General features: G+C 38.8%; 3 protein-coding genes and 2 pseudogenes across 6 annotated transcripts; 3 read left to right on the top strand and 2 right to left on the bottom strand.

Moving 5' to 3' along the window:
* The first annotated feature begins 31,060 nt into the window (after window positions 1-31,060).
* On the top strand, window positions 31,061-33,202 carry LOC113105488 (ras-related protein Rab-9A-like). Of its 2 annotated transcripts, none has more exons than XM_026266573.1 (2): window positions 31,061-31,329; window positions 32,265-33,202. In XM_026266573.1, the coding sequence occupies exons 1-2, from the start codon at window positions 31,196-31,198 to the stop codon at window positions 32,905-32,907; spliced, it is 777 nt and encodes a 258-aa protein (XP_026122358.1). In that variant the 5' UTR covers window positions 31,061-31,195; the 3' UTR covers window positions 32,908-33,202. The 2 variants fall into 2 exon arrangements, with proteins under 2 accessions (XP_026122358.1, XP_026122354.1); XM_026266569.1 differs by lacking the exon at window positions 31,061-31,329 and adding an exon at window positions 31,356-32,074.
* Window positions 33,203-34,422: 1,220 nt separating this feature from the next.
* Window positions 34,423-101,269, bottom strand: LOC113105468 (neuronal membrane glycoprotein M6-b). 3 transcript variants are annotated; one of them, XM_026266557.1, is made up of 7 exons: window positions 101,125-101,269; window positions 42,026-42,212; window positions 41,007-41,163; window positions 39,809-39,977; window positions 39,425-39,498; window positions 38,454-38,519; window positions 34,423-36,248 (listed from the first exon to the last, which is right to left on the bottom strand). In XM_026266557.1, the coding sequence occupies exons 1-7, from the start codon at window positions 101,126-101,128 to the stop codon at window positions 36,093-36,095; spliced, it is 813 nt and encodes a 270-aa protein (XP_026122342.1). In that variant the 5' UTR covers window positions 101,129-101,269; the 3' UTR covers window positions 34,423-36,092. The 3 variants fall into 3 exon arrangements, with proteins under 3 accessions (XP_026122342.1, XP_026122335.1, XP_026122348.1); XM_026266550.1 differs by lacking the exon at window positions 101,125-101,269 and adding an exon at window positions 66,106-66,494; XM_026266563.1 differs by lacking the exons at window positions 34,423-36,248; window positions 101,125-101,269 and adding exons at window positions 37,261-38,192; window positions 66,106-66,492.
* Window positions 101,270-102,922: 1,653 nt separating this feature from the next.
* Window positions 102,923-105,296, bottom strand: LOC113107358 (gem-associated protein 8-like; annotated as a pseudogene).
* A 1,450-nt stretch (window positions 105,297-106,746) lies between these two features.
* On the top strand, window positions 106,747-123,686 carry LOC113107290 (splicing factor U2AF 35 kDa subunit-like; annotated as a pseudogene).
* Window positions 123,687-123,926: 240 nt separating this feature from the next.
* On the top strand, window positions 123,927-143,097 carry LOC113105462 (cystathionine beta-synthase-like). The gene is made up of 15 exons (XM_026266538.1): window positions 123,927-124,057; window positions 126,215-126,470; window positions 126,816-126,922; window positions 127,256-127,390; window positions 127,692-127,771; window positions 128,705-128,909; window positions 132,120-132,211; window positions 132,471-132,596; window positions 133,291-133,375; window positions 133,524-133,629; window positions 133,904-133,981; window positions 134,813-134,947; window positions 135,112-135,220; window positions 135,307-135,391; window positions 142,283-143,097. The coding sequence occupies exons 2-15, from the start codon at window positions 126,232-126,234 to the stop codon at window positions 142,366-142,368; spliced, it is 1,668 nt and encodes a 555-aa protein (XP_026122323.1). The 5' UTR covers window positions 123,927-124,057; window positions 126,215-126,231; the 3' UTR covers window positions 142,369-143,097.
* Window positions 143,098-144,179: the final 1,082 nt, after the last annotated feature.

Raw genomic sequence — 144,179 nt, 5'->3', positions numbered from 1 at the left:
AAGATAGAACCATGAGGACCTCCACAAGTTAGTTTGCCTGGGGTCGAGCAAAAATCATTTAAAACTCTTACAAGAGCAGTTCCAGTGCTGTGGAGTGATTTGATGCCAGAATTAAGATAGATGGAAGGTGGACATTGGCTGATAGTTTTCTAAAACAGGCATCAAGAGAGGGCTTCTTTGAGAGGGTAACCATGGCCATTTTCAGAATGGACCCGGATTCCAAACAGTTATTCAACAGTGATACCATCCCCGGACAGGATCAATTATTTGCCTCAAAAAGTGAGGGTGAATTATATCAAGGGGACATAAAGAGGGTTTTATTTTGTGATCACATCCTTGACTGTTTGTAAAGATACATCATTAAATGTTGTCCAAGGTGTTGGATTTGTAGGTGGCCAACTCAATGTAATCTGTTACCTGTTTCTTGGCCCTTATAACTCTGTCACAGAGGTATTTCAGGAAGTCCTCAGAAAGCGCAAAGAAAGGATTTAGAAAATAATTAGTAAGACAATTTAGAGAGTTAATAAGAGAAATTTATTTTAGGAGTACAAGTGATGCTTTCAGTAAGATTTGAAAAACATCAGGCCTTGGCTTTCTTAACAGCTCTCTGACATAAGAACAAATAATTCTTCAGAATATTGAAAGAGATCAGTTTTTTTTTTTCATTTTCCATTTTCTTTCAGCTATTCTGCTGGATTGTCACAGAAAGCGAATGTTATTATCAATCCAAGGTTCTGATTTGGGGTTTAGTTTAAAATGCTTAAAAGGTGCAATGGAATTTAATACGTCCGTCCAGACCATATTTAAAGACTTCAAATGGTCTTCAGCATCAAGATCAGAGAACGGCGACTCAACCGACAGGGATGAGTTAACTTTATAGTAAAGCTAAGTTAAATCCTTAACTAAAATGTGATGAGTATATGTGAGTTTGTCTTATATCAGAGACTGTTATCTGGGGAAACTCAGGAAGACACATCAAAATACCTTATGAAAAACTACATTACCCACGATTCTGCAAAGAAATCGCCACCAATCAGAGAACTGAAACAATCAAATCATGTCTAAAGAACACTTTAGGGCCCATTCACTCCCAAGAAGCAATATACAAAAAAAATGACATAATACAGTCTGGCTACATCTCCAAAATCGCATGTATGAATGTAATTGAATGTCATTCAGACATACTATATTCATCATGTTGTCATTTAATTTGCTTCACTTTACACTCATTCAAGATAGTAACGTGTCCATCAGATGCATTTAAGAATTTGCTATATCAAACAGCATAAAGGACTGTTTTGTACAAAAAAAATAACTGGAAGAGATTGAAAACAGAAGCCATGCACATTCAAGTTACAAATGACTTTCCCTGCTCTTACATTAAAAATAAGGTGGATAGCAGAAGAATAACGGTGTACAGTATAATGCTGTGGATGTTATGAAATGTGTGATTATTTTCCAAGAAAGCATGGCCGCAAACTTAAACTGCATATGTATCCATATTGAGACCTACAGTGTTTTAATGTGGAATGCAAAATCAAGCCTCTTCTCTCCCAACTGTTACTGACATCTGTTGAGGCACAATCTCAAAGCTGCCCCACTGTGTGACCTCAGCAGAAAGCTGCAGCCTGTTTGGCCCATTGATCGTTCCAGAGAGTCCCGACTGAAGCCAATGGGAGGCCATTTAGCTTTTCACAAGCCGTTGCACATACAATTGTGGTTCAGTGATCTTTCAGGTCTCAGTGCTTGGCTCAGACTGACAAATGAAGTTGGGCCTTTGGGATGCTGGATGACTTAATGAAGAGTGCATTGGAGAGGTATCTCCAAGGGGATTATTTCAAACCTTGGGATTTCATATTATTTTAAATGAGCAAAATGTAAAATTGGCAAAATAACAATTGCACGGTTCTCTATTAAGGTAAAATGAATAAGGTAAAAGATAGAAGTGATTAAGTCGGCTCCATTATCTTAAACAGCCATTATGAGACTATAACATATCCAATCACTGCTGCGTTCCATCTGTTGATCACAGTTGTTTCCAATATTAGCCGAGGTAAACAGAGGCTTGCTTCTGTTTCCACAGTAACCAGACTTACATGAGAAAGTATCACTGGTGTTAATTTGCCTTTTCTTTGAAGGAATTCAACGTAATTTAATCATCTCAGATATTATATATGATAGTCTCCTAGCTAATTCTGTTTTACTGCCTGATTCTGGACTAGTGTTGTGCAATATTGTGAGTGTCTTAACAATGGTTACAACATCAGGACTGCAAAGCGCTATGCTTGTACATAGCAAGACAACAATACAGTTTGTGGAGTTGAATGCATGATTAAAAATTCAATTTGTAATTTTCTGTTACACAAATCATACAATTAATAGACTGATATGACATTTACACTGCTGTGTTGCATGACCTCACTCAGTATCATTCCTCAGTATCATAGCCTCCCTTTTGAGCAAGAGACACAACGTAAAATATATGCAATAATGACCACAACCACAGCCAAGATGCTTTGCTCAATCATTGGCTCCCACAGTGTACTGGTTTACTACTACACATGTATGTTTTATGAGTAAAGGAGAAAAGCTGATAAAGTCCTTGCAGGAAATGACCAGTAAGTTTTCGGCTGGAAATTTCCTTTAACCCTAAAACACAAAACAATTCAAAATCCCAACACAGAAAATCAATTCATATTAAGAGTACATTGGGCCATAATATTTTTACAGATTTTATATAGAAAGACCTTGTGGTTTAGTGGAACAAAAATGACTTAAATACATTGTAATCCGCATGCTGTAACTGAACAATTCTGGGAGCAAAATGGAAAGACAATCAGGAAATAAACAATTTTTTTGCATACAATATATAATAATAGTTGATATAAAACATTATAGTATAGATTTTTTGGTAAATTGTTTTTGTATGTTGGAGCATTCCAAACAATTTCCCCCTATTTTCTGCATGCATATTATAGATCTTATTACGAACAATTTCTGCATAACTTTTGTTTCTTTGATTTATGTATTTATTTATAATTTTTTGACTTCTAAACATCAGTCTTCTCTCTGGTTACGTGTGCAGGTGTTCTTTGGTCATTTAATGTTCTTTAGCTCTGTCCCTGCAAACTCACATATCTGCAAACACTACTGTGAGCACATTTTAACATCCAATCAACAACCGATGCATATAAAACCCACTCTTTTATTTTTTTTTGGATAATCCATTATATTCAGATATACGTCACTATGAAAGATCTGATGTTACTTTCATTAAACTTATCATTTTCCCCCCTGTCTGCCCTGCCTTTGAAATCCCAGCTCATGCAATGAGCAGAATTGGCACTATTGAATGGTTTTTATACTGTGTGCTTTTAATACCATTTCCAAACACGGGAGAGGCACAGAAAGCTTTCAGGTATTATACTGTAGTGGTGTGTGAGGATGTAAGATCAATTCTGATACAGTACATCAAAAACAGAGTGTTCTTTCTTAAGCTCTGCCAACCGAACATAAATCAGTGCAGCAGCTGTGGAATGGACACTGATGTATTGAACTGATGCACTGACTGTCAGGAACACTAATCAATAATAGTGCTTTGACAGACTCAAAGCCAGTACTGTATTGAGAGACTCACCATTTATGAAGTCGCAAAACTACATGCCTGCTTCTCTCAGTCCCGTACCATTAAAAGCTGCTTCATCACCATATCTCCTCATTAGATTAGCAGCATTTGTTTGTTCTCAGAAGTCCAGAGTCAGCAGCTGTAATGACATTTACATGAACTATTTCACTCTGTAGTGCAATGCATGGGAGAGAGAGTGTGTATGTGGGATACTGTTCATTTGCTGACCACTGAGACAGTTTGTCTCCTTCCATGACAGCACAAACATGCAGTGCTCTCGATTTTTAAACAGTCGCTTCCTTCTGACACAATCTGTTTTGTATGACATGCTATAGAAATAAAGGGGACTAATCCTGTTAGGTAGATGTGCCTATGGCATTCATATCACACTGGAAATGATAATACACTTATTATTATAGACTTTGCTTATGTTTGTCTTCCAAAATACTGCTGTAAGTAGACCAAAATATTCAAAGCACATTTGCAGGGACCTCTTTACAGTGCAAGCCACAATGTTAATTACATTGAAAAAAAGTGTGTCTAGGAAGAGAGACTGCAGCTTAATTAACCACAGGCCCTTTAATAGCGGTGCATGCCAGTCTCATGTCGAGAAGACTTTAATTAGCACAAGGCATTCTGCACCATCTAGGATACATCTAATGTGTTGCTGACCCTAGATCAGTGTTAACTCTGTTAATGTGTCAAGATATTAACTCCATATTTATGCCCAGACAGAGAAATTATCTGGTCTCAATTGGGGTTCTTGTATCTCTAGCCAGTGACTCCCCTAAGAGATTTGTTATTTGCTTCATATTTACTCATGTTAGGAACCATTTGTTTGTATGGATGTAAACATACTGAAAATAGCAATTATCATTTGCTACACATTAATACCCCTTTTCCGACAATCCTGTCTGCTCTGATTGGCCAACTGACCCAGTGCATTGTGATTGGCTAAACACTGCAAGCACTTGTCGGAAATGTAACGCCCTTTTCAATAATCACGAGCTTCATCTTTTAAAATAAATGTAGACAGTTAATAATTTCCTTAATTTTAACATCAGTTCAAGCCTGAAAGGGGAACAGAGTCACATGTCAGACATAGTGATGAAGTTTGTATGTGTTTGCACTACACAAGCCACAGACGGTTAAGACAGCTGACTCTACTGTGACCCTCTCTCTCTCTCTCTCTCTCTCTCTCTCTCAGCACATGCTCACACATACATGACCACAAAACTCCACATTTGAACATTCAATAGCAAATACTTAAACTAATAACAAAACACAGTAGCTGATTCACAAGTGCCAGATAATGATAACAAAGTCAGAATTACCGCCCATTGGTTCACAAAACGGTCGTCCATAAAATGCATTTCTGTTCTGTTGTAAGTAACCTTAAAAATTCCTAAATGCATCTACTTTCGAATTAGAATTAGAATTAGAATTAGATTTAGAATTAGCTTTCTTCACCAGGTTTGCATACATACATACATACATGCATAAGACTTAGCAATAAATAATGTGTATGAATCTGGAAGAGTAGATTGATTTATGTACAGATTTGTGTAATTGTAATCTATACAGAATGGTTTTAATAAAAAGATATGCATATGTATTTACATTATACTTGAGAAAGGCAATCATTTAAGATGCAGAATTATTTACGGAAATTAATAATAGAACAAAGGTTATGATTCATATGTTATCTGCTTAATCTGGAGATGCATGGGGGTAAAAAAATGTTTTATTATGTCTAGATGTTCCAGTGCACAGAGATCTGTAGCATCTGCCTGAGGGGAGACGTGCAAACAGGTTGTGTCCAGGATGACAGGGGTCTTTGAAGGCCAAATAAAGTTATTTTGCTTTCGCCTAGATACACACAGTATCTCCCTGATATGGCTGCTTCAACACTATCTCCGGTTACTGAAACCACTCCTTCTTTCATTGTGTGAACATTAGGGCGGCATTACGCAAATATTTCCACACAGTGACATAGACATGTGGGGGCGTGTTTGAATGAGACATTTTAAGGGGGCTTGGCAGAGTCTTAACTTTTATAAAGAATATCTCTTTGGATTTGAGACTTTAGTCTTTGCAACTTTACAGTTCTTCTTTATGCACCAAGAGCTTGTAACACTCAAAAGAGAAAGGAAAAATTGAGATTGCATCATATTACCTCTTTAATCTCAACACCTTGTGTTGTTTATCATTTAATATCTGGCACCAGTCCAGGACAGGAAAAGGCACTGTTTCAAAGCTCTCTTTTTGTACTCATTACTTGAGGCGACCGCAAAAAGAAACCTATGGCTGAGGGCTGCATGGTAAATTTTCCCAAGTTAAAAATAATGGTGTACTTGCAGCTATCTAGAATAAATTTAAATGGAGTTTTGATAATTAATGTTTAGTGAATTTAAAAATCATATTAGTGAGTAAAAATATGTATATTTAGAGGCAACTGTCAATGTTAACTGATCAAGAAAAAAAGAGCACAGTATACAAGTATGCTTGAAATCATACAGAAAGTTGACATACGTGTACAGACAAAGACACTTTAAACACAGATACACAACTGTATATACATGTCTGGGCAGGCAAGGTATTTGAACACAGATATTATTTTGTATAAGGAAGGGGTGAATCCTCTCATTCACACACATAATGTCAGTCCTGCTATCAGCCAAAGTATCAATATTCACAAAGCTGCATGTTACGCCACAACAGCACATTAAAGACATTAAAACAATACTTTTATGTTAGACCTATGTATGATTTGAGACTTTTTTTTATGTTTAACATAGACTTACATAAATGCTAATGTAATAATTGAGTATTTCAATTCATTTAGATTTGACTGCGATGATGATTTCCTTTGAGTAGCCAAACGTATCTTTTTTTATCTTATTGTAAAAAACATTTTAATAATTTTAAGATCCTTTTTCACTATAAAGAACCTTTTAGTGCAATGAAAAAAGATTTAATGGATGTTAAAGTTTCCTACTGCAAAAAAACTAACCTAAAAAGGGCAACATCTAAATTAACTAGTTTTGAGAAAAAATATGATTTAATATCACTGAATCTACCTAAATACATTAATTTATACCACCATAACTACTTTATATAGGTTAAATCATGTATCTCTTTAAATTAACAATTGCAGATTAGCACTTTTTGCAGAACATCGATGCCAATAAAGAACTAATAGTTTTAAGAGTGTACAGTGTATAAAAATTATTTGCTATAAAAATTAGCTGCACTGTTTTGTGCTTTTGAATCTTTTTACAGTTACAGATCAGAAAATACATTCTTAAAACTACTTTTTCAACCTCCACATCATCTAGTAGTCACTTGTGCACATCAGAAAGGCAGTTTCTCATTCTTTTGAAGAAGATGCGTTTGCTTTGGTACATTCATGCAATTGATTATGTACTTTTGTCTGAGGTTTCCTACATTATCAGTTACTAATGTCATGTTGCTCAAAATGTATTAAATAGTTCCCTTTGCAGTATTCTTACCCCTCAAAACATCTAGTCTTTAGTTCATCATCATATAAGTCATTAAATGCAAAATGGCAATCTAGTTGTCATAAACTGTCAAAGCATATTTTCTACACATTTCTATTTGACTTTTTGTAAATTGTGCAGGTGAATCTTGACTCTCACTAATGAAGAGAAAGTAGATCAATCATTTATAAACCAGTTCTCTCAAATATCTCAAAGGTGCATCTCACGAACCTTCAATTGAAAAACATATATAGACAGAGGACAACACAAGATTTGCAAATTCTAACAATAGATGAATACACAAGAAACGACCAGGTTCAACAGTCGAGAGGAAGAAAAGGAGTAAGGATGCCCTTACGAAACAAAAATATATTGCAATATACTAGAATTTATATTGCAATACATTAGAAAATATATTTCAGTGTATCAGAAACTTCCTCATATATCTGAAAATATATAGCAGTATATGGAAGGACAATCTTTTGCTATATATTGATTCATATATTAAAATACATTGATATACAAACAAAACTGTATTACATTATTGTATGCATTTTTATTGAAACAAAGTATTTTTTATGAGTTAAGCAAGCTCATGCATAGGTTTACAGAGAGGTTGATTAACAATAGTCCAAATAAAATTTTTGCGTTACATTTATTATATTTTAAATTATATAGCCATATGGATGGACCACATATGGCTATGTACTGATTCGTGTATTGTAAAATGTAGATGAGAGTATTATAAATTAAATTATCAGCAACGATTACATTATTTTTTTTTTGTCCACTTTTTATTCCCCCACATGACATTTCATCCTCAACATTTTATTCATGACATTTCATCATCAACATGACATTTCAGCCTATCTCCTTCTGGAACGGAACCCTCGATCAATGTCGGTACCACTTTGCTGCAGGCGGCAAGGAAGTCGACCGGAAGTTGAAGTCGGCTGCGAGCTGCCATCTTGTAGCAGAACTTCACTTGCGTTAGCATTCCCATTGACTCCCATTCATTTTCGCGTCACTTTGACAGCGAATAACTTTACATCTGTGGCGTTTAAAGACTCCGTTTGTCCATTATTTATTTCTAAAGATACACGACAACGTATAAAGGGCTCCATTACCTTCTATGTTACATTATGGCCCCGTAGAAACAGTTTTTGTAAAAAATAGGCTAACGATTGCGTCATAACCACTCGACTCTCTGTCACATTACCATACAGACAGGAGGAGAAACTCGCAGGCAATTAACTTAATATGACTTACTGGCGTTACATTTTAAAATACTATACAAAATAATTACTCAGAATACTTACTTCTGCTCACACACGCCAAATAACTCCCCGCTCAAGATCGCTGTCTCTGCAAGATTAACAATGGCAGTTTGCACGCACAGCTACTAGAAGATTTACATCTGTCAGACAGGTTGCTGACATCGTCAAGCTTCGTTTGAGTCTGCGCGTCAGAAACAGAAGTACTAAAAAACGCTAAAAATGGGCTTCACTTGTTTCAATTGAGTTCCAATGGGGTCGCTGTGTCCATTTCTTTTACTGTCTATGCTTTGCTGTTTGCACGATCCGTTATGAGCAGGCGCAAATTATCCTGTGTACGACACTGCACGATCCCACGCTTGCGCACCTTTGCACCGCGCATGCGCATAACTGGTCGTGCCGGCAGCACGGGACACATCCCACCGTTACTCTGAGCAGCTGTTCAGCAACACCCAGGGGCGAAGATTCCAGACATACGAACGGCTATAAACAAAAGGATCTGTGAGTTAAGACACCAGGAGAAGAAAAGTCCATGGACAACTGAAGGACAGGCCAAGGCTGGCCAATCAGAGTGGGTCTTGTTAGCATGCGGGATCCATAACACTGAACTAAAGGATTGTTGTCCTGTTTTTTCCACTGAGGGATTGTTTTGTTGCACTGAAGACTGTTTTATTTTTATTACAATGAAGAACAGTTGTCCTTTAGGAAATGCTTTCATTCTGTTTGTTCTCAGGTCACTGTCCCTTCAGCTGCTGCTTTTGAAATAAACCTCATTCAGTTACTGTGAACTATATTTATGTCTTATTCAATCTATTATATTTGAAAATATGACAGACATTGTACATTAGATTATTTCATATTTACCATGCATACATATACAATATGATAATTATATATAATATATTATGTAATATAAATCAATATATTTAAGACATATGTTCCCATATAAATCTGATTATATTATCTTGTACATTGAGGTATATTATGTCATATAATTTTACATATAATTTTACATATATATATACAATGCCTCTTCCAATATATGATTTCATATAATGTGGGACATATTTCAATATACATAACAATATATTAAATAGTATAATAATATGTATTTATTCAATTTATGAAAACGGCAATAATTGCAGTATTGTCCCATATATTGCAATATATAAATTACATATATAATATATTATTATATAATATATCATAAGATATATCACTATGTAAATTTCACAATATATGGAGACACATTAAATATATTGTCACGTAATATATTGAAACATATATTTTTGTTGCGTAAGGTTGCATGGTGGAAGGGTATAGAGGCAAAACGGAGGAGGAGGCAGAAAAGGCCAAGGTGCACATCAGATGAAATGAGGGCCACTATTGTGGACCATGTTGTCAATCATGGCCTTACTATGGCTAAGGCGGTTTGAAAGGTGCAGCCAAATTTTGGGAGATCAACGATATACAGATTTGTGCTTAAATACCATGAGATCCTCAATAATTCAAACATTTTTAGAGAGAACAATTATGTAAAACAATGTGCAATGTATACTTGCTGTCATGATTTATTACAGTGTCCATTTATATTTTGCAGCATACAGCAAATATATTGCATACAGATACAAACTGCAGCACACAAACACATATGTATATAAAAAAGATATTTGTATGTGCACATTTTTTTGCCTTCTCATTTCAGTACAGTAACTGTCATCCAAACTGTTGCCATAGTCTATATGAGGTAATACTAACAGTATGCACTGTTATATTGACAGCATTGAATATCTTTTTTTGTGAACAATCTTTTTTTTGAACAATGACACAAGGACTTCAGGACTTCATTCTGATAGCACTGATATGTTCAATGACACAAATACTTACTTTTGAGAGATGAACTTCCACCATGCATGCAAGAGCATGATCTACTTCCTCTTTATTACAGTAACTCTGTTTATAAAACTCCCTTTCAACATTTGCAATTGTGTTACTGTAGTGACTGTGTGCTTTATTATCTTCTCAAAGATGCTCTGTTAGAAGAAGTCAAAGAGGAACAGAGAGTTTATGGCTCTTATGCAGAATAGTGCCTTTGACAGTTTTTCTGTGTTTTCCTTGCGGTCTCTTTTCTCACTGTTTTGGCTTCCTCAAGTTGCCACGTTTGGATGCTGTTACCATGGCAGAATTACCAGTTTGACTTTAACTCTGAGGTCAAGTCCAGTAGAAAAGATATCTTCTAACACTTTCTTTGTCAACTTATTGTCAACTTATACTAAGCCTAAACCTACCCCTAACACAAACCCTAAACCTGCCCTAACAGTCAACTCTGAGAGTTAGTAGAAATGTAGTTGCAAATTTCTGAGATTTAGTTGATATGTAGTTGACATGTAGTTACAAAGTTACTTATACAATGTCTAAAGTGGACTATCGAAATAAAGTGTAACCAATTGTTTTATTAATTCTTCAGTAAGTGTCCTATTATTAAAGTCTGACAACATTTCATCAACATCAGGAGTGTCATCTTTTGAACAAAAGTTCAGAATTCATGACATCAACAAACTCTGCCTATATAAAAAGAAATAAAAATGTACCTAATAAATTTAATGTGCTCAAACTTGTAGATAAATGCAATAAAACAGTAATAAACCTCAATTGTAGCAACTGCTAGACTGTAATCTTTATAACACTGGAAAAAACATGGTAAAATCTAAATTAACTGTTTTTTAAACAGTTAATGTAAATCATTGAATCAGCCTAAACACATTACAGTTTTTCTCAGTCACTTTAGTGCATATTTGCAAAGAAGTATGCACATTTCTCAAAACAACTCATACAAACAACACCACACAATGGATTACCTACAAAAGCTTGTAACTTACTCAAAATCTTTATTTCATCTCTCAAAAGTAAGTATTTATGTCAATGAACATATCATTGCCATCAGACTGAAAAGTCCTTGTGTTATTGTTCACAAAAAAAAAAAAAAAAAGATGTCAAAATGTTTAGTTATGCTGTCAATATAACAGTACACACTGTTAGTATTACCTGATATAAACTATGGCAACAGTTTGGATGACAGTTACTGTACTGAAATGCAGTAGGCTGCACTTCTTATGTATTCCGTGTATATATTTCAAAAGTACAGATTTACACATTGCTGAATGTGGGATATTGATCGAAAGAGACTGGATAGAATTCACAGTTACACTTTACTAGTGGTCTGACAAAAAACAAAACACATAACAATGTAATTGTGATATAAAACAGGAATATAGGCACAGAGGTGAAAATCCAAAATTAGGAAGGCAAACACAGGAAACACCCCTCAGGCAGAACTTTGCTTTTGCGTGCAGCACTGTATGAGAAATTGCAGTACAGTCTGTCTACATCTCCTGACCATCAACCATCTCACAACTTCATGTATGTGGATGAGGCTGGCTTCAACCTGACCAAAAGCAGAAGGCATGGTTGAAACACCGCAGAGCTACTGTTGATTTACCAGGCCAATTGGGAGAAAATATCCATTGTTAGAATTTGTAACTTTTGTGTTGTCCTCTGTCTATATATGCTTTTCAATTGAAGGTTCGTGGGATGCACCTTTGAGCTATCTGAGAGAACTGGTTTATAAATGGTTGATCTACTCTCTCTTCATTAGTGTAAGTCAAGATTCACCTGCACAGTTCATGGCAAAGACTATTGCACAGAGAACTATTTAATTCATTTTGAGCAGCATGACATTAACAACTGATAATGTAGGAAACCTCAGACAAAAGTACATAATCAATTGCATGAAAATACCAAAGCAATCGAAACTTGTTCAAAAGAATTAGAAACTATTTGTTGTCGTTCTTTTCTTTTCTTTTTTTTTGATGTGATTAGATGATATGGAGGTTGAACAAGTAGTTTTGGGAATTTAATTTCTGAACTGAGAAATGCACCATAGCGAATGAGAAAAACTGTAATTTATACCAACAAAAATAATTGTGTGTTTACACTAAACTGACTAATTAATTGTTGTTGTTTAATAATTTTTTTTTTACATTTTGGTTCACTGCAAAAAGGCATTTTTTTGTTAGCTGTAGTCCAGTCTGCCCTTTCAAAATGAAAGTATGTCTATTCCTTACTTCTCCTTCAGTGTCTAATTTTGTCGAAGAAGACGAAACCCTTCCTCTGTTAAATTCTACAAACTGTTCTGATCTGCAGAGGTGAAATTTTCTTGTAAATAAGAGTCTCTGAGCGCAGAGGCTGAAAGAAATCCCCCTCAAAACAACTCCCTTCAGTAGAGCTGGCTTTTATTGTTGCCTTTAAAGCAGGAAGTGTGCTTGGAGTGAATTGATTACATTTCCTGTTTTGCTGAGCATTCTTTGGCAGCTGAACAGTCTACTGTTCTTATCCCTCTCCCCTGCTGCTGTATATCGAAGGTGAGGCTGAGATGAAAGAGGTTTGTTTAACTGTTTCAGCCATAAATTGACTGTGAAGTTTTAATTAAGACATTTTTGATATGATAGTTCAAAAATGTTGCCAATATTGTCAGTGTATTTTTCACACGTACTCACACACACATGTTTGTTTTTGTGAAAAGTGGGGACATCCCGTAGGCGTAATGGTTTTTATACTGTACAAACTATATTATATGGCCCTACACCAAGCCTACACCTAACCCTAACCCTCACAGGAAACTTTGTGCATTTTTACTTTCTCAAAAAAACTCATTCTGTATGATTTATAAACGTTTTGAAAAATGAGGACATGGGCTATGTCCTCCTAAGTCACCCTCTCCTTGTAATACCTGTGTCATACCCATGTCATTATACAGAGCTAGGTCCTGATATGTCACAAAAACAAGAGCACACACACACACACACACACACATTATAACAGATTTTGGATGAAAATGGCTTAGATTTTGCAGCTGGTTTATGAATAGAATCTAACAAAAAAATCAACCACCAGTAGCAGCTGCTCACCCACTGAGAAAACGTTTTGGCAAACATTTCTGGGGTGATGAGGACACAGCTCTGCCTTGTGTCACCTTTTGTCCATTGTTGATTTTCCACAAAGCAGAGACCCTTAACCGCACATGTGTCTTTCTTAATGTCTGAAGGAAAAGTGAAAAGAAGTGCGCACATGCCCGGCACTAGCATCTAAAATCAGCTGTATGCCCATTCTACTTACTAGCTCAGTCTATTATGCTTTCATCGAGTAAAAGACTGCTGATATACAGATTTGTGCTTAAATACCAGGGGCCTAAATGAATAGTTCACCTAAAAATGAAAATGTGCTAAAAATGTACACTCCTTCAGGCCATCTAATATGTAGATGAGCTCATTTCTTCATGGGAAAATATTTGGAGAAATCCAGCACATCTGCAATTGTTACGTTTAAAAATAGTGTTTTTTTTTGTTTGTTTGTTTTTTAAGGATTTTGGAGTCTACTTTGTATTCTATTTTAGCCAGAAGCAATGGAAGGAGTCATTTTATTGGACTTTGGCCAGAAGCAATGGTTTCAAGTTAAAACGTTTTGATGGATTTGTTTGTTACAAACATGCAACTTTTCACTTCATAAGACATTACTGTAATTGATAGACTGGAGTCATCTGGATTACTTGTGGATTATTGTTATGTTGTTGCATTCTCATTCTGATGGCACCCATTCACTGCAGAGAATCCACTGGTGATGTGATGAAAGTCAGATCTTTCCCAGGAAAAAAAAGCTCATCTTAGATGGCCCGAGGGGGAGGACACTGTCAACAAATATTCATTTTTGGGTAAGCTATTCCTTTAATTGATTTAACAATAATGTTACATTAAATATTATTTTTCATAAAAAATACATTACTGTTCAAAAGGTAAATTTAAAAAACGACAAAGTGAGCATTAAGCTACTTTTATTTGGTTTGACCTATAACAATTTATGAAAAAAATCTAATAAAACACAACTGCTTTGAGGAAGTTTTTTCTGTTTTAAATGGTACGTATTTACGTATTAAATAGATTTTATATGATGTAGAATAAGTAACAAAACAACCAAAAAAAAAAAAAAAAGACAGCACTTTATCATGAAATTAAATGTATATTTCTTTACTTCAGCTGCAACTTAGACTAGAATTCCCATTATTTTGTTCATTCAGAACAGCAGTTTTAACAATAGTACAAAACAGAGACATGCATACAGGGCAATCCATTTCAGTGAATACAAATTGTGTGTATATATGTATTCTGTCAAAACTATTTAATAAAACAATAATTTTTATGATAGGACATTTTTATAAGTGGACATTTGAGGACAGAGCACAGAGACGTTTAGCTCAGACAGAAACTCCAAAAGGAAATACCAAAGGATTATGAGAGAATGAAAGTAGGGGTGAGGAAGGGAGCTGGTGGACCCTCTCCAAAATCTCTACACCCGTCCTTTCTTGCCCTCAGCATGGGTCGAATTTGAGACTCTTTTCTGGAAGCCAGAGAATCTACACCGTTTCAAAACAAATCTTCAGAACATCCAGCTACTCTTGTTGGACATGTGTCAACTTGGTTTCTGTTTATATCCTTACATGACTCGCACTTGATCTTGGTGAGCTTGGTGAGTGTCCAAATAATATTTATACTACCTGTAATTCAGGTCACCTGAAATCAGGTCAAAAGTTACACCCATACAATGTTAAAGGAAGGGTTGGCAATCCTGTGGTTGACAGTTGTTGAGAAGTTTTATGGTTTTGTTTGTTTGTCCTTTCATGTGTGAATCTTTAATTTCCAGACTGCACTGGGTGTGGTATGAGGTAAAATTCCCATCACTCATGACTTACTACTATGATTACTAATGTAATCGTTAACCTCTCTCCTGGCCTTGCTTCTATGTGAGTATTTGCAAACTCTTTCTAAAATATAAACCAATTTGAAACTCATTTTGTGGTACTAGAAAGCATTAGAAAGGAAGTTCCCAAACAACTCAACATATTTAGTACAGGCGCAGCCATTAAGCGTCCTGCTATGGGGCATAATTATGATAAGGGATCTCTTCCTGTTCATGAATTTTCCTCTCTGGGGTTTGAATTTCGGACTTTAGGCTCTTTCACCACACCCCACATCTTTAACCACATTTTAAGGATATTATGAAGACATTGCATAAATAAAATTACAACATTAATCTAGATCACCAACTTTTCAACACCAATTTGTGTCTGTAGGTTATTTTTTAATTTATTTTTTATTTTTTTTTTACAGTAGACATACTGAATACTGAGGCTCCATCACTGGAAATGACTAATCCACATCTTCATGACATCACCATAATGTAATACTAGATCTTTAAAGCACTTGAATATGGTAGTATCAGAATGCAAAGCATTATGTTACAGCTCTCTTCATTAAATTGTTAAGTGCTTGGTAAGTCCCACCGAGCAAACTGGCAAAATGTATAAATATACTGTATATACATAACAGATGCAGGTTACCACTTTTTGCAAAACATATACTGGGTTGCTTTACTGACTGCAGAAATTATTGTGGATTTCTTTTGGTTTGTTTCTTTGTACTGACCTTCATTAAGTAACATTGGTTTATATCTAAACTAAAAATTGGTTTATAACATGGTTTATATCTAAATAAAATCTATTATATATATATATATATATATATATATATATATATATATATATATATATATATATATATATATATATATTATATGTTGGCCATGCATTAGCTGTATTGTTGTAGCTATAGAACTATCAAGTTGAATTAGAATGAAATTAATTTGAATACAGGTGTGAAAAGGCTATTGAAAATGTGATCAGTCAGTGTTACATTCTAGGAGCTTGAAATAAACATTCAAATAAGCCTTTATTACTGCTGAAGCTAATTGAAGTTTTTTTGTGTGTGTCCATGTATCAAGAAGGTAAGAGCAACTAATTGGCATTTATAGCTTAGTTGTCTTAAAGATTATATGGCTATATATTGTTATGGTGATAAACATGATGATCTCACCCCTAAGAACTGATTAGATTCTCTAACACACAAACAGAAAGTACTGCTGATAGGCTTTACTGCTTTCTCGCCTCATCCTCATTTGATCCTGTCATCACACAGTGAGAATGCATAAGTGTGTGTGTCTTGGCGTAATAGTGTTTTGCTGAAACAGGCATAGGCAGAGCCTTCAGGCCCATCATTCTCGTTCTGCAGATCTTGACTAAGGTCGACATGATTTGGTTATGCAATAATCACAACAGATCCAAAAACCTTGCAGGCTCATGACACACACATGTACGCACACGCACACGCACACACACACACACACACACACACACACACACACACACACACACACACACACCCTCACACACCCACCCACCAAACACTCAAGCTATTACAAAACATATCGAACCACTTTCTAACCAAGGGGCAACCTTGCATTTGACAGCCTTTAAGAAAGTAAGAAAGAAACTGCGACACCTGTGATACTTTTCACTCTTTGGTTATACGCAGTGTATTTTACTGATATGTTGTTCATGTGAAAATGTGTAATTAAAAAATACGTACTCGCAAGATAGATGTGTTATTGTAATTAATTAATTAATCACAAGACTGCAATTACCAAATTGCAAATACCAAATACGCAAGCTTATATCAAACCACTTTCCAACCCTTTCAGAGAAACCCTGCGATAACGGTTGTTAAAATGCAAAACTTTTATGCACTCAAGAAAGTGCTTCTGAACAACCACCTTTATCAAGCAATGGATTTATTATTTATAATTAATTATTCAGGCTTTATTATTTATTTCATTTAATTTTATTTAAAATATAAAATATTTTTATTTGTCTAAAGCACTGAACAGTAATATAACAGCTCTGTAGTAATAAACTTTACATCAGATCCAAATGTTGACCTACTATATGTGGGATTATAAACACACTGAGGTAGGCTATAAATAACAGAGCTGTGTATTTACTCATATATCCCATTAGAGTGCTTTTAACATGTAACCGATCCAATAAATGTGTCTGCATTTGGTAATTTATGAATGCAGTAATACGTCACCTTATGATTTATGAACGTTTGTTTGAACTTCTTTGTTCAAACATGGTGAAGATGCACTCAGAATTCCCCTAGAGTTCTGAGAACAGCAAGCAAAAACAAGTCCGATGGAAAGGTAGGTTTCTCTTGTCTAGGCTTGAGAATCCAGTTGTATGTAGAAGCTTTGGAAATAACATACATCTGTCGCTAAAGAGCACTAGAATCTTTACGGTCAAAGGAAACGAGATACCAGCCATATTCCATTATAATGATCAAAACCTCCGTGCAAAATCTCCCATTGTCTTCAGATTATTGTAAATGGAAGAAACAAGACATTGTCTCCTTGCAAAAGTGCAGAAATAACATTTATTATTAATGCATGCATATATGAATCTTTCTTCTGTGGTTTAAAGTGGCAGATATCTGCAATATATTATGTAACCATGTAACAAGATGTTATGGTGCAAAATGTTTAGTACTTAAATGTAAATGTTTAGTACTGCTAAATGTACTAGTATACTTAGTACTTGTTTAGAACTTAAAGTGTAAGTTAAAACAGGGAGAAAACTGCAATGAGATAATGAGTGTGTCCATTCAAAGACTAACACAAAAAACCCTTTTAAAGTCCTACACACTGACGCCCTGGAATCTACAATCACAAAAACTACTCACAAATAGGCTCAGACTTGTCCTTTGTAATCTCCCACTTTGTTCTGACATGCAAAAAATGCCAGCAATGCTGTGAACTGTATTGGCCGTAATACTGTACTGCGAAGACTTTCATAAGGTCAGAACTGACACATTAGACAAACATGATACAGAATTAGGTGTATTTAGCCTAGGTTATGAGTGGATTAAGTTTATTGCCTGTATAGTGGAAATAAATCCGTAGTAAGAAACCAGTGCACAGTCTGTGCAATCTGAAAATGTTAGATTTAGCTGTCAGTTTTTTTCAGTGATGCTAATGCTGAATGCACTTCAAGTCACTTGAAAACATAAATTGAAATAATGTTTTGACCATAAGCATGTTTCTGAATTATTGCTGCTGACCTGACAAGCTTTTACTACAGTCTGTAAAAGTGCTTTAAACCATGCCAGAGTAAAAGAGCAGATAATAGAGAAACAAATGGCTAAAAGAGGAAGAAAAACTACTTGGTGAAAAAGATATTACACACCAAAATATCTTCATTCTTTATATATATATATATATATATATATATATATATATATATATTAAGGCCGGGACTCGAATAAAAAAATTAATCTAATTAATTAGAGGCTTTGTAATTAATTAATCGAAATTAATCGCATTTTAATCACATATAAATATTTGACCTGAGAAAGGTAATAAGTAATATTTTTTCACATGGATTTATAGTATACCATTGAATAATGACTGAATACATAAGCTTAAGCAACAAAATATTGTTTATTTTTGTTCAACCAAGTCTAGCAAACCAGTGCAATTTTTGCCATTAAGTGTAGCAATAGCATATTTAGAAACAATTTAGAAATAGTACATTTCAGAAATTCAGGAAGCTTATAGGTGCTGGAACCTTCTGTAAAGTGTTTTTTAAGTAAAACACAATACTGTCAATTACATTCAGAACATTGGAAACACTGACTATTAGAAAACATCTCTCTGTTGCTTCAGAGGCTATAACATACTCAGGTCCAACTCTCTATAACCTTGGCCAAAACAATAAAGAGTTCAACATAAACTGCCAGTTGCACCAACAAAATAATACATAGTTCAACATAAAGTGTAAAGTCCACGCTAGCTGCTATATGTTTTGCGTTTAGGCTCGATCATAGACAGTAAAAGAAATGGACACAGCGACCCCATTGGAACTCAATTGAGACAAATGAAGCCCAGTTTTAACGTTTTTTAGCACTTCCGTTTCTGACGCGCAGACTCAAACGAAGCTTGACGACGTCAGCAACCTGTCTGACAGATGTAAATCTTCTAGTAGCTGTGCGTGCAAACTGCCATCGTTAATCTTGCAGAGACGGCGATCTTGAGCAGGGAGTTCTTTGGCGTGAGTGAGCAGGAGTAAGTATTCTGAGTAATTATTTTGTATAGTATTTTAAAATGTAACGCCAGTAAGCCATATTAAGTTAATTGCCTGCGAGCTTCTCCTCCTGTCTGTACGGTAATGCGACAGAGAGCCGAGTGGTTATGACGCAATCGTTAGCCTATTTTTTACAAAAACTGTTTATACGGGGCCATAATGTAACATAGAAGGTAATGGAGCCCTTTATACATTGTTGTGTATCTTTAGAAATAAATAATGGACAAACAGAGTCTTTAAACGCCTCAGATGTAAAGTTATTCGCTGTCAAAGTGACGCCAAAATTAATGGGAGTCAATGGGAATGCTAACGCAAGTGAAGTTCTGCTACAAGATGGCAGCCCCCACCCGACTTCAACTTCCGGTTGAGTTCCTTGCCCCTTGGGCTCGATGTGCTGTGGTGATATGCGAACGCTAGTTGGTGCTTCAGTATAATCGGTCCGGCGACACTCATCCAGTGAGAAACGTTCCGCGGTGCAAAAATAAGTTATTAAAAAAGCGGATTTTTTTTCCCTGTAATTAATTAATCTTAGTTAACGCGTTATTTTTTGTGTAATTAATTAATCTCAATTAACGCGTTAAAGTCCGGGCCCTAATATATATATATATATATATATATATATATATATATATATATATATATATATATATATATATATATATATATATAAATCCATCAACAACCATTTTACTTGTTGTTTTCAGATTGACCAGGATGTTTGCTTGCTTCTTGCGTCTTTCAGTGAGGAAATGTTTTTGTTACATATGCTGGAACACATTCTTAGAGGAACTACTGACATCCTCCCCAAATACTCCAAATTCCTTGATCACCATCATTTAGGCCAAAAAGATGCTGTGTGACGCTTACTGTATACAGTTAAACCAACAGTCAAATCTGCGGTTACACAACAGAGCACCCTAGATATCCTGCAAAAAACGTTCAAAATGTTCAGATCCAAAACAGAGCAGCAGCCAGAAGGGAGGTTAGAGCCAGTGCTTACTAAAATTACAAACATTTCTCAAGTGAGTCCTAAATATTAGAAACAGATTCCATTGACGACAACTCTATAACCTTCTCGCTTGTTCTCACCCGGCAGTGTGTGAGAAGAGTCTTACAATCCTCTGTGCGGTTATGACACAAAACTGAATCTCCAGCATAGTGTTATGCATGTTTATAGAGATTATGATCCAGGAATCCTTTCATTACAACAAAATGCCAAGAAGAACTAGATTGTAATTATTAAACAAATATAGAGCCATTGACTGGAGTTTGTGATTAATGTTTATGTCCTGTAGCTGATTCTGCCCATACTTGTCTTTTCAAATGGCAATTTGTTGTCCTTACAATTTTCCATCTCTTTCTACTTTTCCCTGCTGCTGTTCAGAAAACAGGAACATTTTACAAAAGGGTTGATTTCATTTGCATTGAATATCACAAACTCAAAATGAAATAATTAGAGCCTTTATTTTTCTTTATTAAATGGGAAAATGTATGTCTGTTCTCACTTAAGCACTTCCCTTTTAAAAAGTTTTACTAGTTTTACTTTATTCATGCCTTCTAAACAGTGAAAAATATTATGTGTGCAGTGAAGTAACTGCTGCTTGATTGTTTTGACAATATATTTCATATATATCCATTTAAAATACATACATTTGATCTCAGGATAACAAATGCATTAAGTAATTTTAAGATATTAGTATTAGTGGAAGTATTACTGCCAAAAGTTCAAAGTTTAGAGTTAGCTGGCATCCCAATTCTGCCTTAAATCTGTCCAGTCCAAATGTGTTTCTGTCCATCTATATTTGTGGATTTCTAAGAGAGAGAGAGAGAGAGAGACGGAGAAAGGTGTGAACAAGCAAAAAAAAAAAAAAAAAAACTGACTGAAGAGAGCAGATGTCTATAAATGTCTTGGCAAAAAATGCAAAGCTCCTTTTGGCGCCATCCTGGCAAACACAAAACTCAAAGTATGCAACAGATGGGCTATACAAGACATTCAGCTTCTCAGCGTTCTTTCAGCATTATTGTGGCTCTTCAACAATGCTGCCGGGGGCCCAGCGCTCCATCAATGGTGAGACGTGAAAGTAGGAGAGCTAAAAATGGATTCTGTGGGAGGTCCACTTTGCCTGCTCATACAGTAACTTGCATGTCCACAAACAGTGACCTTACATTAGTAATGTCTTTTCCTCATTGCTAGATCAGTACAGTATAAGGATGTGAGAAACCATGAAGTTTTTCTCATGCTGAAAATCCCCTATTCAGTCTTATCAAATGTTCTCACCCAATCTGCTGAAAACAGATCTCTATCGGTATTTCTCTACGTGAGAGCTAGACACCAGACACAAGTGTGCTTTTTTGTCTATGTGTGTGTTTGCATGTTTGCTCAGCTCAAGACACAGAATGTTATGTGTTTTGGTTGTGATAACAGTGTGAGATCATGGTCAAATCTAAGTCAGGCTCCTGAAAAGCCACTCATGCACAATGAGGTTTGTTGTTTGATCATTAGTTTTGAAGAGGATGTCTTCCACAGAATAGAACCTCTCACTGATTCGTCCAAAACCACTGAATGTGTGTTAAGTTATAAGGCTAAAAGCAGCAAAACTTCATTAGCTTTCTTACTATGCTTTCATTAACCTATAATAAACACTACAGTATCTCTCAAACAATACTTAAATGAAAAGTTGAGCAACTGGGGAGAAATTTAAACCAGAGAAAAGCATTATGATGTAACAATGCTAGTAATAGCCTACTTATACCTTATACACACAGCATTCAAATCCGTAGTAAGTCATTTTAAAGAAAAAAAAATCCAAACTAACTTTCCCCCTTGAGTTGGACTCAAGCCTTTGTCTTGTTTTTATTAAAATCATGACTTCAGTAACAAAGATTGCTGGTATCATTTAGTTACACTGGTGATTCTCTTTGATTTCAGGCAGACCAGAGATATATTATTGCAACAGTCTATGGATATTATTAAGTTACTGCACGTAAAACAGTGTCAGTACTGTAACAGTGCAAGCTGAAGCAAGTGCAACAGAAGAGGAAGAAAGACACACAGTTCCACAAGAGTTCTTCTTCTACTGAGTCAAGTTCCCTACAGTCAAAGGTTTACTGAGAGTCGAGCACTTCTGCAATCATCTCTTGGAAAAGGGAAGTGCAAGATTGTGTATACCTTTGCTAAACTGTTTCAGCACTGATATGAATAAAATCTATTTAAAATGGTTAAGAAGTGAAAATAGGGACCTCTTCCACCATCATTTAAAGCAAACCGAAGCAATCTAAAATATTCCGAATATAAACCCTTATTATAGGTGCACCCTAGTGATTCAGGACAAGCTAAAAAAACGGTTTGGAAAACGGATTCATGGTGTACTCGCTTATTATATACATTTTTCAACATTTTGAACACAAACAAAGTTTGTGATTGGTTGTTTCTTACCGGGAGCGGATGGCTTTCTGCAAATGGCAATAGGACCACTGGGAGGAGCCAGAGGTGCTTGATTTTTTTCACAGATTATCTGTCTCATATTCTACTGTCAGGACATAATGACAGGTTTAACAAATATGTAAAAAATATATTTTTACAAAAGTTCCCTACTGCAGCTTTAAATGATGATAATTTGTGTGTGATGTCAGTAATGAGCTCTAGCTGTAAAAAATAATGCCCAATCAAGTTTTTATTTACTTGTTTCGGCATGTGTTTGTGCACATGGATAAAAACACGAGTACAAATCGAGGTTTTATTCAATTAAACAATTCTGTTTTACTTTTTTGAAAACATACTTGTTTCTTTGAAACACTTTTGTTGTATCTGAATAAATATCTGTCTTTTACCTTCATACATTCAAACAGGCACATTAGAGGTCATGGCTGGTATTCTCAAGATTCAGCCTCACCTTTATCAAAAACCATCTGTGGAATTTGGCCATGTATTTCTGCCCTGCTCCCGTATGGCAAGCATCTCACTAAATCAGCTGAAATATAAACCTGACTTAAGGAGTTTTCCATTGTTAACATGAAAATGTACAGTAATTTTGTGTGTGCTTTAACATGTTTGTGTAATGCAAGGTGTTTAATCAAAACTCCTAGAAATTACATAATCTCCCTTTCTTCCTATATTTGTTTCTTTCTCCCTTTTTTGTCCCTCCCATTCCCCACCTCCATTAACTCAAAGAAATTCAGGAAGGTCAACCAACAGGGTGAAAAGAGTTACTTCCTCTGAAACTCTGCTAGACAAATACATTAAGACTTTTTTACGTTTTTGCATTTATTTGATCAAAAATACAGTAAAAACAGCAGTAATGCAGCCTTCAGTGTCACATGATACTTCAGAAATTCTAAAAAACAAAAACTGCTGATTTGCTGCTCAAGTAATGTTTCAGATTATTATGAAAAAAATAAAAACACATTTAACCTTCATTACCAAACTGTTTGACCAAATGTTTGACTTCTACAGTATACAGATTTAAATACCTAGTCTCTCTCTCTCACACACTCTCTCTCTCTCTCTCACACACACACACACACACACACACACACTCATTAGAATGTATTCTTCACTCATGGCTGCTCATTCTCTTTCTCTTTCTCTTTCCTTTTCTCCCTTCTTCACTCTATTACTCTCAGAGCAGAGTAACTAATTCTGACATGTCTATAACTCACTGATCAGAATAGATAAAGACGAGGGAGGGGATAAGGAGACTTCCAGACTGTTGTGAAATCTTGAAGAGGAGGCGAGACACCGCACGTTTTTAGAAAAAAGTACAGGCACAGAACATAAGATTTGCCACTTGTTTTTTTTGTTTGACCCATAGTTTAAAAAGAAACAAATTTTCTGAACTTTGATATCAGTGCACATGTTCACAGTGTTTTACTATCAGGGTAATTAACCCAGTTCTAGAAACGTTTTACTGTGTTTTGTAATTATTTGTTAGTAAAAGTACTTTTTTTGTCTTGTGCATGATGTGTTATGTGTGTGTAGTAATTAAATTTTTTGTATATGTTCAAAACTGTATGTGGTTAGTCTGCAAAGTTTTAATGTTGAGATGATGTGTTTATGTACATGATACCCATAAACAATAAGTGTTTTACATAAATAACCTCATAAATAAATGAAACAGCTACACAAGGTGTGAGAACGGTGAAAATCAATTCAATAGACTACAGAACCTACTTAAAAATATGAAATTTAGATGGAAGACCCCTGAAAAGATGTAAACAAAAGAAAAATATACTTTTTCTACACTGACAGCCTTAAAAGAGAAATAATGGAAAACATGTTAAATAATGACAACAACAGTGGGATTATCATGAAATATTTGCACCATATTTCATGATTGCCCAATTCCCTATCAACCCTAAACAAAACAGGGTTTTACCTTGGTGTGGGTTTAGACTGGAAGTACGTGTTTAGTTTTTTTTTTTTTCAGAGTAAACTTTAAAGATAAGCATGGAGAATCAACTGAGACCTTTATAGAGGGAGGAAATGACATTATAAACCATACAACTGCAGACCTCGAGCTAACAGAAATAATCATTGCCATAAGCTAGGCCCAAAGCGCGAGCAATGTGTTGAGTAACTTCCAGCAATTTCTCTTTCTTTTTCTCTTTCACTCAAGGTCACACTCATAGCAGCAGGGCTTCAGCTCCCTCCTCTGCCTGCGAGAGTCTATCCTCATCTCACTCTGTCTGCCTGTAGGACCTGAAGCCTGTCTCACTGCATCTGCCTGTTGAGACACAAACCTCACTGTCTTGCTCTTACTTAAAGGGATAGCCCACCCAAAAACTCATAATTACATAATTCTTTATTTTTCTTTCAGTTTCACTTTATTTTATTCATATGTCTTTCATTATATTTAATTTATTCATTTCATTCTTTTTACAGTGTAATTACACAAATAAGTACTGAGTAATATTAATTAACAATATAATTAGGGTAAGAGTTTGGTTTAAGGTTAGCTGCTTGTAATTAAGGATATGTAATATGTGTAACATGGATGCAGTAAAATAACAGAAGAACATATTTTGTGGAAGAAAAGAAGACATTTTGAAGAATTATGGTATAGTATAACACCTGATCACTGACTTCCACTATCTTGAAAAAAGAAAACTCAAAATATGTTCTTTCATGTTTCACAGAAGAAAGGTTTGGAAGTACAGTGAGTAAATGATAATAGAAAATTTAATTTTTGTATGAACTATCCTTTTATTGTCACTGTTCACAATATAGGCTACTACAGTGAAAAAATTGTAACATCTAACTGAACTGGTTTTATGTGAGTCAAAAATATTATTTACAATATCTATATTGTTTATTTACAGAAAAATGGCATTTTAGTGTGATCTGAGCTCATTTCATTTAAACAAAATGTATTGTATTTATAAAACATGATATGGATAAATGGTTTTGCCATTTGGACTAGAAGCTGTGGATTGTCAGTTAAAGTGTGTATGCCTCCTGTTATCACAATTATCCCTATCATAATCAACAACAATGCATTTACCCCTGTCTTAATCTGGGACAAAAAATAGGGCTAACAACAGGAAAAACTAGTTAGACTGTCTTATCTAACGTAATAAGGTTAAAGTCCACAGCATTTTTCCACTACATAGATGTGTAAGCACACTCTTACAGTCATTTGGAAACCCAGTTATCTTTGGACGCCATGAAAAAACCTTATACAAAACTGCTAATTGGTTATATGTGATGTCACATGATGATGACAGGACAAGTTTATAGAATGGGTGGTGTTTACAATACAGTGGAATAAACACACTGATAATGTAAGAATCCAAGTAGTGCAAGTAGCCATTGCACAATATACGGTTAACAGAATAAATAATTAACAGCAGCGTTCTTACATTCCTCATAACACTTGTAGCTAATGTGTTTAAATATAATCCTAAAATAGTATGACACGGACCAGGAGCTGGACTCCGGAGGAAATGAAACTATTGTAAATAAATAAATAAACTATATGAAATAAATGTTGTGCCATTCTGTGCACTGTTATCTGAACAGGCTGCAGAATGAAACTCAAGGGGAAAGGTCATGCAGTTTCATACACGGACAAAAATGGTAACATCTAAATGAACTAGTATTGTTTAATATTGTTGAATCTATCTACATATATTCATTTATTTATTTATTATACAAAATCTACTTTATATGGATTCAATGATGTAGAAATATCTCTTTAAAGTAATAGTTGCAGGTTAGCACATGTATGTCCTTCTGCAAGTGCCAGCGTGTAGAAACATGTTACACTTGTAGTGGAATGCACTACAGCTTTGTTGAGTCTGAGTAGAATTTAGTTTGTAGACATCTGGTGCCTGTAAACCAGTCTCCGCCTTGAATACAACATGTGAGCCACCCGGAAATGACAGTATTTGTTTTATTTCCTCATGGTCTGAACACAGAACTATGTATAAAAACTATGGTTGGATCCCCCTCTTGTGGTACAGTATGTGAACTAAATAACAGTACAAAGCCCTGTAAATTTCCATTCAGTATTAACAGTAATTTATTTTGACAGTAAGCAAATAAATACCAACAACAGTGGGAACCCATTGGGACATCAGAAAACAACAAAAACAACAAAAACCTCTCTGTAGGGAGATCTGGAATACATGGGAGTTGGTGCAGCTCCACCCAAAAGTCTAAACAGATGGAGCACTGAGTTGGAAGTAACAAAGAAAACAAGTTTGAAAGACTTAAAATTCTTTGTTTTAACGCATGGCACTCTCAGGTTACACCTGTTGTAAAAAAATAAAAAATAATAATAATAGAATGTGTTGTTATGTGAGGACCCATACAGCTACAGTTAAGCCATTCAGGATATAACAAAACCCCCTGTGAGAGTTTTCATTACTTTTTATTTCAAAATGGAAAATAGTGCACCTGTGTCTGTTTGTGCAAGAAAAGTATACATAAATTCACGCACGCACGCACAGACAGACAGACAGACAGACAGACAGACAGACAGACAGATAGATAGATAGGATGAAACACATTTTTTAGCTAGGCTACTTTAAAACTTAATCATGTTTAGACAAATGTAATTACATCGACAGTTAACAGAAGTGAACTATTAATTTATTTTTAACTTAATAACAATGTAATTATTATAACAAAAAGTAAAGTTGTACAATATCATTTTAGTGAAAATATAAAACCGTAGCTTATGGAAGACGCACTGCGCCCTCTGTAGGAAGGATGTGCTGCGTGTAAGTAATATGTAAAAGTATCAGACATGGCAGAAGGATTATCATTATCATAGACATGGCGAGTTATCTTATATATATATATATATATATATATATATATATATATATATATATATATATATATATATATATATATATATATATATATATATATAGGATTGTGTACTGTAGGCTACTGTTGAATGTTTTAGCAAGAAGATTCGTCTTTAGTTGAAGGTAAAGGCGTTGAATTAGTCTGCAATTTATAAATTATTTTTTTTATCCATATTTTGCAGCAGTTTCTTTTATTTCTTTTATTTCTGCAGGCTGTAAACGTCGCTACAGCCAACGACAACATATATTTTTTCTTGGAAATGTTGGTGTAATGTTAAAGAGGTCTATGAAGGAATTATATCACTGATGACAGACCTGAACAGCACGAGTCATATTAGAGCAGATGCAGACTTATTAAGGTCCTTTATAAGCTACTTAAGTTCTGTCCAATTGTAAGTGCTAGAAAAATAGCAAGGGACTTGCTATCAAAATGGAAAAAGTTGTACAAGTTATCATCTGTGCTGAAAAATAATAATAAAGGAACTATTCACACATGACCTGCCTGATGTTGAAGTGACCTTGAAAATTCCATCTGTAACCAATGGATCTCAGCACTTAAAGGAACAAGCTGAAAGAGCTACTGCCAGACCCGGAGATCAGCTGAATGGATTCAAAAATGGTAAAACTCAAATGTTTAACTTTAGTGGAGTGTTCCTTGAAAATGGGGAATAGGAATCAAGAATTTAGATGCATCACAGAGCAGAAAGATAGAACAAAGGATGTAAACCAAATGTGATGTATGCTCAAATAAGCAGTCTTTTGAAAGGCCTAGCCCAGCAAAAGAAGCTGCAGTATCTGTTCAATGTGAGAAAAAAGATCTTAACTCTAGCTTCAACATCACATAGCTCTGATACAGAGAAAGATTAAGTTAAATTAAACCAAGTTAAGATTTTTCACTGTGGCCATTGGTTTGGTACAGTGTACCCTCACAATGCATACGGGTCCATTTTTAACTCAGAAGAGATACAGACTTAAATGCATAGGGTTTAAGGCAGGAACCACACTGTGCAAATGCTCCAGGACTCTTAATAAAAAAATAAAAAAAAAGATTAAAAATGTTAGACCATTCAGGTTTATTTTGACCTGGGTATCAACTGAGGATTTACGGATGATGGTATGCAGATTTCTTTTTGATCTACGTTGTTAGATTATCAAAAATACTTTTCCTAAATATATTTAGCCTAATTTTACATACAAGTACGCTTTTGGGACTGAATATTTTTCATTAAACATACCTATTAATGAACAATTGTATGAAAAACTTTTTACAACTTTTTTTTTTTTTATCTGAAAGTGAGTATTTATGCAATTAAATGTATTGCTCTAGAATCATTCTAGAATTAATATTTATGATGTTGTCTTGTTAGAAAAATATTATGTATATTTTATATATAAAAAATTGAGTAGTTTTGAGTTAAATTCAAATATAAATACAAATTTCATAATAATATATTTAAATTAAAAAAGCACTTTTAGAAATTTTTTAAATTATCAGAAATTATATATCAACTGAAAACTTAAAATCTCAAGATTCATCCTTTAAAACCCATTTTAAAATCAGACATTGCATTACCATGTAAATGGTACATCAATATCATGTTACAAAATGTTTTCATTCATGAATTATAAAAATTTAAGTTTGGATCGTGCGCTATTAAGTCTATGTTCAAAAATGTGAGTGACAGTTAGATCTCTTACTAAATGTTATGGGAGAGCGGGGCAACACTTTTTGACTTTCTGTTTGTGTACATCCACACAGCGTTCAGAATATTAACATATATATATATATATTTATATTTTTTATATATACACAGTAATTTTACAGTTGTCTTATATAAATATTTCACTTTGTTTCATAATTACAGTGTATACATTTTTCTTTATCTACCCTCAAAAAATAGAAGTGAAATGTGACAACATGCCCCATAGGTGGGGTACATTGTAATATCTGAGGGGCACGTTATAACATGACCATATGACAGGTTAAAATGTTATCTGATCGAATGAAAAAAAATATACATGAAAAACTAAAATATTTTGATAATAATAATAAAAATCTGCTATCAAAGCATTAAAAAAAAAAAAACTGAGCTGATTCATAACAAGATTGGAGATTAAAATAATAGCAGATTTGTCTCATTTTAAATTAATAAAAAAAAATATAAGATGAAAACTTTACTTAAGCAAGAATTTTAATTTTACTATGGTCAAATAAATGTTCAGTGATTTCTTCAAAAGATTATTGAATTTTGCCGCACATTTTTTCTATATAATTTTGATAAAGTAACTAATAAATACTGTAAATTTTGTTATGCTAGCATGTGTGGAAACATTCAAACCACGTGCGTTCCAACTAACCCCGCGTTACTTTGTGCCCTGCGCTCCCCTACTTAATCTGTGACTCTGGTAAATGGTCATTTCTAACTCCACTTCCTTTAACTTCTCTTTCAGAGATCATGAGTTTGGTTTTTGCTACTCTATATATGACTCTGACCACAGTTTAAATTAAATGAATGCATTAGAGCCAGCGATGTTACTTTCAGATCATCCAAAAATGGGGAAGCACAACCCATGCAGCATGAGCCAAATGTGATCTTGTGTCTAGGCTCAGCAAACATGTGACAGAAAGTGTGCCACTTGCAAAGAGCATATGACCTAGTAATCCGCCCAAGATAAGGTCCAAAGGCTGATTTCTTTGGATGCCTCAGTCCAAAGAATGTATACACACAGATATCTCAATCAACACTGTTGAACATGAACACATTTGTAATGAAAAAAATCAGGTCTTCAATGTGGAAAGGTCCACATGGGAAAATATATTTTATATAGGTCATGTTGTTTTATATCTCTTGGTAGAATAATTACAGGTTTAACCTCATATTGCACCTTATGTTTGATTTAGTGCTTTCAGAAAAGTTATAGCCTATTAAAAAAAGGCAGCCTAGGCTATTTGTATAGTTGTTCAAAAAAAACATTCCATGTTTTAGATAATCCATGATGAGGCAAACATTATTGTAATCTTTAAGATTACATTATGTCCTCTGGTACAAGTTCTAACAGGCTCGAAGCTTTATGATGTAATGACATGTTGATATAACCTTGTGTAGCCTACACAAGAGAATTTGTGCAACTAGCAGGGAAAACATTTGGTTAGCAACTCGCTGATAATGCTGTCGTGAATCTGAGACGGTTAATAATTAATATCAAACACTAACCCAATATTAAGGGTAAGGCACTTAAAAGGGAATATATTTCATTTACAATGAACCTTTCAGCCATTGTTTTCCGTATCAGGCTGACCTCAGTTATGAAACTAACTTTATTCATTCCAGTGTTGTTTTATTAACCTGATTTCACGTTACATGTCTTATATATATATGAGAAGCTACTGGGTCATATGAGCTTCAGTAGCTGTTTGGCCAGCCCAGGGCGCCATGTCTTGGTCACGCTCCATACTGCTTTAGATGCTTGTACTTTGCGGAATGGCGCTGCTAGCAAAGCACTTCGATGCTCGTTGCGGAATTATCAAAGGTAATGTACTATGTTTAAGCGGTCTGTTCTTCGCGCAACAAACGTTTGATATGTACATAATTCAATGTGTAGAAATTACCTCTAAAGATCTGCCGGTTTGATTGAATGGAACGCCACTGAAGCCATGTCTTGCCACAGCATTACATTTACCTTTGACGATTTGCTTTACGACGAGAACGCAGTCGCATTGTAACAGTTGTTTAGCTTGTCATTGATTAACTTCGCTATCGAGTAAAAATGGGCTCGGCATCAGTCTACGTCGCACTCCAGTATGTTTTCTGGCATAAAAAAAGGCTTAAACAGCGCTGTCTGCTTGTTAAATGTTTGCTATAAAATATAAAATAGCAGCCCAGGCTTACATTTCATCTAGCTTTACATCGTAAATCTATCATTTCCTTAAACATGTTCAGACTGGCTCGTGTCAGCGTTATTTTGTAGTGAAAATGTTAAGTGATGTAATAAGTCCGACATTAATTACACTGTGATTGCTTACATTGTGAGCTTTATTATTTATTTTCATATACACGTTATGAGGACAGGACAATCTGTCAAGATGTGACTCACATGATCAGCGCTTCCTGCTCCAATGAATGGACTCCTGTCACAGGACATTACTAAACAGAATTATTACCATCTCTGCGATGAACAGTGTTTGGAGACAAGGGGTGTATCAGAACTCCATTATAAAGATACCAGTAACTTTAACCCAAGCCATGCTGATTTCAAGTCACGCTGCCATTAAAAGGTATTTTAGGCTAGTAGGTTATTCTGAAAATCATCACGGGGCATATTTTCTACAACCAGTATCTCTTACCTCACCTCTCACAAAAATCATTTTCTACTTTAACACTTTTCTATGGTAGGCCTACATTTAGTTCACTTGAAAGTGAATAGCCGTGCCTTACAAAGCGTGTTAATTCTGATTTTTATTTCAGGTCTGTAGGTGAGGTAACCTATCAAAAGTTCTTGATCATGACCACCAAGTCGTCTTTGTTAAAGGTGATTCTGCTGGGGGATGGTGGTGTGGGAAAGTCCTCCCTCATGAACCGGTATGTCTCCAACAAGTTTGATTCACACCTGTTCCACACGATCGGTGTCGAGTTTTTAAACAAAGAGCTGGAGGTGGATGGTCACACGGTCACTCTACAGATCTGGGACACAGCAGGCCAGGAGAGGTTCAGAAGTCTCCGGACGCCGTTTTACCGTGGCTCTGACTGCTGTCTGCTTACGTTTAGTGTGGATGATAATCAAAGTTTCTTGAACCTCAACAACTGGAAGAAAGAGTTTGCATTCTACGCAGATGTCAGGGACCCGGATAAATTTCCGTTTGTTGTTCTAGGAAACAAAGTAGATGTGACGGAGCGTCAGGTGTCAATGGAAGATGCTCAAAGGTGGTGTCAAGAGAATGGTGGATATCCATACTTTGAAACAAGCGCAAAGGATGCCACTAATGTCTCGGGTGCATTTGAGGAAGCAGTTAGACGTGTGCTTTCATCTGAAGATCGCGCAGAACACCTGCTGCCCACAGACACTGTTGACTTGTGCAGGAAGCCACGGGCCAATGGCTCATGCTGTTGATGTTGTGTACTGATATGAACACAACTGAAACACTCCTTTGTGTTATTGAAAAAAAAAATGCATACTCATAAGTTCTCAACAGCAGATGCCAGAAAAACTTCTTGTGTGCAGTATGCAAATTTTGCTACATCATTTCTGTCATTGTAGAGTTACAACATCTCAAAACACTTGCTCTGAACAATGAACATGTAAGGGATCACTGAGGTCCTTTAGTTTTAGCTCTCACACTAGTTCTAATGCTGTTTACAGTTGAGAAATAAAAGCCAGCTGTTACACTCATGAACACTAGAACATATTCAAATGTGTTTTTGTCTCATTTTCTGGTGTTGTGCTACTTCAAGTGCCTTTAGCACTGGTTTCTTTGTTTGCCTTATTTTAACAACCTTGCATTTTAAGATATTTTTTGGAATATCTTGGAGTCGTGAAGTGTGATTTGGTAGCATATTTTCAAATATATTTTGTATTAATTACCACTTTTAATTTCCACAGGCTTTTGTACCTTATCAGGGGTAACAATTTTTTTTTAAAATATGCTAGAATATACAAGCTGAGCACTGAAATGAGACCATTCGAAGACATTTAAGGGTTAATTTTATTTTACATGGACATGATTTCAATGTCACACAATGATTCTTATAATAATTCTGCTTGCTAAATCCAAGTTTGCTACATTTGCGTGTATTAAATATTTAATTGAAATAATGCTGAATTAAAAGTATTTGATTATTGATTGATCTTCCTCAATGTTTTTATTAAACCACAATTTTATCGTGGCACAATGAAAAGATACATTTGCTGAAAAGATGAAGATGTGTTTGTTTGTTCATGGGAACAGATTTGGAGACATTCAGCATTACAACTTGCTCACCAAAGCGTCCTCTGCAGTGAATCCTTATTCAAACAAGTCTGATTAAGATCATCAGTCCATGATAGGGTGCCCAGTCCTGTACCTGGAGATACAGTATACCTTCCTGTAAAGTTCAGCTCCAAACCCTGATCAAACCCAACTGAACCGAATACAGACAGGTGTTTGATCAGGTTTGGAACTGAACTCTCCGTAATATTGCTTTCTCATGTGAAAAAGTTGCCTGAATCAGGAGAGAAATATGCACATCAAGCACTGTTCACAAGTGAAAACAGTCCAATACTTGAGAGATGACAACAGGGAACTTTTTTACTGGAAGTGTTATCATGGATTAAGGACTAGTATATCATTTAGAACCAACGAATTTTAAGTTAAAATGTCTTGATCAACACTGAACAATTCCTTTAAGGACAATGTATTAAGCATAAAAAAATTACACCATGTTCTCATTCCTACACCAGGTGGCGCAACTAGGAAAAAAAAACACATTTCAAATGCCGCAAGCTGCAGAAGAATTCAAAATTAGAAATGATGACGTTTCCTTGCAGTGCAGTGAAGTTATAAATCCTTTTTGCCAAGATATGAAAATGAATCTCTTGCACAGGTGCCTTTTTAAAATAATAATAATAATAATACACACAAAACAGTTCTTCAATCATGTAGATCATAGAAAATATTTTACTAGAGAAGGTTACAAAAATCACTATACAGGATTCATAAAACATCTGACTTAAAATCAACTATGAAACATCTAAGAGTACAATTTCCAATAACATACAGTTTTTTTTTTTTTTTTTTTTTCGGTGAGAGGTGGGACATGTCAACTGTAGTTCATTAGAACAATGGACTACACATCACTTACATACAGTACTTTAAAACTAAAGAAATATCTCTCCTTCATGCAATAATCAGGGCGCTATAGAACATCCAGGCACACATCTTCTTTTTCAAAAACAGGGTAATCAACATCTTACACATCCCTGTAAGCTCCCTTTAACAGATTTGAACAAGAAACAGCATAGAACTGGTATTAAACATATGTATATGTGGACAATACTAACATGCTTATACAGTATTTACAGAGACATTACAGAGAAGAATTATTTTAGTTAAAAGACAGATTAATAAAAAGTCATATTGTAAAAGTAGTAATAGAAAGAGAGAGAGACCAGTTAGGAAAAAGGTACACTGCAAAAACAAGGCGGTAAATTGATATTTGACTGTAAATTCAAAAACCATTTTGAGTTTCACGTCCACATAGCACAAGTCACAATCATCTCATTAAACTCGAGGTAAACATCAATCTTGCCATAAGAACAAATTCTAAAAGACTGAAAAATACCTAGATTTATCAACAAAACTGAAGGAAAGCATATACTCTGTATAGCTGTGAAGGTAGCTTCTATTAGACATTATTATTAGTTATTAATTTAGCATTAGTTTTTTTTTTCTTTCTATCTGTCAGAATTATATTGGTCATAGATACTGTTTTCAGAATATCGTTTTGAGTTTGAGTACTTAATAATGATACTTGACAGCTTTGAGAAAATGTCCTTTTAAACGTCCCTCCACTGTATGAGCATGTGTGTTAATATACCTGCTTTCTATTACAAGATTAGTGCAATTTGTCATTAACCGGTATTGTCCCCAACCCCTTCCAAAAAATAAAGTAATAAAGAGAACTGGAAAAAGAGGAGAATTCAGACATCTAGTATAGCCATAGAGACCAGAGAAAGGTTTTAGATAAACAGACATTTTCAATACAACCATTAAAAAAAAACAAAAAAAACATTCATCCACTTTCACACATTTCGATATATTTATATTGTATAAAACACCAAAAAAGGAAGTTCCTGCAAAATGTCTGTGAGGAGTTAGTGCACACAGTCTATCATGTAAGCAGCGCTTCACCGAGACAATGCATCATAAAACCAAACATAACCTAGTTATAACCATGACTCTACACTGTACATACACTTTCTACCAATTCAAAAATACTTGCAAAATGACAGTACAATACTAGAATACATACACTTTTATACCAGTGGTAATTTGAACCATGAAGTAGACGAGCAAAACACATCAATAACTGCATGATTCCACTCATCATTTGTTACAGATGTTCAATAACTTGTCTGACATGTTTCATCATGATTATAACCAACTTATACCACCATTATGATGTATAGTCAGGATAGCGCAGCGCTTAGCAGTGTTAGTTTGCGTAGTGTTTCATTTGAGGGTGGGGGGTGTGTGTGTGTGTGGTCTTGAGCAGGTTAGATAAACAGTAGGTGGGGTAGATCTGAATTGGGAGAACTGTTTATGAGTAGGAGGAGTTTAGACCCTCCTTGGAGCGTGACTGCACATCCTGCAGCTCTTGATCATCTCTGGTTTTGATGTCCTGGTAGGCATGAGTCTGCTGACACAGTCCCTTGAGATAGGCCCAGTTTGCTGCCAGGATCATCAGGTAGTGGATCTGTGGACCGCAGAGAAGGGGAGGAGACAGACAAAATAGACAGAGAGAGAGAGAGAGAGAGAGAGAGGGAGAGAGGGAGGGAGAAAGACAGAGGAAGAAACAGTTGGAGGGATTAGTCATGAGTGGGTTAGTTAGCCAAAGCCAGCTATAAGAGTTAAGACAGAATTAATTAGTTATTAATAAGAATCACTAAAGAAACCAAATCTAAGTAAATTGTTATACCTGCACCACACAGAAATCAAATGTTAGTTGATCAGAATATATTGAAAAAAATGGATCAATTTTATATTAACTGATTATCTTTAGACATCTGGTATAATAAAATATTAATTTTATTGTGATGTCTTTTAAAAAATATGTGTTATATATTCTATTATGAACTTTTGTGACATAACCTGAATACAAGCTGTTTTATTAAAGTCTTTCCGTGGTTGAAACACTGTAATGTGTACTGTTATATATATATAAACAATGCTTTTTTTATTTTTTAAGCTAGTTGCCATAAGGAAATATTTCTCATTTTCATTTAGTTTATCTAGATGTACTAAAATAACTCAAACTAAAACTGAAATAAAATTTATGGTAACCACATAGACATATATTTTTTTAAAAGAACAGTGGCAACTAAGGAGAACACAAAACAAAATTACAAGAACTAATTAAAATATCATTCTTTTTTAAACTAATTCCAAGTATTAATGAAAAAATAAAATTGTATCTCAGTGATATCACATTAACCCTGATGTCAACAAAACTGTTTGTTTAAAAACAAATTCTACACAAGTATAATTGGTTTTACACAAACTTAACAAAAAAGTTTTTTTGATTTCTGTTTAGAACAAGATAAAAATGCACGTTAAATAAATGACATGGTCATTGTACCTTTTTCCGTGTATCTGTCATCACATGAAATCTGGTTATTTCATAAGTTGGCAAATAAAAGATGAAGTAAAAACTACTGATATACAAAGAAATGTAAAAACTAAAAACTATGAAATAAAGAGAAATGAACTTCTCCACAATCATTTTTTTATTTCTGAAAACAGGAACTATACTGCTTTGAGAATAATACAAAAGGCAAAAACTAAACGCTGTCTGAATTCAATATTAAACATAACATTAAACTAAATAGTAGTTGGATGTATCTAAAAACAAAGGCTCTGAAAGACAATGTCAATTCTATGACTCCAAAACATCTCATAAAGAGTTAAAAAGTACAGTCACACCCTTCACAGGTACATGTAGCATAGAGTAAAAGTTTATGAGCACAAACACAACATTCCTAATATCTTTCATAACTCCAACAACTATGCCCTTCTCATGTACTGTACTTGACTTGCCTTTTCTATCTGACTGGATTCTGGACTACGGGTGCCTCAGGGTGCATATGATCCAATGTAAAGACATCATTACCAAATAGTACTATCTTTATTTAATTTGAATCCTGTCCATTAAGTGTTGTTGGACTGTCAAAGAGTTAGATTCTCACTACTGAAGTCATTTTTTTTTTTATAAACAGTAAATAAGCTACATTATTCTGGATTGTTCATATACTATTCTTTATTTGAATATGTACCTAGATAAAATGTATGTAAAACATTTAGTATGATGTAATGTCCTTGTTTTGTTAAGAGATCCCACCATGTCAAATTAGTACAGAAACACAAAGATACAAATGATATGAACAATACACAATACAGTTAATATGCACTACACTGGCTATACATTAAGGCCTGTGCTATGAACTAATATCTCTCAATTTATTTCTCTCCTTTGCCTATTTCTTTACCTCTTTTACACACTCATTTCATCCTTCTCCCTCTCTATCACTTTCTCTCTGTCTCTGAGAGCAAAAAAAGCTCAAAACTTAGTGGAGTGACTGTGGTCGTAGCTCTTAAACTTCAACACTGCAAAGTTATACGTTGTGGCCATCACATAGATGAGCTGAATGGAAGAGAGACAAACCAGTGGGTGAGACCAAACATAGTTTTAGATGTACAACCACATCTCTCGAAAACAGAAATTACAGTTATAGAGTTTCTAAACTGATGACAGGATTTAAGAATATAGCTTTATATTGTACCAATTCTTTCCTAAGCTAATTTTCAACATCAATGTAAATGATTCTAAATATGAAATAGATAAGAAAGCAAGTATGAAATGAACAAGTGAATGAATGAATGAATGAATATCATGTACTCTTACCAGTGCAATAACAGTGGCTCCCGCTCCAGCACAGGCAACAATATAAAGATGGTAGGAGAGATAGAACTGTAATGAAAAGAGTTCAGGAAGTCTATTAAACATAACCAACACAGATCTACACACCTTGTGTAGAAAATGTAATATATTATTCATACAAAATAAAATGTACCCCTCATACTTAAAAAAAGTATATTTTCTAAAAGCGAAGAATAAACATGTTTTATATTTCTCTGGTCTGTCAAGATTAAAACAAGTCAGCATTCCTTAAAAGTCTGTCTTTAACCCTAACAAACCTACAACCCTAAAAAGCCTACTGTATCATAATTGATACAAAGGGGCTGATCAAAATTTGCTGTCAAAGCTGTTGCAAACAATCTACTACTTGGCTTCTGTTGTCTAACTGATGATTGATAATTGTACACACATTCACATGCAGGACATGGTTCACAGTTTTGTTTTGTTTCTTTTATATTAGCTGTGAAATCTTTACTGAGTTTTATAAAGTAAACCTAGGAATTACTTGTGATATGTTAGTAATAATTGAAGATGAACATTTACTGAAGTGAAACAACATTTTTTGAAAATGTTCAAATGTATCAAATATTATCCATCAGGCTTTTGAGGAATGTTTAATCATCATTGTATTGCTGTACTGCATTGCCTTATATGTTTTTATTTTTATTTTTCAAAAGCATTCTTTCAGACATATTATTTGATTTAGCAAATAGAGTGACATCTGATATTTATATATTTTAATTGAAATAGTCTGCTATCAGTGTATCATACCATATGAGCCATAAAAGCTTCACATAAACACATGCAAGCTTTTCTTTTTAGATTTTAGACCGCTTCATTAAAAAAAAAAAAAAAACTATTATTTCATGTGTCAGGCTTTACAGATATAAACATGAAAAAGCTCCTCCTGTCAGTGCACATGTGGTGATCTTCAGAGACAAATGAGGTATCTTTACCTCGCTAGTATTGCAGATGTCGCTTAGCGTGGAGCCACAGGCTTTCCCAGGAGTAGCGTTCCATGGGATGATTCCTGAAAAGGATTATATGCATTACATACATTAATCTAAAAAGATACAAGGACTACTAAAGCAATGAATATTTACAGATTATTAAATCTATATACACATTCATTTTCCCACTGATAGGGATTTTAGTAAATGCCAGAAAAGGAAACATCTGACTGTACTTATAAAAATAAGTTTTTTTGACAGATTTATCTCAACAGATACATTCCATTAGAATAACTCACTCCTTACACTATAAAGTGATGTTGATTTTGCAACTAAATATAAACAAATATTATCTGTTGATTCACGATTAAGGATGTTCAAAGTTTTTACCATACTGCCGCACATCGACACAGATGTTGTCCACAGAGGTGAGATTGGCAATAGGGGACTTCATGGCTCCACATGTGGTCCACATGTTATAAAACAGGAAAACGGGCACCGCCGAAAAGCCAAAAATACCCAGCCATCCCAAGCCCAGAATGTAGGTGAGGAACACAAACTTCAAAAAAGAAAAAGAGAGGCAGAAATTTGTGGCAGTTAGCCCCTCATGCTCACATATTCATTCAATATCCATATCTCTAATTTCATGATGACTAGAATAATCCCATAGTTTTTAAATCCTGCAGTAAATGTGGCCCAGAATCATGACCTATTTACCGCCAGGTCACCTTAAATGTGTTGCCACTTGATTATCAAAGTCACTCTTGTGAACATACACAATGTTTTCCCAGATTAACACATGGCACATGCATATATTGCCTAAAGGCTTAAAAGATGGATGCTACTGGACATCTGCAGCTATTTAAGCAATTGAGGCACATAGCACTGATCGTGCCAGATCTGTCCTCAAGGATTTGGGTTGGCCTTTGTTTTTGTAGTGGGCGTATATATATGTGTGAATGTGCCAAGTACCATGTTTATGGTTGGGAGGAAATGCATTTGTATGAGTGTACATGTTTATATAATGATGTGTAAGAGTATTTCAAACGCGCTTGGGGCGATTTTTCTGCAAAATTTATTTTACAAGTTTTATTACATAGGCTGTTGTACGTATCGCAACAGTTTGTAAAATGACCCTAAAGGGTTAAAGTTCAAGTACAAAGCTGTACCAGGTGAGATTCTGAGCAAGTTTACGCTGTCAAAACATACACGAAAACATGTGGAGCTGGTTTTGTGATGCAAACATTAAAATGTGTTTTTACGTTTTACAATCATGTGTTATGGTAAAAGTGTCTGAAGTCATAATAGCAGTACTGTGCAAGGAAGTGTATGAAAACAAGTGTTTAATAATCAATAACCTACCATCATACTTTAATCATACTTTGTGTGAAAAGGCATAAAAGTTATCAGTATTAATTGATATTGAGTATTATTATCAGTAGTTATCAGTAAATTCGCTGGAAACTTGAACTGAAATGTATGTGTGTAAGTACGTTTTTCGAGTTGCAGAAACATATGTAGTGAAATGTTTTTCCAATGAGCCTGGTGTATTTGTATGCTCATGCTTGTATGTGCGCCTTGGCCTCACCATGGCACTGATGCAGCGTCCACACACAGTGGTCTTGAACTCGCTGTGCATCTCTTTGACAGCACTGGTTGTGTAAAAGCCCTCAGCCAACAGGATGATGCCATACAGGAAGAAGAAACAAGCAATTCCATAGATAATGTACTGCAAAATCTGGACCCTGTATAACAAAACAAAACATTTAGTGAAAGTGATGTGACACTCAGCCAAGTATGGTGATCCAGAATTTATGCTCTACATTTAACCCATCCAAAGTGCACACACACACAGCAGTGAACACACACCCGGAGCAGTGGGCAGCCATTAATGCTGCTGTGCCTGTGGAGCAGTTGGGGGTTTGGGTCCGAAACTCGAACCCACAACCTTAGGGTTAGGAGTCATACTCTCTAACCACTAGGCCACGACTTCCCCAAAAAGCTAGTAAGCATACTGATGTGAGAGATGTAAGGTGGGCATAAATCTCTCAGCATTATCCAATATTTATACAGAGAAACTCGATAAATAAATTATCGCTCTTGATGCTTTCAAATTCACATGCATGAAAAGGTACCAGTTTAGATGAAATGATACAAAAGTAAAGTCATAGTTTATTTTAAATCAAATTTACCAGAGTTCCAGCTCAGTAAACAATGGTGGCAGTGATTCATTTGACTTGTATGTGGGGGGATAAAAATGTACTCCTGGCAGATTTTTTTCAGGGCTACTGACATTAAAATGTATACAGGAAATAAAAGGTAATTTCCTAGTAAAGCTCCAGATGCCATGATGGAACAGAAAGTACTGCAACTTATTTGCTTGCATTCTAGAGGTCATTACTCACCACATACTTATCCCTAGTACTTGTCATGGACAGAAATCGAATAACTCAAAATTAGCTTTTTTCCTTTTCATCTCACTAAGTATGCCTCTAATAATTATCCTAACTCACAGTAGTAATCTAAATAAAAGAACAACCATCACTGAGAAGTTATTATTTATGGTATTGGCTGTATTTTAATGGCTGTTTATATGAACACACTTACACATCAGTGAGAGTAGCATGGTCAGAGGTGATGCGAGAAAAGTGGTTTTCCACCATGGTCACAGTGCCCGTGAGTGCCACATGCCCACAGCCGCAGAACAGGGCCACACCCGAAAAGCACAAGATGGTGGCCACCAAAGAGGCGTAGGGGACACCGCCCAGACACTTGATGCAACACTCGAAGCAGCCTGCAGGGGGAGAAAGTAAGATTACATGTTTTGACCTAATTCACTATAGCAGTGGTTCCCAACCTTTTTCAACTCGCGGCCCACACAACCAAACACATATGTTTGCGCGGCCCACTGCAAAAAAAAACTGACCCCGCTATTGTTGGGTTAATAACTTAGTACTCAGAAACTAGATTGTTAACTGTCTTTATTGAATGAACTGGTAATGAACAGAAAATAACTCGGGTTGGCACCGCTTGGCACAATTGCTGTTGTTCTGTAGCATATGTATTACACATACAGAACATAAACATTTGTATGGGCGGGAAAATAAATACGCTACTATTCGAATTTTTTTATTATTTCTAATAGGTTTCATATATGTTTTTACTTTATATGACAATATATTTCATATGTACTATATTTACATATATTACTTTGTGTAAGGGTACTAGGATTTGTATTTCCAAAACCAATTTAAGACAAACCAAACATTTAAAAAATGCAAAATTCAACATTTAGAATAATTTGGAAATACTTTGGAAAACATATTGCTGTTCCCACTTAAGCACTTCCCTTAAAAAATGTGAACGTCAATCCTAATATATACTTTATACATGCCTTGTAAAGAGTGAGAAATATTCTGTGTGCAGTGAAGTCATTTTGTTCTCTGCCTATTTATCTTCTTCCAGAGACATTAAACAACACCAACTCCCCCACATACATGAATAATTCATCACAGATTGACTGCAACTTATGATCTTATAAGACATCAATGGTACACAGAAAAAGAGTGCTGAGTGTCTCTCTGAGGAACTAGATTTTGATGTAACTATGCAGTGATGGTACAGATGGTAATTTTTTTATTTGTATAGAACGTTTTACAATAAGTAAAATACTTTAATATATGATTTTTTTACCAGATTAAATGTACCAAATGACGATGGTAGATTTTCCAAGTAAATAAATAAATAAATAAACACCCAGGGCAATAGCATTTTTTTTGTGTTTGTGCTTGTTTTGCAAGTTTACTAAAGTTTGAGGGCTAAATGTGTTTACAACCATTGGTCTGAAGCTTTTTGCACAATTTAAGAGCAAAACGGGCCTCTTACATGATCCAAACAGGATGAATGTTTGTATGAGTAAAAAGACAACTGATGTAAGAAAACTAAAAAAGATTTTTACACCTTGCTTTGCTTTATTGTTACTGCTTCCAAACTGTACATATATTAAGAGTTAATAGGGATTTCACTGAATAGGGGTCTTTGGAAACTCATGCTAATAGAAGAACACAACAGCAGGGTCATTTCTGACATCAGTGGGCCCTTTGACCCTCCTGTCACACACCCACATTAGCGATGCAAATTCATTTTCACAGTGAACAGAATTTCTATGAATATACAAAACCATCTGTTCCGCACTGTCATCCTGTTACCTACTATGACAGCTGCTGCTCAGTTCATAATAGACCATTTAAAAAGGTAAAATGATTTCTCAACATGAAGAGGATGATTACAGCAGCTACCTGACAGCAATATGAAATTTCATTTAATGTGTGCCGTGACTGGTTACATCAGGAGTGGTCGTAAAAGAACATATGGCTACTGCAGTCAAGCCTGGGAATGAAATATGGCAGGTTAAGATTTTTGTGAAGTGCAAATAGCTACATTCTATTTATACTAGGTTAAAATATCAGGGTATTCTGCTAATTACTTATTGCAAATAGTGGCAATTATCTGCCAGTATGCAGTAATAACTCATTTCATTTATATCAAATAAATATATGAATTGAATTCAAATTATTAAATGGATGCCACCTACTGGATACTTTATTTTCAACTTTTTGATTATTTCCCTTATTTGCCATAAGGCAGATTTGAACCTAGGTCAATCGTGTCAAAAAGAATATGTCACACGCTTTATCATCTATGCCACTGAACCTTGATGGGTGAAGCTGGTATTGTATCTCTGCCAAAAAGGTGACCTTTTTATCATTCCCAACGATTAAACAGTTGCCCACAGAAAAAATATATGCAATACTAGAATAAAGACACAAAATTCCTGAAATTTTCAGGCATAAATGGCACTAGAGAGTACAGTTTTCAGAGAATGTGCTGTGTTACACATGCAATCAATCAGAAATTTGGACTTTCAACCAATCACATTTATTATTATTCATAATGCTCATGCAAACTCATTTCCTTGAGTGAACTGAATTAAACCAGTAGTGTTAGTCGTAGGTCAGGCAAACCTGAAGAATAGAGACAACAGAGCGAGGGGAGATAGATACATGCTGCTTGTGACATAGAGTGGTTATATAATGCTTGTTAAAAATAGCTTCAAACACGCACACACGCTCAAAAAGAGGAAAAAAGATAAGCGTAAAATTGCACACTCTTGCATGTACCACTGGTGTTTCCATGGCAACCTTGTGCAATTGGTCTCCTTAACACCTCATAATTGCATCCTTATGAATATCTTTGGGATATCTTTACTGCTTTAGAAATGTTCTTCATAAAATAATGCGAGAACATTTGCTCTTGGGAAGTTAGTAAGACACTGTGAAGTGACACTCTTTCACATGACATGTTCTGCTTTGTACGGAGCCCCGAAAGGGACCTTTGCAAAAGTAATTCATTATTATTGGTTATTATTAGGCCTACTGGTTGCAGAGTGTGCACACATACACACACACACACACACACACAAAATGTATGGTGGTCGATATGAGCTAAAATTCATATCACAATATTTTACACTGTCTAGGTGATATCTGTATCTGTCTAATATCTACACTTTCTATTTTTTCACAGTTCTCTTAGTTATGAATATTTGAAATTGTTCTTTGTGTCAGAGCGCTGGAGTTCGTCAGAAATAGAACGCGGCATCAGTTTACTGTCATGGATTTGTCGTGTCGTGTCACACTGCCTCCACAGCAGAGAACATCACTGGGTTCTATTTGCTTTCGTCAAATCACGTCACTCACGTCTGGAAATGGAGCGCACACACACGGGTACTGTGAGTCATGTTGAGGTAATTCAAATGTTAAATTAATATTTTGCACTTAATTATTTACATATCAGGTAAGTGGCCACATAATAAACGGGAAATTATGCAGTATAGTCTTTATCACCCTGCAGAGGTTTATTTTGAAAAATAATCTACTGACTGTTACTGTACACTATCCCTCAGCATTTCCGTTCCCCCTAGTTTGGGAACCACTGGAGTAGGCGATTGGTTCTCTATTAATCTGGTTTGTTATGATGCTCCATGTTTTTGATTACTAATGACTCTGTAGTACGGCGTTGCATACAGAGGACAAAAACGTTCTGCCTTGACTCTTTATCATCATTTGTGTTCAAATTCGCAGAGCATACCAAATTGAACAAAACTATATAAATGCAAAACTTGAATTCATGACTATATAATGGTATTCACGGTATAGCAAAGTCAATATCATGGAACAGCATAATACTGATAGTCACTTTCATACTGGTATAGCTCCCATCCCTAATCTATAGTGATTTGTACATTGTCATCAAATGCACAAATGTAAATTCTCTGTTTTGATAGTCAAATCAAACCATGAAGCCCTGCAGAAATACGTTGGTCTGAAAATCTGTCAGGGAGCTCTGAAAGAGGGGATTAAGCTCTGAGAGCAGCAGCTGTGCGACTGTATTGCATAATAAATCTATCCCATTAATGTTAATGAGCTAATGAGGTTAAACCAGAGGTGCTGAGATGCTGCCCGACACTGTAGATACACGTGGGGTTACAGTAAATCTTAGTGGTGCTGACAAAACACTGAATACAAATAATGAACTGAAAATGTAATGTAGATTATGATTTCATAATTCATTGGGATAAAAAAGTGCTTTCACTCAAAGCTTTTCACTCAAATGGCTGTTGAGGACCTCCAATGGGCATCTGTGATGGTGCCTGAACAGTTCTCCATTCATCAACAGTGTTTAAGAGCTTTAATAGACCATAGACAGGCAAAACAGGGCAGCTCTCTTTGCAGCCATAAAGGAAATCAATGAGCTATTCATTAGTGTTGAATTTAGAATGCAAAGATTACACGGGTCACCTCTCTCCGTCTCTAAACTCAACTGTCTCCCTCAGCTATTTAGTATCTGACAAAATACATTTTTCAACTACAGTACATACAGAAGTCCTAAAGTTTCTCTCTCTCTCTCTCTTTATATATACATATTTTTTTTCTCCTTTTTTCTTCTGTGTTTTCCTTTTTCAACCTGTCCACTGTAACAAAAAGGGATTTGAGGTATCTTCATTATTAATCTGGAAGCTCTAGGATGTTCTATGGAATAAGCTCCACATTAAAAAAGGCTACTTTATCTTATAGTCAAAAGTATACATTTATAATTTATTTTTCAATTTATATTTATTGTTTGGTTCAAATCTTCCATTGCGATTTTATATTAATCAAAAGTACAAATTTTCACTTAAGAGAAAACAATAAACATTTTCTTAGTCAATGTTTAATTTAGTTTACGTACTATAAATAAAGACCTTTAGGCCTTAAAATGGCCCAAAGCGGACAGCCTAGATGTTTATTGTTATACAAAAAAAAAAAAAAGAAATCTGTAGAGATATTCCTACATGACTTAACCTGTTCAACGTGGTATATAAGGCCATATAAAGTATTTTGGTATAAATGTATTTGGGTTGTTTCTGCGATATTAAATAATATTTTTGAACTAAATAAAAATATTTTTTTTCAGTCTTTTCTTCATATTATCATTATCAAGCCAAAATACTATTTTCTTTTCTAAAGGATGTTATTTGCTTTAGACAAACTGAACAAAACAGCTTTAAATTGATTTGAACAATAAAGAATGAATTTTAAACAAACGACAATCATTTATATAATGTATTCACCATTCTATATTCCATCTATAAAGCATTGCTGTCAACAGTATAAAAATGCCAAATACCAAGTTTAAAATCTTGAAAACACAGAGCCATCAGCCTCTTGGGAATATAACAAGAAGACCAATAAAGAGCCGATTGATCTGAAGCTCTGCTGACTGTTCCTGGTTCAGGATCATAGATCAGGTCAGCTTTCATCTCTGTTTGACATCCAACACTAAATAACCAAAAAGCGAGCACCAATGTTCATTTAGCATTTGGCATTGGTGCATTTGGTAAATTATTCGATGTCGGTAAATCAGTGCATTTCGATGGAGAGAAAGAGAGAGAAAGGCAGCCAGGAGTTTTATGAGTTTAACAGACCTAGATGGGTAATGGTTTGGAATTGCTTTCGTCCTCCCCCACCTCAGCGGCCACTGCCAGATGCAGCTGCTATTGCTGGGAATTGTTATTTGAATTTATATATGTAGCTGGAAGGCAGCAACAGCTGTAAAAAAAAAAAAATAATGTTTGAATTTGAATGGCTCTATGATAGGCTTTAAATGTAAACTTGGCCAAACCTTGATGTTTATATGGTCCAATAACAAATCAATAAATGATTACAAAATAGCTTAGCTCTTTTTGAGCACACAAATGCATCAAACCATTAAATATTGCAATAGGGAAAATAACCCATTAAAGTTTCACACACTTTTTTCCATAAATTTCCTAGAAGCAAATCTGACTAATAAAAGACAAAAGGTCAAAAATGTTGATTCCGAATAAAACAAAAAGCCCTCTACCCTGCAAAACATGTTTATGTGGGTGTAGACTTTCTAAAGGCTTCTGAATTGTTGTGAGATGTCTCTGTGAGATGTTCTCCAGTGATAAGCAATCCGAGTGAGCGCTTCCCGCACAACCAGTGTTGGGGAGAACGCATTACAAGTAACATGGGTTAAGTAATCCAATGACTTTTTCAAGTAACTAGTAAAGAAATTCATTACTTTTTAATGTACAAGAAAATATCAGTTATTTTTTCCCCATTTATTGACAGATAGCACTTCTATCCCCATGTTTACAGAAATCAGGAGTGAGTGCAGAGGCGTTGTGACGTGATGATTACTGAAGTTCTATCTAGACTAAATGACAACATGCATTTACTCATCTCACTAGCACAAAAACAGATTGAGTATTCCTCAAAAGGAATAAAAACAGTCAAATGCAAACTAATTAACTATGTAAATACTAAGTAAATAAGTAACGCAATTAGTTATTTTTTAAAAAGTGATGCAATATTGCAATGCATTACTTTGAAAAGCACCTTCCCTCAACACTGCTCACAGCCTCTTTTCACAACAGTACAGTAGATACTCTGCCGCAGAGTTTAGCAAGGTTTTCTCAAATGAAAGAGAGTGAGAGACACAGAGAGATAGAAGAGAGGAAAGAAAGAATGAACGCAGATTTTTTTGGGCCCGGAGGCTGTTGAAAAGTAGTTGCCATGGTAGCATTCTGCCCACGACCCAGTTGAGTGCATCCACATCTGACTGTCTCCGCACTGCCATGGTTTCTGCATGCTTCCCACTCATATACTAGCCCAGGGGAAAGAGAGTGTTTGTGTGTGTAAACCTGAACTGTGATTACTGGAAGGACAGAGATATTGGTTTTTGATAGCTTTAGTCTATTATTAATCTTGACATTTATTGGGATAGTTCATTCAAAAATCTGTTTAGTTCCAAACCTGATTTTCTTTCATCTGCAAAGCATTTAATGTTTTTTGTCCATATATAATGAAAGTCAGAAGAGTAGGGCTGTATGATTTTGATGATTATGATTATTGAGATTGTAACTGTATGGACCAATTTTTTTCAAATTAAACTTTTGTATGTTGAATGGGAAAAAAAAGAAAAACATACAAAATCAACAAAAATCTAAATCATTGGAAGGACATGAGAGACAGTAATGATGATGACATCATTTCCCCTGTAGGACAGTCCTCACCAGGGTCACCTCCTCCCACTTTGTCTCCCTTTCTGCTAAATGGGAAATATATAAAAAGTCCCACAGGTAGAGCTATGCTACAAACAATGCACTGAATTGTATTAAAGAGTGCTTTCCTAGATTCAACATGCACTTAAAATAGCACTTAAATCTTTCAGTTAAATTAAATCTTAATATTTAAGCATATTAATTAACAACACATTGTATGAAAAAAAGTAGAACAAGAATCCGAACATCTTTATTTAAGGAGTGGTGAATATTTAAAGGGTCACGTGCATATTTCTGCTATAGGCCATTCCTTTTTAGGAGTGGCATATTAATTTGTAGGCCAATTTCCTGTGCACTCTGACAAGAATTCTCTCTCAAGCGAGAAAAACACTGACATGATGTCAGTTTTGGTAGAGACACAGCCGATCTGTTCAAGCTGTTGGAGCCCTGCTATCTCTCTATGCCCTTATGGTTCATTATACATTTCTCTTTAATTTCTGCCACTGGCAAAATGTCCCATATTCATCCTGTGCAAAGACTATATAATGTAAGCCTGTATATTCATTCACGGCACTGAAGAGCTTTAGATTGAATGATGCTCATTTATCTAACAAAGCACCAGAAAAATTATAATTTTATTGCTTGAATAACACTGAGCACTTAAACTACTTTATATGGGTTCAACCATGTAGAAATATCTCTGCAGGTTACCACTTTTTGCACTGTAGTTAAAAAAGGTTGTATTTATGAGTTTCAAGCAAATTAATGTCCAGTAAAAGACATATTTACAACTGGAAATTTTAGATGATGAATAAGTTGTGATGTAAGAAGGGTAATGAAGGATTTAGCAAAGTACTTTGAACTTTCTGTAATGTCATTCAGTAATATCAAGGTGCCTTAAACAGATATTTCTACCTGATTTAACCCATATCATTTAGCTTTATTGATACATTATTTTACAGAGGGTAAAATACTGTGGAAAGTATGTTCAACTGAACAAGAAGTCCCCGTCAAATGATCCTTTTTTCATTTGATTGAGTTATCAATATATTTTGTATGTGTAGCTGCTTATATCTTTGTTTGTTTTTCAAGCCTTTGTACAGCTTTCAGTCTATTCACTAATGCGTTGTGACTTTTTTTCCTGTTTGAGTTTACTTTTACTGATTTACTAAAGTTGTAAACCAAGTTATGTTACACATTTAAATATGTTGATTCAGCAATAATAATTGCATTGTTTTGACTTGACTTTGATATTTTAAAAAATTCAGTGCAAATACACAATGTTTCATATAACCACATGACTTCTTAGCTGTATATTACAGCCATATGGGCATTACTTTGACATACTCATCTCTGACTGATTATAGAATACTTCCTGTAACACTGAAACATCTATTTTCGGTAAAGCTGCTTTGAAACCATATGTATTGTGAAAAGTGCTATACAAATAAATAAGCTTAATGTTACTTAAATGTAAAGTTAATTTCTTATTATAGGATGCAGTTTAAATCAAGCTTTATTTGGTGGCTGATCAGAGATCAGTTTGGTTTTATTTTTTGATAGTTAACCAATGTTTTTTGTAAGTAGAAGCTTGTCGTTGTTCAGTGTGGAGGAGGTGAGGTGTGACCGCTGTGAGAGCCTGCTGAGAGACATTCAATGTTGAGTGTGAGTAAATGGCTGTAATTAAGTGGACAGCTTTTTAAGTTGTACCTCCTCTCAGCACTTACACAGTGTTGATCAATGCTCGATGCTATGAGTTTTAGATCCAGTTCTGCATGTGTTTTTGTGTTTATGTGTTTTAGCTGAATGTCCGTTCAAATCCATCAAGGATGCTTGAGAGGAAAGTTTGCCTTGACCTCACCCCTGCCCTTCCAACATAATCAAATGCTCATGTACACATACTCAACTCAACATATAGACGACACATACACTGTTCTTAACATCAGACAAAATTAAATACATAACGCAGACTCATAAATCATAAATTCAGACTCGCAAACTGAGCCTTTTACATTAAAACACTGAAAAAAAATTTAAAACCTTAATTAATAAGTCAAAAATATATTTTAATATCTCCAAATCAACCTAAATAGGTTCATTTATACCACCCAAACCACTTTATATAGTTAAATCATGTAGAAATAACTCTTTAAAATAAAAATTGCAGGTTTCCACTTTTATACAGTGTGTGTACAATTATATGGGCAAGCAACATTTACAAGAAATATATACCGTAACAGCTTGTCTATTAGCTACTTTAACTTGTGCTCACAACTACAGTACATTCGGAGCAGAGACCTTCAGATTTATGATAATGTTCCACTATTAAAACATACTGAGGGTGAGAAAGAAATGCACTGTTCAGTAATACTTTATTTTACAGTGGTTCACGTTACTCTCACATTACTATAATTAGATAAAATACTACATGGAGTCAGTTAGAATCACCCAATTATTACATATGTAAATACATGTGACCTGAACTGTGACCTACTGTTCCTGTGCTGAAATGTAAGCAACTTGAAATTACTTGAATTTACTTTAAACATAGGTATGATGCTTGTTCAATTGCCACATAAGTAACAGTTAGACACAAAATATTGATTTGAGTTGACATATTTGAACACAAATCTTCTGTGAATACAGCAATTGCTAGCATGCAGCAAGTTCAAACTACGGACATTTAAAGGCTACGGTGCAGTCATACCACTAATTATGCAAAAAAAATTCACCGCATAAAAAATTATGACAATAAAATATATTGATTTGAGTCAAAACTGTTTTGAAATCTTACCAGTATGTTAGTTATCTTATAATATATTACAGTGTACAAACCAATTGTGGCAATTGTGTTTTAATTTTTTTTTTTAGCTGACCAAACGCAAAGCTTTCACCAAGAAAAACTGTTCCTGGCAAGCATATAGCACCAACTTCAGTTACCCGGATAAGCCTGTGTTATCAGCTTTTACAGGTTGTTATCGAGAGTTAACATACCTTGGAATGTCACGACTGACCAATCAGAATCATGTATTTCACAAAGCTGTCTAATAAAATTAGCTATTAACTGCATAAAATCTGTTTAACATAGTAACATTTTTATTTTATCCATTTGCTTTGGGACTATGTAAAAAAAATATTAGCCAGGATGCACTGATGTAACTGGATGTGAACATTATTATTTTTTTAAATCAATGATATAAAAAATATTGTGACGTGTGTCTCATCAGCGTCGCCCTGGGAACAGAGCATTACGGGCTGAGTGGTCACACCTGCAGCCCATCAGGGACGGGCTTTATAAGCTGCACCGACGAACACAGAGGTGAGAGATGTCTCCAAAATTCTCTCCTATATTTCTCTGTGTTTCCCTCCAGACAGCAGTGTGTGACCGCCAGCCCTCATCAGACATGGACTTCACGGACACACACAGCACTGCTCACCGAGAGAGAGAGAAAGAGAGAGGAAGGCCGAGCACTGAGCACCGGAAACCCCTCACATTGGCTCCTTCCCCTTCACAGTTATCAATTAAAATCCACCCTTCGGGGAACTCACCTTGATCCTCGTGTCGTGTACTTCTTCACCCCGTCACACTGGTGGAGAATGCAGTCATTGCAGTGAAGAAGTTACCGACCAGGATCCCACTACATCCATTGTCGCCTCACTTGGCTTGTTGATGGATGTTTCTTTTTCCGGGTTGTTTTGCTCACGTCCCCTTCCTGTTTCCCCAGGTGGTGCTCCTTCCCCAACGATGGATATCTGCTGAAGCACCTCACCGAGGTGAGCATCTGCCAGCAACAGATCATGGAGCACATAGCCTCCCGACAAGTTGAATTGGAACGATAGCTCACCGCCCTCCGCATGGCCACCGCCTCACGAACTCCACTACCTGACCTCCGATCCCAGGCTAACCAGCTCATCCCCAAAATGACAACGCATGATGACGTTGAGACATTCCTTCAGATGTTGTAGGCGATCGCCGCCTGGGAGGCGTGGCCCCGTCCTCTCCGGCAGGCGGCTGGTATGCAGAACCCCACCAATGTCGACTAGCTGGTTGAGGCCATCGAGCTGGCAGAGGCCACTCAACACCGGGAGGCTGGGGAGCGAGCACCGCCCTTTACCCGAAGGGTGTTCCAGGAGTGACGCACGCTGGAGGGGCACCCAACAACCAGTTGGCAGGCCGGCGGTTCCCGGGCCACAGGATGAGCCCATGCCTACCAAAGCTCCCCACTCCCCTGGACACGCTTGGCTGGCAGCCTGTGCCGTACATGGAGAAACTCCGAAGCAGGCCCCACAAGCGGAAGTGAAGATAAATGGCTGACCCATCCTCGCCCTCCTCGATTCTGGCAGAGCAGTTACCCTGGTCTGGCCGACTATCTTTCCTCAACGGCCTGAAACCAAAGCCAGACTGCTCATCACCTGCGTCCATGGCGATACCAGGGAAGTGCCGGCGCCCCCTGGCGCCTGGCTGGTAGAAGTCGGGATCATCAATGATCTGCCAGTTCCGGTCCTCCTCTGCAGGGATTGGCCGGGATTCGACCGCCTGTTCGCCTCTGCTAGCCAGCCTGTCAGCCCCATTGGGAACCGCCCCCAGCGTCGGACGACCACGAAGCCCCGACGGCACCCTGTGCTTCTGGCCTTGGACAGCCCCAGAGAGGGTGAGTCTTCCCATCTTAACCCTAACCTCTACTATGACCTCTTCCAACAGGTGACTGGGGCTGGGGCCTTTGCCTGGGAGCAGCATGAGGATGACCACCTCAAACATTGCTGGGCCCAAGTGAGGGTCGCTGATGGGAAGGACCTCCAACCGGCACCTCACCCGACACCACACTTCGTGGTCAAAAACGTCCTGCTGTACTGTGTTGCACAGCGAAGGGGGGAGGAAAAAACCTTGCTGGTAGTCCCGCAGACCAAGACAGGAACGAACACATCCTGGCCATCCTGGACTACGCCACCCGCTACCCTGAGGCCATCCCTTGCCACCGCGAACGCCATTGCCCAGGAGTTCTTCCTGCTGAGTAGTCGGGTCGGCCTACCATCGCAGATACTGACTGCCCAAGGCACCCCCTTCATGTCCTGGGTGATGGCTGACCTCTGCAATCTCCTCCAAATAAAACAGCTTCTCATCACCGTATACCACCCGCAAACGGACGGCCTGGTACAGCGCTTCAACCAAACGCTCAAGCAGATGCTGCGCCGAGTGGCTGCTGAGGACAGGCGCAACTGGGACAAGATAGTGCTCTATGTCCTGTTCGGCATCCGGGAGGTACCCCAGGCTTCCACTGGATTTACCCCCTTTAAGCTCCTCTTCGGCCGGCAGCCCCAGGCCTGCTTGACGTCGCCAGAGAAACCTGGGAACAACAGCCGGCCATCCACCGATCTACAATCGAGCATGTCATCAACAGTAGTGATGGGAAGTTCGGTTCTTTTCCGCAAACTGGTTCTTCCGGACAGTTTGATTAAATAAACTTTCAATGGAGGGACTGAGAGCTCTCGGACTAAACCTAAATTTTTAAAGATAAATGGAGGTCTTACGGGTTTGGAACGACATGAGGGTGAGTAACATAATTTTCATTTTTCGATGAACTAACCCTTTAAGACCTACCTGAAAAAAATTTAAGAACTGTTTAATTTGTATCTGTATCTTTGTTCTTGTGGACAGCTTCCTCAATCTAATGCCAGATTCCCAAAAAACTAGCCCAATCGTGTTTCCAGGAGGGCAGCGTGCGCTAAGCTGCTGTCGAATCACAACACAGGAACCGCTGACACAATCAGAACTCGTTACATATTTCTGAAGGAGGGACTTTATAGAACAAGGAAGACATCAGCCCGTTCTTATGATAGTGAAAACAGCGGTATACAGATAAGTTAATTGTGTGAAAAATACAGTTTTTTTTACACACGAAACATGAACATGTTATATTGCACACTGTATACACAATCAAAGCTTATAAAAAAAACGAAAAACGTGACCTTTAAAGTCACAATTGCAGGTTGCCCCTTTTTGCAGTAGTTAATTGGCTTAAAAATTTTCTCTAAAACTGGACAAAAGCTTAATGCATAAATAATAAATAAGGCATCACTATGAATACATATGTTTTCTTTCACTAATAGAGAGATGGTAAAAAAGGGATCAGCGAACAGCAGATTGCGCAGCAGTGGGCAGAGTGGAGAGTATCCATATACAGGAGGATGAATGGTATCATGCAGGAAAAAGACATGATGCGCCAACCTGCCTTTTAGTGCTGTTCAATTCATACCTACATGCAACATAAATGTATACAAACACAGGAAAATATTCATACACAGGTACTTGTAAACACACAAAAGCATTCATGCACAAGGACAATTATAGAAGCACTTGACCATGCTCATTACACATACACAAAAGTGGTTAAACAGCCATGTGAGAACAGCATGCCCTGAATGAACTGTTCCAAATGAAAGCCACATGAGGTTGTCTTTCCTCTCTATGATTACTCTCACATGCTTACAGACTTGGTGACCATATCAGCATTTGGGAATGAGAACCATTGAAACTGTTTCAGAGAAATTGTTTCACCTTTATTTATATAGAAATTTAATACAGGTTGTGTCAAAGCAGGTTTACTGTCAAAATGTCATGTTCATTCAAAAGCACAGGAGAATCAAGCCCTTTATTATACAGCTCTAACTAATGCCTGGAACCACAGTGACAGTGATCAAGTTATATCAAAGATACAGGCTTACATAATACTGAAAAAGTTATTTAATAAATGGGTTAAATCCAGGTGCAAGTTCACCTGTAAAATCCTACTACACAATCTACAATCTACTACAACTACAAAACTACACAAGTATAGGTATAAGTTCTGGTCAAAGACAGAGGCTGGATCTGAATAAAAAACTGCTCTGTCTGTCTTAGCTGGCAATATCCTGGAACCCCAGATGAAACAACATACCTCACACAAGATAATATTATGATTTCCATACTATGACATGACAAGGAATATTATAGTATTATTCTGTACACACACACACACACACACACACACACACACACACACACACATTTTAGTGCCATGTAAAAAATAAAAAAAAAATCTAAGATTACAAGATTAAAGTTATTTATTTTGAGAATAAAGTCGAAATTATGAGAATAAAGTCAAAATATTACGAGAATAAAGTCAAAATATTACAACAATAAAGTCGAAATATTACAACAGTGTTTCCCAGTCCTGGTCCTGGAGAACCCCTATTCAAAAAACCCTGATTCAACTGATCAGATCATTAGTGAAGACTCAAAGACCTCAAATATTTTTGCCAGATAAGAGAGACACCAAAAACATGCAGTGTTGGGGGTTCTCCAGGATCAGGATTGGGAACGACTGTATTACGAGATTAATGTTTTGAGAATAAAATTAAAATTTTTCGAATTTAAATCATAGAAATGAAAGCTATAATTTATTGCTCATACAAATGGTCCAGATTGAGAGCACCAGTCCACTGCAATTGATTTGAATATTGTTGCGTCCAAGCGGCCATATCATCATACTTGGATGAGGAAGAGTCAATTTTAAGGACTCGCAGAAACAGCTTAATATATAGAATATGATATTTATTAACAGACTGAAAAGGAACTACTTTTTATCTTAATATCACCTCACACACCCAATCGACATTCCTTTGGGGGGTGCTGTAGCTCTTTTATTTAACCCTTTTTAAATACAGTATAAATATATGTAGGATTATTAGCAGAAATCATACCATGTGTCATACCCGTGGGGACAGGCAACCCGTAACTGGTAGACCGATATGTGTTTTTGACAGCCGATGCCGATATCTTGGAAATCTTGGACAGCCGATATGATTTTTTTATTATTATTATTATTATTATTAAACAGCCACACAGATGGGAAATCAAAAATTACCTGTATTACAGTGTATGATGTAGCTGTCCATCTGTGTAAACAATGTGCAAAGTAATTAAACCAAAAAGTACACGATTTATAAAGTTATTGGCTTCTAAAGTAAGGAGTCGACTCTGAATCACTGAAACGAGTCGTTATAGATTTCAAATCTTTTGCCCATCTCTATGTACGTCACTAGGAACACTTTGCATAATAATCTCTGCCTACCGTCTTGGGAGAAACGGAACTCTGAGCTGCCCCACCCCCCACAGACACACAGACGCTCTGGTTGGCGTGATAGCGTCATGTCGAGGAGACAGTGTGTTTTTAATCGTAAAAGCAAATTTGTTTTATTTTCACTGCCAAAGAATGAAAATCAGAAGAACCAATGGCTAAAAGTCATTTTACCACAATACCAGAGCTGTACAACAAATCCCTTTTGTTGTGTTCACAACATTTCACTGATGACTGCTTTTCTAATCTCGGTGAGTACAAGCGGGGATTTTCAAAGCGTTTGTCCATAAAAGAGGGTTCATTACCAACTTTATTTAGAACAACGAGCATCTCCAAATCACAACGCGAAGTATGATTATGAAGTTATGTGTCTGTTTTCTCCCGAGCGTCTTATCAGTATGTGTGCTGTCTGCAGCCTGTCTGCGCTGATCGTCATGTACAAACACGTAATTAAAATGAAGTGTAACTCCGTGAATACTCAACGAAGAGACATGAGAGAGTTATCTGTAGAAAGCTTGACATGTCTACTTTAAAACTAATAAGTGCTGCCGAAAACAGATATTCTGTGATAAAGTAATCCATATGAAAACAACGCAATGTCTGTTTTTCATGTCTCCCTTCGTTATATCTAATGTGACCATGCCCCCGCGCTGAACGCGCTATTCAGATTCAAACTGAAGCGCGCGGCTTGAATACACCCACACAGAAGAAAAAGCAGCGAGACTGTTCAAGTTTTTATTTTACTGTTTGCTTCGCGATGAGAGGAATAAGACATAATTCACCCCAAACAGATGCTAACACATAGTTTACCGTGGAGGTGTGTGCGGAACAACCAATCAAAACTATGTCAGTTGACCAATGTCAGTTGACCAATGCTACCGAAAGGTGGGGTTTAAGGAAACTGAATCTTTTGAACAGCTTCGCGCGAACCGTTTGGGAATCTCTGAGAATTGAGGTCATTTTAAAATGATATTTTGACAAAATGACAATGTTTTTTAACCTTGGATGGATTTAAACCTAATGTACAGGACTTATAAACAGTGATAGGAAGCTTAGAATTTTCATCCTACTGGCTCTTTAATATTTAAGAAATGTGAAATAATTTGACAATGGATTAAAAAATAAATGTGTAAAAGAAACATGCTTATACTTTAGATGGTATTTTTCACAAGTAAATACATATTTCATACAAATATAATTAAAAAGAAAGCAGTATTCTGGGAAGTTTGTGTTGACTGGGAATCACATTTTTCAAATAAAGTCAGTGTTACCCTCATTTTACATACAGCACACAATGAAAATGACATATGACAGTGGGCAAATGCATTAAGCGCAAAATAATTTGAAATCACAAGTATATAAAGTTTAAAGCATTCAATTCACACAGACTGACCATCACACAAAGAACACGTGATCATGCTGGATAAAAATGCACACTTCATAAGATCTCAGCTGGATTAAGTTTGCAAGGTTTTTGAAATTAAATGTCCATTAGTCATTCAGAGATTTGTTTAAATTATATAAATACATATTTGCTTAATGCTAATGGAAAACAACAAGAAAGTATTATAATGTTTGCCTTTCTATTACTAACAGTCCTAATATAAAAGCAATCGTTATAATACTTTCTGTACACATTAATTTCTTTGTTGAACCATTCTATCTGATTATTAGAAAGATTTCTATCAGTGTTAGACAGAACTGTTAACAACGATGACAAACAAGAGAGAGAGTGTGAGAACTATGTGCGCTCAGGCACTGCTGCACTCAGCACCATCAAAATAAAAGTCCCGCCTTGAACACATCGTCCCAAACTTATCGGCCAATTCCGATATTTGAAAAATGAAAAATATTGACCGATATATCGGCCTTCCTGATTGGTCAACCACTACCCGTAACCTTTGAAAGTGTATTGGAACGGCAGTCAAACGACCTGACTTTCCACCCGTGAACTCGTACTAGATCAATGTACTCCCAGTTCTGCACTCTGAAGTCACATAGCCTGCAAAACAGTGGCAGCCCCTACAAATGCGGTGTTTATGCAAGTGGTACACAGTGAGAAATAGACTTTAGGACAATGTAACAATGCAATCAAATAAATATAATAATAATAAATAATACACACACGATTATGTATTACAATGTTTTGTATCTGAAACGATAAGTATATTGTGAAAGTATATCGCCACATGGAAATGTTGGGCATAGCTAACGTTATGGTAATGTTAGGTAAACCTGAACTGCAAACGATCATGCGATAGAAATTACTGTAAATGAGCATAAGCCCTGTATGGTCCGCCATGCTGGTTTGTTTAAATCTAGGTACCACAATTATTTGCGTTCAGGCAGTTTGGCGTGACTTGCCTGAAACGCTAAAAAGTTGTGAGTTGTGGCTTATGGGCTCAAAACCCTGCCTGGAAAGCACCATAATATTTAATGTCTTCCATTGCATTCGTTATTTGTAGTGTGCCAGCCACCCAATAGCAATAAGCTTTGTGCTTTTGGTAGGCCTACTTTTAATATAAGTCTCAGCTTTCAAAATCAGTTTTATAGCGAAACACAAATGATGTGTCTTACAATAATGTGTTTTTCAAGCTCTTTAATGATCAGATCATTGTATTTATGGGAACTAATTCATTAAATTATACTGTTTTCCACCACCTACTCCGCAAAAACGTCTGTGGTGTCCAAACTTTTATTCCTCACATGTAGGCTGTTTAATTAATAAAACATTCTAAAAGTTGAAGTGGGCTCCAACTCCTTAACATAACTTATATTGTTTTCTTTTCGGAGGTACCCTGTAGGCTATAACATGTAAGTGAGTATTCACAAGCTGTTTTATTCATGGCATAATACAGTAAATTAATGGACATAATATTTAACGTCTTCCATTCATTATTTGTGGTGCCCCAGCCACCCAGTAATCGCAATAATTTTGTGCTATGTTGCTATAAAAAACAAGTTCAGCTTTCAAAAAAGCTTAAACAAAAAATACAAATGATGTGTTTTTCTTCTTTATTTCAAGTTTATAGCAGGATATAAAAGTGAAGGAACATCAGAAGGCATGAAAAAACAGTATAGCTTAATTTATAATGAAAATAATGTCTCATTATTGTAATCAGAAAGACTCACATGCCGTTTAACTGAAGCAAATACAGGGATCTGTCACACCACATTAAAGAGCGTTAAAAACACACATTATAATATACATATTGTTTGTATTTCACTATAAAACTACAGATTTAGAAAGCTGAGACTTTGGAATATTTCATACTATTTACTATTTAATAGCGCTCAATCAACCTAAATACATTATTTTATACCACCAAGTAATAATTGCAGGTTACCAACATTTGCAGTGCATCTCACAACATTTGAAAGTGAATTCTCTATCAATTATACCATTTTTGACATAGCAAACATACAGTGAGCAATAAACATTGCAGGTTACCAGCATTCGCAGAGCAGCTTAGTTTGCTGTTCAGCTTAGGTCAAAATTGTTTTTTTTTTCATAACATGAGAAAGAGAAACCTGAAAAATGAAAATCAGATCATTTCTGTTATAGAATGCAGCTGTCACTCCTGTTTAAAACCAAATAGTGGGTAAATATAACCTTATATACTACTCTGAAACTCTTAAACTGATAAAGGGTAATGAAAAGCCCAGTGTATAGAATAAAAAATGGTAACCTTAAAATGGTAACATCTACATTAACTGATTTATTAAAGTCAAAACCTATTACTTAACATCACTGAATTAACCTTAATATATTTATTTATATCAATAATCCGAATCAGAAATAGCTCTTTAAGGTACCAATTGCTGGTTGCCACTCTTTTACAGTGAACAAGAGAGACGTTAAAAACAAACAACAACAACGATCTGATCAGTAAATGAACAATAACCAAAAACTGAGATATTATTAAGTAGAATTGTGAAAAATTAGCTTTTCATTTGAATTTACTTATGAAAATAGGTTTTCATAAATAGTTAATAAATAGTTAGTTACTGTAATGTGATTACAGAAAATTTTTAGCATTAAAAAAAGAATTGTAGATTCCTGTTTTCAGATTACAGTTAATGACCTTTAATTACATACTACTTGGCACACATATTTGTTACATTTGTGCAAAAATATTTTTTTATTTGTTCATTCACCTCCATTTGCACTCATAAGAACTACTGACTTATTTTTACAATTATTACACATCCCAGTGTATAAGAAGAGTTAGTATGGATTTGGCAAATTACTTTAAAAAAATCACTTGTTTATCTGGTCTAGTGTTGTCACGGTACCAAAATTTCAGTATTCGGTACCGATACCAGTGAAAATCCACGGTTCTCTGTACCAATTTCGGTACCAAAGCAAAACACAAAAATGTGTTAATTAAAAAAAAAAAAAAAAAAACATTATCACTAAAAATAAAACCAATGCCATTCTTTATACTCATTCACAATTGTGTTTAAAGTTTTTCTACAAGTAATATAATTATGAAAAACAGTAAAGAAGTTTCGGTCCCACTTTATATTAGGTGGCCTTAACTACTATGTACTTACATAAAAAATAAGTACGGTGTACTTATTGTGTTCATATTGTATTGTAAAACACTTTTGCTGCTATTGAGGTGGGATAGGGGTAAGGTTAGGGAGAGGGTTGGAGGTATGGGTAAGTTTAAAGGAACACTCCGACTTTTTGGGACTTTAGCTTATTCACAGTATCCCCCAGAGTTAGATAGGTCCATACATACCTTTTTCATTTCTGTGCGTTCTGTAAGTGTTATTTGAGGCACCCACCGCTAGCCTAGCTTAGCACTAAGACTGGATGTAAATGGATACTGTTAGCATAGTAATCCCAATGGTATAGTATTGTATATTGTTACTGAAACTTCATAATGTTTCACTTGATTATACATTTAGTCAGGAATTATATTTTGGACTTACTCATGTTTATGATCTCTGCTGAATAAAGCACTTCATCCTTTTTTTCTGAGGAAATCCTTTTCTTCATCGCGAAGCAAACAGTAAAATAAAAAAACTTGAACAGTCTCGCTGTTTTTTATTGTTATTGGCGTATTCAAGCCGCGCGCTTCAGTTTGAATCTGAATAGCGCGTTCAGTGCGGGGGCGTGGTCACAGTAAATATAACGAATGGAGACGTGAAAAACTAGACATCGCGTTGTTTTCATATGGATTACTTTATCACAGAATTTCTGTTTTGACAGCACTTAGTTTAAAAGCAGACATGTCAAGCTTTCTATAGATATCTCTCTCATGTCTCTTCCTTGAGTATTCACGGAGTTTCAGTTCATTTTAATGACGTGTTTGTACATTACGATCAGCGCAGACAGCACACCTTGTTTGTTATCTTTATTTTATAAGTGCGCAAAGTTCTGTTGTTATTATGTCTGTATTCAAAAAAAGTAGACCCTTTACAGATTCGATTGATGTATTACTCTTAACTGTACGATCAAAACTGAAAGTGTAATTTAAGTTCTTTTAGTGGTTATACATGCGTTAATCGACTACAGAGGGTTAAAAAGAGTTTTCTATAAAACAACACTTAATGAAGTCTTTAAAATCATGTTTTACCAAAAACAGGTCTTCACCTTTTCTCGTGCCGCTTTCATCTCTACGTGCAGACTGAGCTCGTGCGTCATCTTTGTGCCAGTTATTCAGCCAATAAAGTGTAGGCCTATGTATTTCGAAATTGTGTCTAGTACTATATTAGTTACAAAGGTTTAATTGGCATCTATATTTCAAACGACCCGACCGACCGCGACCCGAATATCATTAAAAATATTTTTGGATGATTCGTAACCGCGGGCAACCGCGGGTGTCCGCAGGTACCCGCTCATTTTGGATCAACCCGCACATCACTGTCGCCAGTGACGTCATTACATCAAGCGCAAAAGAACCGGTGAACCATTTTCTTCAACCGTTTTATTGAATTGAACTCTCCCAACAAACCTAGTCGTGCAACTTCCCATCACTACTGCAGTGACTTATGTTAGCAGCGTCACTGCAGAATCGTGTACGCGGATTGACAACAGACTCGGAAGAGAATACAATGGTGAATAAAGTCGTCGTTTTTGTTATTTTTGGACCAAAATGTATTTTCAATGCTTCAACAAATTCTAACTGACCCTCTGATGTCACATGGACTACTTTGATGATGTTTTTTATTACCCTTTTGGACATTACCCTTTTGGACATTAGTTTTGGACTTTTATACCATACACACAGTTTCAATGGAGGGACAGAAAGTTCTCGGACTTAATCTAAAATATTTTAAAGGTCCCGTTCTTCGTGATCCTAACTTTAGTTAGTGTATAATGTTTTTGTTAGAGTATAAATAATATCTGTGAAATTCTAAAGTTCAATGCCAAGTGAGATATTTTATTTAACAGAATTTGAGAAGAAGGAAGAGTTGCGTTTGAAGAGTGCGTTTGTCGCCATGTTGTCGAAACGCAGTTATTTTCATCTCCAATCGCCTTTGTTTGGGCTTCTCAGGGACGCTGTACTTAGAGATCAATGGTTAATTTATGTTTAACTTGGTTCCCGAAAATTATAATCCACATGTAAAACTGTGTGCAGCACATTTTGCTGAGGACAGCTTCCTCAATCTCAATCAGTTTAATGTTGGATTCGCACAAAGATTATTCTTGAAAGATGGAGCAGTTCCCTCTTTGTCTGGAGAAGGAGTTGTTTATGAACCACAACCGGTAAGTGTATTTTATTATTTAAATTGGTGCGTTTAACAGTTTCTGTAACTTATTACACAAAGGGCAACGCTGTTTAGCTTTGTTAACTAGATGGTTGAGCTGTGCAAAAAATCGAATGCGATTTTCATGCGCATCTCGTCCGTGAAGGTGCTCCTGTGATTAGAAGTACAGCTCCAGCACGTGCGTTCAGATCAGGATTGCCAGGTTTTCAAAAAAAATCCTGCCCACTTGCTTCTCAAAACTAGTCCAAAACTAGCCCAATCGTGTTTCCAGGAGGGCAGCGTGCACTAAGCTGCTGTCGAATCACAATACAGGAACTGCTGGCACAATCAGAACTCGTTACATATTTCACATTGTGAATTGTGTGAAAAATACTGTTTTTTTACATGTGAAACATGAACACGTTATATTGCACACTGTAAACACAATCAAAGCTTCAAAAAAACATGAAAATCGTGACCTTTAAACTGTGTTCTGAAGATGAACGGAGAACTTACGGGTTTGGAACAACATGAGGGTAAATCATTAATGACATAATTTTCATTTTTGGGTGAACTAACCCTTTAATTTATGCTAACTTTGACAAATTCCTTGAAGTTTCATTTTCATGAGTGGATTTTGAGATTCTGTCCGCGTTTTCTGCTTCACGGAAATCATAGCGCTGTATGCGTCAAGAACCGGGCTGACCGGGTACTTGGGACCACCGGTACAATCTATTTGCGTATTCTAAATTATCCAGCAATTTTGAAATATGTAACAGTATGTTATTTTACAGAAATTTCTGCAAATGTAGGAACTATTGCAGTGCAACTATAATGCTAAGTATTTCTGTGTTTAAAAATGTTTAAACAAGCTCATTTTCATGGCATTAAAGTCAGCTAGGGCTGAAAAATACATACAATTTTCATAAAGATTGCTTATCTCTGCATATTTTAGTTGTGACACATATGGTACCATTAGGTCTCTCTCTCCATAATGTATAAATCTAGTCATGCTGGTGGCAAGTGTTCAAAATTTAATATGGAACAGAAAATAAGAACATAGTGGAAAGAATATGGACATATAAAATTGAATATGCATATGCTTTAATGCCATGAGAGTCATAATTTTATGAGCAGTGAATATAAACGATGGGTTTACATCTCCAGTGATTCAAGGTATATGATGAAGCAAATGCACCATTGGGTGGAGTGAAGGAGCATTCTCCTCGTTGCTTTGATACTTGTGGAGAACTTGGCCTTTATTGCACAATAGCGCAGTTATCAAATCCATAAATCAGTCAACATAACAATACACAAATAGTCCAGAAGCATGAATAAAAAAGTCTGTGGCGGGGAGGGTCAAGAGGAGTCCTCGAGCACTGCTTGTGTCATGATGGATTTTATTATTACGAAAACCCTTGTTTAGATAATCCCGAACCAGAATCATCAGTGAACTCAGAGATCACAAGTATTTACAGACACAAGCGCGCGATTTTTTGTAGTGCCCTGCATACAGCGTTTTGAGGGCAGGTGTTCTTCAGGTGCTGTAGGTTCCACTATAGTGCACGTTTACATAGTCAAAGCATGCATTCGGTTTCTGTATCAAATACTTATATTCTGCGAACGTGAAAAAATAATTCAGTGATTTTGTCAACAATGTTTACATAGCGCGACACTGAACAGCAAAGGAATTCATCACATTCATCGAAACCTGATGAATTCTTCCATTAGTTTTAGCAGCGAACACTACAGCAATGTAAACAACACCTTCAATACAATGCGACACCTCCATCTCGTCACCAACACCAAGACAAATCAAAATTTTGAAAATACTAAATATAGTGACACTATAGTATTTATTATTGACACATCAATCAAAAAAAATTGTTTTATTGTGGAAATTAAATCACTAAGGAAACAGGATCAGCGCTTATTCAAATCGCCATCGCGCGATGGAAACGATTCTCCAAAGACGCAGAGGAGAGATTTGACATCACCAACATTCCAAAGGTAGCATAAAACAAATGCGCATTCCTTAATCGAATAAACGACGTGAAAGAATAGTGTAATGTTAAGCGAATGACACGAGAAGGATCACAATCACCTCAAACAATAAAATATTCGATTGATTCGTAAATGAACCAAAGCCTCCGCAAATAGGTTAAGCCGCTCTCTAAACATCTAGCACGAGCAGAGAACATCCGTGTCGAAATACAAATAGATTACACACGGCCACAAACCTTTGCTTTCTTCCCTTTCATCCTGATTCTCCTCAGCCGTCGTTTCTGGTTTCATCCCATCCATTTGGAAACGAGTGTGTTGGATGCTCTTATGCCTGGTTTCTCTCGCTCCCAATACAGGAGTATATTTTACAGTCCACCCCAGATATGTAACGTTAGATGATTTGTCAGAACGGATTTGGCGTAGATAATCGGTTCATAAATGATACGAGCTTGGCCAAAGAGGGTCTCGCGTAAAGAAAGACTACAACCTACAAGCAGATACGCAGGAGAGAGAATCCGAGAGAGGCGAAGAAAAACATCTACTCCACTGCCAGTCAGGTTGACATAAACAGATAGTCCCAGCTGTAAACAGTCACACATGCTCTCTCTCTCTCTAACTCTCTCTCTCTCTCTCTCTCTCTGTCATCCCCCTCTCTCTGTCCCCCTACCTCCCCGAACTGATGAAAGGACAGAAAGAATAAACTACTTATTAGGACGGGGTCACAGATATGAACTAAAAGTGATGTGTGCTAGTGAGACCAGTATAGGTACAAAGACGATTCAACTATTATTTTATTATATACATCCAGATTTAAAAGATGTGTTCCCATAAGGTTTTCTACAAATAAAACAATGGTCAAACAAAGAAATGCCATCTGTCTGGAATCCTCTTAAGCAATATTAATTCTTATGCACATGACCTTCTGCTGCATTCAGCTAAACAAAAGACTTGCACGTATACTGGTAGTACTGTCCAGGAAAGAGAGCACACTAAATACCATCTCTATCATTACCATTTAAGGAGCCTTAAAACCTAGAGGGTAAATATGAGGTCATATTTCAACAGTCCCCCTGTTAGACACTCATTAGGAGTACCACTTTAAATCCTAATCCTGAAATAGATGCCATCCTAAAATGTATAGGGTTAATGAATGTACAGTATAATCAGACAAAATTAATACTAACAACATGGACATCACATGACTAGTAGCACAGCTAAATTAATGTACACTTAGTGTGATCTCTAAATGTCTGGGTTTTAGATTTAGAGTCTTGTTTTCTAATTGTAGATCCCACCTTCTCGCACACCACAGTTGCTCGATGAAGTGCCCGTGCTATTGGTCAAACTACTTTTCAATCATTACCGTCAGCAAAACAAAACCAAGACCCAGAAAAAAAAGAAGAGGATGCATGGTCAATGTACTATAAAGAGTGATTGACTTGCATTTGATACACTACAGATATTGCTACCTGATTTAACTCATAAAATTTAGTTTTTTTTTTTTTTTTTGGTTTAATGTATTTATGTTGCTTCAACAATATAATATTCAATTATATCATACATTTTTGTGATATAATAAGCAGACTTAATTGTATGATAGTCAAAAATACTATTTCATATTTAATCTAATTAATTGAATTCTAACAACAAAACTACTTGATACTGTTTATCGGTAATTATATGGGTTATATGATATGGAAATATATCTTTAAGGTAAAATTTGCTGGTTACCACTTTATGCTGTGCATAAAAATACAAAAGTGGACTGAGAAAGGTGTAAGGAGATTTTTGTATGTATTCACATTTATTTGAAAGATATGTGTCCCAAAATGAATTTGTTCTAACGATAGTCTCCAAATGAAAAATCACAGAGGTGTCCCTTTCTTTGTTTTTGGCGCTATTTGTCATCAAGTCACTTTTTAAACTATTGGGGGGTGGAGCCAAAGAACACATGATCCAATGGGACACACTGGAACTTGTCATGAGGTGGGGCTATGGAACTGTGTTGCTCTGACAACAATAATCTGAAAATTTGTAGGTCACTGTCACAGATTAAGTGTTTGTCTGGCAGATGAGAAATGGTGCCTGGCACAGTTTATCTTCCTATCAATATCAAAAAAATAAATAAAAAAATGCACATGCACACACACAAAACTATTATATTATTTGTATCAGAGAACTGCTTATTATTTGTTATATATCACGTGTTGTCACCACAACACATTTTTGGCCTATAACTGGTCCTGAACCCATTTTATTAAACACAGAATCATAAGATATTGGCAATGGTGTCAAGGTTACAAGCCATGGAAAAGGGAGTGGTTAATTTAATAGAAATCTGTTTTCACTTTGACATGAAAGAACACATTTGCAGCTCACTGTCAAAAAAGAAAAAGAAAAAAAAAAATCAGTTGTGGTTTGGTGTTAGAAAAAAACACACACATTTCCAAGGGGTGAATGCTTTTTTTTTTATAGGAATTGTATTCCTGCCAAGTTTTTACTGCAAAGCCTTGGAGCTTTTTAAACCTTGAAGATTTTTTTTAGAGATACTCTCTTTTACAGGTCAATGTAAAACTGAGGCTCTTGGTCAAGAAGAGAAGTTTGTTTTATCTAGTTCTCATATGTTCTTTCAGAGAACAACAGCCCACTCTCCCTCAAAATAACTACATAATCCCTCATCGTTGTGTACTTTAATTATTCTGTTTGCTGTTTATTAACAGGGACAATAGCTATATTTGAGGTCTCCAGAGAATTTCAGAGAAATTGCCTTTAGCTGACAACAGAGAATATAACGGATAACATTGGCTGCAATTTATGTTGCAGAACTTCATTAAGCCTACAAACTGTCAACCAATAAAAATCCTTTTATGAAAATGGTTTAGTACTAAATTATTTTTTTAGAACAAATTAATCATTCATAACAGCAGAACCTTTGGGTAAAAGAAAAGATAACATTTTGATTCTTCATTCGAAAAAAGTAAATAAAAAATTGTGGGTTTCTAATGATTTCATGTAATGTTTAAATGACCACAGTAGAAAACAAAAAAAGAGACAAAACTAACAGCATAACAGCAGAAAGCAACTAAAATAAAAATAAATTACATGGTACACATTCAAATATTAATATGATTAATGTCTTTTGTGTGTGTGTGTGTTTAGCACATGGTCTGAGTAAAGAGTTTTTATTCTTGTTGAACAAAGCAGTATTTCCTTTTAGAAATATACTTTATTACCATTATAAAATTTATTACATACAAGAGAGATGTCTTTCAAGTATTTTCAAATAAGCAGTCCATTGTGTAAAGGCCAAATTCAAAGGGAAATGATTAAAAAGTCTAAATAAATAGCAGACAAATTGTCTATGCACATTAAAAGCAGATTTGCGCTGGAACAGTTCACAACCCCAATGCACCTTGCAGATGGAAGTACAGAATGCAAAAGCAAGTTCAAGCCTCTAATTTCATAAATAACTCCAAGATGTGCTGTTTGATTTATTTATGAGAAAGGAAATTAAGAAAACAATCTCTAGCTTCACATCCAATTTTAATGCTGTTACTTTAGCGTTTTATCTGGGTTAGCAAAACAGCTTTCAATACATTAGCGAAACTGATTGCAAATACACATGCTGTATATCTGCAGTGGCTCCAGACATGCGACCCAAATCTCAGATTTTGTTAGTACATCTGGTTAATTTGTTTTCATTACCAGCCCATATGATCATTTACTCCAATATGATGGGTGGAGCTGTTCAACAAACGCACCTTCAAAAGGCCTAGTCAACTCTCACCAATGAAAGAGGAAAATAAATGCAATGTCACTTGAGCTAAATAGCACAAAATATGCAATGGGTTCATATGGAATGAACCCATGTCTCAATCTTCAAATCTTATTCAAATTCATAAAAAAAGAGACAGACTGAACTCCAAAAAAAACAAAAAAAAAAAACAAACTGTTTTTGTTGAGTGTAAATAGGTCTTTATTAACCCTTGCCCTAAGATGTGTAACGGGATTTCAAGATGCATAATAAATACTTTAAGATGGTGCGTATAGTTGCCTTTAAAAATATAGCCCCACTGAGGGTGAAAACATTTGTTAGCTTCTCAAGTTCTCAGAGTAGAAGATTTGAAAACTAGGTCAGAATTCTACTTATTGAACTTGTTATTTTTTCCCAACTGATCACAGCTAAATCAAATAAAACCAATATACCACACACAGAAATAGTTTTATTAAGGCCTGTTCAAATCAAGAACAACAACTACAAAGATAACTAAAACTATAACTGAATCAACATTGAACTGACTGGAGCTACACAATGACACTAAATATTGGAGCTTCTATACAGCATAATTAGAATTTGTCTCATTTGATTGTCTCATTGATTCAGTTATTTTCCTGTTTAGTACAGTAAAGCTGCTTTGACACAATCTTGTATACAGTGCAAATAAAAAATAAATATGAATTAACTATAATGATAAATGTATAGCATTCACACCAACACACAATAACATTGTTTATTTTTCTGTTTAATATGTATTCTGCTGCTTTATATGCTCAAGCTTTTTATAGTGGGATGAATTCTGATTGGCTGTCAATGTTTTTATGGTTTATCAGCTAAAACCAAATAATAAAAATAATAAAAAAGCAATCTGAAAATGATTCCAGTAATATCATTCCTCTGTCATTTTTGTTATGGTATTGATGCCACTATCGTTATATTATTAAATAAATTCTTAAAACTTTATAGTTATTGCTATAGTTATTGTCCTTGGTGTGAACGAGCCTATATTTTATTGTACCTCTTCACATATAGTTACATTCTATTCCAACTATGTCAAATTTGGAAATCCAGACATATGGTTGGTCTAGTCTAGTTAACTTGAGACAGAACAACCCAGTGGATACATCCCTCCAGTAATGAGCCCATTACTGTTCGTTTATGTGCCCTGACTACAGAGTTAACGTGGAAATATGGGTTACAGCACACTAAAAGGTTTCCTTTTGAAATCTTGTAAAAAAAAAAAAAAAGGAATTAAAGTTGACAGAAGTGGGTCTAGTATTGTTCCACTTAATAGGGAGGTCTTCAGTGAGACCAGAAAGATGCCTCAGATGTCAAAGATTAAATATATGCAAAGTAAAACAAACAGATGGACTGACTTGTGAGATAAAATTTTGAGTATTTTTGTGAGGAAGAGAGAGATGAATGGTAAAGTGTGAAGCGTCAAGTTAAAGGTGAAGTGTGTCATTTGTCATTTAATGTTAAAATACTGTCTCCTGTTCCATCTTATTGCAGAACAACTGCAAAACCCCTTTCACACTGCCATTCCGGCAAATACAGGAGTAAAGTGTTCTGATCTCTGCATCAGCGCGGAAAGTGAGGAACTAACTGATCTCTGCTTCATTACAGTTTGCACATATGTTTTTGTCGTGAACGTTAATCTTCCTTCAAAACAGCCGGTAAAAGAGTCACGCTATAACGCGCGTCATCACTTCGACACGGAATTAGATCTGGCTTTTGTTCACACAGCGCTCGTCCCGGGTCGAAACCCGCAATGTTACTAGGTCCCCGACCCGGGTTCAATGCGGTAATCAATCCCGGGATGTGGTTGCTTTCACACAGAAGGCTACCCGCAATTTTCCAGAAATATTGCGGGTCCGATGTGCAGTGTGAAAGGGGCTTAAGTAATCCACAGCTAGGTTTCCTCCAAAACATGTGATTCTAAATGTGTTCTATTTGACTGTTACACCATTGAGCAGCCTTACTTAGCAACACTGACTTAACCAATAGTGGGGTTGAGAAGTTTTCAATTTCAATTTATTTATTTAAATGGGACAGTGCATATTCATGAACGTACAATCAAAGTTGAACGTAAATACGCCGGATTTAGCACAATGCTAATTTCCATCCGTAGTCCCAGACATAAACAAATACAAACCAAAAAACAAACAGACAATATACATATCAACAAATATACATATATAGCTAAATAAACAATAAAAGTTCCTATACCTTATTGTACTTATTGTAATATTAATTTAAAATGCAAAAATGCCTGTACAAAGACATCCCAAAGTGCTTATTATAAATATATAAATAAAACTACCTATCAAATTTTACCTGGATACTTAATGATTACATTTTTGATTATTATTCAGCCATCTTTTAAGATGTTTCTTAAATGAAACAAACGTGTAACAAAAGTAAATACTCCATTTACTATGAAATAATAAGGCTCACGTGCTCCTGTAGGTTGAGTTTACATTTTCTGCAGCTAACTAACCCCAGATTTTTATGCAACAGACTTGGCCAGTTTAAGTAAGTACTTTAGTCCTGTGGTGCATTTACAAAGAGTACTCCTGTTTAACGCCAAAGAACTCATGACATGTGTCTCTATAGCAACATGTTAGCACTGCTAAGAGACAAAAGTAGGAATGTTAGGAGAGGTTTTAGACTGCTATGAATCAACACTCGGGTATTGCATTTGGTATCTACATATTCTATATATATAACATTTGGTTTATTACCATTTATTTCTCATTAAATGATCATAACATTACACAGTCACACTTGTTCTAGTGAGTAGTTTTACATTTGTTGGATTGCAGCTCCATTTTAAAATGGATAGTCAAGCAAAATATTGGTTATCTGTATCAGCCACAATGAGCTCAGAATTATCGATTAGTATCATAATTATTTGATAATTAAAAGTTCTACTGAACGTCTCAGTTACGAATGTAACCCTTATTCCCTGAAGGAGGGAACAGAGACGTTATGTCAGTGACTGACAAATTGGGATCTTGCTAGAGAGATGAATCACCTTCAAGTGTTTAAAAAACAAGCCAATGAATGTTGGTGTGCAAATTTTTGCAGCCTCGGCCATACAGCGGGGGTACAGCAATTGTGGAGACAGAACGTAATATCTCTGTTACCCTTCTTCAGGGAACAAGGGTTACATATGTATCCTAGATGTTTCAGTCAGTCATGTTCGACGTTACGTTGGTGACTGACGAATTGGGATCCGTATGGAAAACACCACTATTGCTGCCCCCCTCCAGTGCCCTGCAAAAGCCAGCAGGTCCCCCCACACCAGTTGGGACAGGTAGGAGATAGGACAGGGCTTAGGCAAAGGAATCCACCAGTGGTATATTGGATAACACTGGGAAAGCGTACCCAAGTAGGTGAACGCATACTGTATAGGAGCACTGCATGAAAAGAGGGATTTCATGGGATGAAGCTGACATGGGAAATTTCAGTGAAACTTAAGGTGTTGGAAAGGCAAGGCAAGTTTATTTATATAGCACATTTCATACACAATGGTAATTCAAAGTGCTTTACATAAAAGAAAGTAAAATAATAATGAAGAAAAATATATTTTTTTAAAGTTTTAATTGTTTAATTTATTTATTTAGTTTGAATACTAACGGCAGTTTTACTACAAATAGGCTTCCATGGTAAACTATGGTTAGTGTACCATGGTGAGTACAATAATCATGTTTTTTTTTATTATTACAATTGGTTAATATCATAATTATTATCATAACTGGAGGGCCGATAGAGTTTGCGCATCTCTGTGCTAGGGGTATGTAAACTTATGAGCATAACAGTATCTTCTGTAGCTTCTGAAAAGCAGAATTAAATGAAAAAGCATGGCATGGTCGTTGTATAATATGTGTGTGTCTGATTGAGAGAGCAGTAATCCTTATACTGACTTTGCAGTGTCCATTGCAAGTGTATCCATTATTGTGTTTGTCTTTTGGTTAGTATATTTATTTTTAGTGTTTCTTTTTAAAAATATATTACTTTTTAATCAGTTTAATGATTTACTCAAAGTGTCTGTGTTAGCAAATTATTTAAAATATTTCTCTCAATCTAAATGATGTTGCAGTCCTGATAAGTTTGTTTAATACTGTTTATTGTCCTGTTAAATGTTTGCATTCTTGCATTAGCTGAAAAATAATAAAAAAAAATTGTCGACGCTTTGTCGACAGTTTTTATTAGTGCATATGACGCGTTTCTGTATAGAAGGCCCATAGCATTTATAACATATTATGTGTACAGTGATTTATAGACGTTAACTGAAACACGAGTGTCCGTTTACGGAGATTTAACTGCCTGGATTTTGCGGAGACTGTTGTCATGCACAGGGATTTATGTGGATTTACCGGTGAGTGAGTAAACATTTCCATCCGTGTCTGGGAGTTTATCTCGTTAGTGAGCGGACTGGAAAATTTCTGCACACATAACAGCCAGTTTCTGACAGTGTCCAGATATCAGAAAAGCCAGAGCACATAAATCGAAACTGCCGGAAACGTTCCATTTACGGGTTTATACGCTGACGTGAACAGTACGGAAACGCATTTTTTCATGCAGTGGAGGTAATGTGGAAATTACACATATGGACTGGCCATACGGCAGTACTACACATGGAAGTCCCTGCGGCAGATTCAGCCCACCTGGGGTGAGGTCAATGCACAGCAGGGATGGCAGAAGGATTATGCCAGGGAAAGACATGGGCTTACCATGAGGGAAGTCAAGTCAAGTCAAGTCACCTTTATTTATATAGTGCTTTAAACAAAATACATTGCGTCAAAGCAACTGAACAACATTCATTAGGAAAACAGTTTGTCAATATGCAAAATGACAGTTAAAGGCAGTTCATCATTGAATTCAGTGATGTCATCTCTGTTCAGTTTAAATAGTGTCTGTGCATTTATTTGCAATCAAGTCAACGATATCGCTGTAGATGAAGTGTCCCCAACTAAGCAAGCCAGAGATGACAGTGGCAAGGAACCGAAACTCCATCGGTGACAGAATGGAGAAAAAAACCTTGGGAGAAACCAGGCTCAGTTGGGGGGCCAGTTATCCTCTGACCAGACGAAACTAGTATTTCAATTTAGGCTGCAGCAAAGTAAGATTTTGCAGAAGAATCGTCTGTTTCCTGTGGTCTTGTTCTGGTGGTCATCTGAGACAAGGTCTTTACAGGGGATCTATATCTGGGGCTCTAGTTGTCCTGGTCTCCGCTGTCTTTCAGGGATGTAGAGGTCCTTTCTAGGTGCTGATCAACCATCTGGTCTGGATACGTACTGGATCCGGGTGACTGCAGTGACCCTCTGATCTGGATACAGACTGGATCTGGTGGCTACGGTGACCTTGGAATAAGAGAGAAACAGAATAATATTAGCGTAGATGCCATTCTTCTAATGATGTAGCAAGTACATTGGGTGGTATGGGAAGTGTTCCTGGTTCCGGTTTACCTAATTAATGCAGCCTAAAAATCCTTAACGGATTTGGATATTAAAAGCATATTAGTATGTTATGTGTAAGCCAGGTTAAAGAGATGGGTTTTTAATCTAGATTTAAACTGCAAGTGTTAGGTAGATTACAGAGTTTAGGCGCCAAATAGGAAAAGGATCTGCCGCCCGCAGTTGATTTTGATATTCTAGGTATTATCAAATGCCCTGAGTTTTGAGAACATATCGGACGTAGAGGATTATAATGTAAAAGGATTTCATTCAAATACTAAGATGCTAAACCATTCAGGGCTTTATAAGTAATAAGCAATATTTTCTATAAATCTATACCATGTTTGATACGGAGCCAGTACAGTGTTGACGAACCGGGCTAATATGGTCATACTTCCTGGTTCTAGTAAGAACTCTTGCTGCTGCATTTTGGACTAGCTTTAGTTTGTTTACTAAGCGTGCAGAACACCCACCCAATAAAACATTACAATAATCTAACCTTGAGGTCATAAATGCATGGATTAACATTCCTGCATTTGTCATTGAGAGCATAGGCCGTAATTTAGATATATTTTTGAGATGGAAAAATGCATTTTTACAAATGATAGAAACATGGCTTTCTAAGGAAAGATTGCGATCAAATAGCACACCTAGGTTCCTAACTGATGACGAAGCTTTTTTCAGAATTTAGCATTATGAAATTATCGACTATGCATTCCATTAGTTTTTCAAATTGGTGTGTTTCACCGGGCCGCGAAGAAATATATAGCTGAGTATCATCAGCATAACAGTGAAAGCTAACACCATGTTTCCTGATGATATCTCCCAAGGGTAACATATAAAGCATGAAGAGTAGCGGCCCCTAGTACTGAGCCTTGAGGTACTCCGTACTGCACTTGTGATCGATATGCTCAATTCAACAGCATTCACCAATAGGGAAACTGAACTGAGAAGCTCTTAGACACATGTATTCAGTCCGCAAAGGGGAATGGCGCAGCAAGCGTGATCCGACACTGAGTGAGTCCGGTGCTACTGACCACCTGAGGCTAGTAAATGAGAGGACACAGGCTCTACACAGAGATTACAGAATCTCGCAAACGTGTTAGGTGTCACCTAGCTGGCAGCTCTACAGATGTCTGCTATCGAGGCACTCTGTGCCAACGCCCAGGAAGTATAGGTAAACGTACTGCCTGATATGCTAAGACTATAGCCTCCACTATCCAGTGGACAAGTCTTTGTTTGGAGACAGCCTTTCTCTTCTGCTGGCCTACGAAGCAGACAAAGAGCTGGTCTGAGGTCCTAAAGCTCTGTGTGCGGTCCACGTAAATGCATAAAACACAGACAGGACGGAGCAGAGCAATGGCTGGGTCTGCCTCCTCCCGGGGCAGCGCTTGCAAGTTCATAGAAAAGCCATAGAAAATTAAGGTCTGGTGGCAGGATGGGGTAACTAAGACCCGGTGGGTGCAGCGTTGCCATGCCCATCTCAGCAGATGCCATATGCCCCAGGAGCCTCTGAAACAGTGGAACCACCCTCCTGCCCCAAAATGACTCTGGGCAGTTCAGGATCGACTAAGTGCACTCTATCGAGAGACGCGCTGTCAGGCTGACCGAGTCCAAACCCATAACCAAACTTTGTCTCTGCACAGGGGAGAGTTTGCTATTTTCCCAGTTGACCTGAAGCACCAACCAGCTGAGGTGGCTGAGTACTACGTCCCTGTGTTCACATAACTGAGCTCGGGGCTGAGCCAATATGAGTCGCGTAGTTGAGAACACGAATGCCCCCTTCCCTCAATGGGACGAGGGCTGCCTCTGCGACCTTGGTGAAGACACCAGGCGACAGGGCCAGCCCGAAGGGGATGACCTTGTACTGATAAGCTAGCCCCTCAAATGCGAAGCGAAGAAATGGCTTGTGTCAGGGGAGAATTGAGACATGAAAGTAGGCATCCTTCAGGTCGATCGCTGTGAATCTTGTGGGCGAATTCATTGAAAGATGCGTTTCTGTATTAACATCCTGAACGGGAGCTTGTAAAGGGCCTGGTTCAGAACACACTGGTCCAAGATTGATCGTAATCCACCAACATGGGTGGATGCCGGGCAAACTGAATTGCATAGCCAAGCCTGATGGTTCACGTGAGCCAGCAAGATGGTCTGGGGAGCACTAGCCAGGCCCCCAGGAACCGTACAATTGGGACTAGGGGAACCATAGGTGTACCCACAGTGGGGCAGCGAGGTAAGGCACAGGGACCCGACCCGGAAGGCACAGCATCTTGGAGTGGGGTCTGAGTGAGCGGTGCAACTCTTACCTGGCTCCACGGTTGGGCAGTGGGTGCGTGATAAGGCATAGTGTCCTCAAACCGGGCACTGCTGCCCACTGGCGAAATTAGAGGGCGACAGAAGTGTTGAGCCTGTGCCTTGTGCATTGCTATCCTGGCCCTCTTGAGACCCAGAGAAACAGGAACTGCTCTTTTGGCTGGAGCCAGCAGTGGAACAAAACAAAAAGGAAACAAAAGATTGTGCTGGGCCCCGCCCTGTACAAGGCCTCAGCATCCGCATCCCAGTACACCAGAGGGTACGGTGAGCTGGAGGAGTGAGGGGCCCGAGGAGAAGTGAACCACATCCAGAAACACATGAGTGGAAGGCCATCTTGAAACAGATTCCTCGTCACTCATAGGGCTCTTTTAGTAATGCTCTTTTAGAGAAACTCCAAAGTGTTGAAGCACCCAGGAGGGGCTGCAGTGTGACCAGAGAATGGGAAGCTGCAGCATGCCAATCAAGCAGCAGCACTGGTAACCTCCGCTGACACACCGTTACACCAACACTCTTTTCAAACAGGCCGTCTGAAGCAAAAAACTGAATGTGCGAATGCAAGCGCTCTCCATATATAACCGCACTGCGGAGTGGTGTGCATGATGCAAAACTCACACGCCAGCATTCATTGGCTTGTTTTGTTAACACTTGAAGGTGAGTCATCTCTCTATCGAGATCCCAATTTGTCAGTCACTGAGGTAACGTCAAGCGTGACTGACTAAAAGGGAAAAGCATTTGTTTGAAATAGAAATCTTTTGTAACATTATAAAATGTCTTTGTTGTCACTTTTGTCCAATTTAATGTGTTCTTGCTAAATAATTTCTTTTTATCTTACCCTGAACTTTTAATAGCATTCCATCATGTTTTCCACAAAAAATTGCTATATTGACATTCTTCAAATTCTTGAGCAGCAAATCAGCACATTAAAATGATTTCTTTAGGATCATGTGAAGGCTGGAGTAATAGCTGCTGAACATTCCACTTTGCATCAAAACATTACAATTTACATACTGTAATATTACTTTTCTATTTCAATAATATCTCACAATTTTACTGTTTTCTTCATACAAAAAAACTGCATTATTCAAAAGTTTTTAGCAGTATTAAATGCTATGTAATTCTCTTTCGCCCAAATAAAACAAAAACCTATCAGTAACATATACAGAGATGCATGCACAAAACAAATGCAAACAAAAGAAATAGAGTTTGTTGCTGATGCTTTAATCTAACCCAAGTGGTTCAAACAGGCTAAAATAGGCTGACAGCTTGGGTGGGTTTTACTCCACAGAAGCATTCATGATTATGTGCAACTTTACAAGCTTATGTCATCAGCTGTCAGTTGTGGCTGTGTCTAAATCAAGTAGTGGGACATAAAGACAAAAGAGAACGTGGCAGGTATATGGACTGTGGAACCATCTTCTGTTACACCTGCATGTAGAAAACATAACTTGGTCTATTCTGATCTAGCTTTTAGAAAAAAAAAACTGGGTAGTTTACCCTAAAATGTAAATTCTGTCATCATTTACTCACCCTCAAGTTTTTCCAAACCAAATCAAAAGAAGATATTTTAAAGAACGTTGGAACCACAGTTGACAGTAGCTATTGAACATAGTATTTTTGGAAGTCAATCAATACCGTAAAATGTTTGGTTATCAACATTATTCAAAATATATTTTGTGCTCAACAGAAGAAAGATAATCATAAAGGTTTGGAACAACTTGAGGTTGAGTAGTCGCTGATCCATTAAAATTATTGGGTGAACTATCACTTTAACTTAATTATAAGAATAAGTAAAACTGTCGCTGTTAAATGTTATGAACACTAAATATATCTCCAGCAGTTTAGCACAAAGTTGGTATTAACCTTCGCTGACAAAATATTTCAAACTGACATTGCAGGTACAATAATTACAAAACACACACACACACACATCACAAAACTAAAGGACTCTTGATAGCGTGTCCTTTAAACAGACTTGCTCTGACAGCTGCACAGTGAGAATAGAAGCGATCATGAGAGTTTATCAAGAATGATGAGTATACAGTATATTATCTCATCAAAAGCTCATTCACCATCAGTTATCAGTTCACCTAAAATAGGCAAAGAAAGGTGAAATATCTTTCTCTACCCCTCTAAATGATCTGTGTTGTCATAGATTTAAATCCCTCTTTGCAAACCAATAATCCTTTTGGCCCAGATTCTCTAGGGCGGGGACTTAGGATGACATCACAGCAGTGGGCAAGCTGCTTAGCTGTTAATTCCCAAAGTAAAATTTTAAAATATTCGGAAGCAATGCATAATTTTAATTACAACTTTAGACAATAAAACTTTGCTTTCAAATATAAACATAAATTGTTATTGTGTTGCATGTTATATGTAAGAATTATGATCATGGAAACTAAATTAGGGGTTACCAGTTGTAACATAACAATAATCATATCTATGAATTATAATTGTCACTATGAAAATCATTATTTACTCACCCCTATGTCATTTGAAACCCCTTCTTTCCTCCCATGGAACACAAATGCCACATTTACTCCATATAATGAAACTAATGTGTTGTATTTGGTTCTTATGCCATGTGACAATAATGTGCCCCCAAAAATGACTTACTGTCGGTGTGAGGAGATGCAGTTATATTAGCCAAGAAGTGTAGCAGATTTACACAGCATAGTATAGACAATACCAAACAAAAAAGGGATCAAACTGAGGGCATAAATACACAACAATCAAATACTGTAATCACAGGTGATACTTATAAGCCATGGAAACAAATGAACATAGAAAAATCAAGACAGCAAAAAACACACTAACTAAACAAAAGAGCAGAGCAAAAGCAGGATGTCACATTTGTCTAGTGTTGGGGGAAGATGGATGTGGGAAAAAATTGCTCAAAAAATTCTCACAATGATTTGTCTAACAATGGCTGTATAACAGTCAAGTCAATGTATTTGTAAAGAGTTTCTGACAAACCATGGATTCAAAGCAGTTTTAAAGAAATTCACAGTTATGTCTGTAATGTCTTAGTGCTTACAGAGCAAGTTTTAGTGCAGGATGACATGAATGATAATATATATCACAAAAGCAGCTCTTCCTCCTTCTCCGTCTGAGTGCAGCAAGACTACGCCCCCCTTTTTGTGTGTTCATGTGGGCGGAGGTTAGTCAAAAAACTGTTTTATTGACTCATTACTGCAGGAAATAGAGGGATGTAGTCCAAACGGGTCGTTTTTTGTAGGCGCATTCTGTTAAATAAAATATCTCGCTTGGCATTGAACTTTGAGCGTTAGAATTTTACAGATATGTTTTATACTCTAACAACAACACTAACTAAAGTTTAAAACATGGGATCACGAAAAACGGGACCTCTCATTGGTGGCTGGTTTTGTTCTAAGCGAGAATAGGTATTTCACTAAAAGTATTAATGAAAAAAATATATACAAACAATACGTAGTACGTAGTACACAGTACGTATTTTTTTTTTTTTTTCCTCACTCCGTGAGGAGACTTCCACTCCCTGACTGCGGGTGTCGCTGTTGGAAAGTGTTTTCTCTACTTCCTGTTGGCCTTCTGTAGCTAATCCTAGATCCATGTAGCTGTTTTTATTATTATTTTTTTCTCTAGAATCTTTATCTTACTATCACTCTTTGTTTTTTAAAGTGATAAAATATAACTTAATTCACACCATATTTCTGATATTATCGATCAATCTTATCAGATTAATTTTGATCGTTCACTTTTATTTTATATCCGTGAGTGCAGTACACCTGCAAAGCATTAGCACTTGTTAGCTTGTCATTAGCATTTTCAGTCATACCTAGCGCTGTTTTCTTTTCTCCTCACCTCTCTCTCGCTCCAGTTTTTCACAAGTTCATCAAACGCAGTAAGAATATTTCATCAAGCACGGTGAGTAATGGCTTCTCCTGCTTTTGTTATTTGCACCTCTTACTACTACATTTACAGTTTATCTATCTCTCTCGCAGACAGTGTTAATTTCGTTGACTAAATATTTTCGTCATTATTTTCGTCACGTATATATTTTTGCGGACGAAAACGAAACGAAAACTAAAAAAGAAGGCACTGATGGAGACTAAAACTATGACTAAATTGATTGACATTATCGTCAACGAATAAAGGACGAGACGAAAATAGAGTGTGACGAAAATCAAATCAGCAGACGGGAGAGATTTGAGGAATGAACAAAAGAACCGGCAAAACGGAACAGGCGAGACTGCATGAGAGAAGAGAACCAATCCGAGCCTGACTTATTGAGACGTGAAGCGAAGGTTTTCAGTTTTTAAATGAGCTCCAGGGAAGACGGCATTCGAAGAGGTGATGTCTAAAAGAGCGACAAAATGTCCACAGCACACTTCACGTTTAACGACGAACAAAACAAAGTGTAAAGCACGCGGAGCGCTCACTCGTGGCAAGAACACAACAAATTTGAAAAGACATTTACAGACGAGCCACCCGGACATTTTCTCAAATGTAATTTCACAACGATGTTCTTTTGTTTATTGAGCTAAGCAAAATTGGGAGACTGCAGAGCGTAGATGTTGTAGCATTAAATATTACGAACTGAAAAGTACTGTAAAATAGCCCCTTCTTCAAGTTAGATGAGAGCATAATACTAATACGTAATATTATGATACATACATTTGATTAACACTAACGTTTAGTATATTTTATAATGTTCTACTTGTTGACAATATCACAAATATTTCTATATTAGTCATGTGAAACGTGAATGTTCACATCCTATCATTGTACATACTAATCTATCAATATTGTAGTATTTAAAACATACAATATTGCTAGACAAATGAATACCTTATAAAATTTTGTTACTTTTTTTATCCACCCAACTTATTAAATATTTACTTTAAATGTATGCACTTATTGTTCAGCCCAGCTGTAAGCTTTAAGGTCCTGGACCTAACTTTATTTTTCTTTTATTGATGGTCAATTGGCAGCTAGTAATTGTTTACATTACATGACAGTGTTTGTTGCTGCATAAAAGCTTTTGAATGGAAATAAAGACACAGTTGTGTTGAAATAAAGTTGAATTTGTGTTTTATATATTTTGGTTAAGTTTGTTTCCTATACCAGCTGTAAAAAATTGTCTAGTAAATCTGTTATTGATTTGTCTTATTTTAGTCGACTAAAATACCAAGCAATTTTAGTCGACTAAAATACCAAGTGATTTTATTCGACTAAAATACCAAGCGATTTTAGTCGACTAAAATAAGACTAAAATTAAAACAAATCAGATGACTAAAACTTGACTAAAACTAAAAAGAATTATAGTCAAAAGACTAAGACTAAAACTAAATTAAAATTTTGTGTCAAAATTAACACTGGTCGCAGATGAAGGATTCACATGTGATAAATGCAGGGAAATAGTTAGACTGACAGAGAAGATTAGAGACATGCATCCAAATTTAATTGAGGACAGTAAGAATGTTAGAGCTCTAGATATGGCTTTGGATGCGTCTAGCTCAGGGATTCCTGTATATTGTTCGGTTCTAGCAACAGAGCCCCTGCAGCAGCGTAGTCGTGGGTCAAAACACCGCTCTTCTGTTCCGATCAAAACATTAAAACAGGTTCTCCCCACTCAGTGATGCACCCACTGAGAAACCTGATGAAAGTGCTCTAGTTATTGGTGATTCTATTGCACGTAATGTTAATATAGAGACACCAGCCACCATAGTCAAATGTTTACCGGGAGCCAGAGCGCCTGACATCTTGGCAAATTTAAAAGTTCTCTCTAGAAATATGGCAAATAGTATTAGAGTTTGTACTTGACTAACCGGGGCCCAGGTCAGGAAGCAGACAGACTGGCTAAACCGACCGTCTGCTAGCTGCCTCACGTCACCGAGGTCAGCTAATTCTCAGCACATAGAGACTCTTTCAGCTAGATATCACACTATAGAGACTGTGTCTGTTCCCCGAACTAGAAAATACAAAAAAACTTCCAAACCAAGTTAAGATTAACAATTTAATTGAGGTTCAACAAATAAAAAACACAGATCACTTTTTGTAAATTATATGATCACTGATCATAATATAGATGTGCACTGTTTGACAGAAACCTGGCTAAAACCAGATGATTACATTATTTTAAATTAGTCCACCCCTCAAGATTACTGTTATAAACATGAGCCGCGTCTAAAAGGCAAAGGGGGAGGTGTTGCTTCAATTTATAACAACGTTTTCAGGATTTCTCAGAGGGCAGGCTTCAAGTATAACTCATTTGAAGTAATGGTGCTTCATATAACATTATCCAGAGAAACAAATGTTAATTATAGGACTGTCACTTTTAGTTCGAAAATCAATTGCACAATCGATCTGACCAACCAAAAAAAGTTTCGAAAATGAAAATAGGGAATCAATTTTAACCAAATATGTACACCATTAATTTTAAAATAATTAAACAATTAAAAAATATTCATGTAACAAAATTCACAAACAAGCAGAAAAAGTATGCCTTGTGAAAGCTAGACAGAAAATATGCACCTATAAGACCCACTGACGTTGAAAGCGTCCTCTTATGCTGCGTTCACACCAAAAGCGAATGGAGCATCTGGTGCTAATTATTTCAATGTTAAGTTAATGTAAAGACACTTTTACGTGCGTCTGGAGGTCTCGCGGTGTGGTAGACATGAATTCGCCCCATTCGCGCATCTAGTTACAGGAGATTCTGAGTTATGAAAAGGACCATTGCAAGCTGACAGCGACCGGTAATACCCCCACCTTGCGCAGCTGTACCTGGGTGTCCCTGGGACATCAGTTCGGTCGGAGCGCATCTGATTTGAACAGTTGTTTGAAATGGATTGATCATTATTTTAAATAATCTTGGAGATTTTTGAATTTCCTAAATCATACATGCAGCCGGGTTGAAGCCGCAGTGATGTTTTTCTTTTATGTTATGGCAGCTGTCCCCTCTGCATATATATTTTTTCAAGAATGTTGCACTCCTGTTGCTGTTTGCTATTCTGCACGAAACTTAATGCCAATAAATAAGAAATATTTCTGACTTGTGCGTTTCCAGCGCTCTCTTTACGTTTGTCCGTTATTTGACGTTGAAAAAGGAAATGTCTTTTTTTAGACATGGAAAATACTGTAGATTTTACAATCGATTCAATGAACACTTATGTCTTAAAAATCGAAAATGATTTTTTCACAAAAGTGACAGCCCTAGTTAATGATAAATCCCCTGTTGTGTGTGTACTGGCTACTGTATACAGGCTTCCAGGTCACCATACAGACTTTATTAAAGTCTGATTTTACATCCGAGTTAGTTCTGGCTGCAGATAAAGTTTTAATAGTGGGTGATTTTAATATCCATGTTGATAATGAAAAAGATGCATTGGGATGAGCATTTATAGACAATCTGAACTCTATTGGGGTTAGACAACACGTTTCAGAACCTACACATTGTCGAAATCATACTCTAGATTTAATACTGTCACATGGAATTTATGATGATAGTGTTGAAATTATGCAGCCAAGTGATGATATCTCAGATCATTATTTAGTTTTGTGCAACCTTCATATAGCCAAAATTGTAAATTCTATTTCTTGTTACAAGTATGGAAGAACCATGACTTCTACCACAAAAGACTGCTTTCTAAGTTATCTTCCTGATGTATCCGAATTCCTTAGCATATCCAAAACCTCAGAACAACTTGATGATGTAACAGAAACTATGGACTCTCTCTTTTCTAGCATTTTAAATACAGTTGCTCCTTTACGCTTAAGGAAGGTTAAGAAAACCAGTATGACACTGTGGCAGGGGGGGCGTGGTTTAGCGAAGTCTGCAGCGGGAGAGAGGATCAGGAGATGAGCGGTAAATGAGTGGTTTGGGCAGAAATTATTATCACCTGTTTCTTGTTCTAGTAATTGGCGTGGAGAGGGTATAAAACGCCAGGAGAGACGGAAGCAAGTGAGAGAGAGTGGGACTGCTGGCGGAAGCCGAGACCGGAAACCGGAAGCCGGAAAGCGAAAGCACCGAGTGAACGCAGCAAAATAGAAGTCACCATATGGTGTTAGAAAACGTTTGTTTTATTTTTGTTAATAAATTAACGTCAGCAGTCCAGCCGACCCCTTGTCCTCTTCCTTACCCACACGAACTCACAACACTGGTGCCGAAACCCGGGAAGGAAGACGGACCGACGCCGCCGCCATGCAAAGCCCGTCCTCCACGCCGCTTGCGGACATCATCTCTTCCCTCACGGTCCTCCACCGCGAGCAACACCAGGCGCTGCTGGATCTGAAGACCGATCAGGAGCGACGGTTCCAGGCCATCGTCCAGGCCCAGCAGGAGGACCGCGAGAGGTTCCGGGGCTGGTTCGATCGGCAGGTTCGCGCTGAGGCCGCCGGGCCGCCCGCCATGCACCTGCCACTGCACAAGATGGGGGCCCAGGATGATCCGGAGGCCTTCCTGGAACTTTTTGAGAAGGCAGCCGAGGCCTGCGGGTGGCCCCGTGAGCAGTGGCCGGTGCGCCTCATTCCCCTGCTCTCCGGCGAGGCCCAGGTGGCCGCACAACAACTTCCAGTGGCGAACCTCCTGGTCTTCGACGACCTGAAGAGGGCCATCCTCCAGCGGGTCGGCCGATCGCCCGAACAACACCGACAACGCTTCCACTCCCTGGACTTGGGCGAGGCCGGCCGACCCTTCGCGTTGGTCCAACAGCTCCGGGACTCCTGCCGCAAGTGGCTACTGGCCGAGGGAAGCGACGTGGAGTGTGTCGTCGATCTGGTGGTGCTGGAGCAGTTCATCACTCGGCTCCCCAAGAAGACGGCCGAGTGGGTCCAGTGCCACCGCCCCGCGTCGCTGGAATCGGCCATCCACCTGGCGGAGGACCACATGGTGGCGTGCCCAGGGGTCGGCACACCCCCACCTACTAACTCTCTCTCCCCTTCTCTCTCTCCCCCTTCTCTCTCTCGCCCTGTCCCTCTCCCTAGGTCCCGTCCACCTGGCCCTCCTCGTGTCCCGCCCCGGGGGCGGAGCGGGACGGACCAAGGCCGTTTCGCAAATACAAGGGCCCCGCCCAGGGGGGCGGGCCTCGGGGCTGCGGGAGGGGACAGTACTTCCGTCTCTCCACTCTCTCCACGCCAATTCCCCTCTCCACTCCCTGCCATTGGGGCGGCAGGTAGGTCTGGGCTGGCCTGTTGGTGTTGCGGGGACCCGGAGCATTTCGTGGACAGGTGTCCAGTGATGGAGGTGGAGATGATGGTCCGGGTCCCGGACGACCCACGGGCCACCCCCGGTCAGGCTGGCGAGTACCAAATACCCGTGAGTATCAAGGGGGGTACATATCCGGCCTTGGTGTATTCAGGATGTAACCAAACCTCAATCCATCAAAGCCTGGTTCAACCGGGGGCGTTGGATACAAGCCGCATGGTTAAGGTGCGGTGTGTACACGGGGATGTGGTGGAATATCCGGTCGTCCCAATTTGGATTCAATTTCGGGGACAAAAACATAGTGTGGAGGTGGCGGTTAGTCCCCACCTCCGGCATCCAGTAATTTTGGGGATGAATTGGCCCGCGTTTACGGTTTTATTGGGGTCGTTATGTGCGGATGCCTCTTGGGGAAATAAGGCACGAAAGGAGACCGCACGGGTGCAGGTGGGGGAAACTGAGCCAGGACCGCTGGGGCCGGCTTCAGGGGAACCGAGCGGAATCGGGAGACTAACTCTCTCGGAGCACGATGACTTTCCCCTGGAGCAGTCTCAGGATGAGACGCTAAAACATGCGTTCCAACAGGTCCGCACCATCGATGGCCAGCCTCTCCGACCGGCCCTTCCACTCTCCTATCCCTATTTTGCCATTTTAAAAGACCGGTTGTATCGAGTGACCCAAGACGCTCAGACAAAAGTAAATACAACCCAGTTGTTAGTTCCAAAGAGCCGCAGGGAAATGCTTTTCCATGCGGCTCATTCTAATCCTATGGCGGGCCATTTGGGACAGGCAGCCACACTAAATCGCCTCATGACCCAATTCTTCTGGCCGGGCATTCATGACAACGTGCGCAGGTGGTGCGCGTCTTGTCCGGAATGTCAGTTGGTGAACCCACCGGCCGCTCCAAAAGCGCCGTTGCGCCCTCTCCCATTAATGCAGGCCCCCTTCGAAAGAATTGGTATGGACCTCATCGGGCCATTAGAGCGATCGGCAAGAGGACATCGCTTTGCATTAGTCATAGTTGATTATGCAACACGATATCCTGAAGCAGTGGCCCTCCGCAACATTTCCGCTAAAAGTGTTGCGGATGCCCTGTTTCGTCTTATCTCCCGGGTGGGGGTTCCAAAAGAAATCCTGATCAAGGCACGGCGTTTATGTCACGTACGCTATGCGAACTATACGGATTGTTGGGCATTAAGTCGATTCGAACGAGCGTCTATCACCCACAAACGGACGGCCTGGTCAAACGATTTAATCGCACTCTTAAATCCATGATCCGTAAGTTCGTTCAGGAAGACGCCAAAAAATTGGGATCGGTGGCTAGAGCCCTTGTTGTTCGCTGTGCGAGAGGTCCCACAAGCCTCCACGGGGTTTTCCCCCTTCGAGCTTCTCTATGGACGCCAGCCCCGGGGGGTGCTTGACGTTCTGAGAGAAACTTGGGAGGAGGGACCATCTCAGGGCAAAAACAAAATTCAATACGTACTGGACTTGAGAACAAAACTCCACACATTGGGGCGGCTATCAAGGGAGAATTTGTTACAAGCCCAGGACCGCCAGAGTCGGCTGTATAACAGGGGAACTAGGTTACTCAAATTTGCACCGGGAGAGAAAGTACTTGTATTACTCCCAACATCGAGCTCTAAATTATTGGCTAAGTGGCAGGGGCCGTTTGAGGTCGCACGCCAAGTCGGGGATCTCGATTATGAGGTAATACGGTCCGATAGGAACGGGTCGCATCAGGTTTACCATCTCAATCTCCTTAAAAAATGGAATGAGGCGGAATCAGTGATGTTGGCAACGGTGATTGGGGGGGAGGATGATCTCGGGCCAGAGGCGAATCTCAAACCACAATCCCTCGCCCTGGCTCCAGGTGGAGATCACCTCACGCCGTGCCAACTCACTGATTTAACGAAGTTACAGGCAGATTTTGCCGATGTCTTTTCGCCCCTACCGGGCCGTACTAACCTAATTCAGCACCATATCGAGACCGAGCCGGGCGTGGTAGTTCGCAGCCAGCCGTATTGCTTACCTGAGCACAAGAAAAAAGTAGTTCAGGCTGAATTAGGCGCTATGCTTGACATGGGGGTAATAGAAGAATCCAACAGTAACTGGGCGAGCCCGATAGTTTTAGTACCGAAAACGGACGGCTCAGTCCGGTTCTGTGTGGATTATCACAAGGTGAATGCTGTGTCGAAGTTCAACGCGTATCCAATGCCGCGGGTTGACGAGTTGCTTGATCGGTTAGGCACGGCTCGCTTTTATTCGACATTGGACTTAACGAAGGGTTATTGGCAGATCCCCTTGTCTCCATTATCCCGAGAAAAAACAGCTTTCACAACGCCTTTTGGTTTACACCAATTTGTTACCCTTCCCTTTGGCTTGTTCGGGGCGCCTGCAACCTTTCAGCGCCTCATGGATAGAATCTTGCGGCCCCATGCGGCATATGCGGCTGCCTACCTGGATGATATCATTATATTCAGTAATGATTGGCAGCGGCATATGCAGCATCTGAGGGCTGTTCTGAGGTCGCTGAGAGGAGCGGGCCTCACGGCCAACCCAAAGAAGTGTGCGATTGGGCGAGTGGAAGTAAGGTATCTGGGCTTCCACTTGGGGCATGGACAGGTGCGTCCCCAAATTGATAAGACAGCCGCTATTGCGACCTGCCCACATCCCAAGACCAAAAAGGAGGTGAGGCAGTTCTTGGGGCTGGCGGGATATTATAGGCGGTTTATTCCTAATTATTCGGACCTCACCAGCCCCTTGACTGACCTCACTAAAAAGGAGGTGCCAGATACGGTCCAGTGGACGGAGCCGTGTCAGCAGGCTTTTACCCAGGTCAAGGCTGCTCTATGTGGCGGGCCGTTATTACACTCTCCTGATTTTCTCTCCCTTTTCTGTTGCAGACAGACGCGTCGGACAGGGGGCTGGGGGCGGTCCTGTCCCAGGAGATAGAGGGGGAGGAACGGCCGGTGCTGTACATTAGCCGCAAGCTCTCAAAGAGAGAGGCTAAGTACAGCACCATTGAAAAAGAGTGCCTGGCCATCAGGTGGGCCGTCCTCACCCTCCGCTATTATCTCCTGGGACGGGAGTTCACCCTCTGTTCGGACCACGCTCCGCTGCAGTGGCTCCACCGCATGAAGGATACCAACGCGCGGATCACTCGTTGGTATCTAGCTCTTCAGCCTTTTAAATTCAAGGTGGTCCACAGGCCGGGTGTTCAGATGGCGGTGGCTGACTTCCTCTCCAGAAATGGGGGGGGGGGGGTGGGGGGGGGGCTCCCCGGCCTGAGTCGGGCGGTGGGGGTATGTGGCAGGGGGGGCGTGGTTTAGCGAAGTCTGCAGCGGGAGAGAGGATCAGGAGACGAGCGGTAAGTGAGTGGTTTGGGCAGAAATTATTATCACCTGTTTCTTGTTCTAGTAATTGGCGTGGAGAGGGTATAAAACGCCAGGAGAGACGGAAGCAAGTGAGAGAGAGTGGGACTGCTGGCGGAAGCCGAGACCGGAAACCGGAAGCCGGAAAGCGAAAGCACCGAGACGCAGCAAAATAGAAGTCACCATATGGTGTTAGAAAACGTTTGTTTTATTTTTGTTAATAAATTAACGTCAGCAGTCCAGCCGACCCCTTGTCCTCTTCCTTACCCACACGAACTCACAACAGACACCATGGTATAATGAGCATACCCGCACCCTAAAGAAAGCAGCCTGAAAAATGGAGCGCAGCTGAAGGAAAACAAAACTAGAGGTATTTTATATTGCTTGGTGGGAAAGTATCCTATCCTACAGAAAAGCATTAAAAACTGCTTGATCCGATTACTTTACTTCTCTTTTAAAACATAACCCCAGGTATTTATTCAATACAGTGGCTAAATTAACAAAAAATAAAGCCTCAACAAGTGTTGACATTTCCCAACACCACAGCAGTAATGACTTTATGAACTACTTTACTTCTAAAATCGATACTATTAGAGATAAAATTGCAACCATCAGCCGTCAGCTACAGTATCGCATCAAACAGTGCACTATAGACCCCCTGAGGAACAGTTCCACTCTTCTTCTACTATAGGAGAGGAAGAATTGTATAAACTTGTTAAATCATCTAAACCAACAACATGCATGTTAGACCCATCTAAGCCTCCAGAAGTCATAGATCCTCTTCAGACTATTATTAATTCCTCACTGTTATTAGGATATGTCCCCAAAACCTTCAAACTGGCTGTTATTAAGCCTCTCATCAGAAAACCACAACTTGACCCCAAAGAACTAGTTAATTATAGACCAATCTCGAATCTCCCTTTTCTGTCCAAGATACTAGAAAAGGTGGTATCCTCACTTCCAGTCAGGATTTAGACCGTATCATAGTACTGAGACTGCTTTCCTTAGAGTTACAAATGATCTGCTCTTATCATCTGATCGTGGGTGTATCTCTCTAATAGTTTTGTTGGATTTTAGTGCTGCGTTTGACACAATTGATCACAACATTCTTTTGCATAGACTTGAACACTTTGTTGGCATTAATGGTAGTGCTTTAGCATGGTTTAAATCGTACTTATATTACCGCCATCAGTTCGTAGCAGTGAATGAAGATGTATCATATCGTTCACAAGTGCAGTATGGAGTACTTCAAGGCTCAGCACTAGGGCCGCTACTCTTCATGCTTTATATGTTACCCTTGGGAGATATCATCAGGAAACATGGTGTTAGCTTTCACTGTTATGCTGATGATACTCAGCTCTATATTTCTTCATGGCCTGGTGAAACACACCAATTTGAAAAACTAATGGAATGCATAGTCGAAATAAAAATCTGGATGACGAGTAATTTCTTACTGCTAAATTCTGAAAAAACAGAGGTGTTAATTATAGGACCTAAAAACTCTGCTCTGTAATAATCTAGAACACGGTCTAAGACTTGATGGTTGTTCTATCAATTCTTTGTCATCAGTTAGGAAGCTAGGTGTGCTATTTGATCGCAATCTTTCCTTAGAAAGCCACGTTTCTAGCACTTTTAAAACTGCATTTTTCCATCTCAAAAATGTATCTAAATTACGGTCTATGCTCTCAATGTCAAATGCAGAAATGTTAATCCATGCATTCATGACCTCAAGGTTAAATTATTGTAATGCTTTATTGGGTGGTTGTTCTGCACGCTTAGTAAACAAACTACAGCTAGTCCAAAATGCAGCAGCAAGAGTTCTTACTAGAACCAGGAAGTATTACCATATTAGCCCGGTCCTGTCAAAACTGCACTGGCTCCCTATCAAACATCATATAGATTTTAAAATATTGCTTATTAATTATAAAGCCCTGAATGGTTTAGCACCTCAGTATTTGAATGAGCTCCTTTTAAATTATAATCCTCTACGTCCACTACATTCTCAAAACTCAGGCAATTTGATAATACCTAGAATATCAAAATCAACTGAGGGCGGCATATCCTTTTCCTATTTGGTGCCTAAACTCTGGAATAACCTACCTTAACATTGTTCGGGAGGGAGACACACTCTTGCAGTTTAAATCTAGATTAAAGACCCATCTCTTTAACCTGGCTTACACATAACATACTAATATGCTTTTAATATCCAAATCCGGATTTTTAGGCTGCATTAATTAGGTAAACTGGAACCGGGAACACTTCCCATAGCACCCTATGTACTTGCTGCATCATTAGAAGAATGGCATCTATGATAATATTTGTCTGTTTCTCTCTTATTCCGAGGTCACCGTAGCCACCAGATCCAGTCTGTATCCAGATCAGAGGGTCACTGCAGTCACCCGGATCCAGTACGTATCCAGACCAGATGGTGGACCACCTTGTCTCAGAGGACCACCAGGACAAGACCACAGGAAACAGATGATTCTTCTGCACAATCTGACTTTGCTGCAGCCTGGAATTGAACTATTGGTTTCATCTGGTCAGAGGAGAACTGGCCCCCCAACTGAGCCTGGTTTTTCCCAAGGTTTTTTTCTCTATTCTGTCACCGATGGAGTTTAGGTTCCTTGCCGCTGTCGCCTCTGGCTTGCTTAGTTGGGGTCACTTCATCTACAGCGATATCGCTGACTTGATTGCAAATTAATGCACAGACACTATTTAAATGAACAGAGATGATATCACTGAATTCAATGATGAACTGCCTTTAACTGTCATTTTGCATTATTGGCTGCATCCGAAAACTGAAAAATGCTGCCTTTGGAGGTCACATTCCAAGGTAGGAAGGCATCAAGGCACGTCGGAAATTAATGTCAGCTTCATTTCCTGTCTCCTGCGATGCCTTCATTTGGCTGGTTTTTGAAGGCAGCCTAATATATCCTTCGCTGCCTTTGATATGCCACAATCCTGTGCATTCCATTCTCTAACAGTTAAGCCAAAAAATAAAGATGGCGTCTGAAAGTTTCGGCGGTGGTCAGTTTGTGTGTAAATGTATGTTTCTGAACAATGTTTTACACTTTTTATGTAATTTCTAGTGAGAAATTAATATTGCAGTAATGAAATATCCACTTAGTTATCACAAGGATCTCTATATTTTGCTGTAGATCATTAAACCATTACTCCGCCTCAGAAGCCTGTCCAAAATCTGTTTCATTAGGTGCCTTCGGCCAAAAGCGCTGCCTGCAAAGTCATTACCTACGCTCCCGTCACATTTTGCAACCTGCCACCTCCTCTTCTGGAGTCAGAAACATCAGAGGTCACTTCATACCATTCACATTCCAGGATTGCACAACCGGGCAGCGGACAAGCGGTCATCAGCTGCGCTACTCTGGGAATGGAGGCTCCATCCCCAGATGGTCCAGCTGATTTGGAGACATTTCAGAGCCACTCAGGTAGACCTGTTTGTGTCTCCAGAGAATTTTTACTACCAGTTGTTTTACTCCTTGACCTAAGGAACACTTGGCATGGATGCACTGGTACACAGCTTAGCCTTCACAAGTATGCGTTTCCCCCAGTGAGCCTTCTCGCACAGACATTGTGCAAGATCAGGGAGAATGAGGAACAGGTCCTGCTTGTGGCGCCTTATTGGCCCACTCGAACCAGGTTCCCAGTACTGATGCTGATGAGTAGGTACTGATGAGGAAGGATCTACTGACTCAGAGACTGGGCACTCTTTGGCACCCACGTCCAGACCTCTGAAGAGTCGTGCTGTCCTTTCTGCACCAGGGGTTGGAACGAAGGCTGTCTCCCTCCACCATTAACTCTTTCAGTGGTGAGTTTAAAATATTCTTACAGTTCCCACAGAGTAACTTTTTTTAAGCGGACGTTATATTAGAATGTTTCCCCTTACTGTTTATATGGCGACTGTCATGCTCGTAACACATCGCAGCCACAATAACATTGCATATGACAGATGGATCGCTTTTATTTTGTTTTTGCTTTTTTATTTAAAATATTCACAAACTTGCCTAACATGTCAAGAACAATCTGATATTCTGATTCACAAATATGTGTAAATGAGTGAGTTACGTCATTTAAAAACCTTTCTTAATTACCTTGATTGTGATCTGTAATGTGACATGGGCACTGCAAGTATATCAAATTTACAGCACTTATAAAATATAAATAAGTGGCTGGTGAACTGGGTGAAGAATAGAGTGAACTTATCTTATATGGATCTTATATGAATAAAACCCATTGGCAAATAAAATTTGAATAGATTGCTGCTTCCATAAACATCTGTGTGTATTTTACACACTCCAGATGTATTGTTTTAATTGTACTTATGTGTATTTAATGTCAGAAAACTGAAATATGCATTATGTTGTTAAGAGCAATGCATAGTTGTGATAATGACAAGCGCAGTGCAGTCATTTGGCAGTTATTGTGACATCACCAAACATTCTAAATCCCATATGTGGTACTGTACTTGTTAAGGAAAAATCAGGACAGGAGACTGAAAGTAACAGAAACACAGTTTATTGAGACACAAGCAGAGGAGTGGGTAGTGCAGGGTGATGAGATGGTGCTGGAGGCAGTGATGAAGGGATCCGTAGGAGAATGGTTTCAGACGCTGGAGGACACACACACACGAGGAAGACGGGGAGCTTCTAGAGATCGCTCGAGAGAGGTAGGTAGAGATAGAGTTAGTCTTTAGAGTAAGCATTCAGGTAAGACCTTGTTGCAAACAAGAACGGACGCTGACTGGGTGCATGTGTGTGGTATTTGTAGTGAGGAGGTGATTGCAGGTGGATGAGGATCAGGTGGGAGTGATTAGTATTCAGGTGAGGGAGTGCATTGTGATTGGTTGGTGGTGGGACCTGTCGTGTCTGTAACAGTACCCCCCTCACCTCGGCCCACTTCTAAGAGCCGAGGACCCAGATGACATGGTGGACGTCCTCTTCCTCTAGGAGCCGGTCTTTCGGGATGATTGGAGTGGAAGGTGTCTAGTAGGTTCGGATACAGGATGTCGTTGCATGGGACCCATGAGCGTTCCTGTGGACCGTATCTTTCCCAGTCCACTAGGTACTCAAGTTGTCCACCACGCTGCCGGGAGTCCAGGATTTCACGAAGTTCGTAGGCAGCTCCTTCTTCAAGGAAGAGAGGAGGGGGCTTTGGCTACGCCAGGCTCTGTGGAGGGAGAAACAGAGGGATGGTAAGGCTTGAGGAGTGACACATGGAAAGTGGGGTGAATCCAGTACTCAGGTGGTAATTGGAGTTTGAAAGTAACCGGATTGATCTGCTCTATGATGGTGATTCTTCTAGGTTTTCTTCTGGGGCGTGACACCGGGACAGGGCGTCAGCTTTGATGTTCTTGGCCCCTGGGTGGTACGAGATGGAGAAGTTGAAGAATAGCGGGCGAAGAACCCAGCACCCAGCGGGCCTGTCTTGGATTCAGCCTTTTGGCAATGCGTAGATACTTAAGGTCCTCATGGTCTGTGAGGACTAGAAAATTGGCTCCCTCCAGCCAATGCCTCCATTCCTCTAGGGCCAACTTGATGGCCAGCAGCTCGCAGTTGCCGATGTTGTAATTGACCTCCGCCGGGTTGAGCTTCCGAGAGAAGAAGGCACATGGATGGAGGCATCTGGGATTCCCCTGCTGCTGCAACAGGACCGCTCCCACTCCGGTGGTGGAGGTGTCGTCTTCGACGGTGAAGTACCAATTGGAGTCAGGATGCACCAGAAGTGGAGCAGTCGTGAAAGCCTCCTTGAGGGAGTTGAAGGCCTCTGTGTTGGCTGGGGTCCATGACAGAGACTTGGGTTTGTTTCAGAGGAGGCTAGTGAGAGGGTTGGTGATAGAACTGTTATTTGAATGAAGTGTCTGTAGAAATTGGCAAAGCCGAGGAATCGTTGGAGTTCTTTGATGGTGGGAGGAGTGGGCCAGTTTCTGACAGCATTCACCTTCCCCTCGTCCATCTGGATGCCACTGCTGTTGATGTTATACCCAAGGAACTGCACTGAGGGCTGATGGAAGGAGCATTTCTCGGCCATGATGTATAGCTGAAAGGCCCTCAGGCATTGCAGGACCTCCGCAATGTGGCAACGATGTTCCGCTAGGCTCCAGGAGTAAATGAGGATATCATCTATATAGACGATGAGGATATCATCTATATAGACGAGGACGAAATAATGGAGGAACTCCCAGAGCACCTCATAGATGAAGTCTTGGAACCAATGCAGGGCCGCAAGCCTCCATCCTTCTTCTCCACAAAGAAAAAACTGGAAGCAGCAGGGGAGGTAGATGGATGGATGTAACCCTGAGCCAGTGCCTCCTTGATGGCCTTCTCCTCTGGGATGGAAAGCGGATATATCCTTCTTTTAGACACGGGTTCAACCAGAAGCAGATTTATGGCACAGTCCCATGGCCCCATGTTTGGGGATGAATACGTCACTGAAGGGGGCGTAACAGGTCGGAATGGATATGGATTGCTTTTCTACCGGGCTCTCGATGGAGGTGGTACATACAGGTAGAGGTTCCGGGGGGAGTTTGGCTGGAACAGGGAATGCAGTGATACAGCCCTGGAAACAGGAATCGCCCCACTTGGCTGCCGATGGAGTCTTGCGGCCCTGCATTGGTTCCAAGACTTCATGGGGTGATCCGAACACCGATGCAACCGGTTCTTTACTCGTGAACGAGTCAGTCTATTGTTCGCTATCTGGCTCGGCTCTGTGTTCATCTTCACAGCAGTTCAGTCAGTGTACTGTTTGAGTGCATGCATTACTCCCGGATATTGGTTTGTTTGACCTGAGAGGGAGTGTCAGCCACATTAAAAAAGTGAACAGCTTAAGTCATTTGTGGATTAATGCGTATTAGAGATGCTAACCGTTTAAAACGATTCAGTTCGATTTGGTGAACTGAATGATTCGTTCGCGAACCGGATGTCCAGACTGCTTTGATTTGAACTCTTTCTTACAATAGACACAGAAGAGAAGACAATGCTGAATAAAGTCGTTTTTGCCATTTTTGGACCAAAATGTATTTTCGATGCTTCAAAAAATTCCAACGGACCCTCTGATGTCACATGGACTACTTTGGTGATGTTTTTCTTACCTTTCTGGACATGGACAGTATACCGTACACACAGCTTCAATGGAGGGACTGAGAGCTGTTGGACTAAATCTAAAATATCTTAAACTGTGTTCCGAAGATAAAAGGAGGTCTTACATGTTTGGAACAGCATAAGGGTGAGTTATTAATGACATAATTTTCATTTTTGGGCGAACTAACCCTTTAATGTTTATACAACAATGCCTGGATGATGATTCATTCTGATGATTACTTCTTCCATACATGAAGTTGGCATTTTTTATAAGAATGGTTAATTAAATGAAAAGCAAATAATGCAGTGTAACCATATGTACGCATGGTCCTGGGTACACATTTTTATGGCAAGTTTACTTTTTTTCCCCACGGTTTGTGAGAGCATTTTTCAATGGATTTTTTTATACATCAAGAATCCATAGTTCTTTTAAGTATGTTTAAACTACCTAAATCTACCAGACAAACATTGGACCTGACAACATCCTCGGATTAGTTAAAAAAGGGTATCTCCAGCAAATACTGTCCCTTGATAATTCTAAATGTGACTGGATAAGTGATTTGATTTTCTATTTTAAAATGAAGCTTATAAATGAAGAGTGTGGTGTTATCTGCAGTGACCTTTTCTATTATGCTGCACAAAATTAGACTGCAATGGCTAGGAGCCTCAGATCTGTAGTTATGGCAGTAGTAGTAGTGCTTTGCATAATGGACACAGAGGTATTTCAGACTGGATAAACAAGATTGAATTCTTAGAGAATGCAGCCATGAGCTTCGCGGTGATGGCACAGGTTGTGAGGTCTGAGGTGGAATTATGTGAGTAGGATTATACACAGAGAGATGCTGTTGCTTGGAAACAAATACTGCAAAGCAGCTAAATGAAAGGTGACATTACTTTCACTGACGAAACTTGGTAAAGTGCAAATGCTCTTTGAAGCTAAGCAGTTCTCAATGTAAAGGTTCACCAAGAACGATATGACAGTAAATATATTGGCATCCACACAAGTGGGTGATAATTTTCAGTTTATTATGTAAGTGTGCACTGCTTTTTTGCTTTTTTTTCTGCTTCTTTAAATGCTTGTGCTCTTTAAAGTGGATTTTGATCAGCTGTCAATGTTTACATCATTCATCAGCTGGAAAACAATTGTTCTGAAAGTAATTCCAGCACTATCTTTCCTCCATGCAGTTATTGTTATTGCTGTGGTGTCGATAACCAGATTCTTTTAGAATTAAAATTATTATTAGAACTTTCTTAGTTATCTTCCTTGGTGTGAATAATAGTCTGAATAATAACAAGTCTGATGTTGTTTACAGACTAAAACTTTGAACAGCTGTACAAGAAATGTTGTTTCTTTGTTCCATCCATTTATTGCGGCCTAAAAGCACAAACAAATTCTTCACTTAATTTAAACCATGTCACTTTTTGGTAGAAAAGCAAGAATGTGATGGAAAAAGAGAAGATATTAAAAGTATTCACTCAAAACTTTAAAAAGCATATTAGGTTTTGTATATGAACCTAGAATTATGATATAAAACACATAAAAATCAGTTAACACAAGAATCATTGTGAGTAATCGACCTATCACAGACTCCTTTTGTGTCAAAATGAAGTGGCTTTCTAAAGAAAAGGTTTAAAAACTAATTGACTTAGATGGAACCTTGTTTTAAGAAATACTTCCAATGCCATTTAAACAGTTATGTCTGAGTTAATTTTTAAAGAGAATCCCAGGCCATAATCCAGTTTGGTTAACATATACTGTACATTTAAAAACCTGGCCTAAAAGGGCCTTGTGAAAGAGTCTGTGTGTTAATTAAAGGGGTCATATGGCGTTGCTAAAAAGAACATTATTTTGTGTATTTGGTGTAATGCAATGTGTTTATGCAGTTTCATTATTATACATTATAATACATTAACTTCCACATAACGTACATTATTGTTGCTCCTCTATGCCCCGCCTTTCTGAAATGCGTAGATTTTTACAAAGCTCATTGAACTCATTGTACTGAAAAGCAAAGTATACGTTGGTTGGTCAGCTATCGTTGTGATTGGCTGAATGCCTCAAGCGTGTGAAAGAAAATTTACACCCCTTAACATCCTATGATGCCGCCTCCCGGCATGATGAGACAAAATCAATAAAACCCATGAACTAGGCATTTGTTACATGCAGTGGGGACATAATTATATGATTGTAATGACTTATACTTATGTCTTATTACATGTTGCATTACGTATCGCGCTGCATGTCTGCATTCGTGATCGGAGAAACCACAAACAAGCTCTACTCTACACTACTCAAAACTAGCATTTGAATCATCAGTGGCAAATTCTTTAAATATGTAAACATAGTTACAGGCTGTGAGTCTGAAGCGTCAGACTGTCCTTGCAAAGTTGGAAGTGCCCCACTTTATAGAAACAGCCTTTGTACACAGAAGCATTGTAGGCTTCTGGTTCAGGAAACAATCCTTGTCCTCTGTAAAATGCGTTGCCTACATCTGAATATTTGGGTTGAACTGTTCTGGAACAGTGTTGTAAATACAACTCAAACACTGATTTCTAGCTGTGTCCTCTTTTGGAAGGCAAAACAAAGTAGTTTCGCTTCCAAAATGAAACGCACAGTGTCTCTACAACATGGCGGTGGCAGCAACAGCGAAAATAAAAGTCTTTCTTTCTTTGCATGAACAATTGGGTGCCGTTATGCAAATCTTCCCACATCCTGACATAGACGTTGGGGGCATGTTAGAATGAGCCACTTTAGGAGGGTGGGGTTGACTCTTAACTTTTATAAAAAATATCTCTTTGGATTTGAGACTTTAGTCTTTGCAACTTTACAGATCTTCTTTATGCACCAAGAGCTTGTAACACTCCAAAGGGAAAGAAAACATTTAAATCACATTATTTGACCTCTTTAAGATTGTAACTGAATCTCTTCATGAATTGATCAACAAATTGTAGACAACAATCATCATGAGTTGAAAAAACACGCAGATCCTATGAGACATGCCATTCTGTGGGAATGCAATTCTATATATCTACTGACTAAATTTCAGGGATATGAATGTTTAACAATCTTCAAACATAAAACAATTTATTAAAACCATTTATTTAAATGCCATATAAATGAATCTATTAGGCAAATCGTTGTCAAATGTTACTTAATATATAATTTCTAACATCTACAGTAGGTGTTAGAGGGAAGTTTCCATAATTATTTGCTGACTGAAAGATCTAAGACAAAGAAAGTGAGAATGGGAGACACTTTCGGTTCTGACTCATACAATAAGCACTTTCTTTATCCCTGATCCTCTAAAGAACGACATTCTCCCATCAAGGAATACAAACCCAATATCACTCTCTTGATGGGAACTTGTAGAGCAGAGATGGGCCACTTAAGCTGCAGTCGTAGATCCAGGCAGCTGGCAAAGAATGTGCTTTATAACTAACCATTCCAAGGACACAGCTGGGACAAATGAAAGAAGGAATTCTTTCCCATGAATTAGCTCTATTTTGCATGCTGGATAAGTACAGGATAAACAAGCACACATATTCACAGATTTCTTAGCAACGCTCATTAATTGCACTCCAATTGGCTGATGAATGCAGAAATACATAAAGCAGAATTTGGAACGACTAAAATTAGATTAACATTTTTTTTTCTAATAATTCTCTTTTTATTTATTGCTGTCTATCTCAACTAAAACAAAACACACACAAACACACACACACACACAAAAGTAATATGGAGAAAATGTATATAGGCTACTTGACATTCATTCCAACATTTTAGACTGGGAAAGTGGCTTTTAAACACGTAAAAGCAATTAAGAAAAAAGTAATTTGGAAACCATAGCTGCAAGCAACAAAACAAACTGCACATTGACGCTATAAAATGTTACATAAATACTACAAATTATTCGCAGCTAGAGTAGCTATGTCGAAAAACGCGCATGCTTGCAGCTGCAAACTAAACTGCGTCTCAAAACGAGCAGAATATAAAGAAACGTCAAAAGAAACTATGGAGCAAACGCGCTATTGAGGATGAATTGACCACCATGCACTCACCCATGTTGCGTTCTCTGTGTTCGGGGGGAGTTAGTGAAAGTTCGGCGGGTGTTCGGAGTGAAAAGTGTTTCGCTCAAATGAACAAATGTGCCGCTCCAGTTCAAGACCATCGCCTCGGTGACGTCACTGTGTGGGGTCCCCGGACTAGGCTACTTTTTCCTCCATAAGCGCAATGATGGTAAAAGAAGTGCTTGTATTGCTAGTGGACTACTACAATAAATATTCATTAGAAACATATGAGCGATAAACAAAGTACGATAAAGCACATAGTAATACTCGCTCATGGTAACGAAAAGTGTTGGGAAAATTTTGTTTTCTGTTTATTCATTAGAAAAGAAAATCACCATTATATAGGTTAGACACCAAGCAGACAAATATATGTTTTTTTTTTTTTTTTTTTTTTTTTTTTTTTGGCATTTCATGTTGTTCTAAACTTTGATACTGAATGTGTGGGGAGCCCAGAGAGTACAACAGAATATAAATTGCCTGATGCTCAGAGAAATCCACCATGGCAACCAGCTGGGAACTCTATTCAGTTTTGGCCATTTGGCATTATGCCAGCATGGCCTCACTAAGTGGACAAACAGAGAAGATCCAAATTTCTCAGATCCTGGAGAAAATAATGTTACAATGCTACATTTGGGGGTCTCATTTTAATAGCTTATCTGAATTGTCAGTTTTCCATTGGCTATTTAAGAAAATACAATAAGAGACTGTGGACACAATTAGACATATTGCACTTTAGTTCTTAACTAATAATTAGCATTACATAAAATATTTAATGCAAGTTTATCTTGACAAAAATGAGCCAGACCTCTGTTTTAAATAAAAGAATAGTTTTCCCAAAAATTACATTTTGCCAAAAATATATTCAACTTCAGGCCATCCAAGATGTACAGAATTTGAATTTTGGGGTGAACTTTTCTTTCAACTGTTTTAATTAATTTTGGGAGTAACCACTTTTTCCACTTTAGCAACATGCAGTAACACTGACAATACGTTTTTGTAGCCACAATACCAAAGGCTTGCCTTTTAAAATCTATTCACAAGCAGTCACAGGGTAACCACTAAAACAGTGATCTTTAATTGGATCTCCAGAGATGGATGTCCAAAATAGAATAAGATCTTTTTTTATTTTCATTGAAAAACTCTAATCAGACAGGATTATAATCTCTAAAGCATAATAAGCACTAAATACTTTATAGTAACTGGCACACCCACACAGATTTCAATGCAATACATTTATTAATCAAATCACATTCATTAAACAATGACTAATTTGCAAAGTAAAAGTGTAAAAACTGCACTAGAGAATAAGCCGGGAAACACTGTCTCAAGTGCTCATGTGAGATGCAAAAAGAGGAGACAGACAAAACACTTTAACCAAAGACTGTGGGGGTGGCAATGACCCAGTTAGGGAGAAATGACTACATGAAAAGAACGACTATGAAATCCACACAGCACTTCCATCATTTACATGATATGAGAAACTTAAGATAGAACTGTGTTGTCTGTGGATGCCACTACATACAGACAAATGTAGCTATCGCAAAAGAAAATGAGTGCAAGTCAGGAATTACAGAACTCATTTCTGAGTATTTATTAAATATTTATTAAATATGCTGTCTGTATGTTTTATCTGCTATTAGGACCTAATAAGTGTTTGTTCTATAAATGCAAAAGGTCCTCTAAGATGCTGATTTGATGCATCACTTCAGTAGTCAGTACAGCAGTTCAGAAAACAGGTTCTTCATTCTGTGATGTTTGCCAGCCTTACTAATGATGGAGTCTGATCATCCTACAGGTTTAGTGGTATAATAGGCCAGTACTTGGGCTGTTTTTTTTTTTGTCAGAGCTGTGGTCAAAGGTGAGCTGCATTACTGTTTCCATCCCCAGAATCTTTGCTGCATCTTTACCAAACAGCTTCTTCATCTCTGCAGTCCTTTCTCCAGAATGCTCTGAAGGGGGCAGGATGCTGCACCAAGAATCTCTACACAAGTCTTGGTCAGCTGGAACATATGAGTCCTGCTGCTCTGCCTCCATCTGCTGTTGTTTCTCTACATAGCAGAGCATTGAGTAATATCATGACTAGGAAAATCCATTGAAGGGATAGTTAACCCAAAAATGAAATTTTTATCTTTATCTGCCTACCCCCAGGGCATTAAAGATGTAGGTGACTTTGTAGAATGCAAACAATGATTTTTAACACAAACCGTTGAAATCTTTCAGTCTTATAATGGAGGTGAATGGGAATCACGGCTAATACAATAAAACAAACAAAAAAACATACACAAACAAAATCAAATAAAACTCTGTGGCTTGTGATGATACATAGACACAAAATGATCAGTCTGTGCAAGAAACTGAAAAGTATTTATGTCGGTTTTTTGCCTGCTTGAGAACCCTCTCAGGAGGACGGACTTAGGAGAGTCACAACTATATAAATACTGTTCAGTTTTTTGCACAGACCAATAGTTTTGTGTCTTTATACATCAATGTATCATATTGAGTCGCAGGGTTTCATTTTAAATATATTTAAAAAATATATATTGTCATCCATGATTCCCATTCACATCCATTATAAGACTGACAGATTGCAATGGATTGTGTTAAAAATTGAGTTAAAAAAGTCACCTACATCTTGGATGCCCTGGGGGTAAGCAGATAAACATCAAATGTTCATTTTTGTGTGAACTATCCCTTTAAGGCTTTAAAACCCCTAGTTGATATGCTTAGTTTTTTATTAATAGTATTTAGCCTTTTTCTTGCCATCAGTGATCATTTCAGAAAATATTCCTGTACAAGTTATGAATCACTGTCCCACAATGTTGTCAACCAAGCCAGTACATTAAATATGAGATCACATACTGTACCATCAGGTCAGTATTCAACCATGAATGCATAATCCCAAAATGATTGCAGTGAATTATTGGAGTGCACCTCTCCTTTAAGCAGGCTTAGTGTGTAAAACAGATGCCCAGTGTGAGGAGACTGCATGACTACAGTGGGGACATTCTGGGATAATGAGTTTGGCACAGCACCACTGCTCCTTTCAAGCTCTCATCCAACATTTCCCAACATAAAAGAATTATCTAAGCAAATCAAATTGGAGAAGGGGAGATTTAGGGTTGTCTGTGTCTTCAGTATGCTTTTTCATGATATTCCGGGTTCCAGATTCTCGCTTCATCTTGGTTTTTGTTTTTGTTACTCTATTGTATAACATCTATTTTTTGTTTGTTTGCATTGATTGAATTGTGTATGCTTTTTTTCTGCTGTTCTCTGTTTATACTTACATCCTGTTCTTTTGTTGTTTTCCTTTTCGTTTTGTTAAGCAATCATGAGGTCATGAAAGGTGGCATATATTAATATTATTATTATTATGAATTAGCTCAAAAGAGAGAACTCATACAATCACCATGTTCCAGAATTAAACACCAAAATAAAACAAATGCATTAAAATTGTTTCAGCAACAAAACAACTAAATATATCTCTATAATAATAACAATAATGTAAACTATGTGGTGACTTAATATTGGAGTGAAACCCCAAAAAGTGCAAGTTCTTGCTGCTGACAGGTCAGATTTTATAAAAGTTTCTAAGCATGTTGCTAACCACTTACTGAGTTTCTGTGTTGCTCTGTCTGGTCAAAATATTGTTGCAGCTCTTCTGAGATGTAAATGTTACTGACGTCACACTCAATCTGGCTCTCATCTGAACTCTCCTCCTCAGTCTCACTGTCTGAATCAGTGACTTCATTTTCCCTTTCTACTTCTCTACCTGTTGTTCTGTCTCTATGACCGTTCCTCCAACTCTCTTCTTCATGCCAACCCTAGTATGGATGAATGGCAGAGGGGTACATGGAATACAGTGCCTTGATGTAGCCAAGCTCCAATGCTTTTCTGTACACCCGATTATGCCTCTGGTGCCAGCTCATGGCCTGCTGGTAGTGCTGCCAGTATCGGGTGTAAACTGAGTGGGTGTACCACACTTTTCCATCACCCTGACTGACCTGGAACACAACATTTTGACGTTGACTAATCAGTAAAAAGTGCTTGAAATGATCATTCTGTGTTAGAATGCAGAATCAATCATATAGCATTGAGTGGCTGTATAATATTGATGAAACAGTACACAGTAACAATTACTTACTTACACAGTAAGATTTTAACATTATGAAGAGGCGACTAGTTAATGGAATCTATTTCTGTACCTGTTAGTAAGAAATGTATTAGCTTGATTTCAATTACCAGTAAACATTTATATATGTACAGTGGTTGACAATGGAGGAAAATCATTTTGCCATAATACAAGGAAACAAAGTTATCTAGTAACTTCGGGAGTGCTCTTAAAACAACACAAGCGTACTATCAATACTCTAATAATTAAAAATATTAGACAATAAACTTAAACTAGAATTTTTTAGTTGCACTTTTAATCACTTGTGCCTTTTCTTGCCATGAGAGTCAGTAGAATCAGTTATTTTAAGGAGGACATGGCAATCTGTCATTCAATTAGTCGACCACGTGCTCCTTGTAAACCAATCATTTAATGTCTCTGACGTTAAGCAGCTGGCTTACAGGGGTCCTATTAAGCCGTTTCACTTTTTCAACTTTAGTTAGTCTGTAATGTTGCTGTTTGAGCGTGAAAAAGTCCTACAAAGCTACAAAGCTCAAAGTCCATTTCAAAAGGAGATATTTTATTTAACAGAAATCAATTTTCAAAAACTACAATGAACAATTGTGTGGACTACAACACATATTTTCCGGGATTTCTGATATCACAAATATCGACGAATGGGACGAGACCTGGTTCCGCTGCACTAGAGAAGGCACCTAACGGGTGTTATCACTACATTTCGGAGACACACTAGCTTTCCCAATGCAGACAAACTTTGAGTGGTTACAATCATCCTCAATTGTAAAAGAATTGTAAAAGAACAGTGTAAATCGTGCACAAATTGATTTCATTTTGACAATATTTACACCGAAGCTCACAGCAGGGGGGGATATGGTAAGGGGCATGACATTTCCCGACCAAGAGCCGAGTGCTGCCAATCACAACATACACACACTGGCCAACACACTAGCGACTTACAATTGCTATATATGTCAGAGGTTGCACGCCTCTGGAGCAATTTGGGGTTAAGTGTCTTGCTCAGTGACACATTGGTGTCTCACAGTGGATTCGAACCGAAGGCATGTGACTTATCCACTGCACCACCTCCCCTGTATATGTAAAATATGTGAAAAATAATGTTTTTCAAACAACCTACTATGAGAGCCTGTTCTAGTACACCCCCAGAAAACTATTCCAACTGTAAAGGCATTTGATATCCAATCTGATATTTACTTTAGTCATGGGCTACTTTATATGGTTATTATAATAATCTACTCAGATGGATATAGTGCCGTAAATGAATCATACTCTGAATTTTATAAATATTGAAAACTAGTGGCAAAGACCTTGCTCTATCTGGCAAACTGTTTCCACTAAAAAGTACATGATTAAGCATGCTGAGACATCTCTCAAGAGGCTTCCATTAAAATAGAGCAGCATCTCCCGTCCTGTCAGGATAACAAAGTTCCGCGTGTGAGTATGAGTGGCTCTAGTAACATCTAAACATGCGTCCAGTAATGTTAGGTGTTGAGAGAAAAATGACAGTTATTTGACGACTGGGACTGACGGAAGACTTCTGAAAAACGCTGAACAATAATAGTTCTCTCCTGTGATATCTACAGACTGAAGCATGCAAGAGCTTTGTGATGACGTAGATGGCAGACTCGCATCCGAGTTGGACCGTTCAAGAGGGCGGAGTATCTTGCGTCTATATTTGGTACAGAAAAAGACAAGCAAGCTACATTGATTCATTTTGTTAGAGTGGTGCAATATTAACTGATTTGTAGGCTAACACACTGTGACGATCGTGCACCAGAGAAACACAAGGTAATCCAAAACAAACAGTCCAAGGAGACAAACAAAACAAAAGAGGGAACCGGGAACTCGGAGGACTAGATAGCAAGGGTAAGTCTCAGGAGACGAGAACATTTGTAACACAAGGGGTAAGGACTCCATACAAACAACAGGTAAAGACAAGTATTTATATGGAGACTAATGAAAATAGATTGCCTGCACCTGGTGCAATTAATTGGAGTGTAATTACTGTGAAGACAGGACCAGACTAGAGGAATTATAGTGCCTATGGTGAAGTGCCCAAGGAGAAGTGAGCTCACTAGTGGACACCCAGAAAAACAGAGACTGACAGCGTGACAGTACCCCCTCCTCCATGGAGCAGCTGCCAGATGCTCCACCTGAAACCAAGGGAAAACCAACAGATAAAGAAACTAGGAGGGAGGTGGAGCGACGGAGGACTAGGGTGAGGGACGGAGGGCCAGAAAACATGATACACAGAGACAGGAGAACCAGGTAGAATGGAGAAACAGAGACAAACCAACCAGATAAAATGGGGAGACAGAGACAAGAGAAGTGTAACACAAAACAAGGAGTCCAGGAGGGTGATGGACCGGCGGAGGATCAGGGGGAGGCACGGAGGGCCAGGTCCAAAGGAGGAAACAGACAGAAAAACAAAAGAAATCAAAAACACAAAAACATAAGTCCATGAAGGACATCACGTGATGCCCACCAGGGTGGAGCAAAAGACCTCCACAACCATGTGGTCAAGGCAGAGGCCCCCCAGGGCAGAGCAGAAAACCCCACAACCGTGTGGTCAGGACGGAAGCCCCCCAGGGCGGAGCAGAAGACCACCACTTCCTTGTTGTCGAGGCCGGAGTCCCCCAGGGCGGAACAGAAGACCACCACGTCCTTGTGGTCAATGCCGGAGTCCCCCAGGGCGGAGCAGAAGACCACCACATCCTTGTGGTCAATGCCGGAGTCCCCCAGGGCGGAGCAGAAGACCACCACATACGTTTGGCCAGACCAACTGGAGGATGAAATCCTATGGTGTTTCTACTGGATTCCAGAAGATCGACGGTGACTAACACTGACTCTGGAAGGTCAACGGTGAATAACCCTGACTCCGGAAGGTCAACGGTGACTAAACCTGACTCTGGAAGGTCAACGGTGACTAAACCTGACTCCGGAAGGTCAACGGTGACTAACCCTGACTCCGGAAGGTCAACGGTGACTAACCCTGACTCTGGAGGGTCCACAAACACCTGACTCAACTCTGGAGGGTCAACCAGAACCTGACTCAACTCTGGAAAGTCAATGGGCACCTGACTCGACTCTGGAAGGTCAACCGGAATCTGACTTGATTCTGGGGAATCAACTGGAACTTGACTCGACTCTGGAAGGTCAACAGGAACTAGCCCTGACTCTGGAAGGTCGACGGTGACTAACCCTGACTCTGGAAGGTCGACGGTGACTAACCCTGACTCTGGAAGGTCGACGGTGACTAACCCTGACTCTGGAAGGTCGACGGTGACTAACCCTGACTCTGGAAGGTCAACGGTTGACTAACCCTGACTCCGGAGGGTCCACGAACACCTGACTCAACTCTGGAAAGTCAATGGGCACCCGACTCAACTCTGGAAGGTCAACCGGAATCTGACTTGATTCTGGGGAATCAACTGGAATGTGACTCGACTCTGGAAGGTCAACGGGAACTAGCCCTGACTCTGGAAGGTCGACGGTGACTAACCCTGACTCTGGAAGGTCGACGGTGACTAACCCTGACTCCGGAGAGTCCACGAACACCTGACTCGTCTCTGGAGGGTCAACCGGAACCTGACTTGATTCTGGGGAATCAACTGGAACGTGACTCGACTCTGGAAAGTCAATATGCACCTGACTCGACTCTGGAAGGTCAACCGGAATCTGACTTGATTCTGGGGAATCAACTGGAACGTGACTCGACTCTGGAAGGTCAACAGGAATCTGACTTGATTCTGGGGAATCAACTGGAACGTGACTCGACTCTGGACAGTCAACTGGAATTTGGCTCGACTCTGGAAGATCGACGGTAACTAATCCTGACTCTGGAAGCTCGACGGTAACTAACCCTGACTCTGGAAGGTTGACAGTGACTAACCCTGACTCTGGAGGGTCCATGAACACCTGACTCGACTCTGGAGGGTCAACCGGAAACTGACTCAACTCAGGAAAGCCCACTGTAACTGCCATCCTCTGCAGTGGCTCCGGGCTGGCGGCCATCTTGTGCAGTGGTGCTGGCTCCGCAGACGTGACGTGAACAGTCTTGGGAATCTCTAGGATTTTTGACAGCCTGGAGAAATAATCCGAAAACATCTCTGCTGCCATCTTGGGCATTGGCGCTGAACTGGCGTCCATCTTGCCTCCTGGCGCTGGGTTGGCAGCCATCTTGTGCTGTGGCGCTGGACTGGCGGCCACTTTGTGCTTTGGCGCTGTGCTGGCGTCCATCTTGCCTCTTGGCAGTGGATTGGCAGCCATCTTGTGCTGTGGTGCTGGGCTGGCGGTCATCTTGCATAGCGGCGCTGGCTGATTTGATTTGTGCCTCCTCTCCCCTCTCTGTCTACAATGGGGAAACGGCGGCTCCCATTCGAACCCCGGTTCAATGGGAGGCCACAGTGGATATTGCTGCCGGACCTCCTCTCGACTACACACTCCGGAGCGACCTCCCCTGGTTCCATGGAACACAACTAGGCGAGTACCCTCAAATCCATTCCTCTCCTGTTTGATGGCTGGGGAGGAAATTGGAGCAGACATACCGCTGGATCTCTTTGATGGAGTCCTTCTGTGACGATGAAAGAAACCAGAGAAACACAAGGAGAGGGAGAAATCCAATTGCAGGTATGTTTTATTAACAAAAAAGGTAATCCAAAACAAACTGTCCAAGGAGACAAACAAAACAAAAGAGGGAACCGGGAACTCGGAAAGACGAGATAGCAAGGGTAAGTGTCAGGAGACGAGAACATTTGTAACAGAAAGGGTAAGGACTTCATACAAACAACAGGGAAAGACAGGTATTTATATGGAGACTAATGACAATAGATTGCCTGCACCTGGTGCAATTAATTGGAGTGCAATTACTGTGAAGACAGGACCAGAGTAGAGGAATTATAGTGCCTATGGTGAAGTGCCTAAGGAGAAGTGAGCTCACTAGTGGACAGTGACACCCAGGAAAACAGAGACTGACACCGTGAAACACACCTGTCTGCTTAGTGTCTGCTGAACTTTTACAACCAACACAAAACAATGTTTTTGTGTGAGATATAAAGCTTCCGCATTGCTCATGCTGGAAGTTACAAGAGAGAAATCAGACACTGCCACCAGTTTTATAAAACATTTTAAATATATATCTAATGTATTGTCAACATGAATTGATTTATTTCGTTTTTCAGTAGTTGGGATTTAAATACTGTTGCTTTTTCCGTTTAAAAAGTTAAAGATCTGACACTTTGTATCTTGTGTCAAACTTATGTCAATGTCGATACTTGTAAGTTACGTGCCACAGTTTTCATATCTTGGAACAGTGTGTGTCCTGTTTGTTATTTCTAGGGTCAATTGCTCCTTTTATTTCAAAATTGGAGCTTGTCGTCATGGAGATCGCTGTTCTAGATTGCACAATAAACCAACTTTCAGTCAGGTATGTTTACATCTCAAACTTTACACCCACATGTTTTTATTTCCTCCTCATTCCTTTTTGTTTCCTCCAAATTAGTTTATTGATTTTTAAAGTGAAACTAATTTCATATGTTTGCAATGTAGAATTTTAGGAGGAAAGAAATATATAATTGAATATATATACATTTACATTTCAGTATGTAAATTAATTGACAATTGATCATATTGTCATATATTGGCACACTTTTATTGCAATGGTTTTTTTTTTATTATAAATGAAAGTAGGATTGTATTTGCATATCCACTTTCCCATGTATGTTTTATTCTTTAAAGATTGATTACACTGCCCTTTAATGTAAGTTTTGTCACATATAACACATTTTACTTTGACTCTCAGTCACTTTACACATTCAGTTAACACGCCATTTCGTGTACAGAGTAATTTGTAGTTCATCCATAGTTTCAGAAGTGTATATGACTATTTTGACTTAAAGGATTAGTTCACTCCAGAATTAAAATTTCTTGATAATTTACTCACCCCCAATTTCATCCAAGATGTTCATGTCTTTCTTTCTTCAGTCTAAAAGAAATTAAAGTTTTCTGAGGAAAACCTTCCAAGATTTTTCATTATATAGTGGACTTTAGCGGGGACCAATGGGTTGAATGTCCGAATTGCAGTTTCAGTGCAGCTTCTAAGGGCTCTACACGATCCCCCCCAAGGAATAACGGTTTTATCTAGTGAAACCACAGATCATTTTCTAAAAAAAACAACGAAAAAAAAAAACAACAACTATACTTTTTAACCACAAATGCTCATCTTGCACTAGCTCTGCAACTTCACACATCTCATAATCACATTGGAAAGGTCATGTCTGATTTAGGTGGAAGTACCGCCCCAGTGTTTACAAAGTGACACAAAGACATATATATATATTTGTCATTCAACATAAAACAACCTTTGAACAGTCCTCCTTATCCACAATTGTAAACACCGGATCGGTAATTCTGTTCATCACGTGTGACCTTTCCAGTGTGATTAAGTAATACGTGAAGTTGTGGGCATAAATCACAGAGCTAGTGCAAGATTAAAGTTTGTGGTTAAAAAGTATATATATTTCTTTCTTTTCCTTTTCTTTTTTTTTTTTTAAAGAAAATTACCTATCATTTTGCAAGACAAGACCCTTATTCCTCGGGTGGGATCGTGTAGAGCCCTTTAAAGCTTCACTGAAACTGCTATTTGGACCTTAAACCCGTTGGTCCCCGTTGAAGTCCACTATATGGAGAACAGTCGTGGAATGTTTTCTTCAAAAACCTTAATTTCTTTGTGACGGAAGACATGAATATCCTGGATAACATGGGGGTGAGTAAAATATAAGGAAATTTTAATTCTGGAGTGAACTAATCCTTTAAAGCACCTGAGATTTGGGGCCTATACCATGAAGCCAGTTTAGCTGGCTAGCCAAGGAAGTTTCAGTTTAGTTTGTGCCATCCCTGGGTTTTTGGGCAACAAGAAATGTGCTTGGCCTTTAATGGTGTTCATTGCCATTGCAACTTATGTTCTTGCTATACGGGGCAGGCAGTAATATTGCAATTATTTTATATGATTTATATATTACTCATATAATTATTATACCCTTCATCCATTACACATTTTTAAATTAATAATTAAGCATTTAGTTTAATATACACATTTTGTTGCTTTGCAGCCTGAAATGAAGATGGACAGTTTTTGTTTTATCCAGCTGTATTTACTTAGTACAATGTATAACATTCAAGTGAAAGATGTAACATCGACATATCAGACAAAAAATAAATTAACAATCACTGAGTTGGAAACCCCCCCCCCCCCCCCCCCCAAAAAAATGACTTGTAAATAGGGATGCACGATAATATCGGCACAATATCGGTATCGGCCGATAAAAGCTTAAAATGACCATTATCGGTATCGGCCGATATGAATATTTCTGCCGATGAGCCAAACCGATATTCTCCAAGTGAAATAATTGACCTGTTTTTCAGATGTGAATGTCTGTCTACATTTGTAAAATAATAAATTTATGGTAGAATCAGTACAGAAGAGATACATGGATTTCTCTTCAGTAAAATTAAAGTTTAAATATATCAGTATATATTTGTATATATATCGATATCGGTATCGGCATCGGCCAAAATTATTTTGAAAATATCGGCATATCGAATATCGGCCAAAATCCAATATCGTGCATCCCTACTTGTAAACTCAATCAGGTGTAGCAAATCACCTTCTGAGTGACAGACAAAGCCATCTGGCTTTCAGCTGTGATCATTTTGATTGGCTCAGCATGAAAAGAGTTTTCCTGGAGCATTTCAGTGCTTGGTAGTGCAACTGATGCAAACAATCAACAATGGGTGGCAAGGCACTGTCAAAAGATCTCCGGGAGACACAAGTCAGGAAAAGGATACAAAAAATGATCAATACCTAAAAGCACAGTGAAGTCTATTATTAAGAAGTGGAAGCTATTTGGTACAAATCAGACCCTCCCTGGATCAGGACGTCACTCCAAACTGAATGAAAGAGCTGGAGGAAACTGATCAGAGAGGCGATCAAGAGACCTATAGCAACTCTGAAGCAGTTGCAGGAATCATAACAAAGAGTGATCATTGTGTGCATGTGACAACAATATCATCAATTCTCCACAAATGTGGCTTGTGCGGAAAAAAGCAATTTCTCAAGCAAGGCCACATGCAGTCACGGCTGAGCTTTGCCAAAACAGACCTTGAAGATTCTGAGGTCCGATGAGACTAGAATGTCATTATTTGGCCTCAACACCAACAATATGTCTGACAGAAATCCAATACAGCTCATCTTCCAAATAAAAGCATTGCTACAGTAAATCATGCAGGTGTTTCTCTGCAGCAGGGACTGGAAATTTTTTCATAATAGAAGGAAAAATGGATGGGGCAAAATACAGTCAAATTCTTGAGGAAAATGTGTTGCCCTCTGCCAGAAAGTTGTCAGTGGGAAGAAGGTTTACTGTTCAACATGTCAATGACTCAAAGCACACAGCAAAACTGAGCTCATAGCGGTTGAAGGAGAAAAAGGTGATTGTCCTTGAATGGTCTAGTCGGAGCCTAGACTGAACCCCACTGAAAATCTGTGGAATGACTTGAGGACTGTAGTCCACAAAGGCTTACCATCATTTTTAACTGATTTGAGCAGTTCTGCAAAGAAGATATTTCACTTTTATTTTTAATTTTTTTTTAAACTTCACATAAAACATTTATTTAGCAAGCTCACCTTTCTTTCTTTTTGTTTAAATTATATTAATGTACTGTATTATATTATATTATATGAATTAATATTAATGAGAACCAGTAGTGAAATGAATGCGATGGTTCACCCAAAAAATGAGGAGAAAAATAAGTCTTTCATTGTTTACTCACCCTCATTAGGCTAGTGACAATGCCCCTGAATTTTTGAGATACCCCTACCGGAGGTAGAACTAAACCCAACAATGTTTTTCCTCATCTCTAAGGTCTCCCATATATGAAATGGATTCTTGGCTAAAAATATTTTACTGCTAAGATTGTTAAATTAACATATATTGTTATACACCCCAAAATCAATAAAGGATTAAAATATAGCCTGTCCGCATGGGAGTTAAGGCATATAAACTAATGCAGATCAATCACACAAGCTCTGAGAGCTTTGAATCTTGACATGTTTGTAGATGGGAAGTTGATTTAACTACTAGAAAAGACTGGATGTGAATATCTTGATGTATGGAATAAATAGAGACATGTAAACACATATCTAAAATAAGCGGACATGCACAAATTTAATATCTATGCAGAATGTTTTCATTTACTTTGTGCTTGCTTTGCCTGGGATTATCATAGAAACACATTTGTTTGTTGGATTGTTGGCTTGTTGGAAAGGTGGGGTTGTGCTGAATCCAGCAATACCAAATATGTAAATATAGCATGACAAATAGGAGTGTTCTGTCACTCAATGTATGAGGTGTCCAAAATGAAAGAACACTGGACAAAATAGCCTCAAGTACAAATCACATTATCAGTGGTGAGAAGAATGTTGAGAAATTCAAATAAAAGATACATCTAATAATGAAATATTTCATATGGCACCTTGTATTATATGGAAACAAAGATTGAAATCAAAAGATAACACCTTACCATAGCACAAACACGAGACCACGTGCTCACGTGCTTGCCTGTACATATTAGTTATGTATTTTAATAAAGTAGAGAAGCATATTGAGTTTGGCCTTTCTCATCTTAGTCCATTATTCCACATTTTGTGGTATGTGACGAAAATACTATATACATATTCCTTATATTAATGAACTGTACATTTAATTTGATAATTTAATAGCATCTTAATATATTAAGCCATGTTAAGTGTTTTTTTCTACGCTTAGCTAGAGACTTTGCGCAAAAGTTCATATTCTGGTGTTCTGGCCACGTATTTGCCAGTCTTGTCTTTTTTTTGCAGGACCCTGTACGTTATAGTACTAAATTAGTTTTAATCATTTAATCACCACCACAGCGTCTTGTCTCCATTGGCAACATGTACGATTTGTGTTGATTGCAAGTGATGTCACCGGTAGCGGAGAGTTCAAGTAGCAATTGCAAGTGACATTGTAATTTAGTTTCTTTTTTCTTGTCTTCACCACCTAGCTTTATAAAATGTTGGGAAATTCAAACGAAAAGTAATACAACAATTAAACAAAATAAAAAATAAAGATTGCAAGTGTTGTCACTAGCGGAACTGCAAGTGTCTGAGAGTACAAGTCTGAGAGTGCAAGTACAAGCCTGCAGCCTGGCCCTCTTGGACCATTCTGGGTTCAACCCCCCATGATGTTACAACTGCAACACACCACTCATCCACATTGTCATCAGTGACAAAGTGGGTCATATTTGGACAGTCTGGGAAAGGGCAAGAGCAAAACTCTGTGCAGGTCTAGCCCACAGAAAGACACTGGCATTTGGTGGCATCGGTGCAGTTTCCGTCTTTACAGTAGAGGTGGGTGAGGTCTCTAACTCCTTTAGGTGCTGGTGCCTTCTGGAACATCACAGATTAAATGCAGCCACCTTCTCTGAGCCTCCATCCTCTACCAACTGGGATCCAGAGAAGAGGTTTGGCCAGGTGGCTGTGATGCCGCACTGCTGTTTGGTCCACGGCTCTCAGCACATGTTGCTGGAAGCCATCTTCTGTTGGGGGTAGATTTGCTGCTGACAAATCTGTGGTAGATGCTAGTGTGTACCTCAGCTCATCCAGGTTGGTGCAAGGATGCCCATCTTGGTGCCTCTTATTTGTCTTTCAAGATCTTTGATTGAGTGTTGGTGGTCATATCTATCAAAAACTATAACGACACAGCTGTTACCTTCCTTTCCCATTAAAGTTGCAATCTTTTTCCAGACACACTCACCCAGGTCATTGAACGTTTGAAAGGCTGAATCATTGAGACTTTGAAGAAGATCCATGCCATCAATGATATATGCTAATGGTTATTTTACACTTGGCAGCTGTTGTTGTTTTCTTTATGCTTCCATCATCAAAAAACAAAGAGGGTGGGACAAAATCATGTTTAATCTGAGATACGAGATTTTTATGACTTAGGAGTGGGGAGATACGAGGTTACGCACTCATTGATAAGAATGATACAGACACAGACGTCACTGCTGCCAGCAGTGTTCATCAAAGTCTGTGGTCGCGTCGAGCCTTTTGACAAGAGATAAGGCTTTAAGGGGTAACTAAACCCCTGGTCAGAGCCTGACTCCACCCACTGGCAATATTTGAAAAATGCTGAAAAGTGGGCAGAGCACAGCGGAGATAGAGGGGACAAACCGAGAACAGGGCTGAGCGGGTGGGGCATGAACCTGAGACCCGCAGTGACAGATTAATTGACAACTGTTGTCAGAGTCACTAAAATGGAGAGTGACTCTAGTGACGCAAGTAGTTTTGCAACAGGGCGTTCATTTGAAGTAGAGGACTTTTCTCCCCCACCTTCACCTGAAGTGGAGGATGGCGAAGGTGTCTGAGGACACAGGGCCAGGGCCTGAGCCATATCAATTCAAGCCGCTGGCTCAAACTGCGGTCTTAACTCCCAGATTCTGATAGGCATCCGAAGATGCTAGCGAAGCAGCCGCGCAAGAGAGAATGGGGCCAGTCTCCGAGTAAGGCACTGCGTCGCTTTTCAGCGTGAGCTGTGTGGAGAAAGCCCATTTCCACCTCCATTGCATTGGAGAAGCAATTCCGTGTAAAATGCAGTTTGCACACTCCACCTCTAGGGGGGAACTCACAGTCTTTCAGGCCAAGTGCATGCAACCACTGGTGCCTAATTTTCAAGTCTGCTGGAAAACTATACAGTCCGTGCTGTTGCAACCAGCACGTACCATCCTGTAAATAAATCTATGCTAACTTGAAGCTATCCTAACTGATGCAATACTATGCTACTAACTAACTGTGCTTCTAACAATACTAAGGTTATACTAACAACTATGCTAATTAACAACATAGGCTACACAAAATAATCTAAATAACTATATAAATGCTATGCTAAATAGATGCTAAAATACTCTATCCTGATCATTTTCAATACTCGCAATTCCAACTCATGACTCACTACAGTGATTTTGACGGAACAAGATGGTTTGATACTGCCAAGGGCGTGGTAGCTCACACCAAGGGCATGGTGAGATGGTAACCGCGTACCACCGCAAACATAGGAATAGGAATAGGAAAAATCTAAAAATTAAGGCAAAAATGTATCTGCCGCAAACAAAGTCGACGGTCGCGTTGAGCCTTTTGACAAGAGAAAAGGCTTCAGTAGTTAACCAAAGCTAACTGTAGTTACATACATCTTCCTAAACTCTATTTAAACATTTAAGAGCTATAAAAGTGAAGCAGAACAAAAAACGATGAGGTGACTAGGCTGTAATAGGCGGAAATTAGCCTAATCTGCGCACAAAGTTACTTTCGTGGTTCGAAGGCTTCCTTCTGCACCGAAGCATTACAGCTATGGATTTTTAACAAAACAAGCCTACTTAAATGTTTCTAAACTAACTTTTTTCATTTGTTATTGTAAGAAAAAAAAAACAGAGTTATGCAAAGAGGCTTACTTGGCGCCAGTAGACAGACTTTTTTTCTCCCATAAATAAAACCTGTTAGTTTACTTGGGGCATTTTACATGCACAGTGCCAACTTTGAGTCAGTAACATAATAATAAAAACAATAATTTAATGCTGGTTACCAAAACATTTAATTCAATACAAGTAGAATTAGAAATTAGATACATTTTAAAACTTCAATGCACATGTATAATAAGCCTAGTAATAATAACCCTAATACTATCGATCATAACATATTTCTACAGAGACTGGAAAACTGGGTCGGGCTTTCTGGGATGGTACTCAAATGGTTCAGGTCATACTTAGAAGGGAGAGGCTATTATGTGAGTCTAGGAGAGCATAAGTCTAAGTGGACGTCCATGACATGTGGAGTCCCACAAGGGTCAATTCTTGCACCGCTCTTGTTTAGACTGTATATGCTTCCACTAAGTCAAATAATGAGAAAGAACCAAATTGCCTATCACAGCTATTCTGATGATACCCAGATTAGCCTTATCTCCAAATTACTACAGCCCAATAGGAGGATCTTTGATGATATCTTTGTACGCATGTGCGAGTAGTTGTGTTGCAACAAAACAAACAGTATGGCGGCTGTAAAGACGTGACGAGCACTTTCAAGAGAGTTAGCGGGCGAAATCCTCAATATATAAGCACTTTAACATCAGAAGACCAGAGGAGGTTTGGAGAGAAGCTCAAAATTTGTATTGGTGACAAAATCAAACGTATTCAAAGCCCATATGAGATCTGGGATGACAAAAAACATTGGTCCGACTCGCCCGTATCTTGGCCACCAATCTGTTGAGACATTTATTCTTATTTAATAGAAACCTCTGGACCCTTCACTCATGAAAGATTAAAGGCTTTCAAAAGTCTGGAGGCCTATGATTATTTTGTTTCTCGAAAAGTTGGGCCGATCTTTTCTGTCAAACAGAAAGCAGTGATCGTGCTAAAAACAGAGGTTGGACCTGGACAAGCAGAGTCACAGCGTGATTCACATCTCCCGTGGGTGATCGCCAAAGAGAACGGCGAAATAATCACTGCTCACTGCGACTGCAAAGCCGGCTAAGTCTTCATTGATCAGTGTTCTTATTTACTTATTTATTTATTGAAAATTTAGTGACTGTTGTACCAATTCAATTGTGTTCAGTGTGAGACTTTCAATGGCGTCTGTACTAATGGTGAAAAATTGTATATCACAGCTTACACATTTCTCCTTTCAAATACAGCCTTGGAGAAACATGCAGTCATGTAACAGCTTTAATGTTTAAAGTAGAAGCAGCTGTCAGGATAGAACTTACAAATGCTGCATGTACAAGTGAGGCTTGCAGCAAAGCACAGCTACAGAATGATGTGAGGAACATAGTCTGGGTGCTGTGGATTGCGGTTTGGGACACCTGAATCAGAAAGCGAAAACATATGACTCGGTTGATTTGACTCAGTTTTATTTATTTTTATTCAATCTTCTATAAATACATAGTCACTAAGACTTACCATGAACAAAATGTGCCTCACAAACTTGAACAGAAGCTGCAGGCTTTCTTCGGAGCGTCCAGGTTCAATCGCCTAATTGCATGCAACCATTTCTTTCGTTTTTCGCTATCCTTTTCGGAGGGAATTCGGAAAAACTTTTTATCAGGCCCCCAATTAACCGTACAATCGACCACACAGCAAGAGTGAACCATCCTCTTCTCTAAATCCTCCTCCAAACGTGCAAAACAATCAAATTACAGGTATCTAGCGGTGTTTCCTGCCACACGATTCCCATGATGCAACGCGACAAACATAAACAATGACGTCACAAAAGATCCGCCTATTGACTCCCTCTGCCAATGCATTGATAAAATGAATAGTTGGATGTGCCAGAGCTTTCTTCAGTTAAACAAGGAAAAAACTGAAGTCATTACATTTGGAAACAAAGATGAAGTGTTCAAGGTGAATGCATACCTTGACTCTAGGGGTCTCACAACAAAAAATCAAGTCAGGAATCTTGGTGTGATTCTGGAGACGGACCTTAGTTTCAGTAGTCATGTCAAAGCAGTAACTAAATCAGCATACTATCATCTAAAAAACATTGCAAGAATTAGAGGTTTTGTTTCAAGCCAAGACTTGGAGAAACTTGTTCATGCCTTTATCACCAGCAGGGTGGACTATTGTAATGGGCTCCTCGCCGGCCTTCCCAAAAAGACCATTAGACAGCTGCAGCTCATCCAGAACGCTGCTGCCAGGATTCTGACTAGAACCAGAAAATCTGAGCATATCACACCAGTCCTCAGGTCCTTACACTGGCTTCCAGTTACATTTAGGTTTACATTTAGGTTTACATTTGATTTTAAAGTACCTTTACTCGTATATAAGTCACTAAATGACCTAGGACCGAAATATATTGCAGATATGCTCACTGCATATAAACCTAACAGAGCACTCGGATCATAAGGATCGAGTCAGTTAGAAATACCAAGGGTTCACACAAAACAAGGGGAGTCCTCCTTTAGTTACTATGCTGCCCGCAGTTGGAATCATCTTCCAGAAGAGATCAGATGTGCTAAAGCATTATTCACATTTAAATCTAGACTCAAAATTCATCTGTTTAGCTGTGCATTTATTGAATGAGCACTGTGCAATGTCCGAACTGATTGTACTATATTTTCACTGTTTTTTTTAAAAATGTAAAATCATTTTCTAACTGTTTTTAAATTCATTTTAGTTAAGTAGTTTTTTTTTTCATAATTTTAAAAGTTTTAAAATTGCTTGTCTTTATTTTTATTATTTTTCTTCATGATTATTTTACTTTATTTTATGTAAAGCACTTTGAATTACCATTGTGTATGAAATGTGCTATATAAATAAACTTGCCTTGCCTTGCCTTGTAATAAGTAGACATTTAAAATACATCAATAACTGATATCATAGTTTAAAACAGATAAAATCAGAGTTAAGGCTTGCTTTATGTGTTGCTCGACGAGGATTTCTCTATCGTTGTGACTTAAAATCCTGAGGACACAAAATGGCGTGGAAGCTCCTGCCGCGGAGTGAAAAAGAGGTGGAGTTACGAGGATTCTCAGACAGTTGATGTGTCCAATGGAGTTAAGAGATTTGCTCTCAATCTATTTTCAACACTTTAGATTGTTTACCACGTGGGGTTTGACCAATAGCATTGAACTGTGAAAAAATATGAAATAGACAAAATTTTACCATGCAAGCATTCTGCCCGACAGTGACGATATTTTAATAAAGGTGTTCCATTCCAATGTTAACCTGATTCAATTGGATCTGTGTTTCTTATGAATTGTTTAGTATACTGTGCCTTATGAAATGTATCATCATTAAATGTATCATAAATGTAGATCAGCACTTACCTAATGTAAGTTACTTTGCAGTAACAATGAATTTGTCAACATTCTTCTCACCACTGATAATGTGATTTGTGCTTGAGGCTATTTTGTTCAAACATGTCAAGATTCAAAGCTCTCAGAGCTTGTGTGATTGATCTGCATTAGTTTATATGCCTTAACTCCCATACGGACAGGCTATATTTTAATCCCTTATTGGTGTTGTGGTGTATAACAATATCTGTTAATTTAACAATCTTAGCAGTAAAATATTTTTAGCCAAGAATCCATTTCATATGTGGGAGACCTTAGAGATGAGGAAAAACATTGTTGGGTTTAGTTCTACCTCCGGTAGGGGTATCTCGAAAACTAAAGCACTTTTTGACCATTTGTCACTAGCCTACATGTCATTCAAAACCAGTATGACTTTCTTTTCTTTTTTATTTGAACGCAAAAAGAAGATATGATGAATGTAAAGTCCAAACAACATTGAACCACACTGGCTTGGTATGGACAAAAAATATATATATATATCATACAGGTTTGAAACAACATGAAGGTCAGTAAATGATGTCAGAACTTTTGGGGTGAACTGTTCCTTTAAGTTATTACTTCTACATTTTGCAATGTATCGATTATGTCTGATCGATTATGTTTTCAACAGGAAGTCTTTACAGAAATGGAAGAGAAGTATGGAGATGTGGAGGAATGTGTGTGATAACCTTGGTGATCATTTGGTTGGAAATGTTTATGTGAAGGTAGTGTAGAATTTGAGTGTTTATTAATGTTTTGTGCTTTTTTGCTTGATAGAACAGGCACATGAAATATTTATTTTAAGATTTCAAACAATGTAGCTATAACAGCCTGCTTTAGAATTATGCTTGTAAATGTTTAATGCTGTTTTATAACAAAGTTCGGGAGGAGCAGTCACAGTTCATTAACCTGATTAACACAAGTGGAGACCAATCAGTAATCAACTCATGACAAGGTATACATAACAGCAGAACCTACCTCTGTTCATTGACAGTTTTCAGCATCCCTCCTCCACCCCATTTCTCCTCACTTATAGATCCATCTACTCCTACCACAACCGGGGGGAGTACTCTGGGTGCGGGCCACATCCCGAGCTCGGAGCCCTCCACCCAGACAGAACGCCAAATATGCATAAACTTACGGTATTAATATGCGTAGATGTGAACTCGTGAAATCACCAACTTTGTTTTATTGTCTGAACAGTTTCGGAGGGAAGAGGATGCTGAGAAGGCTGTATTGGACTTAAATAATCGCTGGTTTAATAGACAACCAATACACGCTGAGCTCTCACCAGTTACAGACTTTAGAGAAGCCTGCTGTAGGCAGTATGAAATGGGGTCAGTGTTTCAAACTTTATTTATTCAGTTATTTCATTGAGAAACAAGGATATTTTAATGTCACTTTTTAAGGATTGAAATCTGTTCACTAAATTCTTGCCAAAGCAGACTAACAAACTTCAGTTCTGCTGTTCTGACATTGAAATGGCCAATGAAGGGTTTTTTGTTTTTAAAGACGGGTGGGCTTATAGTTATTGCTTATATAGTAATATAGGCCAGCTATATATTTTACATTACAGAAATTTATTAAATATATTTTAAGATATATTAATATATCTAAAGTGAACTGACTGTCTTTAGAAAAGTTGTGATGCAGCTTTTTTTTTTTTTTAACCATCTCATCTCACCACAGGGAGTGCACTAGAGGTGGTTTCTGTAATTCCATGCACTTGAAACCCATTTCTCGAAAGCTGAGGAGAGAGCTTTATGGTCGTCGTAGAAAAAGGTACTGAAGCCCTTCTTTATCAAAGGCCGGTCTAGTGCCTTTCATTAGAGTTGACATTTTTTGTTGTTGTAACAAAAATGATTTTACCATTAGACATCGTTCCAGGTCAAGATCTCGTGAAAGACACTCGTTCTCGTGAACGCAGCCGTGGAGGTCGTGAGAGGAGAAGATCAAGAGATCATGAACGTTCTGGAAGATTTTGAGCCATCACAGTTTTGCTGCCTATGTTTTGTTGCTTGTCATCAACCAATTTCCAGCATTTGTGAGAAATCGGATTCCATCGTTTGCTTGAAACCCTTTTGTTTGTCACTTTATTTACCTTTTTACCTTTTTTTTAACCTTAAAAAAAGTTTTAAGATTTTTGTTTCTTAATAAAAGTGCATTTTTATAAATTGTCTGTGCCACAGGTTTATGTCTGTCTTGGGTTATTAAAACCTTAGTCATGATGATTCAGACCTGCAGGCTTTCAGTAAGTGTTGTAGGGGTGTGTCACACTGCATTTTTAATCATTATGTATTGCTCTTAAAACACAGTGGTATCAGTTTGGCGGCAGATTCAGTTTTATAGCACTTCAAAAAGACCAGGAGTCGAGTTTGCCTTCGTAGTATGGGTTGGGATATTGTTATAAAATTAAATCTTGCAGTGGTATGGATACAAATAGTATTTAAAAACACGAGTATAATGGAAATGTTTTTTTTTTTTTTTTTTTCATCATCTCAAAAATCAAGGTGCATAACCTATCAATGTTGACGGTGTGGCTGGTAAGCATTACATTTGAATAAAACTAGTTTTTCAGGTGAGAGAAATTTGCCATAAAATTGTAGATGTCTTAAATTTCATATATTTTGAGTTGTCAGCCAAATATTTCAAGCAGATTTTTTTTTTTTTTTTTACCAAAAATAAAAAAAAATGTTGGGACAATTCCCAACTTCAGATAGGAAAGTGATCGGCAGACGCCCTCGTTCCAGCCAATCAGATTGCGTGCCAACACACGACCATTTCCTAAATAAGCGATGAACCCCGTTCATGTTAATGACGTGACAACAGGTACTTCTGTATGCACAGCTGTTAACGTGGACGATCGGCGCTTATCGACAAGGTAAATGTGTTGAATATCTGTAATGGACGTTGCATTATGCGATCACCAATATATTTGAGAAAGAAATATAAATATATTTATTATATAAAAATATTTTGCTGCTTTGGATGCTAAACTTCAATTTCATCAAAACCGCTGGAATTAACTGCAACTAAAACCGAATTCACAGAAAGCGATGTGAAATGACATTTTGATGACTGACTGATATAATCACATTTACAAAAGTCTAAAACAGCACGAGGTTGTGATTTACAGGTACATGGATTGTTGCCACGTGCTCTATAAAGAATATTTCTGCAAGTTTCAGTAAGTGTTTCGCGGAAAAAGATATACAGGAAACTCTGCCTGAATATGGTGTGAATGAAAGTTTTTAGATAAAAGTGTTTTTGGAGCACATGGTTCCACTTCCCCATACTTCTGGAAGCCTGACTCTTGCGTCCTGACTGGGTTGACCGGTGTGTCAAATACACCACAATACGTCCAATATAATGTCGTAAATATTGGAATCTACCGCATCTGAGTCATATTTCCATTAAAACATAGTGTACAGTTTACTGACTGAAAACTTCGAGACCTTTCAATCTAATCTGTGTACTGTCACTTGTCGGGGTACTGCAGACTTGGCAGCCCTGGTCCTGAAGAGTTACCACTCATGCAGTAGAATTTAGTATTATAATTTTGTAATATCTATCTATCTATCTATCTATCTATCTATCTATCTATCTATCTATCTATCTATCTATCTATCTATCTATCTCTCTCTTTGCTTTGCTTTCAGATAATAATTTGATATTTATTGCAACAAATACAAGGCTTAGTGGTTAAAATTTTTTAAAATACCCAGGAACTGAAAATTAATGCAATTTTGTCTTTTGTGAGAATAACTCCATCTCAGTCTTGTTATTTCTATATACACAGACCATTGTAGTCATTTCACATTAAAGCAGTCAGCCATGCTTGTTATGTTGGTGAGGCGCAACAGCTGGTGTGTTTTATGCTTGGCTTGTTATGTTATCTATTAATGGTTCTCATACTCTGGAATTAACCTGATGGTTAAGGTTGGTGTATTTAAGAAGTTAGATTTGGCATTTATACCACCTAAAGGCTGGAATTGTCATGGCTTCCCATGTCATTGTGTTAATGTTGAAGTGAGACTGGAATGCTGCAGACCCGTAAACAACCATTTTTAGCACTTAGTCTTCCATTGTCCTTAATTCATTGGGTTTTTACATTTGTTTTGGGTTAAATGCCTGTAATAAGGTCTGTGCCTAACAAAAGTGCAAGTTATTTTCAAATTTTATTCTACAACTAAAAATACACAAGTAATGCATCCTTATGATTTTATTTGATATTTTCTGATAGTAGGGCGATCGGCAGACGCCCTCATTCCAGCCAATCAGATGGCATGCCAACACATGGCCATTTCCCAAATAGGTGATGAACCCTGTTCAAGTAAATGACGTGACACAGGTAGCCAACTTCTTTATGCACAGCTGCTAGTTACTAATTTTGAATAAAGATTGAAAGAGCTTAACTGAGTAAGCCATGTGACTGTAATGTAGCATAAAACTTACTTTTAGCTTTTTACTTGTATTAAGGTTTCAAAATAGATCAAAGTTATGTTCATTTGTGAAGATTATCATACATTTTAGTTGGTCACAGGGCGTATTATCTTATATTGTTAATTCTGTGTATTTTACACTGTATCATTGTGGGCTTTTATCTTTTAGTCATAGTTTGGAATGAGTAAAGAGCAGCCTAGAAGTATTCCAGCTTCATAATCTATTTGTGGACATTTCACTAAATGGATGATGCTGTCCTATAATGCGCAAGCCCCAAATTAAGTTCTATTTCATGTCTTCTTTCACATGAACTGACAAAATTGTGTTAAAATACCTGTCTTGACAAGTATAATCGAAAACAGTCAGTTATGCCTCATGTAAAGATATAACAGTTGAGAAAGAAATTGGATGTGTAGGCCTATAATTATATTGGATTCATGCATTATGTCTTAAAGTGATTGCAGTTTATTTACCAACTGCTGTTTGTCTTAAATGTTAATCCAAAAGAAAAAAAGACAAAATCACTCACTTTAATTATTTAATTTCTGAAGACCTACAAATCTGAAACCTGATTTATTCGTGCTACACTTTACAGAGATCTATAGAGGAAACATGCCTTCAGTTCCGGCGAACAAAGAGAACGACAGTCCTGCCTGCCCTTTTGCTGGCAAGAAGACCACTGGTAGGAATGGCGTTGAGAAGTTGGTTTCAGATGATGTAGACAGACCTCTGCAGCTAAATAGAGAAACTGAAGCCACTGATCCAAAATGGATTCGTCCGGACCTGCCAAGTAGATGTACCTGGAAACCAGGAATGTCTCTTGAAAATTCCCCTCACAAATACTTCCCCAGGTGATAATGCTTAATGATCACTCGCTTTGTAATTCTGACCAAAAATCACAACATACTTTAAATCAAGTGACAGGGAAATGGCTCATGCTTAGAAAGCTGAGCCCACCGAAAGAGCACTTCTGTGTCCTTCTCGGGGATGTCACTCACATGACTATGCAGCAATAACAAACAACAACCATCAAATGATCCTATCAATTCTTTGTTATTTTTATGTGTTATTTATTTATTTTTTTACATTGTCACAAAATGACCTTTGTAACTACAACTATAATTGTAACTATAGCTTTCTGTCCCCCAATATACTGTTATGTGTATTTATTTTGTCCTCCTTTAACCACACTGCAGGACAAAAGCTGAGAAGATTCTACCCAACATCCTGGACATGATTGGAGACACACCACTGGTTCACATAAACAAGATCTCCAAGACCTTTGGACTAAAATGTGAACTTTGTAAGTGATTCATTCACATTAGTACTTTTGAACAGTTCTAAATAAATAACACTAAAAGTCAAAATCATTTTACCACAGAAGGTGCATTAGAAATAAAAAAGTCTGCCGTGAAAGATAAAAAAAAATCTTTAAAAGAATTTGAAATATAAAGCAAGTATTGAGCCTAAATCCTTTGAAGTAGTTATCACCTGCTGTGTTGCTTTAAAGTGACGTGACATGTCTCTAACTATTAGGCCACGACTTCCCTTAATGTTATATATAAATCTATAAAATGGGTGAAAGAAAGGCATTTATATAAATGATCTCAAGTTACGTATGTATGTGTGTCTGCAGTGGCTAAGTGTGAGTTCTTTAATGCTGGTGGTAGTGTGAAGGACCGTATCAGTCTGCGTATGGTGGAGGACGCAGAAAGGGAAGGCATCCTCAAACCTGGAGACACCATTATAGAGCCCACCTCTGGAAATACAGGTAATCAAATAGGACTGATGTTGACTGATTTTGTTGATTTTTTTTTTTTTTTTTTTTTTTTTACATTCTTGTTTCATTGTTCATTGTTACAGTTTACAGTTTGTTTTTCTCAAAACCTTCAATGCTAGTTCACATTCTGTTTAAAACCCAGTTCATAAATATGGTTAGAATCGCTCTAAATATGGTTAAAAGTGTGTTGTAGTGAACGTTTCTAGAATGGAAATAAACAAGTGGGTAAATTCACTTTTTCCCAGTGGGGAAAAAAAGGTCTGAAAGGTTAAGTTATGTGCACTCTATGCAGGTATTGGTCTTGCACTGGCTGCAGCAGTGAAGGGTTATCGCTGCATAATTGTTATGCCTGAGAAAATGAGCTTGGAAAAGGTAAGATTCATTCCAATTATATCAAATGGGATTTGATAGCCTATCAAGTATGTTAAACAAGAGTCTCTTTCCTTAGTAGTGATGTAAATGGTATGAACATTTCTTATCATGATAACAGTGAACTAAATTAGGATGATTATCAGTATTATCAGAGTTTTGTTCAGATGTGCTGGTAATGTTCAAAAATTACTGACACATAAATAGTTTTGAATTTAAAATCAACAAACAGTATATAAAATTACTTTTTGTTTGCATAAACACGAAAACAATAACATTACCAATTATGTTCGGATTTTAAATGACAACATGACTGACAAAAGTGTATCTAATAGCATGTATGAAATGTTCAAATAAAGCTTTGAAAAAGTTTCATAAAATGTTAACCCACACATTTCAGCCTTTAAATAAAGAAAAGGGTTAAGTCAAAATGGTAAATGATTAAAAAATTATCATAAGTATTTTATCTGCTCCATCTGTCAGTAGGTGGCGCTAATGGAACAGCTGAATTAGAGCTGTTTCCCATAACCTCCATGGACAACGAACACTATTTTATTAGGTATTACATCGAGTTAAGATAAAAACAAAATGCCATCAAATCTTTTCTGAAGACAGTCAGAACCTTCAGAGTAACATACTTACATATAATTTGTTCATATATACATTTGTATAATTCCCTCAACTCCCAAAACCTCACAGCTTCCCACCATGTTTACACACAAAACGAAACTGCTCTGTGTGCTGTTCGCACATTCGCATGTGTTACTTAAAACTGTGCTTAATGCTGGACAGTATTTATTTATCCTGAGTTGTTTAAATCGCGGTAATCGAATATGGTTTTAATTATAATTAAAATATGAAATGTTAATACAAAATTTTACTCATTTTATCATGATTTATCATCAAACCAGAAATCATTTAACCACTACTTCATAGGTTGATGTCTTGAGAGCTTTGGGAGCTGAGATTGTCCGTACTCCCACCAGTGCACGGTTTGACTCCCCAGAGTCCCATGTGGGTGTAGCTTGGCGCTTGAAGAATGAGATTCCTAACTCACACATCCTGGACCAATATCGCAATCCCAGCAACCCCCTGGCTCATTATGACACCACTGCTGAGGAGATTCTGGAGCAATGTGATGGTAGTAATTGTGTTGTTTCTCTCTTAATTTCTCTTTTTGTCTTTGTTCTCCTATCTTTTTACATATCTTCTTCTCAGTTTCAAAGCCTTGTGTTGTCCGTAATATTAAAGGGGTCATATGATGCGATTTCATATTTACCTTTCTCTTTGTATTGTTACAAGCTGTTTGTGAATAGATAAGACCCCTAAAGTTGCAAAGACTAAAGTCTCAAACCCAAAAAGATATTCTTGATTATAGTTCATTATAAACTCGCCCACACCCTCCTAAAATGCCTCATTTTAACATGCCCCCACGTCTACGTCACTTTGTGGGAAGATTTGCATAACACCGCCCAAATGTTCACGCAAAGAAAGAAGGTGTAACTTTTATTCTTGCTGTAGCATTGTTGTTGCTGCTGCCACCTCCATGTTGTGGGTAGGGATGGGTATCGTTAAGGTTTTAACTGTATTACTAATCTTACCGATACTGCTTAACGGTCCGGTACTTTAACGGTATTCTTATCGGTACTTTGTGTTGTGTTAGGCAGTCGAAAACTGTGTGTAGTGAGTTCGTGTGGGCAAGGAAGAGGACAAGGGGTCGGCTGGACTGCTGACGTATCTTTATTTAATAAAAAACAACTCAAAAGTCTAGCACCAGACGGTGACTTTTATTCTGCCACGTTCACGCGCTATTTCCGTTTTCCTTTTTCCGGTTTCCGGTTCCGGTTCTCGTCAGCAGTCCGACTCTCTCTCACTTGCTTCCGTCTCTCCTGGCGTTTTATACCCTCTCCACGCCAATTACTAGAACAAGAAACAGGTGATAATTTCTGCCCAAACCACTCACTTTACCGCTCGTCTCCTGATCCTCTCTCCCGCTGCAGACTTCGCTAAACCACGCCCCCCCTGCCACATACCCCCACCGCCCGACTCAGGCCGGGGAGCCGTCTGGCCTGCAGCCCCCCCCCCCCCCATTCCTGGAGAGGAAGTCGGCCACGGCCATCTGAACACCCGGCCTGTGGACCACCTTGAATTTAAAAGGCTGAAGAGCTAGATACCAACGAGTGATCCGCGCGTTGGTATCCTTCATGCGGTGGAGCCACTGCAGCGGAGCGTGGTCCGAACAGAGGGTGAACTCCCGTCCCAGGAGATAGTAGCAGAGGGTGAGGACGGCCCACCTGATGGCCAGGCATTCTTTCTCAATGGTGCTGTACCTAGCCTCTCTCTTTGAGAGCTCGCGGCTAATGTACAGCACCGGCCGTTCCTCCCCGTCTATGTCCTGGGACAGGACCGCCCCCAGCCCCCTGTCCGACGCGTCTGTCTGCAACAGAAAAGGGAGAGAAAAATCAGGAGAGTGTAATAACGGCCCGCCACATAGAGCAGCCTTGAGTTGACTTAGGACACAACTAGAAATCAGTGGTTAAGTTGTATTTACAACACTGTTCCAGAACAGTTCAAACCAAATATTCAGGTGTGCAGTGGATTTTACTGTTTCCTGACTGTTTCCTGGGAGAGTAGCCTACAATGCCGGTGTTCTGATGAATAATGCTGACTCACAGCCTGTAAGTACATATTCATATTTAAAGATTTGCCACTGATGATTCAAACGCGAGTTTTAAGCAGTGTAAAGTAGCGCTTGTTGTTTCTCCAATCACAAATGCAGACATAGTTTTATTTTTAAAAAGACAGTGTAAGTAATGATAATCGCCATAAGTGCCATATAACATATCCATCACATGCTTAAGGTATTCGGCCAATCACAACACAATGGATAGCTGGCCAATCAGAGCACACCTCGCTTTTCAGAACAATGAGCTTTGTGAAAATCTATGCGTTTCAGAAAGGCGGGCATAGAGGAGAAACTAATGAAAGACACATTTCATTATAACAAATACATAAAATAATTTTTTTTTAGCAACGTCATACGACCCCTTAAAAGGAATAGTTGACCCAAAAAGGAAAATTGCTGAAAATATACTCCCCCTCAGCCATCCAAGACAGAGTTTTTTTCATGGGAACAGATTTGGAGAAATTTTGTATTACATCACTGAAGATGAACACGAGCCAAGCCAGATAATGAACAATAGACTGACTCGTTCACGAGTCAAGAACCGGTTGCATTGGTTTTCGGATCACCTGTAGTTCTTTCGAACAGGTCGATTCAATAAACCGTTTGAAGAAAACGGTTAGCCAGTTCTTTTGTGCTCGACGTAATGACGTTATTTCCGATGACTGCCCTTGATTCATCAAGCCTTTAGTTTATCTGGCTCATAACACTAGCACAGAATCAGTTCAGAATCAATCACCAAAAGAATTAGTTCAGTTCAGAAGGTCTGTGTATCAGTCTGCTTCACGCTGAATCGCACATAGGCAGTATCATCAGCTCCTTGTGTCTGACAGAACCAGTTCTTGACTCGAAAACGAGTCAATCTTTCGTTCGTTATCTGGCTCGGCTCGCTGTTCATCTTCAGTTCTCTCTTCACATCAGTTCAGTCAGTGTACTGTTTGAGTAAATGAATTACTCTGGGATATTGGTTTATTTTAACTCAGAGGGAGTGTCAGCCACCTTAAAAAAAGTTAACAGCTTAATTCATCTGTGGATTAATGCTTATTGGAGACGCGAACCGTTTCAAACGATTCAGTTCGATTTGGAGAACTGTTTCAAAAAGATCCGGTTACATCGAATGATTCGTTCGCGAACCGGATATCACTAAACTGCAGTGTTTTAAAAAAATCTCAAATAGACCCGGAAGAGAAGACAATGCTGAATAAAGTTGTAGTTTTTGCAATTTTTGGACCCAAATATATTTTTGATGCTTAAAAAAAAATCTAACTGACCCTTTGATGTCACATAGACTACTTTGATTATGTTTTTCTTACCTTTTCTGGACATGGACAGTATACCGTGCACACAGTTTCAATGGAGGAACAGAAAGCTCTCGGACTAAATCTTAAAAATCTTAAACTGTGTTCTGAAGATGAACGGAGGTCTCACGGGTTTGGAACGACATAGGGTGAATTATTAATGACATAATTTTGATTATTGGGTGAACTAACCCTTTAAGATTTGAGCTCGGTCTGTAATTAACTAATTCTCTAGGATGAAGTCATTGTAGAAAGAGTCCAATGCCGAGGATGTCAAGATTTCCAAAATTTCTCAAGATCTGTTGTCATGGTGAGTACATTTTTATTCTTTTGTTAACTATTCCTTCAACTCTCACTCAACACACCACAGGTAAATTGGATATGCTGGTGGCAGGAGCCGGCACAGGAGGCACTATTACCGGCGTTGCCCGCAAACTGAAGGAGAAATGCCCAAATATTAAGGTAGACACTGATTGTCCCTAAGATCTGATGAACAGCAATTTTGTGAAATTAAAACCTCAGAGTACCATTTCATTTTATCGTCATCTTAACATTTCACCCAGAAAGACAATAATGGAAGAGTAAACTGGATATATAGTAATAACTGGAAGAGTAAACCACATAATGTTGAATTGTAATAAAATCATATAAGCTGCAGTTGTATTAGTCACTCAGGCATTAAGTAACTAGGCAACACTGAAAATGAGACTTGTTTTGGTAGATTGTTGCGGTGGACCCAGAGGGCTCGATCCTCGCTGAGCCTGATGAGCTGAACCGGACGGACAAAACCCAGTATGAGGTGGAGGGCATCGGATATGACTTTATACCCACCGTCTTGGATAGATCTGTGAGTGACTCTACATAAGCCTGCAGGTTGAAATATATGTCTAATGTCCTTAATATGATAGGATATTATAATAGGATATGATAGTCCTTAAAATGCATGTGATAGGACTCTTTAGCTCACACATTTAAACATTTATTTGTTTAAATTATGTTTGGATAATAAAGTAAACCTTAGTTGCTTCAGTCCAGTAAGTGTTCATCTTGAAATTTCACTAACAATATCAAAGTTATTCTCACATTTACTTAAAAATAATATGAAAATATTTCACAGAAAAAAGAAGGCACATGAACCATGTTCTGAAGGAGGACGTTTGTACAATTATATATTTAAAAAAAGCCTTTAACTTGATAAAAAAGGGTAGTCTAGCTATCAGAGGACAGTAGGCATGTTGTAGATTGTGTGCAAGAGGCTTTTCAGCAAAGGTTTGATCATGTTGATCATTTAGAGAATTTTGAACCTCGTGTATCAAATATGATAAAGTAGGCTAAAAAGTAAATATTTTTCTAAAATAAATGATACTGTTAAGGGTGTTTTGGTTTGGTTGTTTTGTTTTTTGTTCTGATGTTATACATCCTGATATTGCTATTTAGTTTTTTTCCTCTAGATGGCAGTTGAAGTATAGTTTTGGTTTACTGTGATTGGTCGACAGCAGGCAGTTTATGTACAAATCAAACACATTGTGTTTCTATTTCAGTTGGTTGACAAATGGTACAAATCCAAAGATGATGAATCATTTGCTATGGCCCGAATGCTTATAAGAGATGAAGGGCTGTTATGTGGTAAGCACATTATTCTTTATTAACATGCTCTCTAACTTAAATAATATCTATAATATCTTAAATTGCGGCTTAATGTCTGTGAAAAGTAATATCATGATTGTAGTAGATTTTTGTAAGTATATACCACATCTTTTGTATTTGTTGTCAGGGGGGAGCTCAGGCACTGCCATGGCAGCTGCAGTAAAGTTAGCCAAAGAGCTAAAGGAGGGACAGCGCTGTGTCGTGATTCTGCCAGATTCCATTCGCAACTACATGTAAGGAGAAATTAGAGAGATGCACAAGATTTGGCTGCAAGCTTATTCGGCTTCAGTTTTTCCAGGGAACACAAAATAATAAAATGTATTCTTTAATGCACCGTAAGCAGCTTTTGTTGAAAGCATCTACCAAATGCATGAATATAAAATATTTTCTCACACTTGATTTTGGCTATTTTCCACAAAGAGAGCTGGCTTTACAAAAGCTTGGTTCAGTCAGAAGCAATGGATGTTAGTCATCATTTTGTGTTTAAAATTTGCTCTTTAATTTAAGGTCGAAGTTCTTGAGTGACAAGTGGATGTTCCAGAAGGGCTTTCTGAGAGTCGAAGACATTATGGTGAATAAACCCTGGTGAGCAGATGATAATTTTGTCACTTAAGATTTAGTGTGATACAGGAGACTGGCACTATCTGTCACACTTGTATTGGTAATTTATTTATTTGGTATTTAATAAGGTACATTTCATTTTAGAAGTAAATTTCTATGTAGGCATAAATCTTAAAGCAACATAAAAACAGGACATTGTCACACTGTACATTCTTAAAAATGAAGGTTTGTTATTGGCATTTAGTTCGATGAAGAACCTTTAACAACTTTCCATTGCACAAAAGGTTCTATATAGTGGATATATATTCTTCGTACTAAGTTATTTTTTAACCTATCGCTAAAAGTTTCCAAAATAGTTATTTTATGGCATCACTGTGAAACTCCAATTTTGAAAATTTTAAGAGTGTTTGGGGAAAGTTGTCACAATGCAGATTGTCATTTTATAAGCTATCCAGCAAAATGCAAACATTAAAACAATTATTAAAACTGCAAAACAATTAATGTAACAGCACAACATTTAAGCCATGATATTGGGCAGCAGATGCTGAAATTTTAATCTTGATGATACACATATATATTTAAAAAATAATCATTTAAAAGGGTTTTTAGCTAGTTTTTTGAAACAACTCTGTGGAAAACACTGTTCATACATTTTCATATTTTAACTTTTCACACATACTGTAAATATGACAACCTCATGTGGTGAAAGCTAACCTAATTTTCCTTTATGTTAAATATATATTCCAATATTGAACATTAATACAATTTGCAGGTATTAAGAACCTGGGCAGCCTCTCATTTTCGGTTCTGTGTCCATTCTTAATTTTTATTCTTCCTTCATTCAATTCCTTCCAGGTGGTGGAATCTGAAATTACAAAGTCTAAACCTTTGTGCTCCACTAACTGTGCTGCCCACAGTCACATGCCAAAAAACCATCAAAATCTTGAAAGAAAAGGGCTTTGACCAGGCACCTGTCGTAGATGAATCTGGGTGAGCAATACATGCAACAAAGAAAATTTTAATCAGCATTAAAAGGGTGATAATCTCACTGTAATTGTCATCAGCACTTACTGTATTAAAGCTATACTGTCTTTGTAATTGAACATGATTAAAAGTGAGCAGAGGAATGCAGTTGTGTTTGGCTTACTCTGCAGACTGATTCTGGGAATGGTGACCCTGGGAAACATGCTTGCTTCTGTGCTTGCAGGAAAAGTCAAGCCCTCTGACCCTGTCAGCAAAGTGCTCTACAAACAGTTCAAGCAGGTGAGCCTAGCGCAGGTCTTACAGAAAGGATAGTTTGAGCTCACTCACTCAATCTGACATCACTTCCTCCATTTTGCCTGTTTTAGATTCGTCTAACTGACAATCTGGGAAAGCTGTCTCGGATCTTAGAAACGGATCATTTTGCCCTTGTGGTCCATGAGCAGATTCAGTGTGAGTGTTAAATCTGACATATTGAAGCCCTTGACCTGATAATGTGCTCTCAATTGTTCTACAAAAGCACATTAGCTATGTATGCAAGGAAAATTCAGATGTAGGAAAACTAAAGTCCAAAAAAGTCCTTCTAAGGGCAATATCATATATGCTTTATTTATCTTTGAGGTCCACTTAGAACGGTTTAGCATGGCACAAAGTTGACATAGGAATAGAATTCAGTTTATAAATTCAAGAGTTAATGTGAAAAGTGATGTTTTGATAACTTGTACTGTATGTTGTTATGTGTTTCTCCTTCTTTTGGTCCTGTGTCTTGTTTATTGCCTTGTTTTACCCCATGTATTTATAGCCCTCCGTTTTCATTTGTAGTTTTTTTTTTTTATAACACATTTTAAAAGATAACTTTATACAATAAAGCCCAATATCTGCTCAAAGTCATAAGATAAGGAGATTTTAAAAAAGGTAAAGTAAATTTTTGTAATCAATCTATAAAATTACATAAAGAAAATTAAAAATTATTTGACAGAAAAGATAAAACTTATGACCAAACTACAGATGAGTACATGTAGAACTTTAGATCTCAAAAGATCCAGTAAAGTCTCAACAAGGTCTGACCAGTATTGTCTTGTCCTTCTGGTGGTGCTGTGCACTTTAGCCATGTGTCACGGGGTGAAGAACCACTCGACAAGAGGTACGTGAAATCAAAAGCCCCGGAGGGTGGGTTTATTGAAAAGTGAAGGGTGCCTGGTGAAGTGTCCTGATCTGCTTTCCGCTGGTTGGTGCTCCCCGTGTGCTCTCCGTGCTCCTCTGTGCCAATCAAGGGGAAAGTGGGTGTCCAGACGTGCTCCAAAGGGTGTGGGCTGTCGGTCACTCGCTGCTTTCTGTGGGGATAGGAGAGAGGGGTTAGTCCAGCTTTGCGTTCTGTTTGAGAACCTCTTCTCAGTGCAACATGTGCTGCTTTTCAATGTGCTGGCTGATGGGGAGCAGCTGTGACCGATCAGCCGGTGACGAGGACGTGCAGGTGTTTTGGTTTGGTTTCCAGGGCGACGCTGATTCCTCTGGGAGTGCTCGTCACATCCCCCCCCCCCTAAGCGTCGTTCTGGTCCTGCGAAGACATGTAGAAAGTAGGGGTGAGATTAGGGGAGGGTGGGGAATGACCCCTGACAGACCTGCATAAGCTGTCCAGATCCGGGAGAGGCCATCGGCGTTCGCGTTGGCGGCCCCAGCTCGATGGCGGACTTCGAAGTGGAAGTCCTGGAGCGCTAGGAACCAGCGAGTCACCTTGGCGCGGGCCATCCACTGTAGGGGCGCGTGGTCGGTTACCAGGGTGAACTTGCGGCCCAGGAGGTAGTACCGGAGCTCCAGGACTGCCCACCTGATGGCCAGGGCTTCCTTCTCCACAGCGGCGTATTTCCTCTCGGCGGGGGACAGCTTCCTGCTGATGTAGATGATCGGATGCTCCTCACCTTCCTGAATTTGGGAAAGGACCGCTCCTAGTCCTGTGTCGGAAGCATCCGTCTGCAGCAGGAAGGGGCAGCTAAAGTCCGGGGCGCGGAGTACCGGCGAGGACGTGAGTGCTGCTTTCACCTGGGAGAAGGCTTCTTCCGCCGACGGGGTCCAGCATACTTTCTCCGGCTGCCCCTTCCTGGTCAGGTCTGTCAGGGGGGCGGCTAAAGAGGAGAAGTTGGGGATAAAACAACGATAATAACCCGCCAACCCCAAGAAGGCTCGTACCTGGGTCTTTGTCTCCGGTCTTGGTGTGGCGTGGATGGCCTCAACTTTCTTGTCTTGCGGCCGGATGAGTCCTCGGCCGACTTGATAGCCCAGGTACTTGGCCTCAGAGAGGGCTAGGTGGCATTTTCGGGGGTTGGCGGTAAGTCCAGCCCGCCGGAGCTCCGAGAGCACCCTCCGCAGACGCTCCAGATGTTCGTCCCACGCCTCAGAGTGGACCACGACGTCATCCAGGTAGGCGGCCGCGTAAGCTTGGTGAGGCCGCAGGAGGATGTCCATCATCCGCTGGAACGTCGCGGGGGCCCCATGTAGGCCGAAGGGAAGGGTCCGGTACTGCCAGTGGCCACTGGGGGTGGAGAAGGCGGTTTTCGGCTTGGCGGCCTCGGAGAGCGGTACCTGCCAATAGCCCTTGGTTAGGTCTAGGGTGCTGATATACCGGGCCCTTCCTAGCCGGTCCAGCAGTTCGTCCACCCGAGGCATGGGGTACCCGTCGAATTCGGAGACTTCGTTCAGGCGGCGGAAGTCGTTACAAAAGCGGAGGGTGCCATCCGGCTTTGGGACCATCACAATGGGGCTGGACCACGGACTCCGGGATGGTTCTATTACCCCCAACTTTAGCATCTGTTGGACCTCTTCCTCAATAGCCTGCCGACGAGCCTCCGGGACTCGGTAGGGCCGTTGCCTAACGACGACTCCTGGGGGCGTCCGGATATGGTGTTGAAGCACGTTGGTCTGCCCGGGCTGAGAGGAGAACACATCCTGGAACTGACTGACCAGGTGCTGCAGCTCCGTCTTCTGGGCAGCCGAAAGGTGGGGGTTGATATCCACAACCACGGGCTCGGTGAGGCTTAGGGCAGCTACTTGGTCCCAGGTCCCCACCCATTTCTTGAGGAGGTTGACGTGGTAGAGTTGCTCCGCCTGCCGTCGTCCCGGCTGTCTCAGGCGGTAAGTGACCGGTCCAACCCTCTCGACGACCGAGTAGGGCCCCTTCCAGGAGGCCAGAAATTTGCAGGCGGAGCTGGGGACCAGGACCATGACGCGGTCTCCCGGTTGGAACTCCCGTGGCTGGGCTGTCCGGTCATAATGACGTTGCTGCGCTTGTTGGGCCCTGGTGAGGTGTTCCCGGACTAACGGCATCACTCGGTCGATCCGTTCCCTCATTTGCCGGACATGTTCGATGACGGTACGATGCGGGGCCGGCTGCTGCTCCCACGCTTCCCGGGCCACGTCCAAGAGGCCCCGGGGTTGACGGCCAAACAGGAGCTCGAAGGGGGTGAAGCCAGTTGAGGCCTGGGGAACTTCGCGGATCCCGAAGAGCACGTAGGGGATCATGAGGTCCCAATCCCGCTTGTCCTCCGCCGCCACACGTCTGAGCATTTGCTTGAGGGTCTGGTTAAATCTCTCTACGAGGCCATCAGTCTGGGGGTGATAAACAGTGGTCCTCAACTGCTTCACCCGCAGCAGCCGGCAGAGGTCAGCCATTAGCCGGGACATAAAGGGGGTTCCCTGGTCAGTCAGGATCTCTGAGGGGAGGCCGACTCGGCTGGCCAGCAGAAACAGCTCCTGGGCGATGGACTTTGCGGTGGCCTTCCGCAGGGGGACTGCTTCTGGGTACCGGGTGGCATAGTCGACGATGACCAGGATGTGCTCATGCCCTCGGGCAGACTTCGGCAACGGCCCCACTATGTCCATTCCAATCCGCTCGAAGGGCACCTCGATGATAGGCAGCGGGATGAGCGGGCTGGGGGGAGGAGTCCGGGGCGACGTGGCCTGACAGGTCGGGCAGGCCTGGCAGAACCGCTTTACCTCGGCGTCCAGGCCCGGCCAATGGAAACGGTCGCGGATGCGTTGGGCAGTATTGGCTGCCGCGAGGTGTCCTGCCATGGGGTGGGAATGGGCCAGCTCCAGAATGGTCTCGGTCTTGGCACGAGGCACAACTAGTAACTTTTTCTCCTCCCCCCTACGCTGGGCGACACAATACAGCAGGCCATTCTCTACGACAAAATGTGGGAGAGGGTGGGGCCGGGGGAGGACGTCCTCTCCATCCACGACTCGCACCTGGCTCCAACAGTGCTTGAGTCGGTCGTCCTCCCGCTGTTCCTTGGCGAAAGAGCCCCCTCCAGCGGCCTCTTGGTAGACATCATAAAACAGATTAGTAGATTGGGAGGGGGCCTCACCTTCTCTCCCACTGTCGGAGACGAGCAGGGCCGGTCGGCGGCGGGGTCCAGGCGGCCGCCTCGGTCTTCGACGGTTCCCCTTGGGGCTGGCAGGCTGGGTAGCGGCGGACAGCAGCTTCTCGAAGCCGGGCCAATCCCTTCCAAGCAGTACGGCCACCGGCAGGTCCTTCACCAGGCCTACCTCCACTGGCCAGGTGCCTTGGGGGGACGAAATGACCATTTCACGGGCCGGTACTTGACGAGTGTCTCCATGCACACAGGTAATCGGTAGGAAGTTTTTCCGGCCGCTTCGCGGGGCGCACAGCCGCGCCTGGATGAGGGTGACCGCACTGCCTGAGTCCAACAGGGCCCGGAACCGTCTTCCATCCACCTTCACATCTGCTTCGGGGGCTCCCGCCGGCACCCGTTGGTGAAGGATGCAGCCTGCCAGCCAGGCTCGCGGAGGCGACGGTGGTTCGGCACTTGGCATGGGCTCATCTCGCGGTGGGGGAACCGTCGGCCTGCTGACGGGTCGCGTGGTGCCTTCGAGCGGGCGTCGCTCCTGGACCACCCTCCGGGGGAATGGCGGCAGCCGGTCCCCTGCCCCGCTGGGATGAACGGCATCCGCCAGCTCGATCGCCTCCACTAGTTCCCGGACGTCACGTGGGTCCCTCATGCCGACGGCCTGTCGGTGGGCGCGAGGTAGTGCGCGCAGGAGGCGATCGACCACCACTCGTTCCGCTACCTGTGTTGGTGTGGGGTTTCCTGCCAACAGCCAGTGCTGGGCGAGGCGGCTGAGTTCGGCTGCCTGGGCACGGGCTGGCACCCGGGGCTTGTATTCCCACTCGTGGAACTGCTGGGCGGCACTTACAGGGGAGAGGCCCAGCCTCGCCAGGATCTCTCGCTTCACTTCGACATAACTGTCGGCACTCGTCAGGGAGAGCGAGAAGTAAGCCCTCTGTGCTTCACCGGTGAGTAGGGGTGCCAGCGCACGTGCCCACTCGTCCTCTGGCCATCCCTCTCGGTGGGCAGTGTTTTCGAAGACCTGAAGGAAGGCTTCCACATCGTCATCGGCCGTCATCTTGGGCAGCAGACGGGTGGCTTGTGCCCGAGGCTCAGGTAGCGGAACGCGCTGGGCCGCGGCCGCCCGGACGGCGGCGAGTTCATCCTCCGTCCTGCCCAGGCGAGTGGCGAGGTGTTCCGCTATTTGCTGCTGGCGGATGCTAACCTCAGCGAGGCGTTGTAAGACGTCCTCCATCGCGGGGCCGCGCGTGCCGCCTTCCGTGGTGCTGCTGACAGAAAGCAAAAAAAAAATTAGGAGTTGGGGCGGTGACCTTGTCGGTGATTCCTCACTGTTCTGCCCGCATTCTCCACCACTGTCACGGGGTGAAAAACCACTCGACAAGAGGTACGTGAAATCAAAAGCCCCGGAGGGTGGGTTTATTGAAAAGTGAAGGGTGCCTGGTGAAGTGTCCTGATCTGCTTTCCGCTGGTTGGTGCTCCCCGTGTGCTCTCCGTGCTCCTCTGTGCCAATCAAGGGGAAAGTGGGTGTCCAGACGTGCTCCAAAGGGTGTGGGCTGTCGGTCACTCGCTGCTTTCTGTGGGGATAGGAGAGAGGGGTTAGTCCAGCTTTGCGTTCTGTTTGAGAACCTCTTCTCAGTGCAACATGTGCTGCTTTTCAATGTGCTGGCTGATGGGGAGCAGCTGTGACCGATCAGCCGGTGACGAGGACGTGCAGGTGTTTTGGTTTGGTTTCCAGGGCGACGCTGATTCCTCTGGGAGTGCTCGTCACACATGGTACACTCAAGCAGAGCAATATCCAACAGATACAGTGGGACATTCAAGTAGACATAGCTGGGGTAGATGAATCAAACCATAGATTCAAGACAACTTTTTTAGCAGCAGTAGGAGCAGCTGAGAGAATCCTCATTTGAATAGCAGACAGTGACAGTAGTTGTCTATTCTCATCATAGTAGATGTTGGTTAGCTTTAGTTGTCCCTGTACTGTACTGTCTATAGTGAGGTGTAACTAATTAAAGTGAAAGCAATACCCTGTTTTTCTCAACATTAATTACTTAAATGACTCATTTTGAAATTGTGTTATTCCAAAATTTCAAAATCAGCATTTTCAACAACAGATTGTATTGAAATATGGCAACTGATCATATTTTCTTTCATACATTTTGAGAACTGCTGACTCTCATCAAGTCGGCATGATATGAAAATTCACACAGTGTATTTTGTAAATTACTATTAGAGATCTTCGTGTGAATGATTCATCCATGTTTGATAAATTAAAGCATTGTAATCTTTCATTAAAAAAAAAAATCTTCCATTGAGAAAGATTCTGTTTCAGTGTTACTACTTGTAATCATTTTGATTATATTCAAACACTGTGGCTTGTGTTCAAGACCCTGCCACGAATATATTTTCTAAACAAAATGAATACAATAGCTAGATGAAATGTGGAGGATAATTTATTACCAGGGTCTGATTGCCCAGCAGCCACATCACATATTGGTGTAAATCATCTAATTTTTGTTATTGGATGAGCTACTAAAAGCGCAATGTAGGAAACTTATCACAGCTACTATGGGGGAGAAAAAAGGGAGAAAGAGGAGAGCCTCCAGCAACTAAATTTCGGGGCTGAGGAGATAGCTCCATTGAGTTTGTTTATTTTTATTAGTGTTTTTTTTTTTTTTTTTGTAGAATTTTTGCTTAATTGAACACTGGGGCCGGTTTCACAGACGGGGTTTAGACTAAGCCAGGATTAGATCAGAGTTCAATTAAGACATTTAAGCAACCTTTTTAAACATGGTTAAAAAAAAAAAAAAACATTACTGGTGTGCATCTTGAGACAAAACAAAGGCAATTATATATTTTAAGATCAGTAAATTCAAGTTTCTTTCAGTTGAGACTGTACTGTACTGTCCTGATCTCCTACACACTTAGCAATGAAAGGATGATGAGATGTTTGGCTAAATTTGCTGCTCTATTTTTTCAGATCTAACTGATGGATCTTCCACTCAAAAGCAAATGGTGTTTGGAGTAGTGACAGCCATCGATCTCCTCAACTTTGTGACGGCTTGAGAGAAAAGAGAAAGATCGATGTCAGAATCAACAGATGAATACTGAAGGCATTAGAGCACGCCCTGCCTCAATCTGAATATGATGCACTACAAGGAATCATAACATTAGAGCTATAGATGTCATGTGGTTAATTCAGCTAAATTTGGGCAGTAGGGTTGGGTGGCACTGCTTCTTAAAATTATATTTCTGATTTCATAGCCAATAACTAATTATTGCAATTGCAATTATTAACTAATGTTAACAAATTTACAATGAAGTTTAAAGGCATCAGAACAGGGTCTAAAATTACAGTTTTAATAATAATTAACTTTACTGGATAGAAATCATTATTGGCCATTGATATGTATTTTGCTTTGTATTATTCCAAAACTGTTAGTTTTAGTCCATGTGACAATTACTGTGGTTTGTTTTCTTGCATATTTTGGACAAACAGTGCTGACAAAAAGTCAGTGTCTCACTGTATTCAGTGCTATAGCTGCGTCTGTCACAAAACAAGTGATTTTACTCTGTATTTTCGTTTTGGTTGCTTAATGTGAGTAATATTTGACATATGTCACCACATGTAGTTGTAGGCACCTCTGATGGATGTAGATGATGGTGTAGTTGATCAAATTGAGTTTACTTAGTTAATGTTGTTTATAAATTTGCTTCCATTACTCTAGCCTTCTTATTGCATTATATAAAAAAGTTGTTACATTACAAAGAATAAAGTAAATGCCATTTTAAAAATCCTCTCCTAATTGAATTTGTCACAGTAAAAGAATAAACAATGTAAGGGAAGCCATAAACAGTTATGGAAGATACTGATACATGCTAGATAATGAAGTTTGCATCTTTTCTCCAGACTTGATATAAAATATCCTTTCTTACCTCACACTCTTGTAATAGTTATGTTCATGCTTCAGTCCACTGACAAAAAGTTTCCAACAAAAGCTGCTGACTGAGCCGAAACCTTGCCAAAGATTAAACCACCCATCCGGTGGCCTGGACACCCATCCTCACTCCACTGGCTCGGCTGGGGTCTGTTTGCCAAGGCAGTCGAGTCTGTGGTATGGAAAAAGGGCCTTGCTGGTAGTTTACAGTTAAGCCTCACCAGCGTGCCAGGTGAAGCCCCCAGGATTACCCTAATGCTGCCGCACGGACCAGAGAGGAAGTCATTACATCTGCCATTGGAATTATGGCTTCAGTCAAGACTGATAGTAGTTATGTTAAATACTCCACACATAAAACCTTTGATAAGCCATTTCACTGAACATATGTGTCAGTGCACTTTCTATATACAGTATGCTATTAAACCACGACAGTGGGGGAAAAAGCAGCAGTTTGTAATCTACCAAAAATGTATAGAACATTCATATTGATTTTATTTGTCATATTTTGTTAGCTTAACTTTTTTCTTATTTTATTTACTGACCCTCGTGCCATGAGCCTCCTGTATCAAATTTAATATGACAAATTCCCATGGCATTTAAATGAACAATGTGATCAAACTTTGCTGAAAACCTGTTGCAAACAATCTACTACACGTCTTCTGTCGTCTGATTTGATTGTATCAATCTACAAACATCCACCATGAGGTTTTTGTTCATGCGTCTTTTTTTTCTGTCATTTTTACTGATATGTACGGATATTTATATAGTAAAAATAAAAATAATATTGATATTGTTAGTTATATTTCAAGATTAACATTGGACTGAAGTAACTTTTATTTTATTACACGTTAAAATGTGAGTATCAAATATGATCCATCAGGCTTTTGAGGAACATTATTTGTTCCGTTGTATTGCATTGCATTATATGTTTTGATCATC

The sequence above is a fragment of the Carassius auratus genome, chromosome 1, assembly GCF_003368295.1.
Source record: "Carassius auratus strain Wakin chromosome 1, ASM336829v1, whole genome shotgun sequence".
Taxonomy (NCBI): Eukaryota; Metazoa; Chordata; class Actinopteri; order Cypriniformes; family Cyprinidae; genus Carassius; species Carassius auratus.
Note: the sequence above shows the minus strand (reverse complement) of the source record. Positions and strands in the feature narration are given on the sequence as shown.

Coding starts and splice junctions, on each gene's coding strand:
- LOC113105488 (XM_026266569.1), top strand. CDS start 31,920: ATGGACTCCTGTCACAGGACATTACTAAACAGAATTATTACCATCTCT. Junction 32,075..32,264: donor AGTCACGCTGCCATTAAAAG/GTATTTTAGGCT, acceptor TTTTTATTTCAG/GTCTGTAGGTGAGGTAACCT.
- LOC113105462 (XM_026266538.1), top strand. CDS start 126,232: ATGCCTTCAGTTCCGGCGAACAAAGAGAACGACAGTCCTGCCTGCCCT. Junction 127,772..128,704: donor AGAAAATGAGCTTGGAAAAG/GTAAGATTCATT, acceptor ACTACTTCATAG/GTTGATGTCTTGAGAGCTTT. Junction 132,212..132,470: donor AGAAATGCCCAAATATTAAG/GTAGACACTGAT, acceptor TTGTTTTGGTAG/ATTGTTGCGGTGGACCCAGA.
- LOC113105468 (XM_026266550.1), bottom strand. CDS start 66,169: ATGGATGGGATGAAACCAGAAACGACGGCTGAGGAGAATCAGGATGAA. Junction 39,978..41,006: donor GACGCTGCATCAGTGCCATG/GTGAGGCCAAGG, acceptor TCTTTTTTGAAG/TTTGTGTTCCTCACCTACAT. Junction 39,499..39,808: donor TGTCGATGTGCGGCAGTATG/GTAAAAACTTTG, acceptor AATCCTTTTCAG/GAATCATCCCATGGAACGCT.